General features: G+C 42.5%; 7 protein-coding genes across 13 annotated transcripts; 4 read left to right on the plus strand and 3 right to left on the minus strand.

Annotated features, from left to right (window-relative positions):
- The first annotated feature begins 1,691 nt into the window (after positions 1–1,691).
- adap2 (ArfGAP with dual PH domains 2) lies at positions 1,692–8,713 on the plus strand. The gene is made up of 11 exons (XM_036553192.1): positions 1,692–1,945; positions 2,773–2,903; positions 3,066–3,157; positions 4,890–4,969; positions 5,299–5,411; positions 5,507–5,656; positions 5,902–5,985; positions 7,224–7,286; positions 7,466–7,543; positions 8,008–8,236; positions 8,612–8,713. The coding sequence occupies exons 1-11, from the start codon at positions 1,858–1,860 to the stop codon at positions 8,638–8,640; spliced, it is 1,137 nt and encodes a 378-aa protein (XP_036409085.1). The 5' UTR covers positions 1,692–1,857; the 3' UTR covers positions 8,641–8,713.
- Positions 8,714–13,193: 4,480 nt separating this feature from the next.
- Positions 13,194–34,704, plus strand: rhot1a (ras homolog family member T1a). Of its 3 annotated transcripts, XM_036552390.1 has the most exons (21): positions 13,194–13,608; positions 15,081–15,139; positions 15,478–15,559; positions 15,700–15,743; positions 15,825–15,878; positions 16,102–16,154; positions 16,756–16,864; positions 19,361–19,462; positions 19,609–19,707; positions 20,312–20,420; positions 20,701–20,821; positions 21,197–21,281; positions 22,156–22,301; positions 22,574–22,674; positions 22,938–23,068; positions 23,579–23,662; positions 24,016–24,138; positions 25,069–25,271; positions 27,210–27,332; positions 30,948–31,085; positions 33,482–34,704. In XM_036552390.1, exons 1-21 carry the CDS (start codon positions 13,572–13,574, stop codon positions 33,597–33,599), a joined length of 2,121 nt encoding a protein of 706 aa, XP_036408283.1. In that variant the 5' UTR covers positions 13,194–13,571; the 3' UTR covers positions 33,600–34,704. The 3 variants fall into 3 exon arrangements, with proteins under 3 accessions (XP_036408283.1, XP_036408281.1, XP_036408282.1); XM_036552388.1 differs by lacking the exon at positions 30,948–31,085; XM_036552389.1 differs by lacking the exons at positions 27,210–27,332; positions 30,948–31,085.
- Positions 34,705–35,397: 693 nt separating this feature from the next.
- Positions 35,398–43,803, plus strand: LOC118795138. The gene is made up of 10 exons (XM_036553512.1): positions 35,398–35,566; positions 36,879–36,956; positions 37,089–37,118; positions 37,540–37,626; positions 38,405–38,502; positions 39,809–40,017; positions 40,528–40,644; positions 40,988–41,071; positions 41,761–41,835; positions 43,499–43,803. The coding sequence occupies exons 1-10, from the start codon at positions 35,504–35,506 to the stop codon at positions 43,609–43,611; spliced, it is 954 nt and encodes a 317-aa protein (XP_036409405.1). The 5' UTR covers positions 35,398–35,503; the 3' UTR covers positions 43,612–43,803.
- A 2,394-nt stretch (positions 43,804–46,197) lies between these two features.
- Positions 46,198–53,291, minus strand: c19h17orf75 (chromosome 19 C17orf75 homolog). Of its 2 annotated transcripts, XM_036553225.1 has the most exons (10): positions 53,071–53,291; positions 52,313–52,387; positions 51,901–52,026; positions 51,211–51,342; positions 50,903–50,960; positions 50,097–50,216; positions 49,156–49,220; positions 48,584–48,720; positions 48,101–48,204; positions 46,198–47,084 (listed from the first exon to the last, which is right to left on the minus strand). In XM_036553225.1, exons 1-10 carry the CDS (start codon positions 53,217–53,219, stop codon positions 46,866–46,868), a joined length of 1,185 nt encoding a protein of 394 aa, XP_036409118.1. In that variant the 5' UTR covers positions 53,220–53,291; the 3' UTR covers positions 46,198–46,865. The 2 variants fall into 2 exon arrangements, with proteins under 2 accessions (XP_036409118.1, XP_036409119.1); XM_036553226.1 differs by lacking the exon at positions 52,313–52,387.
- Positions 53,292–56,858: 3,567 nt separating this feature from the next.
- On the minus strand, positions 56,859–64,967 carry si:dkeyp-113d7.1 (uncharacterized protein LOC407709 homolog). 3 transcript variants are annotated; one of them, XM_036552023.1, is made up of 3 exons: positions 64,790–64,967; positions 62,233–62,343; positions 56,859–58,887 (listed from the first exon to the last, which is right to left on the minus strand). In XM_036552023.1, exon 3 carries the CDS (start codon positions 58,719–58,721, stop codon positions 57,192–57,194), a length of 1,530 nt encoding a protein of 509 aa, XP_036407916.1. In that variant the 5' UTR covers positions 58,722–58,887; positions 62,233–62,343; positions 64,790–64,967; the 3' UTR covers positions 56,859–57,191. The 3 variants fall into 3 exon arrangements, with proteins under 3 accessions (XP_036407916.1, XP_036407913.1, XP_036407915.1); XM_036552020.1 differs by having other exon boundaries at positions 61,921–62,343; XM_036552022.1 differs by lacking the exon at positions 62,233–62,343.
- Positions 64,968–79,093: 14,126 nt separating this feature from the next.
- si:dkeyp-113d7.10 (hypermethylated in cancer 2 protein) lies at positions 79,094–90,979 on the minus strand. Its single transcript, XM_036552925.1, has 4 exons — positions 90,522–90,979; positions 86,908–87,237; positions 82,736–83,065; positions 79,094–79,619 (listed from the first exon to the last, which is right to left on the minus strand). The coding sequence occupies exons 1-4, from the start codon at positions 90,874–90,876 to the stop codon at positions 79,126–79,128; spliced, it is 1,509 nt and encodes a 502-aa protein (XP_036408818.1). The 5' UTR covers positions 90,877–90,979; the 3' UTR covers positions 79,094–79,125.
- Positions 90,980–96,469: 5,490 nt separating this feature from the next.
- On the plus strand, positions 96,470–115,168 carry LOC118794946 (membrane-spanning 4-domains subfamily A member 4A-like). Of its 2 annotated transcripts, none has more exons than XM_036553242.1 (7): positions 96,470–96,519; positions 108,198–108,376; positions 109,946–110,053; positions 110,550–110,606; positions 111,068–111,172; positions 113,395–113,508; positions 114,737–115,168. In XM_036553242.1, exons 2-7 carry the CDS (start codon positions 108,227–108,229, stop codon positions 114,860–114,862), a joined length of 660 nt encoding a protein of 219 aa, XP_036409135.1. In that variant the 5' UTR covers positions 96,470–96,519; positions 108,198–108,226; the 3' UTR covers positions 114,863–115,168. The 2 variants fall into 2 exon arrangements, with proteins under 2 accessions (XP_036409135.1, XP_036409134.1); XM_036553241.1 differs by lacking the exon at positions 96,470–96,519 and adding an exon at positions 104,070–104,189.
- Positions 115,169–116,430: the final 1,262 nt, after the last annotated feature.

The raw sequence follows: 116,430 nt of genomic DNA on the forward strand, positions 1-116,430 counted from the left end.
TATTAACGAAACTGGAGTCTTGTTTCATGCCATTGGTTGCTTATATTACACTTATATAGGCTATAGGTAGAGCGTACACCAACAGATTATAAATAACTACGAAACAACTGCCATTAACGTTCTTTAAGATAGATAGATAGAGTACTTTATTCATCCCCAAGGGGACATTCCAGCGTTACAGTAGCAATCACAAAATGACAAAAGACACACATAACTTACAGAAACACACACAATGAGGTAGATAAAACACAGAATTCCAAAATATATGTATCTATACAAAAAACTACTAAGCTAAATACAAATAAATAGAGTAAAAAATAGAATGTGCAAATTAAAAGTAAAATGTGCATTGTGAAAAATTGCCACCCAGTGGAGGAGTCTCCTCTCCTGGCACAGAGGGGAGTCGTTGTAGATGGCTGTTGCGGTGGGCAGGAATGACCTCCTGTAATGGTCCTTATTGCAACGGAGCTGAAGGAGCCTCCGACTGAAGACACTCTGTTGTCTGACCAGTAGGTTGTGTAGGGGGTGTGTATTGTTGTCCATTATGCCGAGCACCTTGTGCAACATCCTTCTCTCCACAACCAACTCTAGGGGCTCCAGCACACACTAAAGATTTAACACACTAAAGATTCGAAAGGTTCGGCATACTGTCTTCATTAGCGCAAGGATGTGATTCTGCGGGCAGCCATTAATTTGCCCAAAACAAAAACGTCACCGCTGGTGTGCAGATTGATGAGAGGAATCGAAGGATAGCGCCTTTATTTTCAGTATGGCTGAAATGGACAATAAACCAGAGCCCCCAAACCGATTGGCTCCAAAATATAAGGAGTCTTAAGATTTAGGGAGTTGTACTGATGAAATATTAAGTGTTCCTCAAGCACTTGTTGTTCCCTCTGGGTCCTCTAGCCGTAGGTGTCTACACATTTTCGTATCCTCCCCTAGAAGTCCACAACACTGACAGCTGATTACTGGTAAGCCAAAGTCTCTTAAGAGAGAGTGCTCTTACGGTCAAAGCAGTGAGGACCATGTTAAGCCTGTACAGTTCTGCAACGATCGGTATTTATGGTCCAATGTTTAATTCGTTCAGACCTTTAAAAATACATGAGTATAAATGATCAGTTTGAGTGAAAAGGACTTAATTTTGAAACTATGGTTCAAGTTACCAGTGAGCGACACCAGAAGAACGGGCCTGTGGCTACACGGAAGTGTATCTATATTTTTATCCGCGATTTAATAAACAAAAGTGTAGTTCATACAAAGAACTTACCCATAATTGCAAGCTTTATTGAAACACCACGCATCAGCCCGCTATTATACACATATTCTAAAAGTAAACCAAACCGCCACTCCTCGTACCTGGCATTCTGTGCGCGTTTTTGCACAGTAGCACAGTGCCTCTCGATTGTAGACGACAATTGTGAACGGCATTTTTGTTTTGCAAAGTCATTGATTTAATTTACCGTGTTACCTGGTAACGCGCGTTTTCACTTCCACTCGCTTTTTTAAGCTGTACGCGCAGGCGTTTGGAATCTACCGCTTCTGAACACATGCGTCATGTAGCCTACAGTCAGTGCCTGAATTTGCAGCCGAGTGGGGTGTGAAGTCAATGAGAGAAACTCTTCAGACTTGAACACAGTTCGCTTGATGAACTGGACACTCAAACAACACATGTATAGGAACGGGAGGTTTAGATAGCTGGTCTCCTTTTGAAAATCGTTTCAATATTTTTATATTGTTAAAAAAACTTCGTGATGACATTTCTAATTTGACACTGCGTTTTGGAAAACAAATATTAACCGAACAGCCGTAGGCTACTTTAGTGAGACTACAAGGCGATCAGTCGGGGTTCATTTTCCTATGGCTAATCATGATCGGAATAAGAAGATCCTTTTGGATTTAGCGAAACATCCCGATAACAGCCAATGCGCCGACTGTGGGGCTCCAGGTGAGTGTCCGGTATTTTGCTTCAACGATACAGTTTACCCAGTGCGCGTGCCGGACGGCGATTTTTTTGTGTGCGCACGCTATAGAAACAGAGGGGTACTCGATTCCGGTACTTCATTAATATTTTAACACTTTTTTCTGGCGTGTCTATTTATGAATACCGCTGCATACTTTAATTTTTGTGAATAAACTGGAATGTTGTTTCCTTTAAAATGAACTGTGATCAGCCATATGTCAACAGCAAAGATTAAAAAATCCGAATGAATCGGCAGTTTGTAGAAGACGCACGATTGGTAATCTAGGCTACCTAACTACTACAGAAAATGCAATCGAATGCATTTCTATGTTAAATACAGTCACACGTGACAAAACCCACACACCTTGAATCGTAAAAGATGCCAAAATATCAGCTCTAAGTTCATAGGCACACCATATCCTCTGTCCTATACATAGAGATGTTACAGGACTGTGGCTACAGCCTGTGTATCGATACCCAACCACACTTAGATTGTATCAACTGTCCAGTTTTTCGGAGCCAAAGTCACCACTAGCTAATCTATTTCCTCGTGTGGTTAGATGAGCACTGACGATGGTATGCCATAGATATACCATTTAAAAAAAAAAAAAAAAAACTGAAAAAAAAACTTTCTGAAAAGTGCAGTTGCACCCCTAACGCTCCAGGCAGTTCACTTCGTCTGGTTGTAGGTTGCTATGTTTGAAAAGAACAGTTGTCGCTTGGGAAAATGCCTATATTGAACTACACCTGTTTGAATGTGCGCGCATAGTGTCAGCACCCGTTAACAGACATCTCGTCCCTGTATGCTGCAGACCCTGACTGGGCGTCTTATAAACTCGGTGTCTTTCTGTGCCTCAACTGCTCCGGGACGCATCGCAACCTTTCCACCATCAGTCGCGTCAAATCCATTCGTCTGGACTTCTGGGACGATGAGCTTGTGGAGGTACAGTGCCGCATGTCTAGGGAATGGCTGCGTGAGATGGAATGTATAGCGTTGTTATGCTAAAGCTGGAAGTTTAACTTAAGAGAAGTGGCTGCAGTATCATTCACATCTCAGATGTCTTGTTGTTTCTTTGGGGTTTGTTTGCATCGGGCGAACCTGCAGTTCATGAGAGCCAACGGAAACGCTGTTGCGAGAGACCTGTTTGAAAAAGCAGTCCCTCCGTTCTACTATCGACCACAACAGCAGGACTGCGCGTGAGTACAGCTCTAAAGGACATGTGACAATTTCAGCCTCACAGAGTGGGCCTGTCAACAGTCTCAACACGTATTAATGCTGTATAACGTTCAAAAATTAAAGATATTTTTAGAAGTGTTTTCTTTTACCATTCGGACGTTGGAAGGGAAGATATAAACGACCTCTCTCTTATAGCAGAAATAAGATGAATGCCTTACCTTTGTGAAGCATAAATGACCTCATTTATTTGCCTTAGTAAAGCAGAAATGTAACTGCTGCTGAAATATGCACTGCACTCTTTTTAGAGGGCAACAACCAGGAGAAGTGCAAATTCCAACCCTGAACAGGACTCTGCCATTGTACCTTGCCCTAGGTGCTCAGTCAAAAGCCTACAGATATTTACACTCCAGACAGTCTTCGTGCATGGTGCTGAGTTAAAGATTGTACATCTACAATGTAAAGAATGAAACTCGCACACTTGATGTTGCTCCACACCAGTGTGAGTTATTTAACTTCATTTGCTGGAATGAAGATCCCTGCAGGGTTGAAGCATACTGGAGCAAGAGTTACTGTGGGAGTTTCAATATTTGCATGGCGGATACCCACCCTGTACTTAACCTAAGTTAACGTTAGATATGGAGTATAAATACGTTAATCAGTTGTGTACATGCACAAAGTGTCAAATGTAAGTAGTGTAAAGGACAATAAGTTTGCTAAGGGCAATATAGATAAGCAAACATGTAATATAATAAGTTTCTGTTGATGTACATCACTGATCCTACAGTTGAATAGTATGTTTCCAGGAAGGTGCATTTAGTAACATTGACAGGTTACTGGATACTCTCCATTGTTTTTGATAAGATTTGTGCCTAGGTGATTTTACTGTGTCAGCAGACCACAGAGAAAAATAGTTTAAAACATGAAACAAAACTTCACCATGTACATTGAGGTTATGGTGAAGGATGTCAGCAAAAGCGTGTAACCTCAGATGATGTTTGTATTTTTTTCTTTTGTTTTTTTTCTTTCTTGTTTGGTTGTCTCTCCACAGCAGAAACAGATATAGGTTTCATTTATCACATTAATTGATGTATTAATATTTGTGGTGTTGTTGGGGGGGAGGGGGAGGGCATGAATGATGACCAAACACATTAGTACATGCAGAGGAAGGAAGAGGTATAGCATTGTTCTAAACTAGAAAGGGAACTACCCTTTAAATACCAGATGGCTGAGCTGACTGAAATGTTCTGTTCTAAGGTGTACACCTTGGCTGTGTGTTACCAGCTTAGCTCATAGCACAAAAAGACACACTCTGAACAAACAACAGAGGTTAGACCCATGTATCAATATGCACGTCTGTATATTCACTGAAGCAATCCATGTTAGATATCTTTCCAAAGGGTGCTCTGGGATTTCATCCAGCAACCTTCTGTTTACAACTGCTGTAACCAGTATGGCACAGAGCTGCCCAGGCATACTGTGTACCTTATTGTTAAAACTAACTTGTCACTGAAGAGGTTGTTCTGGACACAGTCCCATGCCTGATAAAGAAGAAGATGTTTTAGTACACTGAAGGAAGTTGTTAATGAACAGTAAGTGCTTCAGTAAAGATTGTGACTGCATAAGATGTGAAACCTTATGCCATAGGCTGCAGGGGCATGTGCACCCTGACAGTTCCGTCATGACTGGGGTGTGAACACGTCTGGGGGATTGGGTGTGAAAATCGGACATTAAAGGGATGATGTCTTAAAACAGAGTCCTGAGAGAGCAGTGGATTAGAGCCAAGTACGAAAGACAGGAGTTCACAGGAGAGATCCAGCAGCCCTACGCCTCAGGTAAACGAGTACATTCAGGGGCTACCATTGACAGTTTTTCCCATAAATGACATTGATGTCACAGTTTTGGACCTGATCATTTGTAGTACTGGAGTTGTAGTACAGAAATGCAGAGTCATAACTTGGTTCAGTAATCTCTCGTGTGCGGTTTAAATTAACTTTATCATACACACAGACTGCCTTTTAAGCAAAATATTTAACACCACAGGTCATTCCCAAGCATATCTACCTCAGCTTGTGGAAAAACTACCTCAGCATGAACAGGATTTTAGGCAAAGGGAATGCTATGGATGACAGGTCAGTTGGTTTTCCTGGGTCTTCCCCAGCAGGTGTTTTTGAAGGGATGCTCTGGAAGAAGGGAAAGGACAATGGGCAGTTCTTGAAGAGGAGATTCATTCTGTCAGACAGGGACTTCACCCTGAGATACTTCACAAGCGATGGGGTGAGTAGGCCTGCATCTTTCAGAGGAACATCCAGCTAACGTTTTGAGCTGGGTCAGTGCTAAGACAGTATGTATCCCATGTCCCCCCTCTCAAGCCAACCAAGGGCCCCAAGGCGGTGATCTCCATAGAGACCCTGAATGCCACATTCCAGCCAGAGAAGATCGGCCACGGGCACGGGCTCCAGATCACTTACCTGCAGGATGACCACACCCGGAACCTGTTTGTGTACCATGAGAGTGGTCAGGTGATCTGTACTCCCCTGCTAAAAGAACATTAGTTTCAGTGTCAGGAGACTGGAGAAGCGTTGCAGCTGCTCTGTGTGGAGTTCAGATCCCAGAGACACAGGGGGGGATGGCACACAGTTCATGTATATGCATTAATTTTTCTGTTTTTGTCATTTTGTCATCCTTTGCATCTTCCTCTTGCTCTGCCAGGAAATGTGTGTCTGAAATCTGACATTATCACCTGAACTGTGGCCTCTTTCCTCAGGAGATTGTTAACTGGTTCAATGCTATTCGAGCTGCCCGTCTCGCCTATCTGAAGACAGCCTTCCCAACGGCCAGTGATAGCGAAGTGAGAATGATGCCCGAGCATTTACCTAACAGTGTCTGTGGTGGCCTTTAAGTGTAATGCATCTCAATCTATGGTACAGCATACAGCAGGGCTTCTCAACTGTTTTTTCCAGGGGGTCGGATTTTATTTATTTATTTATTTATTTAACATTTTTTTAATTATTTATTCATTCATTCATTCATTTAAATCATGCTGGAAGCTCCAAATTTTTTGACTTCCAACTGAGAAAATGTGAGAAAAATTTGTACGTATATCTATGAATGATGCCAACGCAGTGTTAAAATAGGAATGGCTATTTTTCATAGTGGAAAACATTGGCATTACCCTCCATTGATTCCTGTGTGTGGTAAACACAACAGGTGAAAATGCTTATGAAAAAAATACAGCAATACTGAAAAAATATTTCAGGTTCACAATCAGTTCCTGTTAGGAAGCCAGACTAACAGGAGTAACAGCGCATATGCACAAGAGAAAAACAAACATGATTATATTTACTCATGCTGTTCATTGTCCTGGACATACAGAATGAAGTTCCAAGTGCTTGTAATCAGTGATTGATATTATTAATATGTTTCTGCTTTTTCGGGTTTCTCAATTAGAAGAAGGCCCAAAATGAAGTCCACTGCAGGCTGGATTTTGCCCTTGGGCTACTATCTGAGTAGCCCTGTTGTACAGTATTCTTACCTGGACATTTTGACTGAGTGCTCTCAAATCAAGATTAGTGTGCATCTAGTTTGTATAGCGTGAACTTTGTTGTCTCTTCAGGACTAGGTACCAGTCTTTAAGCTTTGAGTTGTTTTTGTGGTGAACAGTGTGTTGCTTAGCAGTGTAGGAAATGAAGTAGAGTTTTTGCCATAGTTACTCTTGGGGTTGCACTTATGTGCTAAATTAGTCAGTAGTTTCGGCTGTGAGCTGGCTGCTCTGCTGATGGTTAACTGGGCAGGTTATTTCCTGCATGTGCCACTTCAACAGCATCCTCGCCAGTCAAAAACAAGGAAGTGTGGGGGTCCATCAGGGGAGGCCACCATGAGAGGCCCTGATACAAGTTAATCATATGCATCTTCACCATGCCTGCTTATTTATCCATCCGTCATTGTCCCCATCATTCATCTTAGTTTTTTACTCATTGTTTAAGAGGGTTTTCTTTCTTCATCTGTTTAGTCTGCAGTTTTGTATGTTGTTTCGTTGTTTCATCATCAAAATCCCTCACCTCCGAGTGTTTCTCCTGTCTCCTGAAGCTGATGCCTTGGATAACAAGGAGTTACCTGAAAGAAGGTTACATGGAGAAAACAGGCCCGATGGTGGGTACTTCACTGAGTTACTGTTACGTGCCATGTGAATGTTTTTGTAGTGCTGCATCAGCTTGAGCTGTGTGCTCTAGCATGTCCGTCAGTCGCTCTCTTTGAGACTGGAAAGCGTGAAACTGTGCCAGCACTGTTTTTTTTTTAACTGACTGTGTGGCGGGTTTTGTGTTTGACAGCAACGAGAGCCATTCAAGAAGAGGTGGTTCATCTTGGACTCTCAGGAGAGAAAGCTGCTCTATTTCAAAACCCAGCTGGTGAGAGATACCAGATCTTCACGCTTTTTAGGAGTTCACTAGCAAGAGTTAATATGTGGTTATGCTCAGGGGTTTTTGGTGCGGAATAAACTCTATTTTAGAAGGCATTCCTTCCTTAAATCTTTAACCGATTTGCTGATTTGGAACAGGTTCCCTCATTCTGCCTCTCCAACTTCCTCTCATCTGTGTGCATGTTCCTGTGTGTGTGTGTGTGTTTGTCCGTCTGTCTGCATACTTGTGTGTGCACGTGGACGTGTGCATTTTTGTACATTTGCATGTGTGTATATGCACATGAGAATGTGCACATATATGTGTTTTTGTGCATATCTGTGTGTGTATTTGTGGGCGTGAACGCATGTGTGCATGTACATGTGTGTCTTCGCACATGTATGTGCATATGTTTATGTATGTGTCACTCATGCTCGCACATGCATATGTGCATGTGTGACTGCGGGATCTTGAAGGACGCGATGGAGCTGGGCGCAGTGTTCATCGGCACTGAGAACCACGGTTACTCCGTGCGGGAGAGCGAGCCCCGGGGCGCCAGGGGGAACAGGTGGAAGTGCGGCGTGACGGTGGAGACGCCCGACCGGCAGTTCGTCTTCATGTGTGAGCAGGAGCGCGACCAGAGGGAGTGGGTGGAGGCCTTCCGGCAGGTCATCTCTAAACCCATGCTCCCCCAGGACTACAACAGTAAGATCCGCTCAATCCGGCACACTTCCCCTGAATCTTTCACCGATGAAAATCCAGGGTCAACCTATTGCCAATCTGGCAGCAATGGGCCCACATGAATTTATGAAATAAGTGCTGGAATTTTTGTCAATGACTCACATCTCATTCTGTCATCTGTGATTTACTTCTTTGTGAAAGGTCTCCATGTCTAATATGTAAGACCCACTGAAAGGGAATACAGTAGTGAACACTCAGTGGGTTATGTCCTCTCAATAGGCTCACTGAGCAGACATTAGTGTGTACGTGAGGTGGGCTTCCTGTCCCAGAAAGCAACAGGATCTGAGCTACACTGCACCTGACAGGTTGCCTGGCTAATTTAGGGTTATATTTTAACAGCTGAGGCAAAGCTGAGGAGGAAAAGATGACTGCTGGAGTGTGTAGACACAATCGAGAGCGCCGGGCCCCACACACCTGCCAATGGATAGTGTGGCCACCCTGTCAGGGGACAACTCACAGAGCGAGATGAAGCCAGCTAATATTCCCATGGTATCGGCATGAAATGGTTGAGACCTGTTGGATGAGGCCTCTTCCTTAATGCGATGGGAGTTAAACATGGAACTTCACCCACCCGCTGATCCTGGATGATCCTCTTCTCAGCTTTGGACTGTACTCAGGACAGACAGGTTTGGTGTCGCACATCTATCAATCCAACAGGAAGCGTTCTTTAAGCATTTCATCCACGCCCAAACGAAGTGTAAGAGAAATAGTCCTAGTGCGACACTACTGGCTGTACCCTTTAGCTACACAGTACTTGATCAGACAGGTTCAATGAAGGGGTCACCATTACTCCACTTCACTGCCTCTTGTATCCAAGGCAACCGCTCTCCTGCATTCTCCTTTTTCACTGTCACTGTGACCGCAGATCTAGCAGTGGTGACTCACTGATACTGCACAGGGGCTACAGTGACGACGCAGACGCTGTCCATCATTGGGATTAATGCACAAGAACAATTGGAAGGAGATGAAACTGGAGGCAGAATTAAGAATGACCGGAAGGCTCTCTACCTCAGAGACCAAGAGAGGGATGTGCTCACTGTCCACTAATCTAGTTCACATTCCTCTGGATTGGAGCAGGGGTCGGGATGCACTTCTTTTTTCTTTTTTTAGTTTCCTCCTCTCATCCTGCTTTTAAAATGTATAATACATTGTTTGATATTTGAATTTGTGTCGGTATTGCATATGAAATTTCAGTTTTATCACCAAATTAACTTGTGAAAGCTGATTAAGAGCACTAACATTCCTGTACTCTCTAGAGTGAATTGCTGAACCATGCTGGATGCTATTACAGAACTACTCTATTTCACTAGGGTTTGCTTTGGAGTTGTGCTGGGCTAGTGAGCCATCTACATGACTGTTAGCAAAGAAAAACAATATGGACACAATAAATGACTAATTGTGCATTTACCATATTCATCCATTCACACGAATGGCATATTTTACCATGCCTGGACATTCCCCTTAAAGGTATGTAGTTTCTCCTGAAGCACTGACCTAGGATCAGTACACATGTCCCCAATCCCATAACCAACCAATTCACGAAAGAGTTGAATCTGATGCAGGATTAGATGTTTTGGGTACTGTATGTGTACAAAAACCGCACAACTGATAACCTGACATGACTACCTTTGCTCTGTGATGGTAGATTGCTTTGAGATTATGCTTCAGGAGATTGAATTTTTACAGAATCTGTGGCATCATCGTGTGCTGCTTTTGCCAGTTACAGAGGTTGCTAAGAAAAAACCCATGTACTAAAAAGGAATTTCTGCTGTGCATTAGACAGTTCTTGCCATTACAATCAACAGACAACTATTCAGCCTATGGGACAGTGAATGATATAGGAAGCTTTGATTATATCTGCAAGGACATTAGCACATGCCTGTTTCATGTAGCATATAGACACAACTGAATCAAAGTCATTTATTCAAGGGGGGGTGATTTGTACCAGATAGTTTAACAAAGTTCTGTTTGTAAAATAAGCATACACAGTAGCTGAAGTATATAACATTAATTACTTGTAGAGCTCTTTTTTACAGGGCTACTAAGGAAGTTTGTTTCAACTCAGAGATCAGGAAAACAAGTGAGATTCAGAATTTGAAATATGATTAGTGAAGTGGAGTTGCACCATGCATAGAGAACATTTTGCACATGGCTTGAGTTTGAAATCTTGTTAAAAAAATTGCATGTGGGGTAAATATTTGTGCATTCTATAGATCTGTCAAATCTAGCATTGTACACATTCCTTTCAAGAAAAGTGAACTTTCTACTAGTGCTGTCGACGGTTTCACTGAATCCCAGATCAAACCATTCCAGCACAGTAAGGAACTGAAATACAAAACGTTTTGGCTGTTTTTGCAAAATCAGCATTGATTTGAAACCACAAGTCAACCAGATGCTGAGATTTCCTTTTCATTGCTGACAATGTAGATCTGACCACAGAACGGCCTTAAAGGCTGTCTAAAGGGATGACTTCTTGGCTGAAAAGCTAGTGAAACTCTAATGTAAACTGGAAAGAATGCTGCTTCCATTGCGGTCGATTAATTTCTTTTCATTGGTTTCATTGGTTATTGGCACAACATAGAAAAATGGAGAAAAGGTCTATATGACAGACTCAACTGTAATGTTCTAGCCATAGTTGTTCTTGTTATTGATCAATTCTGTGGGTATTCACCACAATGTTTTATAATCTGCTGTCTGTTTCAATCACTCAGCTTTGTTTAAACTCCACTTCACTATCATGGCTGGAAAACTCATACCAGATTATGATGACCACATTATTTTATGATTGGTGTGAAGAATAGAACCACATGCAGTATCTCCATGGTTCACCTGTGTGGGATAAGTGGGAAAAAAGCTGATTTGTGTGGACCCCAGATCGATGACTGTGAAATTTTCACTTAAAAAACAAACAAGCCTTACCAGCTAGCTCACTCTAGTGGCAGCCACATGAATGTGATTAAGAGCTGCTGAAACTGAAAACTGAAGGCTACAGCTGGTTGCATGTTCATGGCTTTCATGTAGGTTTTTATGATAAGAGCTTGTTCCATATCCACGAGAATTCTCACTAGCCCTGCACGACCCTTGTCTCTTTATGTCCCCTCTGTGGTGATTCATGTCTGCAGAACCTAAATTTAGGCATTTGCATGGCTTGCATTTTGAACATCCCTCAGTTATTGCTGGTTATTTACTGAGGCATATCACCTGTAGCTTTTCACGCAAGGGCACAACGTTCTACATGCTGGTCACAAGCCCGTCACTCCAGCCACCACACCTCTATAGCCCTGTTGTGGACAAATATATAGCCCTTTATTTTACAGCTCTATACCACTTCATGTCATTATGATTCTTACTCTGTTATTTGTTTCTATAACAATCCATGTTCAGGTGATTACAGCTTATTGCAGGTTTACCACATTTACCACATTTTTGGCCAAGCTGTATAGTGCAACTGATACACAGTTTGTGTGGGAGGAGAGAGTGCTATTCTGTGCAGAGAGCACATTACAGCAGCTCCTGCAACCATCGTCAGTCAGCTCCAGTACGTCAAACCTGCATTTAGACTGGCTGTCACTGATTCTGGGTCATTTCTTATAAAACGGGACCGACCCTGGTGTGGCACTCTCGATTGTTCTTAAAAGTTTGCTATGCTATTTGGGTAGGCCTTGCAGTTTGTGAAGCTCAAGGACACATATAGTGAGAGTAAAAACAATTGTTGGGACTGAAAAGTGTCAAAGACCTGGCAGGGATCATGTGTGTATATAAGAAGGGGAATAAGGAATAAGGCATTTGATATTTCATTTGAAAAGTATGTTTTCCTTGAAGAGATGTCAATTATTATGCATTGTATCAAACCGTGTAGAGTGTTGCACAAATTGCCTTCACTGGCATGAGTTGACAAGATTGACTGATGCATTTTACAACTTATTTTTGCTGGAAATGGTCCCGTACAGACATGCACATCAATCTTACCTTAATGTGATTCACACAGAAACATGGGTAAATGTTAACGGTAAAGCATTTGTGTATGATATTTTTTTGAGTATGTCACGAAGGAAGACAGATGAGGGTAACACTGAAACTGCTGTTACTATGATCCTTTACTTTATGAGCTGATGACATTATGGGTGACTTACATTGATTGCATTATACAAACAATTCATTTATGCATGTAAGTCTTTGCTGAAGCAGTCCAGGTTAAGTCTAGGTTAATAGTGCCCCATGGGTCTTTTTAGGGATCCATGATGATATTAGGCCTTTTTTCTGGCAGTGGAACACAGAGGACCAGCATTTAATGCCTACAGTTATTTGGGAAAGACATACACTACTCACACACACTACCCACTGTACCAGTAATTCATATCATTTTTGAAAGGAGCCCCCGATGACTTCACACAACACAGTGCTTTGCTTGATCTGCAAAAAGAAAAGAAAACATAATATATGTCTATCTGATCATTTTCTGATTTATATTTCAAATGTCCCCTCATAGTGTAAGAATATATTCCTACAGGTACCAAGATCCTGAGGGATGTGGCTCAACTGTTTACTACCACTCCAATGTCTTGTCAAATTGATCTCTGTCTCTATAAAAAAAACTAATTTCATATTACTGTGGAAAGTTTGTGTATACTGTCACTGTACTTGTTTATTGTTTTCCGGTATATTAGGGTGTACCTAAGTTTTACGTAGCATTATGTTGAATCGAATTGTTGCTTCCTGTTGATTGGCCAGACAGTTAGCGATATAGCTGATATGAACATGAACTACTGAATTCTAAAACGTTTACCGATTTGTTTGTACTGCAGTTGAAATTCGTCTAGTGAAGCTTTATCCCGCAATCTTCCCATTATGATTTTATCCAGTGATAATGCGTTTTATATCCACCCTGGCCTTCTTTTGACTATGTGCGCTTGCCGTCGACGGCGAGGTACTGGAGGTCACCCGGAGGAGGCGTGCGCTCGTAACATTTATCTAATAGCAGAATGTCATGGAATTAAAATTAGCAGGAGGATAAGCATGTCCTAAATGAGAATGTCGTCTGTACCCTGCAAAACCATGAATCGCAGCTGAATGCGCACACTTTCATCACCGGGGGGAACAAGCACACGAAGAATCTGAAAAATCCCCCTGTCCGTTTTGTCCTACACAGCGCCGACTCAACGTTTGCCTGAAAGTGAACTGCGTAAGGCCATTTAGCCTAGCTGTACAAGTCCTATACGGCGCTGGAGAGCTTAGATCCATAGTATTCATGTACGGATGCACATTTCTAGGTAATTTGTAAATATAAGACGTGGAAACTATGAGGAAGGACGTCAGGATACTACTAGTCGGGGAACGTAAGTAGCCTGCAAAATTATGAATTGCTAATGCAATGTGTCAACGCATGCAGACTGCGATGATCTTGTGGCTGGCTAAGGAGGCACCGATTTCAACTATCCGAGATAACTAGCGCACTAATCAGTGGGATCATAGTCATCTAGACTAAAAGCGGATAGAAGAAGCCCACTTTTGGGTCTAGGTTTCATTACCACTTTACTAGATGCCTGTAAGTTGTAACACACGCACATCATTGCAGTGTGTAACAGAAGTTAGCTTGCTACTCGGCTAGCCAGATAGATTGAGTTTTCGGTAATTTCACAGTTGTGTTTAGCTAGCTAATTTATTATTTCGTGTTATCTATATTATTATATCCTGGGTCTAACTGCTAATATATTCAACTATATGGACCGCATCAGCTTCTGGGGTGGCAGGTGCTTGACAGTTAAGTGGTAGGAGAAACCGCTACATTGGCCGGTTTCTGTATCTTGCTGGCTAATACTTAAAGTGTCAAATTATCGTGGATGGTACCTGACCCGCTCCCTAGCTCCATTTCGGCTGCAATTGACTTGCAAACGAATTGGCTTGAGGCTAGCTATTTAAGTACAAGCTACCTCCTTTTTCCTTTTGCATAGCTAGTTTATCCAACTTAACTCTGCGCGGTGATTTCTAGATCAGCCACACCGAGCTCCCGTCCCTGCTCTCATATCCTGTTATCGGGACTATTTTTAGCTATCTCCTCTGATGCCCGGCGCTCAGTGGCCTACATAGCTCCCCGTTGCTGTCAGCCGTTGCAGCCAAGTCTGTTCAGTATGTATGAGCGCATGCACTTTTATATGAAGCTGTGTCCTTTCCTTAGAAGTCCCAGCTTCGGCTGTGCTCGCTGGGCTACCGTGCCTGGTCTGTTTTAGGAAAGCACTGCGCACAGCACAGACGGCTATCAGCAGTCGGACGCTTTTAACGCCGCAGTGTGAACACCGGTTCACCATGTCACTCAGGCTCCGCCGCCGTTTCAAAACGCGCTGTGAATGCGTGAGAATCGGCAGCACTGCCTATACACTGCCTGTATGACTGACTTTTGGAGTCATTGTAGGCTATATATAGTCCCAAGGTGGCTTTCTGAAGAGACAGTGATTTAGAATTGGATTTCAATAATTTGAATAATTCACGGAGTCCAGTTCTCACGCTTAACGCAGAATGAGGAGGTAATAGCAGTTGCTTTAAAACCAAATTTTTATCTGCATTTTCCAAACTTTTCAGAACAGTTCGGATCCTCAGCTTTAGTCTCTGTCAGGCTATGTTTGAGACTTTTCTTGTATTTGTTTATTTCATTGTTTCATTAATGAAGTCGTTAATCTGGTAGAGTGCGCCTATGAATTGATTGCCTCGTAGAAGAGCCTTACAGACAGTGGGTTTTGACCGTCGAAGCCTAAGTTAGTAGTCACACGAGTGCCTTACCGTCAGGTTTGAGCCTCTTTTATTGCTTTGACAGCCAAAGTGGGGAAGACATCCCTGATCATGTCCTTGGTCAGCGAGGAATTTCCCGAAGAGGTAAGACAGCATCCTTAACACCTTCAAATTCTGTAATATGGACGAGAAAAGGTGTTATTTCATTCTTGGCTTTTGCTGTAGTTTGAATGTCTTTGGTGATCAGACCTCTGAGAGCTCTGATACTGCATTTTGATCACCTTTGTGGTTTGGAGTGATTTGTTAATATTTACCAAACTCCTCCTTCAGTGATCTTTACCTGTATCCCACCCTCTGCCTGCCTGTCAGTTGAGGTTGGCCCGTTACTGTTTGGTGTCTGAGGTTTATGAGCTCCACATATTGGTAACCACAGCTCATCCTGAGCTCCCATCATTCATTTTTGGTTGTGCGCTGTTTGAAAGGTTCCCCTACGGGCTGAAGAAATCACCATCCCCGCGGATGTAACGCCAGAGAGAGTCCCCACTCACATAGTAGACTACTCAGGTAACTCAGGGTCAATGGCCTGTGTTCAGATTGTTTCCTGTGGGAATGGCAAGATGGTCCTTACAGTGCAATTTAGAATTTATCAACTCCTGTACGCTCGTACACACAGATGCTGACATCATTTTTTTCTTTTGCTACAGAAGCAGAACAGTCAGATGAACAGTTATATCATGAAATATCAAAGGTAGGATTTGTGTTATTGGTGTTTAAATTAAAGCATTGTGCTTGTTGCAGGGGTGTAATGTATTCTCTTTCACATTTGCAGGCTAATGTTATATGCATAGTGTATTCTGTCAACAACAAGAAGTCCATTGAAAAGGTCAGTTAAGCACATTCCTTTGCTAAACCCAACATGCCAACAATCTGATAATGTAATCAACGTTCCTTACCGAAAAGTGAAATAACATAAGTTATCAGCGTTGACAAACTAGTTTTTTCTCTGTGGTGTTGTGTTTCCCTGAAGTGGTTTTAAAAATAGCGCGCCTGTGTTGTGTGTTTGAGTCTTTGCTGATTTTGATTGGCCTGTGTGTCTGCTTTCATAGGTGACAAGCCACTGGATTCCACTCATAAATGACAGGACAGACAAGGATAGCAGGTGTGTGGTGCTTACAGTATGTGTGGCGGGGTCAGAATGCCAGCCAGTCGTGTGTCATATTAATGTGTTTGCATACATGTCAAAATAGAAGCCGGAGGAGTTAGTTATGGGGTCTGTCAATGTGGTGCGTGTTACAGCCATCTCACGGAGGCCGTGAGAGTGTGGGAGTTGCATGTTTGTCTGTCCCTACCATGACTAAGAAATGGGACCTAAAAGAGATCAAGGCCCACAGCTGGCTGCAGATTTTAAACAGGTGTCGCTCAGTGCTATGTTATGAACCTGATGGCCTTGCCAAGATGCAGAGCTTTGGTAGCTTTAGGGAAGTGTCTATGTGTTTGATTGGGCTGGTTGTCGGTTCGGCTATGGGCGAGTTGGGAGAGTGGGAAATGGATTTTGGTTCGGAGTCAGTCGGTGTCGATTCAGTTTCAGTTAATTTAATTGTTGGAGTGACCTGAAATTCAGTTCATGAATTGAAAATCATGTATCAATTTCTGTGAAGATTTTTCAATTAATGAATTGAATTTCACTTTGAGTGCACTGAATTGAAATGGACCTCAGCTCTGGAAGAATGTTCATGGCAGCTCTCTGTTCCGGGGTGCAGGGTGCCCCTAATCCTGGTGGGGAACAAGTCTGACCTGGTGGAGCACAGCAGCATGGAGACCATCTTACCCATCATGAACCAGTACTCCGACATTGAGACCTGCGTGGAGGTAAGGGGGGAGTGCTCTCATTACCAATCATTACGAGGCGGCAGGGTGGTGTAGTGGTGAAGGAGCAGGGCTCGTAACCCAGAGCTGCCCGTTATGATTCCCTGTTGTACCGTTGGGCAAAGAGTTTTCCTCAGTGAATGTGCAGCAGTGTAAATGGACGACATATATAAAAAAAAAAAGTAATTTGGGTAAGAGCGTCTGCTAAGTAAGTGCAATGTAATTACCTCTGGGCTGTAGAGTGTTTAATGTGGCTCATAAACAGCAGAATTAATAGATGGGCAGATTGAGAGAGCCATATTGAGAATCTGACCATAACAGTGGGGAGCCCCGGGAGCCTGCCCGGTTGTGGTAAATGTCATCATCATCAGAACGACAGTGATAGAGCTCAGAGGACAGAGGCGGCTCTCTGTGCTGGACCTTTTTGCGATTACCACTCTCACACAGACACGCTGTCAACACGCTCATCGTCCCGTGATGGGGGATCAATGGAAAATCAATGGCACTCTCTTTTCCCCGTCGACGGCCGTCAAGATTGATAAAGAAGAAGCATGTGGCATTAGCAGTGCTCCTGTCAGGATACTGCTGACTCGAGAACACTGGTTCTCTTTGCGCTGAACAGACATGAATTGAAGTGCAAAGACCGTGCTTGAGTTTGCTCGTTCCTCACTGCCAGCTCACCGGCCTGCACATCGTTACCCTTTGGGTACTACCAGCATGGCAAGCAGCCGCTGTGTCACTGCGGGGATCACCACAGTCAAAAAGGAGAGTGGCTTAAATGCCACAGAATGCAAATCTAAGGGTTTATGAGGGGACAAGGTCTGTCCTGAGCTATCCTTCCTGCGCTTGCTGCCATTTCTTTTGATTGTGATCCTCGTCTGCGTCAATCGGAGCGCTTGGCCCTTTATAATGCCGTTATATTTACTCTGCTGTTACATGGTTACTCTGTAACAGTCAGTGTTTCTGCCCCAGCCTGGTCACCCTTGAGGAGGAGAGGCTCCTGTCACTGGAAGCCACTGGCACCTCACTGTTTCCACAAGCTGCAGCATCTTCAACTACTATGCCTTGGATGAATGATTTACAAAGCTATAAGCCTTGGTTTTCCACATGGGGGCCTGGCTGACTGTCTAGTAATATTCCCTTTGGAACCTGTTGTGGCTAATCCCTGAAGCTGTTTCCATTTTGCTTGAACCCAGGCCCAGAAGAGAGCTAGAAACTGATTAGCAAAGACACTTTCACAGAGCTCACATGCACCTAATTATGTCAGAATATGACAGAGACTCTTTTCTGAATGAAGAGGCTGTTGTGTGTGTACGTATGTTTATGTCTGCGTGTGAGCAGAGCATACTGTTGTAGAAGCACCACACATTAGCATCATTGTCTCTCCATCCATGCAATAACATGGCCTTAACATAAAGGAACGCCCCACCATCTCATTATTTCCAGTTATGAATCTTCCATATGGTGCGTTGCCATGTGACCCCCATCAAAAGCCTCAGACTATGAGACCGTAGTCGTAGCAGGCCTGTTCAGTCCTAAAGCTCACCCAGGCTGCAGTACACCATCACATCCGTGCAGTATGTAGCGCTTTAATGCTAACGCTGTCAGTTTGTTAGCGCGCTCTCTTCAGCACGGCCCTACATGTGTCTGGTGTTGTTCTGCCAGGGATAAGGGTGAGGGTCTGTCTGAGGCATGCTGTTGTTTTTCAGGCTTCAGCCTCGAGCATGGCTTTTTGAGTTGCACTTTCTTTACGTGTCGGAGAGGCATCTCCATCACGGGGCCAGCAGCATCACTGCAGTGTTTCAGATGCAGATGTTTGCGAAACAGCAAAGTAATGTTTGTGTAATGTTATATATGTAATGTTTTGCCAGTGGGAAGCAATTCTGCCTTACATGCTGCATATTGCTTTATTGGAATAGCCCTCATGTCATTGCACTGGGCTGTTTTTTTTGTTTCTTTGTTCCTTCTTTGTTCCTTCTTTCCCCATGACGAATGTCTATATGACTTTACCAGCTGATTTGCATAAAACCACATGAGCATCAGACTTGTATGGCTTGTATCATTTGGAGTTGGTTGACCATATCCAGCTGAACCTAATCCATCTACAAAAAAAATCAGCCAAGACACCAAAACAAATACAAATGGTTTGAGTTCTCTCTTCAGATCCATTTAGCTTGATGGAGATGTTCCATTACAGTGCAGAGGTATGCGCAGAATGATACTGGGTGATGATGATGGGACAACAGATTGTTCCAACATCGAACTTTAAATAAAATTTGCGCTGTGTCTTTATGATATTGTTAGCTTCACTCTGCCTGCACTTAGTGGATATATGTAATCCTCTTGTTTTTGTCTCTGTGTCTGTCTGAATGAGTTATAGACCAGTTTGCATTTGGCACAGTGAATGAACTGTTTGATTATAGGGCTGGCTGAACTCATGTTAAGGGCAGGGGGGGAGGTAATCATTCTCGGTCTCTAAGACTGCTTTCTGTTCTGCAGTGTTCTGCCAAAAACCTGAAGAACATCTCGGAGCTGTTCTACTACGCCCAAAAAGCTGTCCTGCACCCTACGGGGCCCCTGTACTGCCCCGAGGAGAAGGAGGTAAGAGCCGCCGGGCCCAGAGTGCCGTCACCAGCAGCTGTGGTGAAAATGTCCTAATTAATCGCCCTCGTTTATTTACTATTAATAAAAGCTCAGCTGCGTGTGAGAATGGCCTGATCCAGGGCCTGACTGCTCTCTGCTTACAGATGAAGCCCCCCTGCATCAAAGCCCTGACCCGCATCTTCAAAGTGTCAGACCTGGACAACGACGGCATTCTCAACGACAACGAGCTCAACTTCTTCCAGGTAGGAGCTCCCTGCTCAGCCAGGACAAAGATAATTGGGGACTACTAAAACATTTTTTCATTCAAAATTTGGACCCTGCAGGACCCTGTCTAATGGAGGCAGTGAGCCTAGTACCTGTCAGAGTATTTGTGGTCTCTCAGGGGTTTCGCTCAAAGCACCTGATATGTCTCCATTCTCTGTATGCTTAGTGTATTTCACAGACTTACTTGGCATTACATTTATTTTACACAGGCGCTTGTCCTGAGTGACTTGCATAATGTATGTAATGCATTATCCATTTGCACCACTAATTTTAAAACGAATTTGTGTTATGTACCAAGGATACATCAGCACTGTCCAGCCTGGAAATCGAAGCAGCAGCCTTTGGTTTATGAGCCCTGCTTGTACTACATTACACAGATTTGTAAAATCATATATGTGAATCACCCGCGTTTGTAGCAGCTGACTTATTAACATTGCAATGCTCGGCTTGACTCCCACCTTCACGTTGGCTTTGGTTGATTTCTAGCATGCTGCTTTGCCAGAGGGGAGATGGGAATATTGTAGCCTGGGGCTGTTTGTCTGGTGTCGTTGTGTTGATGTGGGGCACTGTGTGATTTTGTAGAGGACGTGTTTCAACATGCCCCTGGCGCCCCAGGCCCTGGAGGATGTGAAGAACGTGGTGAGGAGGAACATGTCGGACGGGGTGCGGGACAACGGCCTCACACTCAAAGGTGAGCTGGACAAGGCATCCGCCCCTCTCTCTTCCAGCACGTAGCCATGCTGCGTATTTTGTACTAAACACTGTGTTTGCGTACCCTAGTAGAAGGAGAGCCACTAGCTGTGTCTGGGCGCGTTCGTGTCAGGACTGTGTGTGTGTCTGTGTGTTGTGGCTATGACTGAATATGCGCATGTGTGGGGAATGACTGTGGGCGTGGCTGCATTGGGTGGTGGGTGTGTCTGGGTGTGGCCGTGTCTGGGCAGGGCTGATTTGCATGGGCGTTCTCTTTCTAGGCTTCCTCTTCCTGCACACACTCTTCATCCAGAGGGGCAGGCATGAGACCACCTGGACGGTGCTGCGGAGGTTCGGCTACGACGATGACCTGGAGCTCACCCAGGAGTACCTGTTCCCCATGTGAGTCTGACACGCCCTAACTGTCTGTCTGTACCTCACAGATGCATGCAGGCACATATGCGCCCCCCGACACACACACACACGCGCGCGCGCGCGCACGCAGCCAAATACACACGTGCACACACATTTAATGAAAATCAAAGTCTGCCATTAGGGCTTCAGGGTGCTCGTAATGGACTTGCTCCTGCATTCATATGCAAATCAACCCCCATAGAAAAGGGCTTGAAATAAATTGCCCCTTCAGTATTCACATTAGCCAAAGTGTCTGCTGTCCAACGATTAAGCCTTCTAATACTGTAACTGTTCATGAAAGCGCCGTTAATGCGACAATCCTGAGTGTGCTTTCTCAGCAGGTGTCTGTGTGTGCTCTCCCAGGTTAAAGATACCAATGGATTGCACCACGGAGCTCAACCACAACGCTTACCTCTTCCTGCAGAGTGTCTTTGACAAACACGACAAGGTGAGCACTAGAGGTTCAAACTGTCAGGCTCACGGCAGAGTCACCAGAGACTCGGGATGTCATCGTTAGAGTCGGCCCCCATTAAATCAGCCCTCCGAGACTGTGCTGAGTCGCCATCAGTCACCGTCAGCGTGGCGCTAACAAGTGTCGAATGTAAACATGCCATCGCCATCCCCTCTGAACCCCCCCCCCCCGCCCCCTGCCCCCCCGCCACCATCCTGCCGACAGCTCACATTTCAGCTGTCCCCACAAGATGCAAGTCGCGTGCAAGACGTGTGAACGTCTCGAAGGGGAAAAAAAAAAAAAAACTGTTTGGGATTCCTGGTTCCCGTCCAACTGAATTCCTGCGTTATAGTGTTACGGCGCCTCCGGCCCAGTTGGAATGCTCAGCTCCAGCTGTGCTGCGATCGGCGCTACCGCTAAGGGGGAGAGCGTGCGGGATGGCCGGGCCGCGGTCTGACAGCATGGTTTCATGCTTGTTAGTAGGGCTGCTCTGTTTTGATGTGGCGTCTGCACCAAAGTTCCCCCGCGACAACGCGTTTAGGAAAGCTCTTGAGTTGCTCTTTGCGTCCCCGCTCCAATTGCACTAGGTGTTAATGGATGTCTACCGCGTTACATAAGGAAACGCTAAGCAAGTGCTAAGAGATGTGGCTGAATCAAACCAACTGAAGGGACTGCAGAGTTATGGCAGAGTTACACACGGACAACGGGGAGCAGTGTGCAAAACGCTGCTGACGATAGTGTACTGAAGCTTCATTGTTATTTTTTTTTTAAAACCCTGCCAAGTTCACCCCTGGGTGTGAGTGTGGATGCTGTGAAAGTATCGGTGCTTGGTGACACAGGGGACACACCCCACCCCAACACTGTCTTTCAGGACAGAGACTGCGCACTGTCCCCAGAGGAGCTGAAGGACCTGTTCAGAGTCTTCCCCTACATGCCCTGGGGTCCCGATGTCAACAACACGGTCTGCACCAATGAGCAGGGCTGGATCACCTACCAGGGCTACCTGTCCCAGTGGACGTGAGTGCCCCCCAGCCTACTTCCTGCATGGAGCGTGGCATTATGGTTTCTTCCTATCAGGGAAAGTGGGTTTTGGCCAAACCGAAAACAAAAAGCTGTAAAGTTGGCATTGCTCTATAAGGAAATATTTTTTATTAAATGCCTGTTCACTGATTTCAGCTTTAATTTGAAAAAGTAAACACTCACACTTGGACACACACACTCTTACTTACGCACACGTGCTCATTCACTCATACACACTGGTCTGCGGTGTTGCCTTTTCCTGTTGCCAGGTTAACAACGTACTTGGATGTGCAGCGCTGTCTGGAGTACCTGGGATACCTGGGCTACTCCATTATCTGTGAGCAGGAGTCTCAGGCAGCAGCCATCACAGGTGAGGGGACCGTGCAGCAACCAGGGCCTGGATTAATGCAAACATCAATGAAACATTACTGTAGAGTCTGTGTGTGTGTGTGTGTTTGTGTGTGTGTGTGTTTGTGTGTGTGTGTGTGTGCGCGCACGCGTGCGTAAGTGTATTTTCAGCCTTCGTGTGTCCACATCAGTATCGGATTGGTAGCCTGTGCGTGCATGCATGCGCGTGAGTGTGGGAGAGCGCACGCATTCGTGCAGTAACGGGAGGATGCGGCCGTCCCTCAGTGACCCGGAACAAGAGGATAGACCTGCAGAAGAAGCAGACCCAGCGCAGTGTGTTCCGCTGCAACATCTTCGGCGCCCGGGGCAGCGGGAAGAGCGGCTTCCTCCAGGCCTTCCTGGGCCGGAACCTCATGGTGAGTCGACCTTCCTCTGTCCCCGTCACCGTGGAGACCCGCTTTTTGTGACATCACAAGTCCTGAGTGGACTAGGTAGACGTGAGGGGTCATTTGTGCATTTGGGTGTTGGCTACTTAGGTAAGAATATTGGGCAGTACTGTGGTGCAGTGGTAAGGAGTAGGGCTCATAACCCTATAACACAGGTTCAGTTCCCAGGTGAGCCACTACTGTGTTGCCCTTGGGCAAGGTACTGAACATGAATTGCCCTCAGTAAATATACATCAGTATAAAGTGATAACATGTAATGTCAAAGCTGTGCAAGTCTCTAGATAAGTGTCTACTATACAGAAGTAATGTGAAAAGTAATGTATGTTTTTCCTTGTGAAGAACAGTCATCAGGGTAGGCCCTAGCTAAGATTTGCTAGGATAAGGCTACTGGTAAGATAGAGATCTGGTGATGAGTGACTCTGTCTGACATGTAATAGTGCTGTAAAGATGACCCTGTTTTTTTTTCCCTGTACCTTGCAGCGGCAAAAGAACATAAGAGAAGACCACAAATCATACTACGCCATCAGCACCACCTACGTGTATGGACAGGAGAAGTATTTACTTGTGAGTTCTTCTCTCTCACACCTACATAAATGATATTGCAGTGTGGCTCAAAGTCCAAACATTTAGTATGACTAACAGCAATATTTGCAGTACTGTTTATAGTAATCTAGAATGAGATTTATTAACACATTTTGTGTAATTAACAGTTTTAAAATAGTGTGATTTGCATTCATGTTCATATTATGCGGTAAGATTTAGTGATTTGTGGAGTGAATTGTCATATGATATCAGTTAGTTGGCAAGTCATTTGTGGTAAGGCTTGCTGTATATTTTCCAATGTTATTGTTCCAAGGCTATTTGTAGTGTGATATGTGGTGTGATTCACTGTCATGATTCTCCCTTCCGTGTCCCAGCTTCACGAGGTCATCCCGGACTCCGACTTCCCCTCGGACAGCGACCTCTGCTGTGATGTCGTCTGCCTGCTGTATGACATCAGCAACCCCCACTCCTTCGAGTACTGCGCCAAGGTCTACAAGGCACGTTCTGGGCCCGCGAGGATCCGCTTCCTGTCAGCCCCTGTCACGGCATCACAGATGTTCTACCTGTGGGCCGGATAGTCAACTCAGAGTGTTCCGTGCTGAGAATTCTGTCTCTGCCGTTATTGAGCTGCAAGTGTTTTGATTCCCTGGCACGTTATGAACATTCTAGAAAGGCAGTGGTCTAAAACAGAACACAGGCAGTCAGCATAGGAGCGCAGGCAACACTGGACCCTCCTGTTACCAACCGGAACCTAGATCGGCTCCTAGATGGAGGACAGGGCTGTGTATCCAAGTTCTGAGCACAATCAAGTATTAATGAAATAAACAAATGCTTGCATAAGCATCGTTTTGCTTTTTAATGTGCCATCACCTCTGAGCAAGGCAACCTTGCAGTAACAGCACTACACAATGATGGGAGGAAGCCCAGAATGCAGTGCTGTTGAGGAATTCAGTGAAAGGGAAGGCCTGAAAGAATCCCATCGGCTAAGTTGTACGTGATTCAATACAGTACATCTTCTTAGGTATACTATAATGATTCATTAAATTTTGTTTGCTCAGCACACACTCTCATATAGAATGACTTTTATAGTTTGCATTTTTACCTTAATAATTAATGGAGCTGGATATTTATTGAGGCAGTTCAGGTCAGGGGCTTTGCCCAAGGGTACAACAGCAGCGGTCTACCATGTAAGCAGACAGGCAGCCCCTGCTCCTTACTCACCATGCTGCTGCCCTGATGGATTGAGGCTGTTAAACAGGAGATGGGTGAGGTTGGGAAGAGTGTGCAAAGCTCATTAAAGAACACCCTGTGCTTACCTGCCGTGGCCCCTCCGTCTTTAAACAGGAGATGGGTGAGGTTGGGAAGAGTGTGCAAAGCTCATTAAAGAACACCCTGTGCTTACCTGCCGTGGCCCCTCCGTCTTGCAGCAGCACTTCATGGACAGCAAGACGCCCTGCATGGTGATCGCCGCCAAGTCGGACCTGCACGAGGCCCGGCAGCTGTACAGCCTCTCGCCGGCCGAGTTCTGCAGGAAGCACAAGCTGCACCCGCCGCAGCCCTTCACTTGCAGCACGGCGGACGCGCCCAGCCGGGACATCTACATGAAACTCACCACCATAGCCATGTATCCGTGAGTACTTCCCTCCCCCCTCTTCCACAGCCTCTGACCCTTCCCCCCTCCTCCCCACTCTCACCCAGCACCCCACCTGCCGCTCGTCCTCTCCAACCCGACTGCGTGTCCCCTGTGCGTGTCTGCGTCTGCGTGGGGTCACTTTAAAGCAGCCAGGGCGCAGATCAACTGATCTTTATGTCGTACGGATTGGTCAAATCGGCCCGTTGGTGGCTATCCCAGGCCCATCCAGGTGATGTACAGGCCAGTGGGTCTGTGCAGCGCCTGCTCTGAAGCAGCACCCGCGAATGAGCAGCACATTTTATTTTATCACACATTCATGTTGTCTCAGCCAGTGTTAGACATTTTGGCAGAATTTTGAGGCATGGGTGAGTATTATTTCTTGTCACAAATGTTCTTCTGAATAGATTGGTTAGCACTACGCGGTAAGGAAGATCCATCACAGCAGTGGGCCAAAGTCCACACTCCCAGTCAGACTTCGTTAAGGACGTTCATCAGATAAAACTCCGCTCAGCAGCTTTATTGCCTGCTCTTTAACATCCATTTCAAAACTGCGACAGCAGTCTTTGACATATGGTCCTTCCTCAGTGAAAAAGACAAAGCTATCTTTCTTGTAAATTTGAGAGAGAACTTTGGTGAATTGTGAGCACTTACTATAGAATCTCAGTGAATTCTGAGAGGTGGACAAGACAGTACATTTGTGTTTAGGTTTATTTTAGCATCCCTTAGGAATGACTGATTGATTTGAGAAGTCCATAACATGTCTGGAGTGTAGGAAATGTGTGCATTGAAAAGGGGTGTTCCACTACCTCCAACTTTGGAAGAACACTCCTTTAGCCTGGTAAAGTATCTTTGGCTCTTTTGTAATTGGCTTTTGCATTCCCTTGATTGTGAGGATCTTTGCTGTGGGGAGTACCTAATTCTGCTCAGTGTGGCAGCTGGCTTTAATCATAAAAAAAAAAATTCAAATGGTTCTGAACTGTTCATTAATGTAGGTGCAGCTGAGGTGACGATAATTGGACATCCAATTATGTCACACAAAGTAACAGGGCTGAAGAGGTTAGACATTAGATCAGATTTACAGAGGTTAATTTTGAGATGCAGTGAAAGCCTGCAGGATCACATGTCTTTCAGCCCCAAATGTGGTTCCAGATTCTCCTATCACTGCTCAGCATAATGAAGAAAACACAGAAGCAGGCCAAGAGTAGAGCCTTGGGGTACTCCAGCAGACATTAATTTAAACTGGTGTAAACATCTGGTTGTCAAAACTTCAAAACAGGGGTTTTCTGGTCTCTGTGAATAATAATTTTGTGTTTCTATGTGTGATGAGTAGAATTGATTCTAAATTCAGCCCTTGATCCTTTTTTTCCCTGACCCTTTTCCTTGACCATCCAACTCTTTATCCTGAGTCTCTGTGGTGTATTCAATCCTTACTTCCTTAAGTACACATGGTGTTCAAATTGTTTGCACAAAATAGCCTAAAAATGTTGAGGTAGGAGGCCGGTGGTTCTCTTTTGTGTGTAATTACAATGTTTATTTGTGTGGGAAAAGACCAACCAATCAGGAACATGTTTTTTAATGTAAAAGAATATAAATTGTTGTTTCAGTATGATGTCACCGTTGGACAGTCACACAGCCAGTTTCAGCTGGTGATGATGAATAAGATGAAAAAGTTTCTTTTTTTACACTGTACTCCTCAGTAAGAAATACAGTCATTGATTGGTGGCTATAATCGTAAGGGGGACAGTAGGGCATTGTGTGACTGTTGACTTCAAGTTTGAGTTTTGTTTCTTTTTTTTCCCCCTCTTGGACACCGTCCCCTGAGCCCGTGCCACATGTTGGGATGCGGGGGCCCCCGACGCCCGTGGTTGGGGGCGCCACTGAGTCCCGGTACAGTGGACAGCTCTGACCTGCTTCTCCCCGTGTGTGTCTCCACAGCCACGCCCGGTTACGCTGCATGTGTACCTGCAACAGGTGCACCTTTTGCATCTGTCAGAACCTCCTCAACTCAGAGTTGCTGCGGTCTGTAAAGACAAAGCTCTACACTGCTGTTATCAACAGGTCCATAACCTCTTTTTAACCCCCTCTGTGGGGCTTCTGTTCAGAGAGCGCTTTTTTAACATACAATTAACACGGACTTAGCTTTTTTCTCCTCCTGTTTACTGGGTATAACCTTTGGGTGTTCACACTGCATATCCACAGGTAACTGAAGAAACGTACAGAGAGCCATTGTCGGGGTAGATTTGTTTTTATGCTTCAGTGGGTCAATAGGTGAGACTATTGAGATTTTCAGCTTGTAGTTGTATGTAGTTCATTGTAATTTGTCCTCAAAGTGTTTTAAATATTCAGATAGTTTGCAAGGCACTGTATAACCTAAAGGTTTTTGATCCTTAGTAATGAGTGTTTTTTAACCAGCTGTTACCCCTCACTATATGCGCCAGGTCTCATACTGTGTTTTAAATGAAGGTTTGAGGATGTACAGCGGTAACTTCAGCTCTCCCTGCCTTCACTCTAGAAACTGTAAAGCTTGGAGCCACCTCACCATTTGTGTTAACGGTGTCAACACAGGTATATTGGGCACATACTCAGCTCATGTTGAAGAGTGTTCTCTGAGTGTTCTCATTTGCTGATTTTTATGAATATTTTTAAATGGGCATGATCTACAATAGAACATCCACTGATAGCGTTGCAACACAGATGGCAACAGACCCTCCTGTTACCAAACTGACCCTCCTAGACAAGGACAGAGGATGAAAAGGGGCCAGAAACCAAGTATCTGATTATAAGAGAGAGTATCAGTCAGAGGTGTTAGTCTTGGAGTGAAGGTGTACAGTTACGCTGCTATATAGGTGTACAGTTACAGTTTTCACACGTTTAACACCCTTGCCCCTTCTATGTCTGCGCCAGCCTAACACACGTCGCCCCCTGCTGGCCGCTGGCAGACTTTCTCTAAGGGGAACTTGTGGCCATGGCTGGAGTGAAATTGACCTCATCTTGAAATGCACTTCTGAAATGTGCATCCAGTGTTGTCACTTGAGCAGAGCTTTTTGGGTGCATACCGCTGACCACTGTGTAACGTGTGTTTCATCCTCTCTGATAAAGGCCTAGTAAATGCATGGATTTAGCATGTCCCACGTGTGGCTCAAATGCAAGTCTAATAAAAAAATTTAAATTGTGAAAATTGTATCAGACAATATCTGAATATAGTATGACAGTGATATTTTGAGTGAAAATTGGTAACAATTACAAATAGTACTGGAGTGTGTTAAAGTTGAACTTTTGAGTAGAACTGCATGCTTAACACGTGGCAAGTTGATTGGTTGATTGGGGGTCACTCTGTCAATGTGTACAACTCATTGCTGCAAATTCAGCACAAATTGGACTCACATCTCTCTCTGTACAAAGACCTTCTTAAAGCTGTCAGAAAGCTTGAGTTTGAGTAAGTGTTGTCCATTCCACCGTCACTAAGGAGGAGAGCTGTAGATGAAGTGGATATGCAGTGTGTGAAACTAACCAGCTGTGCGATTTGCAGAGTGGAGAGAGAAATGGAACCATGCAGTTTCGTTTTTTTAATAACTGTTCCACATGGTTGCATTTCTTCTAAAGTGAGCTGTTCTAATTCACTGGAAACCTCATAGAAGACCTAAACTGCACGGAGTTGCCAGTAACAGGCCGAGTGGCTGAGCCGATGTTGGCGGTGATGCTGGCTGGCTCGTTTTGTGTGGAAGTGCTGTGGGTTTTCCGCATCCCTACTAATGTGGCGCTTCCTTGATTTTGACGTTCAAGGAACTGCGCCACTGTTTTCTGTGACGTTTCCAAAGTGTTTTAACATTTTAACAGTCAGTGATACTCACCAGAGAAGCTGAAAACTCCCAGAGACAATGCGCATTCGATCCCGGCTGTATTTATTCAAGTAGTGTAATGGCATGGGGTTAGCCTGCAAAGGCTGTTCCACACACAAACTGACCCTTTCCTCAGCTGTGGTCTTCAGAGTTGTCTTTCAGCCGTATCTTAGCCTGTCATTTCAGCCAAATTTCCTGGTCATGTTGTTGGTTCAAACATGTTTTTAAACTAACGTTCACCCTTTAGAGGTCTGTCAGACATAAGTCTCTTTGTTCGATGACGTCAGTTCTCCCTGTAATGTGTTTTTCCATTGTGTTGTTGTGTTTTTTTCCCCCCCGCATAGGTGTTCATTCGCAGTTGTTCGGCTGGCTGTCTTCCTTTTCCTGTTACATCTGTTTACCTCCTTCTGACCCTGGTGTTGCACTAAACTCCATTTGTGTCGTCTGTAAAATGGTCACTCACTGGTCTCGGTGTTACTTTCAGTGTTATCCTCAGTGGTGTTGGTAGAGGGGCTTGACTGAGTCCTCCCAATGGCTCCACGGGCTGCCATAGAATGCCATCCTGTCAGACAGCATTTTGCTTTGAGAGGGTGTATGTGTGAAAGGTCATGATTATTGGTGTGCATGCATGCATTTGTGGGTAGGTTTGCATTTCTCTTTGAAAGAAGCCTCTGCAGATTCAGAGAAATGAGGTTGCAGTTTCAGAGGGAAGCGAAAATAACTTTTGGGTGGTTTCCACACTCTCCGGTCTCTCGTCGGTTGTGGGAGGCTATTGTTTACGTGATTTTTTTGGGGGTTACGGGGGGCAGGGGTGGCATCATTTTGCATCAGCTCATGTGGGAAACGAGGAAACTAGGTACGGCTGGTATCTGAACCGAAACTCGCAAGCAACCTTTATATTCTGATCCTGGACCCAAGACCCCTCATGTTTTGGGGTCCTTTACTGTCCCATTTGCCACACAGTTCACCATAAGATTTTATGCAACAACGGTGCAACAACAAATTTTGCTCCGATGTTACCCAAAACGTTTCACTTTCAGTAGATGCTGTTCTTTTCGGTTAACAGCAGTGGCCACCGAGGGCCTTTTTGGCAAAGCTTGCCTGAAGTAGAGAGCTGAGAGAGCCATGTAGAAGGTCCTGACACAGAGACGCGTGTGAGGCAGTTCTAGCAGTTGAGAGGATGACCGTTGAACCGTGAACTTGGGCATGCCCACTGTAACATGGTTTGCCGAGTGACACGCTAACTCCACTGTTCCCGCTCATCTAATGTTGTGGAAGGACCAGCTCTGAAGCACAAACCGCATGCGGCTTAAGCAGCGCAGAGGGTCAAGGCCTGGCACACACAACACTGTCTCACCCTGAGCTCCTCCTGAGTCCATGGGCACTGTCCCACTGCTAAATGCGCCCTGGATTGTGTGAAGTCATATAGAAAGCTTGCTCATTCCCATAATGCACAGTTACTCTTTGTGTATTGTGTAGGATGGGGACTGCATTTCATTGAAAGAGCATTTCAGTTTGTTCAGAGAGCAAAATGTCTCACTCTAAATAAGGTATGCCCTGAGTAAAATGCACAGGTAATATAGCCCATTAAATACCACAGAGCTCTGTCAGGTTCAGCTCCATAGTTACACCTACACTAGGTGGTACAGCTCTCCATGGAAATAATTCCTCCCCTTGTAATAAGCAGCAACTGGAACCCGCATGCTGTCGGAGGTCGTGCCGTTGTCAGCAGTGCAGTGTGGTGTGTGTCGCATGCGCATTAGCGGGAACTGCGGTGCCACGCCCGGTGTGGGTTGGTTGCTGAACTGCGTGCTGTATCGCATGTGTGCACAAGGTTGGGGCCCTGCGTTGACGAGCTGGGCGCCTTTCTGTTGGCTGACGAGGAGTCGAGCCTCATCCACCAGGTGCACGCGGTCACCCATGTAGAGGAGTCTGTCTACATGGAGGCGTCGGCCGACCCCGCGGCGCCCAGGTAAAGACCTGCCTCAGGTGCAGTGGGAGGGGGAGGGTGGAGGTGTGGGCGGCTGTGAAAGGGGGAGAGGTTCGGCGTGGGATTTTGGGCGGGGAGAGATACTGATGTTTGAAGGTGCCAAAGCGGAAACATGCAGTGATATTACGTGACAGCTGAAAAAGCAGGATGTGACTGATATACATAGGTGCCGTAGCACCCAGACGCTTTGCACTGTGTTTGGGTCTGACACACCTGCCATGCGAGCTCTGTGAGCAGATTGCTGCAGCCCTCGGGGCGGCTTTGCCGACTCAGGACTTTCCTCTTTGCCAGCATGCTGCAGTCAGCTGGTCTCTATCTGATTGGCTGGTGTATTTGGCTCTCTCTGCAGTTACACAGCAGCGCACTTGTCTGCTTAACCCCTCCCTCACACAAGCGGGAAACCGATGTACACACACCTTCTGCATCGCCAGTGTCAAGCTTTTCCTCGCAGGATCGCTCTGTCTCATTGACAGTTCATCCCCTATGTTTGTACCCAGCTCTCTTTCTTTGATTCCCCGGTGATGGTTTGGGTGTATCGGTTACAGTTTTTTCTCCTTTTTGCGTATTATTCTGCTTGCCATCCTTGGAGACCCTCTTTTTAAGGGTGGATGTCCCCAGACAACCTGTCCTTTGATATATTGCTGTTTATTTAGGGGGACATTGTTACGGGGACATTAGTGCTATCGTTTTGCTAGACCTTTTCCCTTAACCTCCGTGCGTGTGCACTGTGTACTCTGACTGCTGTTATCGTCTGGTTACTATGTAGCGGGAAGTAAGCGTGTGGTTAAGAGATGGCGGTGGTGTAAAGGTGGCCTCCTCTTCAGCTGAATGTGAACGGAAGGAAGGAAACAGTTTGCACGTTGTTCCATAAAAGTCACTGTGTCCCTGCTGGCGGTGTCTCCTGCTTCGCCGTCATACTGGTGGCCAGTGCAGCTTGCTGCAGTGCGCGAGCGTCCAGAACAGCTGTCAGTCACCATGGCTTCTTTTGCAAAACTCGCCCTCATTTCATCCCCTATTGTAAAACCCCCCCTATTGGAAATCTGTTGTGCTGCGTTTTGTGTGTTCCCCTATGTCAGATCCTTCTCCCATCAGTTCTCATCTCCCCACCTGTGATCCTTCATGATTTAATGAGAGATCAGTGGGAGGGATAACTGAATGACAACAGCATGGGTGTAGTATGTAACGTATTACTATGTAATGTCTAATAACATTACATTTACGTAATGAACAGTACCACACATCCTACCCGGTCCTTCACGCCCTCTCATTTTAGGAGTACAGCTGCTGTAGTGTCACTGTTGCAGCTTGTGTAAGTCTGTTCATCCTCCAGGTGATCCATCAGGAGCGGATGAGTGATTAGTGCACTGGTCCTGTGGCAAAAATAAGTACATCAGAGGGAACTGTTCCACTCAGAAGTGAGAGGTTTCCTGAAACTAAATGATACACACCACAGCAGCACCTACACTTACAGTGGCTGTTTATGCTTCCCAATTAGCAGGACTGGGATGCGGCCTCTGCTCACTGATTAAGTGGCTTCTGCTCTGTCGGTCAGCAGGTGGGTGTCAGAGGGCGTGTTATCTCACACCAACCTGCAAGTAAAATTAGCCACCTTCTAGAAGGTGCATGTTTTTTTATGTGTGAGAGAACTTGCATATTGCACATTTGATGTATTGGCTTATGTTGATGGCCTCGTAAGTTACTGTGCACCAGGCTTGCTGATGGTCTAACCCGATTCTCATAGGTTAACAAGATACACACCCACCTAGCTGGGACCCTTGTTTGGGCAATCAGATTTAGCATACCTCACCTACAGAGCACATTTTATGAAAAGTTCTGTTTTTGGAAACCTCTGACAACATACATGTTTATTCTGCAGTTGTTGTGCCCTCATCCAAGTCTGGAAACCAAAGAAGACTCAGTTTTGATCATTTTACAGCAGGGGCCAAGTTAAATCCGGAAAGCTGTGTGTGGGCTGGTTTTTGTCTCCAACTTCTGCTCTTAATTCCGTTATCAGTCAAATCATTTGTTCAGTATGACATTTTAAGGGTTTTGCGTGTGAAGACTGTGTATATGAAGCTGAAAATTACACTTGAAACCAGTACTCAAGAAATATTGAACTGAAATGTATTACTGGAAAATACCTTGCTTTAAATATATGTGGCTAATAGATAAAAACAATTAGGCTGTGAGAATTTGCTTCAATAAAAAGAAAATGTCTACACGCTGCCCTCCAGGAACTGACCTTGGCATCCCCTTGTACGAATTTTCAGATAACCGCTTACTTGGGTCAACAGGCGCCCCTCTATGGTGCGGCTTGACCCGGCTTAACGCTTGCTCCTCTCTCTTTCTCTCCCTCTTTCTCTCTCTCCTTGACGCAGACACGTAACCCAGGGCGACATGAAGAGCTCGAGCTTCTGGCTGCGGGCGAGCGTTGGGGCCACGGTGTTCGCCGTGCTCGGGTTCGCCATGTACAGAGCGCTCCTCAAACCGCGGTGATCATCCGGGTGACGCATGCAACCCACCACCACCACCACCAAAAAAAAACATTCACCCCGATCACTACATCCTTTTCTGCTTGGAAAGTTGAAAAAAAAGAATCATGGGATAATTTTTACAAAATATTTGAACATATATATATTGGTCTGCTGCTGTGTTTTTCCCTTGGCTTGTATTTAAATTTGTGCACATACGTTTAACCATCTTTCTGTTGGAAACCCTTTTGGTGCTACTGGTGGACCTAGTCAGTACTTTACCAAGTGACACCGTTCCGCAGTCATTGGTTGTTTTTAATGGTGTATACTCTCACAGCACAGTATAAGCTGGTATAAACAAGTGTAGGGAAAGCATTTTCAAGTAAGAAGGGACAGTATACCATGTAAATAAATGTATATACTGGCAGTAATATTGTACTTATATTTGCCCTCAAATTGACAAAGAACAAACAAATAGGGAGGAAGGAGTAATACCTGTTATATGTAAGCTGCATTGGGAGGAAAATGACATCCAAGCCATGCTTTATGTTTTGAGGTCAGGTTTTTTTCTGCAGGCATCAAATGTATTGATTTATTAACATGTTTTTTTCTGTTTCATCAACATTGCATGGAGAAAACTGAGTTTTCATTTTTTGTTTATTATTATTATTATTTTATTATTGTTAGAAAAGACTGCCTTTTGTGATGTGGAGCCAGACTATGAACTGCTCCCAAGAACCCTGTCCAGTACCAGCGCCCCCTTCGCAAGACCTTGTGTAGCCCCCTAGGCAGCTGGCCCTGTGCCTCTCTTGAAGTGCCGTACCACGGCCGAGAGTTGTTACGCCCGCTGTACCCTGCCGGTGCCCTAGTACACACGCGTCTCTCGTCAGACTGTTACTGTGCAGTAATTTATTTACAGGGCTGTGCTGGTAAGCCTCACAGTTTTGTTTCCCTATCTGCTCGCGCATTTTCCCCTTGTATCATCGTTTTTCTCACTGGGTTAGAAACCAGAATGCGTGTCGACAGTGTTACCGGTACCACTCAATAAACGCACAACCACCAACCCAACCCCCAGGGACAATTCGGTGCCATTTCTGACTTTTTCAACATTTACAATAAATAACTGTGTGACGAGGCGTTGTCTGTGTGATTTTGTTGTTCTTGTGAAGTTGGGTGCATGTCTGACACCTGGCTTCACTAAAGCACTGTACATAATTTATGATTCTCAAAAAGTCATTAGGAATGAAGATGGTGATGGAGTTACAGTAGAACTAAGCTGATGCACTGCACAAGCCTTTAATTCATTGATTTGGCAAATGCTCATATTCTTTGCAATATGTAAGGAGCACATTTGATAGGCTTAGCCGATCAGTGATTAGAATCATTGGTGCCATCCTTGAAATGTAGTGTCATTGTGGGAAACATTGCTACAATATCAGTAAGTGTTGTCATAGTGCAACCAATGTTAAATTGCTGCCGCCAAATTCCAGCTTCCATATGGATGAAATCATTATGAAAAAAATAACAGTATTTTAGTGGGCCTGTCACATTTGAGATGTTTACATGGTCATTGTGTCGTTTCTGGACCGGCCATAACACTCGTTCAAGAGTCACTTGCTGTCAAAGTTGACCACCCGGTTCCTCCAGTCGTCCATTAACACTACTATACTACATTAAAACTACGGTAATTTCCTCTGTTGTATACATGGTGTTTCCCATTTTATGCAAATCACTTTCTAAAAGCGTCAAAGACGAAGTCATGCCACACCTGGGTAGTGAAAGACAGACTGCCGTTGTAGCACCATGAGAATGCAGAAGTTGGACAGTCCCACAGGAGCCTTGGACCCGTTCCCGTTCTCGTTGGAAAGTGGAAGCTAGGACACCAAACTCCAAGGCTCGGAGCTCAGCAACGGTGCAGATTACGGGAAAATGTCGACGGGAGAAGATGACCTGGTGTTTGAGAGTTTATTAAGGAAAAGGAAAGATCGAATGGTGAGTGCTCCCTTTCAGTCTAACCACGAACACATTTGTGACACATTTTGTAAGTGAAACAGCTAATGGTAGCTGATGTGATGCCGGTGTATTAACCGCATATAGTAACCTACCATCCTTTCTAAAATTTCAGTTTAGAGTTCCTTCCAGTTGTACATAATCCATACCCAGTTTACTTGTAGTAGGCTCTATTTATCAATCCAAATTCACATGTTTGGGTCATTTCATGGGATGTGTTTATGAAGATGTTGGATGAGACCGGGGAGGGTTTAACTGGATTTTATTTTAATGTAGGCATGAAATAGTCTACAGATACATACTTTGCGTGCGATCAGCACCGGGAACGTACGTTGCCAACAACAAAGTTGCCAGTTACAGTGAGTCTGCCTCACTCAGAATTCCTGTTATTCCATATTCCATGGACATGGTTTATGAATTTATATACGCATTTATAAACGGATAAAAGTTTTTGCTAAACTTGGGTGACGGCCTGTCAAAACTGAGGGTACGAATTATTAAGTGATTTTGTCCTCCTCGTCTTCTAAGAGGCTCCGTAGTTTCTATTCACGAAATTTTTACCATTAAAATGCATCCCGTATGAATTTCACATGGGTATTAAAATGAACATGTTATTGAACTTCCAAATGTTTCACTGAAAGAAATGTAGTGCGTAATTATTTTTCAGTTTTGTAAATATGTTCTTTACATTAAAATAGGCGAGCTACTTTTTGTGAAATTTCTGGCGAATTTATTTTTGGCATGTTACATTTTATACAGTCCCCATTTATACACTCCACTTTAATGAAGTAGGCCTATTTCAGTTTCAGTAGCCTTTGGTACAATAGCAGCATCCCAGTTGTGAATTTCACTGCCCCACAGATGTAGGTGCAGGTGTTCTTGTGTATTGTCGTAAGCCTTTCAAAGAACGGACGCGATACTAGTGAACATTAATCTCCATTTAAAACCGTATTGATTGTTTTTCCTTGAACAATTTGTTTCACGTGGAAGCGTTTGTCATCACTTTAAAAATATATATTTTAAATATTTCTTAGACATCCCATCTCCGAAATTAAAATTACAGCTAGAAGTTCAGCTGTTTGTCCTTTTGGCCTATTATAATGAACCGTGTATGAGCGCAAGACGCCCTGCCTAGTTTCGCTCCTATCCCAGCACGTGAGTAAATGGCCGTGTTTTTCAAATTCCCAAAGGAGTATATATCGCGTGTATGTGCACTCCTAAATTTTCAGGGATCCACAAAAAGTTTTATATGTTATGCAAAACGAATAGTAATTCTCCATTTCTATTCTTTCAGAAGCTGAAGTGGGTAACCTACTGGTTCAGGCTGGAAAACACTGCCCTGTTCTTCTACTCGAAAAAGCATGGAAGCGCTGTAAGTAGGTTACTGTAAGCTTTGCCCCAAGGCAAATCAATCAAGCAGGTGTCTAAGAATATGTGACTTTGATTGGTGGGTAGTTCTGAACTGATTTCTTCCCTGACTGTCTATGTGCCTTTGTTTTCACAGCATCTGAAAGGACAGTATTACCTATGCATGGTGAGTAACTCATGCAAAACCTCATTGCATTGCAGTGCTTCAAGTCAGCCTTCTCACAACATACTCTGCTTGTGTTCATTATGATTCCAATATGGATAGCTTACTGTCCACATGGAAGGTAATGTGTGTGGCGTAGACAGTTGTGCAGGATGAGGAGAAAATTCTGTGAAATTAGTTCCTCAACTGAGTGTCACCATCATTAATGATGCTAGGCTTTTTTATTGAACAGACTTGATTAACTGTTTCAGTAATTTTCTCAGGTTTTTTTAAAGTCAGGTTTAAGTTACACTGTCTTCCATGCAATGAGACAACCGAAAGGGTGTGGGGTATGTCATAGTGCTCTCCTGCGGTGTTTTTGTGTTGAGAGACGGCATTGTTCTCCATGCCCGGCTCCCTAATAATGCTGCCCGTTGTTGAACAGGTACAGTCTGTGCGGCAGATCCACAAGGCTGAGAGCAAGCGCTATGTTTTCGAAATCAGCCTGAAAAACGGGAAGAGAAAACTCCTGGTGAGGCCGCCGCTTCGGCTTTTCTTGTCACTGGGTACAGTGGGTCTGACTGTCTGCTTTGAGGATGTGGTGTGTCCCAAATATGTTTCAGCAGACAACCGTAGCAAGTATGTGACGTGAAACTGCATGCTAGTCTACAGCTTGCTGAAAGCTGGTCTTGGGAGAAGTATGCATTAACTCTCTGCACCTCATTCAGACGCATTCACAGTCTGGTCAGCGGCGTCTTCCTGTACATCAAAGCCGTTTCACTTTTTGTCTGTCCTTTCCCAATCCATGTAAGCTTTTTAGATTTGCTACTGTGCAGACTAAACAACAGCTCATTTCATGTGATGAAGCTACCGCTGTGTAGACCAACCTTAGATCAGATCTGCTTCTAAACAACAAATCAGAATGAACTATAATAGAAAACAAACCAAAAATAAAATGATGAAGCGATGGCAGATTCCTGTGGGAGAGGGAAACGCTGCACCTTTGACAGCGGCAGCATTAATCCAAGTGCCACAGCCTGAGGAACAGTCAGCAGGAAGCATCCACCCACTAACGTTAAATATGTAGAATTTGCATTTCTCTTATCTATAATTTTAATCCATTATTTTCTCGTTTTAAATAACTAGTCATTTTAAATAGTTTAACAGTCGTTCTGTATAGTCACACGTCGGTGAAAATTGCTTTGGCAATATGTATAGTTATGCCAATAAAGCTTTTTTTTTGAGACAGAGGCAGTTCATGCGACTCTGTTTTCTCATGTCTCTCTGTCGCCCCCTGCCTGTTGAATAAGGCGTCAGACACAGCGGACCTGAGACAGACCTGGGTGGAACTGCTGTGGAAAGCCATGCAGCTCCCTGGATCCAGAAACTCTGACACGGCCTGCAACTGGTAACTCATTTCCCTGTGCACCATGCACACAGAGCCACATTTATAACTGTGAAAAATAGGGACAGCGTTAGATAGGTGTAGCAAAGTCCAGATATCGTAACTTGCAGGTACTGTATTGTCTGCCCTTACTTTATTTTGTCTGTGCTAAAAGTACAAAGGGTGGGCACTAGGGGGCAGCAGAGGGGTGGTGCTGACAGGTTGGAGGACGCAGTCGGGGTGAGCGGGAAGAGCTAAGTGCTTGTTGACAACCTTAAGAAGAGAGAGAAAATGAGAAAGAGCTAAAATGCTTCTGAGAAAGAATGGTTCAGTGTAATTTCTTGGAAAACTCTGAGCGCACTATAGTATTCATAGATCATAATTATCTCAGAGTCAGCAAGCCAGATTGTCCAGATATATGATCTTCTCTCTCAACTGTGCTAATGGGGATATGGAGATACAGTGGTCTTATACAGGGTGGCTTAAAATCTGAACTGTATAGAAATTGTAATAAATTTTTAAAAAATTGATGAAGGTTCAAATTATCTTCCATTAATTATTGTAGGTTTTTGTTAATTGAATTCTACTATGACAGACAGTTCTTAGGAGCATTTCTGTCTCCCCTCTTGTGTTCCTTTTGCAGTTGTCACATACCTGGGCATAAAAATACGTTGTTTTGTGAATAGTTCAGATTCCCCACTGGGCGTGTCTTCTCTGGCCATCCTGTATAGCTAGATTTCATATACCACTTTTCTGGAGCCATTTTATCCAGCTTTAGGTTCCTGTTTATTATATTGTTTGTTGTATTATATTGTATTATATTGTATTGCACACTGTTCATTTAGAGTAGTTTCCACAGGGGCTCAGGTTGTAGCTCAGGTGAGTTTAAAAGCTGCAGAGAACAGCTGGTCATTTTCAGTCTTTAAAATGTCTTGGATAGTGGCTCCCTAAGTATTTCCAAGAACAAAGCTTCTTTCTGCCAGGGAGAGGGGTTTTATTATCAGGAGGGGATTCTGTCTTGCTGCCCTCAGGCTACTTGTGCCTGCTGGTTGCTTGGATGTCTTCACTGAAGTCACACCCATCCGCTTAGCTCACTGGGGGCTTGAAGTGCAAAAAATGGTCATAGTTGGTGTGTGAGTGTGTGTCTCTATGTCACACCACTTCTGTATGAGTCCAGTGGTTGTCATGGTAAGAGAAGCAAAACATATCTAATTTGCCATTTCAAAAATAGGGCTGCATGAAGGAAAAAGCTTTGTATGTAGTCGTGGGAGTTGTGTGTTTGCGTTGGACACTGATGCGTATCTCTGTCTGATTCCCTGCTCCCCGTCAGTCTCCATGACGCTGTCGAGTCCAGGCACGAGGTGGCAGCAGTCAGGCAGAGTCGCCATGGCAGCAGCTCCGGGTCTGACAATGGGAAGGGGGCGTGGGAGACCGAGCAGTTCCACCCTACCTCGGATCAGTGGGACCAGCCTCCACCGAGCCAGGACTACCGCCTCTCCATCACTCCTCAGGCCACGCCCCCGAACCCACCTTCACTCAGTCAGTAAAGACTCGCTTTAGGTGTTTTGTGTCTTTCATCCTTCTTTCAGCTTCATGGTTTCTTTTAGTTTAACGCATTCCCTTTTGACATGACTTTAACTCTGTCCTCTAACAACATGTCACAGTGAAAGGGTTTATAGTGGCAGTAGAGCAGGGGGATATTTATCAATGTATTTGTAGAGTACTGTACGTATTTTACCGTCAAAACCCTAAAACCTCATAACCTCTGAAGCTAAGGCCTGGATTGAATTTACATCTACCTGCAACTTTGACTCCCAGTTAGATGCAAGTGTGCGAATCTCTTATCACATACTTTAACAAGATTCCCACTCTATTTTACATTAGAGCACTTAATTTAGTGTTCAGATCTGACCAAGTGAATGTGTTTTCATTGGCTGCAATAACACAGTTGGCCACATGGGGGAGTGCACTTTCAGCATTTCAGGATCCATGCCCTTCCTCTGGTGTTTGGTGAATAGCTTCAGTCTGAGAAATTGCCTTCACTTTCAGCTGGACCCTTCTATGATGGTGGCACATGGAGAAGCAGTTTTGGGCAGGAGGAAGAGGAGGAGGGAGGAGATGAACTGCAGGAGGAAGGACACTACGATGTTCTGCCACCCAGAACCTGTGAGCGCTACCTCTTCATGTCTCTCACTTGGTGCATTATGGTTTCACTTATTTAAAGTATTTAAAAAATCCCCAGATTAAAAACAGTGGCTTTTATACTTTTCTTGAGATGGAAAATCATGTAATTCAAATAGAAAATGATTAAAATTGTGCAGTTAGGAGTCTATCTGGTGAAACGTTTCCCTTTAATAAACAGCGCAGTTACAGGCAAGCACAGATTTACAGGCAAGCGTTTATTGCAGGCTTTTTTCATTGTTGGGTGTTTGAATGGTAATGAAGAGTAGAGTCAGAAGGAAATGGTATGTAGCAGCCGTGCTCTCTAATGCCGTGCTGTTCTCCATAGCTCGGTGTCTCATTAGCCAAGAGGAAGAGGACATTTATGATGTCCCACTGTGCAACATGAGAGCCACTGAGGACTGGCAATCAGGTGGGTCACAATGACAACACTGACACCGCAGATGTTCTAAATGTTGACCAGATAGTCAGCTCAGCGCACCTCACACTGAGACCTGTTTCATTGCCATTGTTGAGGTTAAAAGTGGTCTGATTTGGTGTCTCATTATGAACATTATTGAAGGGGTGTGATCTGAAACAGAAAATCCATACTTAATGTAGGAATGCTGACAGCACTAGAACTTCCTGTTACCAACCAGAACTTTCTAGATCAGGAACGGAAGGAAGGTAGAAGCTCAATATCTGGTCATATTCTGTCTGTCGGTATGTCTGTATATCTAAATCTGTCTGTTTCTATCTGTCTGTGTTGTGTCCTAAAGCAGGTCACTCCAAGACTTACTCTTAGTCAATAGCAGTCATTGTGACTATATTTACAGTACATTTACACTATTTACACTATATTTACATATATTTACACAGTGAGTTGGTCAATTTTCATCTTGGATGAAGTTTCTAACTCCTCTCTTAGTTGTGTGACAGCACATTGCCCAGGGCCCAATAACATTCATTCTCACAAAGTGATCACTGAACTATTTAAAATCAGAAATGGGACATTTAAATTGTATTTCAAAGGTACAAAAATCAAGCCCCAATCCCCACCATTTGAATTTGAGTCTTAGTATTTTCTGCAAGTGCTGATCACGTTTTACTTCTCCTTTCAAGGTTACAGAGAGTTGACAGAGAGTATCTACGATGTTCCAAAATCCCTACTGGAAAAGATGGCAGAACAGAGCCTCGGTTTGTAAATCATGTTGTGACTGTCCTTGTCTGCAAACTCTTTGAACTGCAGAGGTCATATTTTCCATTCATTTTCATTTGCTTCAGGTTGTTGGTCATTGGGGCTGGGGGTTACTCTTCCTGGAAGCAGCTGTAGATGCTAGATTTTAAAAAAGCATCAGCCAAATTACAGAGCTTTAAATGGGATACTGCTGTGACTTTCTGGAAAGCCTCTTTCATTTGAGAGGCCACATTTTAGATTTTTATCTATTTTTATCTTTTTTATCCCCCAATATCGGTAGCTTGCAGCCTCCCTGGGTGGTGGCAGGTTTTAGTTGTGGAGGTTAACAGACACAAAAATGATTTCTGAATCAAAGTCACAGATGGAAGGTTGTCACAGAGGCTTAAAAACATTTGGGACTCATCACATAACACCAAAAATCTGCTGCGTCAAGGGAAGCTGAGCTTAGTGTTCCCAAATTGGGCTCTCCTGTGTATGGACCTGCAGTTTGCTTGCTGCTGTCACATATACCATCAGAATTTGACAGCTGATTTGCTTGCTGGGAATTATAGTTTAATACATAAACAAGATGCAGAAAGTATCTTGATAGGGCAGAAAATATGGCATTTCTCACACCTGCGTGGTACATCGAAAGGTGCTGGGAGAGAATGTAAGTGAATGGGCTAGTAATCCAAAGGTCCTCGGATTGATTCCAGTATTTAGCACTGCTGTGGTTTGCAAGGCATGTAACCCAAATTTTCAGTAAATATCTAGCGGTAACATGTAAACAATGTAGGTTGGAAAGAGCATTTGCGAAAAAAAAGTATTATTTTCTATATACTCACCAGGACTCGCAAAAAAGATTTTACATGTCAGTGGGAGCGTTCCTAATAATATAAAGGAGGGAAGGAAGGAATAAATAAATAAATAAATATTCCTGGAAGAATAGCAGTGGGACAAAAGCTACCATGCAGGAGTCTGGACAGGAATGTAGAGGCAGCAAGCATTGCATTGAGAGGAAAGCTGAAAACACTTGAAAATGGTCATTGTAATATTGTTAATATCTCTGTTATATTTTTGATACATCTGGTGCATATTTGGTCAAAGCCAAAACAAGAGGATGATGCTTTTGTGAGAAAAAAAACAGGTATCATAATCATAAGGGAATGAGATTTTTTTACTTCAGTCTCTGAATGCTGAGTGCTGTGCAGGTTTTAGGTGCCATGGAAACAGAGGTATGGGTCTTTGACTGAAAGAAATTTTGGAACAGTGATCATTTTCCCCCTTCTAACTCCATGCTGAAGGACCTTCTATGCCCTTATTTGGCAAGGAATTAATTATTGCCAAATCTAGGTTGATATGATGTTGACATGAGTTTCATGTTAAGGATCAATTTCATATTTTAACCTATTAAAAGGATATCTCGAAATAAAAAAGAAAACCATTGCAAATATGCGAGAGCCTTTTCATGAGAAAACTGTTGTTGGTTAATTTGTAACCCATATGCTGGGATTAAGCCACATAGATTCTACAGCAAACTGCTAGACAGGCATTTATCACCCTCTGTAGTGTTGCATTCCACATTATTACAGCTACCAGGTATTGCACTGGAGAGTGCAGTGTGGGAGAGTTCAGAAGCAGGTGACTCAAAACAACAAGGTGATCTCTTATGTTTTTTTGCAGAAGCCCACACTGAAGGTGACTGGCCCGCAAGCGCCAGAGAATTCTTGGACAGTGACGGGGTTCATTTGAGAGGCGAGACGGAGGGGTGGATGACGTCCATCGCTGATGGTTAGCCATCCTCAACATAGTGTGACTCAATAAGGAGGCACTAGAATAGGGGGGTGTAGTTTGTAGAGGTACGTTTCAACCAACAGTGGACTGGAACCTGGAACAACAGGGGATTCAGCAAGATGCCGACTGGTGGCTCCAGTAAAATCATTCAAGATCGGACACCTATGGGTCCAAAGTGGACACCACTGCACTGGGGACAGTTTTTACGGCGCTTTTAAAATCAAATTATACAGAAAACTGTCTAACTGTCTGTCTAGTGCACAGATATTCCGTACTGTTATAAGCCCACGGGAAGATGTGATCAGTCTCAGTCCATATGTTCATGTTAAAGTCCATATTTCCATGACACTTACTGACATTTGTACCATGACACTCAGTAACATCCCAGCACCACATACATGTAGGATGCATTTGGATACAATATAAAACATTGTAATGTTTGTCTGATTTTTTTTTTTTTTATTTAAGATTGGGTTTACTAATTAACTGTACAGTGCAGTTTTTTGTGATCAACTTTGCTGAGTTATATTTTTAGGCAGGGAAATATTTATCATGTTTATAGTGAAAAGTTAAGCTAAATGATTAAAATGAATAAACTAATTTCACACAGTGACGCCAAGTGTCACATGTGTGTTCTGGTTCTTAGATGATAGAGAAATGCTTGATAATCTGAGCAATGGGTTGGACTGACATTCTCATTTCATAGTACCAAAAGAAGACCCAGATCAAGCGCTCTCTTTGAGAAGAAAGAGGACTGCATGGAAAATGTTAAAAGGAAAGAACCTGCAATGACTGGAAAAACCCTGGAGAATTTTTGTATGTTCATACCTGTTGAAGTGCTTTTAGCCAAACGATAATTTCTAAATTTTGAGTCTTCTGTGCCAATTGTTCTGACAGACAGTCAGACTTCTCACAGACCATTGATGGGGTAAAACCCAGTGATACAAAAGCAAGTTGTAATGGCGTTGCTTTTTTTAGCTGCCTCCGTTGGAATGGGAACAGGGAAGGAGTTTGGTGGGTTGCTTGCTTTGCCAGATGGCCCTGATGGTTAAAAGGGAGTGTGACTTAGGTGGAAGGCTCAGAATGAGGGTGTGGTGAGTGATAAAGTAATAAGAGTGATAACAACGATCATAACACTGTGAACCTGGAACTCTAAAGTCAGTCCTTTATGGTTAGTGTCAGGATCCAAACAATGAACTTGAATTACTCCATATTAAGACCTTCGTGTGACAACGTAGTCAGCAATTAGAGATCTATACACTATATGTAATGTTCTATCCCTCTTAAACCAGTGGAAAGCACTTTTATTCTTTTGTGTTTCTTTATGTGTCCTACATCACATATCTTTGTCTCATCTTTGTCTTCCTTGTTTCAGTCTTCGTTTCTGGAGGTACAGCTCCAGTTCGAGAACATGATGAAGGCCGTTTCATTTTGAGCTACATAATATAGTTCTGAAATCTTGAGCATCATTTTGCATATGTGGGAACCAACAATTTTACCACATTTAGAGCAAGCCTGCAGTGGTTTCAGTTTACAGAATATTGGTTTACCAATGATTCTACCACTGTAGTATACATTATGCGTTATGCTCACGAACAGTAGTTATAAATATGCTATTTGGTGTAATTGATGCACCTGATGCTGAGGGTTCACATTCCAGGCTGAGAGTCAATGTTTACATGGTCTGGTGACAAACCAGTGCAGACATACTCCAGACCACAGTGATGTCATAAAAACAAGCACACATCCTGTCTCTTATTGATGATGTGCATTTCAATGCAGGAGGCAGTGTCATCCAGAGCTCTCTATGGAGCAACTTCACACATATGACACAGCCCAGCTAACTGCATATCATTAATTTAAGTTATTAAGCATGAAACAAAAAACATAATAAATCTATTCAGACACAAAATTCAGTCGAAGCAGGGCAAAACATTCATTTAAATTAGTTGTCACTTATTTCATTTATTTCTATCTTTAGAAGATACAATTTCTCACAATGTTAGACTGATCACACTGAGATGAAATGTTAAAAAAAAAACCAAACACATACAATAGTGTTAGTCATAGTAAGGACTGCTGACTGAAAAGCTACTTAATCAATCACTGTTCTTCTTTCCCTTTGAAATCGATCAAACAACAGTCCTTGGCTTCACAGTAGACATAATTGTGTTTTTTCTTACATAATATTGCTTTCACAATATACACTCCGAAGGACAAACAGAGCAGGGTTGAAAATGCAAATATCATACACAAAATGTTTTTAGTATCATGTTAGAGGCATGAGCCGTACTCTTCAGGTGGCACACAACCACAGGGCCAGCAATAAATATGTACATAATCAATGTAAACCTCGTAAGCCATATATCATTTGACAGTTATACTTCTACAACAACGCACAAAAAGCTTTTGTCAAGATGACAATCTACATTTTTAAATAGATAAAATACAGGCTAACCATAACCTAGACATATCTTAATTATCATCAGTTTTAAGGAATAATATGTAGAGCATAGTGTTTACTTGAAATGTAATTTGACAGTATTACTTGGTAACAAAAAATATTTAAAAATATAAATTGTGTGCACTTTAATATCTGCCTCCTATTGAAACTGTTCAATGTTGTCAAAGTAGGGAAAAATACACAGCTTTGCATTCAGAAACTCCGTGTTTGTAACACTTCAATATACGGAACCAGACAGGCCCCATATGTAATGTGCGTCAAAGGGAACATACAAGATATACATCAACACAGTTTTGCACTTCAGGTCTTGTTTGTTTTGGCAGATGACAAAAAGTATTGCGCTAAGGCCTGGGGTTAAGATCACACAAACAGGCTATAGGCAAACAGCAATGATATGAAATTTAATTATTACTTCAATTTACAACCAAGCAATCTGTTTTACGAAAGGAGACTCCGCAACTAATAGTCTAATCTTAGGCTAGTCCTTTCCAAAGCAACTCTTCAGTTTTTTTCTTTAAGCTGATGCTTTTGTTGATGCAGTTGTCTTTCACCCAATCAGTTTTATCTGTTATTTGCAAAAGGAAAAGGAAAAGACTATGTGGAGTGAGGACGTGAATGACTCTCACAGACGATCAATAGGCTCCTCTCACTGGGGAAACCTGAGGTGTGTCGACCTGGCAAGGCGATAACTAACACATAGATCTGTTGTGGGTGGAGGCGGACAGACCGCTGAACAGAGGGGAACGGAGCAAGGCGCTCGGTGAGCATCGCCGCCCTGCTGGCTGGGAGGTGTCAGTGCACGGCGCCCTGGGCCTGCTCGCTCAGGAACTCCTCCAGCACGCGGATGATGCTGCGGGCCTCGGGCAGGCTGCTGTGCTCGGCCCGCGCGTTCTGGAGGAGCACGTCCCCGTTCCCGCAGCTCTGCAAGAACAGGCAGCAGCGGAACAGGGCGTAGTGGCTCATCTCCGCCTGGCCGATGAAGCGCTTCAGGTTGTTCATGTCCTGGATGGCCTGGGGGAAGCGGGGGGGGCAGCGAGACGGTTACAACACAGCTCGCCTTATTACCTTTTACCAGAATTACCAGAATCTGCAAGCACACGTGGAGTGTAGCAGTACTTTGTTTCACTGTGAATCTGTATGTGTGAACCTGAAAAATTAACATACAAAAAATTAACTATAAAATGCACTCATTTCAGTGCAACTGTCCATATAAACAAGCCATAAAGATTAATTCCAGGAACTCCCAGTTCACATCTTCAGAGACTCGATAGAATTTTCCGCTAAACACTCAGGGTCCCTCAGTTTATTGTTCAAGTAAGCGCATTTTTGATAAAATTTCTGAATTTAAGCACCTAACGGATTCATATTATAGTAGAACGGTACAAGTGATTATTCCGCAGAAGAATGCCACAAGAGAAAAAGTGATTTTAAATATGGTTAGATTGCTTGCTTTTTGTAAAAGCCTGTCAGTCTGAATCAATTTGATCCAATTCTTCCTCAACACTCCAGTTTAGAAGACAGTTCCAACACAGACAATATTTTTCCTCTAATTTCCCAGGATAAATTAAAGATTTCCCAACATGTTCCAGCACAGAGGTATATGAGTCAGTTCCAGAGTTCTATACAGTCCCAATTGGGGACAAGCTAAACCACCCATGCCAAAACCAATACCCCAGATGACAAAGCCGTAATAAACTAGCACACACAATAACAGCTGCAGACCTGCAAATGTTTACAAACTTTCTGCCCCTGATTGCTATGACTCGACTCACTTAGGAAACTGAATGAAATTACTTTCACTATCAAGACATACTTTCCAAGAACGAACACATTCGTACACAAAAGTTAAGCCCATATTGCAAGAACGTGACCGTTGAAAGAGGAAGATTGTTCACATGAGTAGCCTCCACAGGTTGATGATTAAAAGATTTCAGCACATGGCCATTGGGATACATATGCGATCCCAGCATGACACCATGTGAGGAACCAAATCAGATGCCCTCCGGGGTAGATCTCCGTTCTCTCACCTTGAGTTTGAAGTTCTCCAGGATCTGCCGCAGCAGGAAGGGGTTGCAGCGCTCGGCGGCGTTGAGGAAGGCCTGATTCCAGTCGTCGCAGAAACGGTTGCTGACTGTGGGAGATACAGTAGAAGTTGCCATCGCAGAAACAGCTGCCAACCATAGGACACATAGGCTACACTCAGAGAGCCACTATGCAGATGGAACTCAGAGCTGTGTGTTGGGGAAAGGGGGTCATTATATCCATGGCACAGTAATCTCAAAGACCTCTGTAGGTAAAGAGGGGAAGGTTTACATTGTGACACAGTAACAGAGGGGAACTTAGCTTATGCTACAGTGACCTATAGACACCCCTATAGACATGCCTTGGAGAGGAAGGGGAAGCTTAGCCTATGCTACAGTGACCTATGGACAGATGTGTGATGGAGGGGAGACTTTAGGGCAGTGGTGTGAGCAGAGTTTATGCTGTGGCACCGCAGGCCGCAGACACACCTGTGTTGGTGAGCGTGGGTGGGGTGGTGGAGCAGTCGATCACCAGGTCGGAGTGCGAGTCCTCGGAGATGGCCTTGCACAGCGAGGTGGTGGTGTCCTCCTGGACCAGACCCTGCAGGCTGGCAGCCTTAATGAACCTGCAGCAAAGGAGAGGGACCTGCGTCACACGTCTGCAAATCAGATTCATCCATCAGCACACGCATTCAAAACAAAAGGGACTGCAGCACCTAACCCAATTACCTAATGTGTACACCTTCAAACAACAAATAAATCCATGACGATAGAAAATGTAACTATCATTCTGGCATAAAAACTAATAACATTTTCTAGAATGTTACGTTGTTACATTATTTTCCAATGGGTCTCTTGCACTGACCTGGATGTCAGAGATAAATTCAGTATTGGCTTTACCCATCTTTACCCATCTTGCCTCTCTTCATCCATCACAAATGCTTGAAAAATCTTGCTTGAGACCAAGGCTATGCTTAATGTCATGAAAAAGGTGTAGCAGCTTGTAGATTTAGATTTGACATATTTGGTGTCTGCTAGTCTCCCTGTGGCGAAGCCCTCACCTGGCCACATCAGCCTTGGTTCTCTCTTCTGCACCAATCACTTCCACGTGGGTGTGGCTCAGAGCCTGCAACACAGCAACACAGACGCTAATCAGCTCCGTTCATACCCCTCCCCGCCTGGACTCACCATTCTGCAGTGTCACAGTCAAGGCGAAATGTGTGCCTCTCCACCTTGACCATTGGTAAAATCCCACCCCCTGGTGGTCACATGTATTTTACATCTATACTTGTGTGACTTAAAAGCACTGGTTTGTTAGACCTTCACTTCTGGAAAGTTCATTACTTTCAGACAAAAATTATAGTGGTAGTGGTAGCTTAGATAAATATAATCCCATATTTTATAAGTAAATGGAAATGGTAAAAAATCTGTTGAATTAATATCATAAAAGCTGACTAGACAATTTGCATGGTATGTATAGCTTATTATGATAAACTATACAACTGCATGCATCATATACGACACTAGTACTGCATGCTTACTCCTACTCTGAGCCTTAACACTTCCAGTCTTAACTTACTCTCTATTATCTTGTCTAATCCATCTTTAAAGTAAAACATTCAGACAATGCAGTATTTCAAGTTTTTGCTTTTCATTTAGCTGAATATATATTACTGTCATGATTATATTTAGGCAACAGTACAGTTTCCCGTAGACTGTAGATGACTGACTGAGACATAGAGTACAGGCCACAGTAAAGTGGACCCACAGAAATATCTAGCCACAGAAAAGAGTTAAATGTTTCTGTTCCACATGTACTTCACCTAAGAGGTTAAGGCTGAAAGTCAGCTACCAGTCATTTCTGCCTGTGTGCTATGCTGCACTCAGTAAGCATGAAAATATATTAGGCAAGCTACGCATGCATGCATCTCTGCACAGCTCCTGGATGACAACATAAGACACCAGCTGGAGGGTCAGGGGTCAGGGGTCAGAGGTCACTCACAGCATGGAGCAGGTAGCTGATGTTCCCCTGGACGAGCTGCACCACCCTGTAGATATGCATGACTGATTCCTCGTACCAGCGGCTCAGGTAGGGCCTGATCTCCGTCTCCAGATTCTGCAGCTGCAACATGGGCAAGTACAACGCCGTGAGGTGTGGGAGAGACCAGCAAGCCTGCACGTTGTTTAAGCTCTTTAAAAGAGGTGCACCAGACCTGCATAAACAGCAGACCCTCACACAGCTATGGTGCAACCCTGCAGAAGATGAACAACCACTGGCTGCATGTGTGATTTCCCTTTTTCTATTTTTTTTCTATGTTCTTTTTCTTTTTCACACAGTCACATGACCCAGTGCAGACAAGTCCATTAACAGTTTGTAGTTTGCTCTGGCAGCCACAGACATCTGTGATAAGGGCAACATACTAATAACAAACCTTTCCTCTGATGAGTGATTACATATGTTAAAGTGTTCAGGGTATGTGGAGGGTATGTGTTAGCACTGTATTTGGAATCCTACAGTCCTTATGTTGTGTATATTGCATTGCATTTACATGTTAATCTGGGCATACACTTAAAATATCAACACTATCTTTGGCACTGACACTTGTTTATGTGTGGTTAGTGGTATCCTGTTTCTACAACTTTTCCTGCCACTTTATTCTATGCACTTTGTAAGTCGCTCTGGATTACAGTGTCTTACAAACTTCTAAATGACAATGAAATGTAATGTGAACCCCATTTCAGGGACCCCGAGGCTCTCAGGATCTCGGTTCAGCTTTGCTGAGAACAATAACTCCTGTGCCTGCTTACCTCCGGGCTGAGGCTGTTCTGCAGACCCTGCACATACTTGTCCAGTTCCAGCCTGAATGTGCGGTCGGTTAAGGAAAGGGGGGGGGGGGTCTTATGTGTCAATCATCATGCGAGACCATACCTGGGACCATACGGCCCGTGTGATTATGGCAGAAATTGACATGCGTGTTTGAGCCCACTTTTGCCTGTTGTGTTTTCCAGTCCTTTCTCACTCTCATGTGGATAGATCATGGACAGGCCACCTAACGGCTAACCTTTCCTAACACTAACGCCGGCAAGCACACGACTCATCACCTTCCAAAGGATATAGATTGAGGCCTTTCTCTGAGCCCCCCAGGAAGCACACCACGTAGTCCCCGCTGCCCTCCCCCTCCGCCTGGCCAGGGGATCTCTCCTGCTCCAGGAGGCAACAGTAACAGCCCACTGCCTGCTCCGGGACACTGCAACACCACAGACCCCCATGCTGTTAGACGCCGCCTGCTTGACACCCACTTTCAGCACAGCGGTTCCAAAAATGGAGGTAAATGACCCACTGGTGCATCGTGAGGGGGGCTGAAGTGGGTTGTGAGACAAAGGAAAAAAAACAACCTACCGTATTACACCCTCCATACTAATCAAATTGCAACCTACTTGACTGTAGTTACATTATATTATATTCAAAGAACAGATTTTATACAATATTTAACCATAAGTTAGGCTACATTTTCATGTGGGCGTGTTCATTCATTAAGGTGGTCCTGGGCTAGCAGGTTTGAGAACTCTTACACTAGCATCTATCTGTCTTGTTTATGAATACATTACAAAACATGACAGTAATTGACCAGAGAAATCACTGTGTCCAGAGAAATATATTGCATTCATTATGAACTTGCTTTCATTCATGTGTTGTTATCTGACAAAAGCAGTCAGACCCTACGTAGTGTGATGTGTCTTTGCTTGGTGAAAACCCTGAGCTGCTGGAACAATTGGTCGTGGCTGTATCAACACCCTGCGGTTACCTGAGCTCCACTGTGGCGATGTTGCCCATCCCGCCCAACAGCGCCCCCTTGCTCAGCCTCCGGGAGATGTAGCAGCGCAGCTCCGGCTCAGCCTCCGGCGGTAGACTCGTGTCCACTAGAGAGAGACTATAGCGCCCAGAAGCCGTTACCAACGAGGGCAGAAATGTCCCCGTGTGAAAGCCAGCTACATGCAAACACACAGCGCTGAAGCCCGATGAAATATGCACATTCCCCGCACATTTACGAAATCACATAACCATATGCTGATGGCAAATTCAGTTTCAGTTTGCAAAATGTAATGGGTTCAAATGATGAAGACAGCGGTTTGATTCGGTTCTTTACCACTGATACACCAAAGCACAACACTCAATTCCACAGAGATCACTGAGGCGGCGGTCACGACCTTCTTTACCTAAAATCATCCTCAGTTGTAGTGGACTCTGTTCTTCTGTGGCTCCTAGCCATTTTGTCGTCAGCTGCCTCAGATCTAGACAATCAATAGTTTGTCCATAACGGGTTAGTGACGACTGACGGGCTCCCTGTGAGTCTAAAACTGGCCATCACTTTGCTCCATAGACTCAAAATGTAGAGGAATTTGGGACAGGGGATAACTGCGTGTCCACTTCCGCTTAATATATAAACAGTCGACGTTACTATACACGTAGCGGTGTTAAACATCAAGCATTATGTAAGTAAACCTTAAAACACAAACACTGAAACATCCGTACTTTCATAAAACATATTATAAAATGCATCAGATTACTGACAACGAGCATTTGCAGTAGCTATCTGCTGTTTTGCCATTTTGCTAGCTTCTCAGTTAACCTCTTCGAGGCAGGTAGCTAACGCTACTTGGCGGTTAGGTGGCATGCCACTAGCTAGCAAAGCAGACATGACAAATTGATGTTCGCATAAAATGAGAATCAAGAGTGAGAAAGGTTGTAACATAGCTAGTGTTTGCTAGTCAGCCAGCGATATGGACAGACAGATCCCAGACAGAACAACATTTACTGACTAGCTAGCAACAAGCTATTGATAACAACTATTTTTAGCTTTCAGATATTTTCTCATATGAAATAGCTAGCTAGCTGCAAAGTGGTTGTCGATAAATTATAGGCAGCTGCAGCCACTAATCGTAGTAAACGTTCAAAATGAATTAAGGTAGTTTACCTTGTGCTTTGGTAAAAGTAGATTGAATAATAGCAGTTTAGCTGCTGTGCTTTCTGATTATATCCCATAATTTCTTCATTGTCAAAATCCGCGTCTCTTTCTTCAACATCAATAGAATCTTGGAAAGAAGAAGTCTGTGAAGTAAACATTTTCCTTTGCGTTTGCAGAGCAAGGAGCAATCGTAGCTAGCTATGATGTGTACAAAGCCCGATGACAGCTGACGTTAGGGGGCTTGTCGATGCGGTGCGCCGGCTGAAACATCCGGGTTTGATACGATTCCCCTTGCAGTGGTTCCGGGTGACAGATTGTAACGTTCTGTTTCTCCTGTGTTGAGATAATCAGATTCTATTGGCGTTTCTCAGGCCCGACCCAGCGGTTTATCTGGGGTTTTCGTTCCAGCAGAACCTGTAAATGAATAGCCCTGCCAGAGCCGCTGAATTTAATTTACTACACAGTTGGATATGCTCAAATGAAATGAACTGGTGGTGGTGTTTTAATGAATGAACAAACGAATGAATCTTTGAATGAATGTAAAAATAAAATATGTTGCACTGGCAGGGTCAGGCCTGAGTAGCCCTTTGATGGATGTCCGCCTGGATGTCCGATAAGGAAAGCCAGCTATGCTTTTTCTTTGTAGTCAAAAGCTGTTTAACTACATCTCTGTTGTTTGTGAGTCATTTGTAATCACAAAAACAGCAGCATTGTAAATGACAGATAAGCACATAGTGCTCTGTGCTTGTTTCTAACGTGACACCATCTGAAAAATCTACTGTTCATTAACAGCTGCATATTGGCCCTTAGTTCCACATGCTAGCCCAGCGAAGTAAGATTTTATATAGAGATTTCTTAAGTGTCTACAAAACAGCTTACAGAAAGAGCGATTTAGGCTTATGGGGCACTGGTGCTCCTTTTGAAACAGGAAAGGCCTTTACAAATATGACAGGCTTTATCTGAACCAGAGGGCAGAGATGAATAGAGCCAGTATGCTAAGAGTACCCAAGGAGTATTTAAACTGGGTACTTGGAGGCAAATTGGTTTAATAGAATTAAATGTAGGTGAGTACAGACTGTCAGTATGGCATCACGGTGTCACAGACTTTCTGAGACAAAGCAAGAACTAATCTCATCGGATCAATCCAGAGAACTACAGACCAGCCAGTTTAACTTGCATTCAGTGTAAGATTTTGTAATCCATCATAAAAGGAGGTTAAAAAAATAGTAAAAATAGAATCAAAAGGGAAAATAAATACGGCTTTCACGGACAGAGAGTAAGGAATAAATGAGCTGTTTCAGATTCTGCATATTTGTGTATCTGGATTTTTCAAAGAAGTGTTTAACAAAGTTGCACGTGTCTTTGTATCACACTAAAGTCAGCAGATATTTTGGTTATGTAAGAGTTAAGATTTGGAGTTACTTCAGAAAGGGTTAAAATATGGTTCGGATAATAAGCAATGATAAGAGGGATCCCTTTTTACCAAGGAGTTGAGGGAAGTTATGTCCCTAAGGGACTGGTGTTAGGACCTCTGTTGTTATTTAGACAAATGACCTTGATAAAGATATTTGAGGTGATATTAAAACACCTTTAATAATCATTCAACCAAATATAACAGTAGACTCGATAGGTAAAGCAAGCACCTTGGAAGCTACTGAAGGAAATTTAAATGAAATCCAGAACTGGGCAGACAACTACAATATCAAGTTTAACAATGCAGGTAAAGAGAGAGATTAGGGTCTGGTACAAGGTGAGGTAAACAGGTGCGCTGACAGTGGTGGTAATTTGCTCCTCCTTGTGGTTGACAATAGGAGGTGCACTAACAAAGTTATGGCTATTATCAAAATAGCATATTTATCTATATTTATCAGCATTCCTTCACTTAGAACATATTAATTTTTGCATGAGAATAACTCTTTACATTTTGACCAATTGCGCTTCGTTCTTGTCACATCACATAGATCAACAACTTGAATTACTGAAAAAGTAAGTCTCACTTTAAAAGCAGGGTGTCGGCAACCATGACCGTGAATGTTATCTAAATCTGTGATCATGTCACAAAGCTCCTTGCTGTTCATTCTCACCATAAAAGAGGAGTGAATCACAAACACAGCTAACTGCTTGTCTGCAGTGGGACTCCACATGCAATAAAGCTGGCCCCTCCCTCAGCAACCACCGCTGGCCCAGTGTTTCTCAAAGCTTGTGTGTCACAGTCATGTTTGCACTACAAGTAGTAGCTCAGCATTACTCTCACTTGTAATGTACATTTCACTGCTGTATCTGAATGAATGGTCAGTGAAGAGAGAGGTTCTCCCTTTCTTCTGCAGGTGTCCTGTACTGTAAATAGCACCATGGCGCTGTTATAACCTCCAGGATGCCCTGGAGGTTATAACAGCGCCACACAGGATGCCACACAGGATGCCCACAACATCCCCTGACCATCTCACAGGGTAAGAATCTGGTTATGTTTTATCAGGGAGGTTCATATGACTCATCATGCAGCCTCCGGCATATCAAATGACTGCAGTCGATGGTCTGATGTCTGAGGATGTCTGGGGAAGTCCCAGGGTGGAGATTTTCTTGGGATAGCACAAATCCAACACAGAGGTCGAAGACGGGCTATCGTACACTTGGAAAAAAAAAAAAAAAAAAACAAAACACTGCAGGCAGATACAAAAGAATATGAAAGGGGTTAATACCATACTCTCTCCCATCTACATCCTTGATTTGTTATCAAAGATCAGATTCTCCTCAGGTGATGGAACTGCTAACATTTTATAAGATGCTCAGCAAACACTGAGTTTCCTTTCTTTTGCAGAATGGTGTTTCAACAACCTGTCAGTATGTACACACACCAATATTTCTGGCCTCACAAAAAAATTCTGCTGTATAGTCCTCAATGTGCACTTTCATGTCTGTGGTAAGAATTTACAGTGTACTCCGTCTTTGCCTAAATTATAGGAAAGGCCAACTTTCTAAATGTAATTTGATTAAATGCTGAAGTAGTCTCATGAGACAGGTGTTGAAAGTGGTTTAATCATAACTTCCTTTGACAGTCCCAACCGTTTTAATGGTTCAATTAACTCCTGACTGCATGTTAACAAAGTTTTTGGACAACATACTATGCTTCTGGATATTGTGGACAATCTGTTTTGGCTGGTTATTAAATGGACGGAATTTGGGGTCCAGTAACTCCATTTCTCATATGCAGCCTTTGTAGCTGTACACTTAAAACAGGTACTTAACCCAGCTTTCTTCAGGAAACATCAAGGTGAAAACACAAATGATGAGTAAGCATCTACTAAGAAACTGTTACTTTTTACATATCCTAATAATTTAATATAAATCCAACTTAATGTAAATGATTATCTTTTGGTGCAACTGATCAAAATGGGAGGTGGATGTCCTCATCAGTGACTTTGTTTCTTTTATCAGTGCTTTCAGCCAACAGCGAGCAGCAGCTCCATGTGTTATAAGTTGCCTACTGGTGTGAGTGTAGTGCCATGTGGAGGTGTAACAGGGTACTTACATGGGATGCACTGACACTCGTCATATTTCAAATGCATCCCTTAATAAGCATGAATTGTTGCCTTCGCTCACATGCAAAATGTTTACTATGTTTGTGATTATCAACATGCAGTTGTACACTGGTTCATAGATGTAATACATGCACAATAATTCAAAGGGAAGACCACTTCAACAAATGATCAATCTCTTAATATCTTGAAATGAGGCAATAATGAATGTCAATTCCAAACAGATGAAAAATCATAGCCAAAAATAATTTTGGTGTTAGTTTCTTTAATAATTCTTTCCAGTACATGGTTTAGGATTTACAGATTATTATCAATGTGCTTGTACACAGTGAATGATTGCTGGAGGAAAACCACTGGAATGGCACTTGCTACAATACACAGAGCAGACAAGATACAGATACTTCTACTATTCTCTCAGTAACAGCACTTGCCCCATTGCAGCTCCCAACACACAGCCACTTTGATATTAGCAAATCAGTCACCATTGGACCCCAAGAACAAAATGCATAAAGGACATAAAATATGAAAACATAAGGAAAATGACATATATAGTATTTATAAAAAGGAAAAGTACTTTAAGAGGTTAAAAGTTGTCTAACTGCTTTCGTTACCGCGACTGCTGCTACTACTTCCTTGTTTCTCTCTTTTGTGAATTTGCTCGTGTGCTTTAAGATGGCCTGACTGACTAAAGTTCTTTCCACACTGGAGACACGAATACGGTCGCTCTCCAGTGTGGATTTGCTGGTGTGCTTTGAGATGTCCTAAGCGACCAAAGCTCTTGCCGCACTGGGTGCAGGAGAAAGGTCTCTCTCCCGAGTGGATCTTCTCGTGTGTTTTTAGGACTCCTGAATTGCTGAAAGCCTTCCCACACTGGGAGCAGCAATGCGGTTTTTCCCCAGAGTGAGCGTGCTGGTGGGTTCGGAAGCTCATCTCTTTGCTGAAGCTTTTTCCACAATCAGGGCAGCAAAACTGGCGGTCACCAGTGTGACTCACCTGATGAGTTTTAAGTTCTTTTGAGTGAGCGAAGCTCTTTCCGCACTGAGTACAACAGAAGGGTTTCTCACCAGTATGGATCCTCTGGTGTGCTCTGAGGTCGTCCGCTTTTGTAAAGCCCTTGGAGCAGTGGGAGCAAGTGTACGGTCTCTGTCCTGTGTGGATAAGCTGGTGCCTCTTCAGATTTCCTGCCTGGCCAAAGCTTTTTCCGCACTGGGAGCAGGTGTAAGGTCTCTCTCCTGTGTGAATGCGCTGGTGGGTCTTGAGGTTCCCCAAAGTGCTGAAGTTCTTCCCACACTGGGTGCAAGAGAAGGGCTTCTCGCCTGTGAGGTTGCGCGGCTTGCGGTGGGGTGTGGCGTGCACTTTCTCTCCAGTCTGACTTGGTCCGCCAGGCCCCTTCTCCACCTGGGCTGACTGCAGCTCGTAGAGGCCCCCTGCCGCGAACTCCGGCTCCAGCTTCCCCATGCCGTCGATGGCGCTTTCTGGCCTGAGCTTGTTCAGTTCAGTTCGGAGCTCGGCCATGTGGATGGACTCCAGGCCGTTCATCTCCGTTTTGATGTGACTGGACATCAAGTTGGGCTCGTACTCCGTCTTGATGGAGCCCAGTTCTGTGTTGTAGTAATACTGCAGGTCGGCGTGCTGCTCAGACTTGATGTATTCCAGGCTGTCGGACATGTGGGTGATGTAGTCGAACACCAGGCTGGGCTCGTACTGGCTCTTGTAGGAGTCCAGGTCTGCGCTGTGGAAGGAGTGGAGGTCGGTGTGGTGCTCGGACTTGATGTAGTCCAGGCCGCTGATCTCCATTTTGATTTGGTCGGAGCCGAGCGAGGCGGTGCTCAGCGGCTGGATCTCGGACAGGTCCACGGTGCGGATGGCGTCCAGGTCCGAGTCGCTCTTCACGCAGGGCAGCATGACCATGGGCTCCGCGATCTCCGACGTCAGCGTGTTGAGCGCCGGCGCAACGCAGTCCGACGCCAGCGTATTCAGGGCCGGCAGGACGCACTCCGAGGGCAGCGCCTGCAGCGTGGGAGACGCGCATTCCGGCTTCAGCGCGTCGAGACCGGGGCTGCAGCACTCCGACACCAGCGTGCCGAGTCCCAGCGTCATGCACTCCGTCTCCAGCTCTGCCATGTGAGCAGCCCGTTCCTTCCCCTCGCTTCCGTTACCTGTAATGGGCACCTCCTCGCCTCCGATCACCGCTGGTTCTCACCTGGAACAAGTCCTTTTGATGCTGCCACCCACTCAAATGAAAGCTTTCACTTCCATGGGTTAGGGAGAAAGTTGAGCTCTGTGGCTCCTAGGTAAAAAATACAGAAAAGACAATTACAAACATTGACATTAGCCACTGGTGTTTCACAAACATTTTCCAGTGAAATAGTTTCATATTGTCAATTAAGTCAGGCATATCCAGGTATTAAAATAATCGGATTAGTTTTAATACAAGCCTCGGCTGCATCACCATGTACATGGTCTATTTGAGCAGTTTTCATTTTTTCCGTTATGAGTAATTCCTGAATATGCATACATACATGAGTATTCTAAGGCCAAATTAAAGGATTCAGTAATGACAAATTTATCTGTTACCTGTTCCACATTGTTGGGCAAATACCACATGTGTGTAAAAAAACTGAGTGAAAGCAATCTTTACATCCATTTAATTTTCTGTAGTACCACTAATGCAGCAATTCCCAAACCTCTCCTGGAGGACCCCTTGTCCTGCATGTTTTAGATCTCTCCCTGCTCCAACACAGCTGATTCAAATGACCAACTCGTTATGAACTCGTGAAGCTGCTTAATAACAAACTGATCATTTAAATCAGCTGTGTTGGAGCAAGGAGAGATCTAAAACATGCAGGACAAAGGGTCCTCCAGGAGAGGTTTGAGAAACACTGCACTAATGGACAAACACAGTTGCAGGCGACTGCTTAAAATTGTTTTAACATTGATCTAAGATCACTCAAATATTGTACACATAACATACTGCAATGTTTCACAAAAATTATCATTACAAATTTAAAAGGGCAAAACAATGAGATCAATTTTCAATAATTCTTTGGGCAAAGTTTATTTTTAAGTATTTCCATAAATTTTTGGCAAGACTTTGCAAAATAATTTTTTGTTCCCCTTCATAAGAATGGAAAAAAAAACAGGCCCTGATTCAATCCACCTGCAATGCACTTTATCCTTAACGTTGAACAAATGCGTTTCATTGTTTTCCCGGTTCTCACAGTACTTTTAAACATTTATACATTTCAGTGACCACTAAACAAGAACACTAAGTTGACATTATTAAATCAATTTGAGCTAGCAGACATGTCGATTGTTGAATATTGCTACTGAGTACACTACAGGTTAACCTGACACACATTACAACCAGGCTAAAACAGTCTGGGGAGACTGACAAAGCAGGGGCTGACACACCACACAAGCTTTGAATTCAGGGAAACTACACTCTCACCACCCAGGAGACAATTTCTGGACCCCACAGCACCACCCACTGATTCTGATGCAGCCCTATAAGATTACGAAGCCTTCAGTATAACTGCAAGCCTATTAAAGGTTTCCAGATACTCTGATGTTTAATTGCCCCTTTTTTACCCACTTCGGCTACTGTGCACTGCAGCGGTAGCCATCTATGGACACATTATCATAGCTGAACCATTACTACCATAGATGGAATCCATTTAGACCAGTCGTTATCTCTTCTCAGAGAAAGCAATATAAACAAGGTAATTTGAGATTCATCCACAGTAAGTAAACAATCAAAGTCTCATAAAACACTCAAATGATTTTTGCAATTGTGTCATCAGAAAAACACTGCACTGCATGCTGGGAACTGAAGGTAAGAAACAATTTCAGTATGTAGTTCAGTTTTTTATAAAAAGGGAAACTTTTGAGATCTCTTCATATCGACACACTCAGCTCATAACATAGTGAGGAGCAATTTTCAGAATTTGCAGGCCCTGACACCACATGATTTTACACCATGCACATTACACCTTGTATAATCAACTATACTGTAAAAATTGTGCCAGAAAGCCAATTCAAATAGCTAAATGAGATCTAAAATTGCAGTTTGCATACCAGATGTTAGAGATAATGCACTTCTACAAATAAACTGACGGGAATCACTGACAAGCAACTGTCATTTTTATACCAAAAGCTCATTTGTCTTATGAGCTATAAGAATGCTAGCTATGTCACTACCTGCATGAAAGCACACTGCTTACCTCTACCACAGGCAAAACAACAAGGTTGGCTGAATAGGCCTAGGTACCCATATCTGCTCAATCTGACATACGCCTCTTACACCTACTTTGGATTGACAGTCTATACCCGTGTTTCCCAACCCTGCTCCTGGAGGCACACTGTCCTGCATATCTTCTATGTATCCTTCCTGCTTGACTAAATCAGGTGTGCTCAGCTAATCAAAAGTGCCACTGATGAGTTCAGTCAGGTAGGTAGAGCAGGGATAGATAGAAGATATGCAGGACGGTGTGCCTTCAGGAGCAGGGTTGGGAAACGCTGGTCTATACATCTGACATTTTCATGTAAATGACTGCAGAACATCTGAAAGCAAACTGAAGTGAATCTACCATCTAAGTGCATGAGGCATTGGTTGATTAGAAATGGACGGACCCAGCCTGTAAATATACACCTATGCCTAGAACCCATCTTATTTATGTATATTTTGAACTCAAACTGTGCAGGGAAATACTGAGATACATTACTGAAGACATTGTCAACTATTCTTTTTTCCAGGTTACTGAAACTTTGTGACATTCCAAACACCCCCTACATATGAGAAGTAAAAAAAAAAAAAACATGCAAAATGAAAAGCTTGCTTCCACAGTGCATTGCATAATTTAGGCAGTGTTCTCTCATCACAACAAAAAGTGACTTAAATATTAGGACACGTTTTAAAGTAAAGTATAAATTAATCCTCAACAGTTTACTTTCTGGAAGATTACTTTTTTGGCAATACAGGGAATACTCTAATCAATTTTGCCAACTGCCTGATGGAAATGTTTTAGCCTAATACAAATACATATTCCACCCAGTATAACATCAATGTGATATCCTGTTATTCCATGATGGAATTTAGTTCACAGGAAAAAGGTGGTTGCTGGTGGCAACATTCAGCGTGATATATTTTCACATTTTAAAACCCACTTTGCATTCATTGCGTCTTAGTATCTTGCAGCATATTTAAATGGTTCACTCTGTGTGCTGCATCACTTACATTTAAGAGCATCAGTTTCCTGTGTGTATGACAGTAAATCGTGCTAGCTGAATTTCAAATGATGTCACGTTTCATTTCTATACATACACATGATGGCGGCCGTCTCCTGCCTTTGCTGCCACGATTGAGATGAGTCTGTCTCGCTGGACTTAGTAAAAAGTGGACACTGTACAAATGGTGTTGGGGACAGTTTGTATCCATGGAGTGTTCATCTCTGGAACAGCACAGTGGCCAGTGTTACTTCTGTTATGTCACTCAGTGAGATGCGTTGTGCAGGTAAAAAGATCAGGGTTCATCTGGTTTGGGGGGAGGGACTTGAACTTCAGTCAAAAACAAGGAGCTTGCTAAATTATTATAAGAGCGAGTCTTTCTTTGATCCATCCACAGAGCCCAACCTACCATGACAAACCACAGAAGCATGACAAGTACAAAGAAATAGCCAGGTGACGTCAGCAACTGTGGATGGTTTTGTAATCCCCAGAGATATCCATGTTCTGTCTTCTAAAATCTCTGAACATGTAGAAAAAGAAAACATTTACATGCAATTGGCAAATAACTGTAGCTGCATCCAGGTACGGTCATACATACTACAACTCCCAGAATTCAAAAAAAAAAAAAAAAAAAACCCACATGGTGAAACAGCCCACACTCCGACATCTCCACAGCCACCAATTTGCAGAGTTTATCAGGTGCCAGCTTGAAATTTCCAAAAATTCTGCCAAGAAATTTTAACTAGATCAAGGAACAAAGCTGCCTTGGCAAGATACATTAAATGCACAATATGATAGCCATAAGAACATGGTACTAGAGCCAGTAACATGAGCATCAAGTTCAAAAAGGTGCTCAAATAAACTTACAACATTGTTTTACTGTCTTTAGGCTACTAAAGACAGTAATTAATTTCTGAAATGTCATACTTTCCCCACTTCCCAGATTTAGAACAGTAGCATCCTACCTAAAACAGATCCATATGCTCATCTTAAAACTACCAGATTTCACTGGAGCAAAACTGTCAATATGTACATGGCCTCCTTTTTCTTTGTTGGTTAAAGCAATGAAGAGCGCTTCCTATAACTCAAACTATGCCAGCTGCTGTGCAATAAATTAGGCTATGTGGCCGCGCAATCGAGATTCTTTTACGAAAAGGCCAACTTGGTTCAAAAGCACAGCTGTGCTTCCAAAATTCAATCCCACAATGCCTGTTACAATTTACACCGCAATTCAATTCATATGTGTGGAATTATTTTTAGATATAATTGAGGCAGAATTTCAGATGTATGAGTAGAACTGTTCTAGACATCTTTGGCAACATTAAAAGAATCAATTCCCAGTACTACATCATTGCATACATTTTACAATATGTGTGCATTATTGGATCATGGAATAGTCTAAATCACTTTGTATTCTTCGTTATGCCTTCATCTGGTATGACCCTTTATTTCTTTAATGCAACAGGCCGAGTGACTTCCATTAACTCGCACGTACAACTGCCACATAACTGAACATACATGTTTCTCCCGTGTAGCAGTGTGTGCAGGTGTTCGCCTCGGTTTAATCGCACAGGGTGATAAACGAGAAGAGATTGCTGTGGCTGCGGCGGTGCGTTTCGGTGAATTCTGCTGTTTGATGTGTCGATTTCACGACTGCAGGTGCTGGGGAGTTAAGAGCGCGCAGGTGAGCCGAGCTCTGCCTTTACATCCTGTAGCCACTTCCGACAGACTGCGAGCGAGAATGTGTCACACACGAGTCCCTTAAAGTTTTCAAAGGCTCTGTCCAAGAGCGATCAAGCCGTTTTCTCTTCGGTAAAGTGACAGACAAGTAGAATAAATGACCACTTCAGCAAAACGTCGACTTTTCCCCCATCGTCAAACGTAACAGTAGCTACCTCATCGGATTCGACTTTTTTGCTTTTACTTTATTTTGCGCATTTAGCAACTTATTGGGGCGCGTTTTCACTTCGAACATTAAATTTACTGGTGAAAGAGTACGGCGGAATGGCTGGCGGGCTATTCTAACTACCTGCACCAGAAAAGCACATCAAGCATTAGAAAGAATGCCTTCACGAAAATCTATCACACAGCGGAACACAGCTAGCTAACCAACAGCTAGCCTGCAACGTTGCTAACCCAACCGCACACAGAATCAATTTAACCAGTCAGCCACCCGTTTTCGCGGTCACCGCATCACTGACTTCTCTCGCCGGTTAAACGAAGGTGAGACCTTTTCAGCGAACATGCCGGTTATTTTAGTTAACTAGCTATTGCCATTCCCATGTGCACATACACAGTTACCAAATTAGCTAGCTCGGTAGCTATCCGATGAAATAGCTAGCTTGGTAGCTGCATACTTTGATTTGTTTAGCAACAAAGATAACGCTAGGGCAGTTTAACGTTAGCTAGCAAACTAGTTGGCTGCCCGGAGGCGCGCAGGACCAATACAGTTCGCTATATGGCTAACGTTACCTAACTAGCCGACATCCGCTGAAACACAGTTTCAAATATTCAGAAGGAACGTGAACATTTCAGTTCGCTGGCTAGCAAGCTAAAATACAAAGAGAGGACCCTAAGCCAGCTAGCTAGTTTGCTAGTAGCCATCTTGTTTACCGCTAATGGTACCGACAGCTAACGAAGTTAATATGAAAGTTAGCTTGCCACCTTCCCTAAGAGCTACCCTGCACAATTAGTTAATGCCTTTTTGCTTATTCGACTCGCTAGACAAGTAGCAAACTAAGTGAGATAACAGACTCGCAAGCCAGCACTGTAGTCAGTAAATTAAGTAGCTAGCTAGCCAGTACTGTGAAAACAAAAGGTAAGGTAGCTAACGTTAGCTAGCCTGCTAGCCATCTCAGCAAAAGGGCCACACACTCGCCAGATAGCTGGCTAGCAACGCACATCTGGAGAAAGATGGGGAAATGGAAAAAAAATCAAATAAAGCAATTAGCGTGTGCGCTCGCTACCTGCCGTTTTCTCGATTCATTTCTTTCTCCTCCCGTTCGTTTAAATCGCCTTTCGGGTGGACTTCGCGGCACTTTCAACCCGAACGGATTCGCCACGTCTACCTCGGCCCGAGACTCCCCTCAGCCTCCGTACCACTCTTCCTTCCTTTTCTTTCTCCCTCCCTCCCTCTCTCTCTCTTTCTCCCTCCCTCCCTCTTTCTCTCTCTCGCTCTCTCTCTCTTTCCCTGACTCCCTCCGTTGACGCTTTCCTCGGTGTTTCTGCACTTCCGTTGGTGAGAGGCGAATGCGCGCGCAGCGTGCACTCAGGATGGCGTCATTTTACTTCCGATAAGTTCAGAGCGGGAGCCGCATACCAAGCTAATCCTTACAGTTGTGTTATTTTGATGAAAACAGCGTTTTAAGTGGGTCAGGTCATGCCACTTCGCACTTGCTTTCGAACATGCACTGCTTTCCCAAAATGTCACTGGCTTCATTTTTCAGACATGTGCTCACCTCTTGGCATGCCAGTGAAGTGGGTTGCTGAGGCTTCAAACTGTCTACAGGGTAGCCAAAAAGACTGAAAGAAAACTGGTGTTAGATGTTATATATATGTCTGCTTGTTGGACTAGGCCGTGTATTTGTGGCACTTCACCAATAGTTCTAGACTCTGTTGGTCTGAACCCGAGTGTCGATTTTGAGACATAGGTATTCTGGTTTTAAAGTCTTGGTGCGACAATCTCTGCATTCGTGCTGAGATGCTGAAGCAAGATGAATGAAATCCTCCAATACACTTGCATGTTTGTCACACTACGCACTTATGTGGGCATTGATTGGAGGACAGACACTCCTCCATAGATGTCATCCAAGCAACTTGAAGGTGCGTAATGAATCCCAGGATGCCAGAGAGCATTGAGACGAGGAAGCCCTGACTGGTTGTCTCTGTGCTTTCTGATTGTAATGGTAACACTGTCCAAGCAGGTAAATGGTGCCACAGCTTTCAGTTCTAGCCAGTCCTCTCTTAGTGCACTGCCTGAGAACTGGCATCTGTGTTGAGACAGATGCACTTCCATAAGAGCATGCTGTGTAGGCTGACATTACATCCGTCCCCTTGCTTTCTAGTCTCCTTGTGCAGCTGTGCCAGGTGCTGGTCTTCCTGGGTGAGCTTTGATTGTGGAACATTAATCCTCCATCCTCTCTCTCTTGGCTTACAGCTGCAAGCTTTGATTGTGTGGTGGGCACGTGCTCTGCTTGAGTGCAATGAGTTTTTCTGTTAAAAATAAAAAACACGCCTGCGTGTCGCCTTCCAAGAAACCAGATGGTGCTTTAGCAGACTTCTTGGCTGCTGAGGTCAAGTTCGGCCAGGCCGTACATGTGAGGGGGATGCAGAGGCCCCTAGGGTAAAATGTGCTTCAAAGTAAGCGAATTGGAACCACACCAAACTCTGGCAACATAGTGTTTCAATGTTTCAATCATCAAACCTCACACTGCTGTATTTTTGCTGACTGTTATGACAAAAACACAATTATTAGCCTCTAAGATGAGTTGGTTAGCCAGCTAATCTGAGTTGCTGGAACACAGAGTAACATAGTGTAGTCAGCAATGTCTTTTATCACTTGCCATTACATCAACTTTCCAGTCAACCATTTGGCCTTAATTTTTTGTGATGTGACATATTATTCAATACATTCAAATAAACCGTTCATGAAAAGATTCTTAGTTCTGTCATTCAATCTGAAAAATGCTGCATATTTAATCCTGGGAGGCTGGAACCATTGTGAAGATAAAAGCTTAACATATAAGCTTAAATACTTATATGTTTAGCTAGGTAGGTACTAGCTAGGTATACAGTTTAGCTGGATAGCCAGCTAGCAGCGATGAACTCATGTGTTTGCTTTTATTTCAAACCATTTTAGAAGTGTTTGTGGACTGAAATGACTTTAAGCCATCATCACAGTGTTCTTTTGAAATGCTGTGAAACCCAGACACAAACTCTAATTACTGGGGCAGCTATAGCTACATTAATAATTTTATTGAAGCATAATTAATGATATATTTACATTTATTTATTTAGCAGACGCTTTTATCCAAAGTGACATACAAAAGTGCATACAGTAAGTATAGCGACAGTACGGGGACGGGATGTGTACAGTTCCACAATGAGACAGTAGTTCTCAGCTGAGAGCAAGGTCTGTTTGAGGACACAGTACTATCTGATTTGTACAACTACAGTGTATAGGGCAACTAATGCGATACACCTTCAAACTTCAAACAGCAAACTCCAACAACTTCAAACAGCAAAACAAAATATAACAAAATGTTTTTAAAAACCCTTCCAAAGTCAACAGATTCTGGAGGAATCCCCAGTGTAGGTAGTGTAAAGGCTTCGGACATTTCTTTTAAAGGCACGTTCCAATATAGGGATGTGTTTCTCAAGCATTGTTTATTCTCTTTGCTTATCAGCTGTTTCTGTACCTTAAATTTTATGGTCTATGGTCCCCCTTCTTTTTAAATGACCACTGCAGTGTGTAAAACTGGCAACCTGTCCATTTATCTAAAAAATGGTCTCCTCATTTCTGCCCATATAGAGACAATGAGGTACAATGAAATCTTGTCTGTCCATTTCAACATTAAAGAAGGTAAACTGCTGTTATGTCTGGAAAAAACATACTTGCATTACAATTATAATAGTAACATTGCTTATTGTAGCAATAATACAAGGGTAAGTTAATTAACAGAGCACATCCTTTTAAGTATGTTGTGCTGAAAAGTTTAAATCAACATACTCGTCTGCAACATGCCTTCTACGAAATAGAATTTTTAAAACCTATAACATGTTACCTATGTAAAAAAAATGTCAGCGTATACTGAAAAGGGGGTGCACTGACAGAACTAAAAGGTTTCTTTATTTAATTCATCATTTGCTAAGTAGCATTCGCACACTATTTCTCAGGTGAGGAAAAGCATGCATTAGATACATTAACTGGAATTTGAGCTCCAGCACTTTTGAGGGTATGTGTCATGTAAAAATCCAGATGATTCACATGCACAAGTCAAGTCAAGTGCAATATTTGCAATACAAATGTTGGTTTCAGTGGAAACGTCAGATCAATGCTAAACCATCTCCAGCCAACACTGAGTATAGGCAAGAATGACAGAAAGGATAAGGCAGTATGCATCTCAGCACAGCCAAAAGTAATATAGTAATAAATTCCTTCACTGCTTTTGTTGAGAGCAGAAGAAAGCATATCAGCCGATCAACTGTAGAAATGTTAATTCTACAATACACTTGTGTTCTTTAAAAGACACTTGTGGGATTCTTTTTGTTCTGAAATAGCCTACAGATGCCAGAATTTTGTATTATATGTGGTGTATTAGTAAGAATTTCAAATACTGGCAATGTTGAAACACTGATTTGCAGCAATATTAAAAACCTTTTAAAAGCCCATCGATACATTCTGTTCCCATTTATTTTATTAGTTTATTATAAAACCATTGAAATGTAATAGAATCTGTTAGAAACCTTTTTTTCTCCTCTAATTGCAGTTTTTATGGAATGTTTAACCATCCAAAATTCCAGCATTAACATTTCAAAAATTTTTAGCTTGAAAGCACATCTCCACTAGTGGATAGAATATGACTTCATAGGTCCACTAGAAAGTCAAGTAAAATCATGCAGATAACTTGCTTATCTACGGCTCATGTATGAAAATTCTGATAAGACATATCTAGACATCTTGATATATGAGCTGTGCTTTAAACAGATGTAAGACATTTTAATCTCCACAAAAAATGCTTTCAGCATACAAAAATAGTAAATTACACACCATTGCACCATTAGTGTTTGAGTATTCCTTTTTTTTCAGTACTCCTGCACAAGTGCAGAGGTTGTCGCAGTGAGATGAGCCTAATACTGTGTACCATTGACAATTAAAAAACAGGGCAGCATAAAGGGGACAAAGGAAACACATTAGTAGACATTGTTCTCTTCAGATGCTAAGATGAAAAAAACACAGGACCATGTTATGTGAAAGAATGTAAGAAACGCTAGGTAGGTATGGGTTGGTGCTTGTCCAATTTGCGTGAGGTCATGTCACCCAAATTGTGCAGTGTAACTTGACTTCATTTTGGCATCAATTATGTGAATGAGAATTCCGTTTGCAATATGTGCATGTAACTTGGGATTTTGGAACACAGAAAGCCCTTTTTGTTGCGATGTTCCTGACAAGACTAACTACAAATAAAACAGTATGGCTAGATGATTTTCAGCTCTACCACATGTAACATGCAAAAATGTAAAAGAAGATACAGATAGAAAAGAAGACAAGGATAGAAAAATAATTCCATTAGAAACTGATGCCGTCCAGCACAATAACTGAACAGGGAGAGCTCCTCTGATGTGTCGCAACTAAATAAAGCTATGATTAAAGGCCTATGTTAATGTCAATAATTGCTTTCAAAGATTGTGATCAATGTTCTGAGTACAGTCAGTCAAAGGTGCAGTTGCTGCAATACACTGGCTCTGCAGTTGACCCTCCTGCTTCATCACAAATGTAGCTCTTTTCTTCCTCTTGCGTTTTTTTTTGAAGCCATGTTTCATAGCTACGGTAGTTATCCTTGCACCAATGACTAAAAAAGATTGATGTAAGTAGAACAAAGCTGGACAAACTAAAAGGGCTTGTTTTGTGGTATTTAGTCATTGACATTTTTCCATACAAGAAACTACTAATCAACATGAAATATTCATTAAATATTGATAATAGTGTAATTGATAATATACCTCGGGATAGCTAACTGAGAAGCTAGCTGGAAATGAAGGAAGAATCCGTAGCAACACTCTCGGACAAAAAGTGTTTCAAAATGGTTCTTCTTGGAGGGGTAAGGTTCTACCTTGAACCATTATCTATATTTTTGCAAGACACAAGGTCCCATCAAGTACACATTTATTCAAAGAATCCTTTTTGGAAGAAAGAGTTCAAGGATTCCTTGCAGAGTGAAATGATTCTACACACAAGGCGGAAGGGTTTTCCACAGAATTCTTGCCATCCTAATAAACCTTATCTATCGTAAATTGTTTGCTGACTTTGGTTTAAATAGGGCTTTGTTGTTAAAACAGTGTTTAAACTTCAACATCAGGCATTATTCAGTAATCTGAGAAAAGTTTTAAAGCGTGGGTGTTATGATCCTCACCCTTAAAGACTGAAACATTTACCCATGTTTTAAAATGTATTTTTGAAAGTTTGTACATCACACCAGGATCCCCTTAATGAAATCATTTTACTTATATTCAGCCATAATTAAATATCTTTTCAATTATTTCATCCTAAGCAGTGCAGTTACTTGTGTAGTCATGTTGTGTATTGAACAGGCAACCAAGTTAATTGGTTAGCCCCTCCTTCCAGCTGAGCTGAATTGTGTGTCAGTGTTTTAAAGTGTAGGACAGTTGTGATAGCAGAGAGGCAAGTGTTTAGTATGGAGTATTTGTATGTTGTAGCTCTTACTTTTTGATATTTTACAATGTATAAAATATTACACTTAGCTGGTACCTTTTTTCTAGAGCAACTGAGAGTACAGTGCATACATTTGCTTTATGTGATCTCTGGGGGTATTGAATCTCTAGCCTTAGTGAGCCTAGTCACTGAGCCACTATATTAAGTATTTGTTTCGATCATTGTAACTTCAACCTCTGGAGGGGGGAGCTTGTGTGCCCAAAAATGATTCCCTAAATAGACAGTAATATTTGTTGCTCCCCTTTTTCTCCTAACTATGAATTGCCAATTACTCAACCTTGCAGATGTCCTTATCGCACAACATCTACCTCAGTCTGGGCAGCCAAAGGCCACAATGAGCTTCCTCTGATGCTGGCGAAGCCAACTGCTGCTTTTTTGCTTTACAAGTTGTGACCTTTACTGAACAATGTAGCATGCTTAGAAAAGAGTGCTATTTGCCTCGTTTCACAACTGTATAGATGCCCCAATTGACCATAACTGTTGCTACAGAGCGACAAGAGGGAGACCAACCCAGCAGTGCCACCCTCCCTAAGGGCACAACCAATTACAATGCTCTGGGCTGCTACCCTCACACTGCAGCCAAGGAGCCAGCTAGGGAATCAAAGCTGCAGTGATACATTGTATGGGATGATGACTGCTTTGAAAACTTTTACATCCATGATAGAAGGGACATTTGTTCTTTGGCCCATCAGGCATTCATATTGCCTGTGTAATATGATGCCAATGCCAATTTGTAGGAAGGTGTTTTCAAAAGGCAATTCTTCTGTTCTCCATAGGATATACACACATGACAGATCATTTTCTTTCATGTGGGATGACGTATGCCAGAAAGTGAGCAGGGGGACAGAGAAGAGGGAAGAAGAGGGATCAGAAATGTATAGCTCATGTAGGATTCAAGGCCGTGACTTCCACTGTAGGGGGGAGTACGCTGGTCCAGAGACATGTGGTTTTACTGCTACACTAACAATCCACCCCAACAGATGGCCTTTCTAAGAGAAATTCCAGGTCAGCACACTTCCTCATCGACCCAGTAGGTGCGGCACATCAACAGAAATGTCTGCTGTGTCACTGCATTCTGGTTATCTACCATTGATCAGGAAGTTGTTCACTCCCCCTCATACATTCAGAAGCATGATGGGAGAGAGTTCCCACCATATTCCATACAAAAGGACAATTCTTTTAAATAAATGAAGGGTGGAGAATGGGAGAAGGGAGGAGTCAGGCTGGAACACAGAGTGTGATCATTCTTGAGCATTGATGCTAGTGACTGGATTGAAAAACCAAAAAGATAAGATGCATCAGAGAAACAAGATAAGCTAAAGCAAACATTATGACATCATACTTCAGCAAGGCACTATTTCTTATAAAATTCAAGAGAGGCTCAGCGTAATAAGGCAAGGACAGATAAGGATCATATTTACTACATCCATCTTGAGCCTAGCTACAGAGTATTGTTGTAGAAGGTGAGCTTCTTGTTTAATGCACTTCGCTTCTTGCTTCTTTTTTCTTTTTGGAGAAATTAGTTCTTTCTCAAGTTGGACAAGCAAAGAAGTGTGCAAGTGGCTTGAGAGAGTGGGTTTAAGTGGTCACACACAGGCCCTCTTTTCTGGTGAGAGGGTTTAATGTCCTCACTGTCCCATTAAAAATAATACATTCAAGAAACACCTTGAGTTATATCATCAAAGTGTAGCCAACGTTGTCATAAAATTGTCATAAAATATGGCCAAAATAGATGACCAAGGCAATACAGCAAAATTTAGGAGAAAATGGGACAATATTAGATGGTTCCTGACAGAACCCTTCGAAGACAAGAGGGTTCCACATAGGACCATTACAAAATAAAAGGGCTCTTGGTAGAACCCATCACAGAGGATTCTAGTTAGAAAAAGTTGTAGTTGGAACCTGTTCATGAGTTCTAACTGAACTATGGGGACAAGGCAAAGAACCCCATATGGTTGTAGTTAGCACCATTTTTTTCTAAGAGTGGGCATGTATTTCAAGCATTCACGCCTGACAGAACATGAGAGCATAATAAGAAGAAAAGGCTATTCAGCCCATCTAGCCTCGACATTCTGCCTACAGTCTGGAGAGTTTGTAGCACCGTATATTGGGTTTGAACACTTTAAGGCTTTCTGCTTCAACCATGAATCCTGCTCATTTATAACTGTCTGAGTGAAAAATATATTTCTCAGTGTCAGTGTGAACTTCACCTTTCACTAATTTCCACCTACGTACTCTTGTTCTGCTGACAGAAGTCATGTTTAAATGTCTTCTGTGGTTCACTTTATCAGTCCTCGCTTTATCCAAGAAATTCCTTAATCAAATCCCTGGTGAGTCTCTTTTTGGTGAGATTAAAGAGGTTAAGTTTCTGGCATCTCTCTTCACAACTGTTATGTTTGATACCAGGAACCAGTCTTCTTGTCTGTACTTTTTCAAGTGCATCTGCGTTCTTCTTATATCTCTGGTGCCCAGAACACAGTACTTTAATGTGGTCTGACAAATTGATTGTACTTATTTATTGCTCACCCGCAGAACTTTACATTTACTTGTGTTGAATTTCATTTCCCAGGTGTCTGCCCAGTTCTGGGTTCTATTTAACATTTCTTTAAATATAAATAATCAACAGCAGATGTCCCAGCACCAACCCCTAAAGGATTCCACTGTCACACAGCTCATTGATCAGATAAGATCCCTGTAATTGTTGCATGTCAGCATTCGCTGGTGCAGCTAATTTTGAACCCCCTTTGACACAACCCCATTTATTCCAACTGATTTCAGTTTGACGCTTATGCTGAACTCTGTCATGTAGCTTTTGAAAATTACAAAATAACATTTCATAGACCTAATTTGACACTACTTTTTCCAGGAATAATTCTTACCTATCCATTGTGATTTTCCAAAATCGTACATGAGATGCTACCCAGAAGTTCAATTATCTTGCCTGTAGTTCCTGGATCAGTATGATCCCTTCTCTTTTATCAGTAGCAGAAAGGACAGGGACAGCAATAATTTATTTTACTGCAAAGCCCGCACTCTTATGTACAAACTCTCACAATTTCACCACAAGACTCTGATTTGTTCATATAAATGATGAAAAAGTTTTTGCAACCTTGGGAAAACCTGGTTACTCGGAGTTCTCTGCATCAGCATGCTTTGCTCCATGCAAAGACCATATCTGCACATTTTAATAGACAGCTGAAAGCCCAAGATTCCAGAAGGAACAAAAGACACAGGTGTTTTGAGCGTACAAGAACTCTTACCTGTTATAAACAGAAACTGTAAGTCTACATAAGGAAATTGAAAAATGTACGCATCATTTAATTCAGAAATGAGTATGTTAAAGTGTGCATTAGAGAGTTACAGAGTTATTGCATTAAATGGTGTTGTATTTTAAGAGTTGCTTAGCACTACAATTCATGTAGCGTCATATTACAATCACGATTCTTTTTGTTTTTTTGCCTTGGTTGGTTTCATTCATGCATCTTAACTATTAGTCTAATTAATTGGTAGAGTTTGGGCTTCCTCCTCTCACCTGGCTGCAGAACAACCATGAACAAGAGCAATTAGTTTAGTGTCCATGTAGTTTGGGTAGTGTGAACTTCATTATTTCCACATCACTAACCTAAATACCAATTTTGTAAGTTGGTGTTACTGCATTTAATTCTTGCATTTTAGCAGTGTGTTGCTTAGCACACATAGAGATCACATGATTGTTTTTTTGGCTTAGTTTTGTGAGCGCATTTTAACTGCTAGTCTAATTAGCTTAGGCTTTCCCCTCTCAGTTGGCTGCCAATCAGCTCATTAACTGTGGAGGGTATGTACTGGATTCATCTGTGAGGAGGCAGCAGCCTTTTCATACAAAGACAAGGGAGCTCATCTATGGGACACCATTAAGGGCGGCCACTTGGGAGCCCCTGTCACATCACCCTCTTGTTTTGTGATTGTAAATTAACTCTGTGCATCTAATCCCATTCATTATGTGTGGAAGTTTTACTTCAGGGTATGTGTTGGTATTGTGCTGTGTTGTAACATGTCATTCTGAGACAGTGGAATGAGAATGAGTGGAATGAGGCAGTGGAAACCACTTGCAATGCAAGGACAATGACCAAAAGACAACCAGAAAGCATCACCACCTTTGGCATAAAATGAGAAGTACATGTTCTTTTACAGTGTACCCAACAGTTACCATTACCCATTTCACAACAGCGCTACACCCAGAGACCAAAATATTTTTCTCTAATTTATTAAAGTGAACAAATACCGCTGAAAAAGCCAGAAAGGTTTTTGGATCCATTTATAATGTGCCCCTCCAAAACGAAACACTAAAAAGTCTACACTTCAGACTGGAAAGGTTTTTTGGAATGGAACAGTCATCGTCAGGATGGCAATTTTTTAATGATATGCTGAAAGAATGCAAACGCATTCATACCCTCTGCTATGACACTCAGTAACACAACGGAGATCTTCAAAATCTCAGTCGCCTTTTTACGCTAAAGCTTAGAGTAAATCATTACTGGACTTCTGACCCACTGCATGATCACACCAATCCGAAAACAAAACAAAACAAAAGCAACAAATAAATTGTAGATATTACATATCATATCAAAAAAATTTATTTCAAAACACTGGATTGACACATCAGCATCAACTTTCAGAGAATTTGTGCAATAACACTGACTGAAAAGACACCCTTTAGGTAGTTTAGATCACAAAATACAACAATACCAAGACTATTGAGAACTATCACTGTCTCCCCTCGCCAGATGTGATGATTGAGAGATTGTACAGTATATCACATGTTTTGGAGGGGTGTTTGTGTGTGTGCGTTCATGAAGCAATGAATTCCCATTACTAACACATTAGACAATCTGGTCAATATTTTTCTCTCCATCTATTACAGAATAAACCCTGACTTTCACTAAGACTCCTATATATAGATATGTTTTGTTGTGATGGTTACTGATACATCCCCTAGAAACACATTAAGAAAAAAAAATAAAAATAAAAATAGAAATCAGAGGACGAAGGTCCTTGTTAAACTGATGTGTTTTACAGTCTTTCCAGGCATGATCATTCTTTTCAAAATGCATTTCATTTTTTAAAATGCATTCATTAATGGCTGGCATGAATTTCTGATTTCTCTCCTGCTGTCCTTTTGGACCCCACCCCTCCCCACCCCCCCCCAGTACTATTTCCACTTGTCACTCAGCATGATATTCTGTGGTGAAATCACTTACAAACATTTCCTCTCTTTTTGTTTAGAGAAAAGGCTTCCGTGGCACGTGATGACTCAGTAACTGCTCCAAATGAAGGCAATGGGACCATTTTTGACGATGTTTATTTTTTTTTTTTTATCCTTGGTATGTCACACTAAGTACCCAAGTATCATATTCTTACATATGATGTAAATTTATGTCATGCCACTGACACAATGTTATTATCATGAAGAAATCACATCTTAATCTGCATTGACAGGAACAAGAGCGCCTTTCCACTCACTCTCAGTATGGAATGGAAAGCCTCCAAGGTCATTTCACGAAGGCCCCCCACCTCGCCCCACTGGCCCTTCCACAATCAGACCCGTTCTTTCACCGTCTGGTGTAATCTACATTCTCAACGCTAAACTGCAAAGTACATGTTCGATTATTCAAGGCTTTCTTACTATTACATATTACTCCAGCGCTAATATTTACACCGGGGACCTATAAATCTTAAAAGTAAAAAATATATTTGAATTTTAAGGTTCCAGACATTCTCACCGACACTTCTGGATTACAAACACAATTTAGAACATGATTTCATATTGTATTTTAAAAAATCCTATAAAACAAGTACACCAAAACAGAAGTAAATGCGTCAAAAATGTGGTTTCTAGAATTATTTTTCATTTTAATCTTTATTGCTGTACCTGCTTATGCTCCCTTGCATATCCACACCATAAGGTTTGTTACATTTGGGGATGTTTAAGTTAAAAAAATTATGGAAGGGCAAAAAAAAAATTGTGCTTAAAAACACAGCACAGACTGTGATAAGACCTCTTACACTTATTTACTTATTTTTATACTGAAAAGGAGCCTTGGAGCTTTGAATATGTGATGTCCAAGGAATCAGTCACAATTGATCCCTATTTAAAAAAAGGACCATTTCTCATGCATTTTTTTTTTTTTTTACAAATCTGTGAATCAAATTTTACAAGTTCAAATTTTATTTTACAGACATTGTACAATTTTAGGAGTGGAAGCATCAAAGGGAAGCTGCAGTTTGAAATGACTTTTTTGGGAGACATGGTCTGGTGTCAAGGTAAAGGGAAATAAATGTACGTATAGAAAATGCGAGAGTAAAGATTAATTAATAGTGTAAACATATAGCTATCCATAGTTACGATGTGTTACACTACAACAGGTTTAACAGGCTAAAAAGCCTTGAAATGACATCAGTGTTACCTATAGCAAATGACCCCTGTAATATTTAAGTTTAACTTCAATTCCAAACGTCAGCCTACGAAAGTATATGAATATTCCCCATGGCTGCCTACTTTTCAGAAAAGACTTATCTACGCCAGCCTTCATCTTCCAATATACTCACATTAGCACATTAGAGTTTAACTTTAGCCAGCAAAGGCTGCTGGGAACATGGCAACAGTATCTGCAGTAGAGACTGAATTAGTGGGTATTGGTCATAACTCTCCATAGTGAACATAAACAGGAAAATGGTGTCTTCTTGTGTCTGCTGCCATAAGTGCATATATTCCTATAGAAACCAAAACTACTTTGGTCTTTTCCCCCTCACTATCCACATTGAAAAATAATCCTCACCAGCATTTTTTACTATAAATAACAGACAAAGACATGGATGACATTTTTACATTACGGTGGCCTTGTGCTTGTATAATTACATGTCACTAATAACTATTATCATTAACCATTATATTTTTCATGATTTATTTTGTACATCTGAGTGTAGATACAAGTGTAAATGCATCTTGTAACACAGTACTGGGAAACCCTCAACTGAACGTAATTACATATGTGGACATACACAGAACTTACATAATATTCATATGGCCTTGTGCCTGATGTGTTGAGGGGACAGTGTAACAAGGTGTACTCACATTATATCTATAGTATAAAGTAACAGTTGCAGTTGTGCCTGTATTTGGTAATACCAGATGGTATGATTCCAAACACAGCACTGTGGTTTATTTGTACCATGTCACTAGCTGTTCTGATTTCTGCTACACAAAAACATAAAAATACACATATGTGCATACGTGTAACATTAAGCCCCAAACTGATCAGACAGCCCTGCCAGCTAGCTAAAAATGGAGGACAAGCTTACCGCTACAAAAACACAAATGCCCCAGTTTGTGTCACCGCAGTGGTCTCTCGTAAAAGCCTGAAACCAGCTGAAGTGGGCATGTTGGAACACCGAGTATCAGGTAAAGCAGCCTTATCTGTTTCTTGCTGCGAGTTTAACTGGCTGTTCAGTTAATTTCATGATTAATTTATGTCCCAAAACAAAATGGCAGCAGCACTTAGAAACATATTAGATTTATTAGGCTATTAAGGCTAGTTTTTTTTTAATTGTAGGAGTGTGATTTGTTGTACTTTTATTTCAGTAAAATTAGTAATTATGATTTTCAAGACCTGACAAAAAATTCCCGATAATACAACCAACTGCATTATTTTTGCCCTCAGTTTTTCAGTGCCAACATTATGGAACCAGCACAAGCCAAGTAATAGTAGTAGTACTATATAATAGCATTATTATACAGCTACAAGGTCACTGTAATGAGAAGTCTGGCCAGAGGGTACAAGGTCACTGTAATGAGAAGTCTGGCCAGAACAGGTACAAGCTTTGTAAGGGTCCCTTTTTAGAGGTTTCATGCTTGAGACTCGGCCGAACTCGTAGAGGCACCGTTTTAAATTACAGTCTGCTCAATTTGCCCACGAGGCCGGACATCGAGAGAATCGGGCGTCAAAGGTCTTAATAGTCCCTGTTTTTATCCCACATTTCTAAATACAGATAATTTTAGGAGGAGAGCAAGAAAGTTCTGTTGCTCTCTTTTCCCTAGGTACAGAATCAAGCCCTTAGGAGGTTGGCCAGAAACAGCTGTGGCACCATACTGAAAGTGTTACACTGTAAGACAAATACAACTTCAGACCAAAACTCTCCTTCTACATGCTTCTCTGAGGTGATATGAGTTTGAGGTTTGAGGATCCAGTTTAACTTACTAATATTTAAGCTGCTGTTGTTCTGCGCCGTATTATTTTACATTGGGAGCAGAAAACAGCTTTGACATAAGATATAATCTACCATAAATGCCATCTTCAACAACTGACAAGGAAAAAGAAGTATTGTTTTAATACTTTTCTAGAGACGCTTATCGTTGTACGTTGTAGTCCATGGGAAAAAAATGATTTAGTGTAGAGAACATCATCCATGCTGCGTTCGACTACATTGTCCCATGCCTGTATTTACATTGACTGTACAACATACGACCACCTCTCCCGACAGGACGCTATTCATGGCACAGTCTGATATGGAGAGGTTCCACTGGAGGAGAAGCATACAGCAGGCAGAGAAACTCCTCAAAGACGGTCAACGAAAGTACCATTCTCCCACCAAGCTCCCACGTTACTTCATTTAAGGACCTCCCGGGCAGTGCGGGCAGTCACTAGCAGGTGCTTCATATTTCTGATCCGTGAAACGTGTATGTCATGAGGAGAAGAAAAACAAAAAAACAGCACCCGAATTTTTTTCTGTTGTTGTTGGTGGTTTTTTTTTTTTGTGATTTGTCTTGTTTTTTTTTTTTTTGTTTTGTTTTGCCCCCCTCTCCCCCATTTGTGTTCAAGATTTTTTCCCGACGTGTGTCCGTTGGTGCGCCTGCAGCCGCGAGGCCTGGGTGAAGCGCTTCCCACACGACGTGCAGCTGACGGGCGAGGCCTCCCTGTGGGTCTGCTGGTGCATCTTCAGCAGTGGCAGGCGGCCGAACTTCTTGCCGCACTGCCTGCAGGGGTAAGTCTTTCGCCCCGCCGAGGCCCTGCACTTGGGCTCCGGGGGCGAGCAGTTGGCCGCCGGCCCGCCCCCTTCCTCCTCGTCCTCCTCGCTCGGGGACGAGGCCGGGTCTTTGGTGGGCGACTTCACGTCAGCGCGGAGCTCCGGTATGTCGGGCGACACCTCTGCCTGCGCGGGGAGGGGCTCGATGCTGGGATCGTCACACAGCAGCTGGCCGAGACCTTGGGACGGGAGGGTCAAGAGTCTGTGTAGCATCGAAGGGGATCGGAGCTGGGAGTCTTCCCCAGAGTGATGGTGACCATCGCTGGTGACCGGAGACAAACAACCTGCAGGCAGACAAAGAATTTGGTAAATGCATTACAAAAATCTCTGAATGATCTCTGTATTTACACACACCACGCACACTGTACTGTATATGAAGTGACACCAAAAATGTTTCCCTCCAAATGGGCCAAAAAATAAGGAAACCAGCAATGAATCTTTTCTCTGGAGGGTAAATACAATTCTGCCAACAATTCTGCTAACTTGAAAAAATGATGACAGTCACACAATCTTAAATTAAGAAGGAGATGGATTACTCCATTTATGCATGTATGCTTATACATGGACAGATCTCATCATAAGCAGACACTGACTGAATGAGTGACAGTTGCATAAGATCTACATCTTCTCATTACTCAGAGAGGAGATGTAGGGAGGAGAGTTTAAAACCAAATTAAATAATCTCATCACCTGTGCCCAACCATGTCTTTAGCTAATGAGGTGGTGTAATGCTTATGCAACAGTCACCCAAGCTTATGTCAGTTCATCACCACGGATCAATTAATCACAGTTCATCAATATCAAAGCTGCCAACTGAAGCAGATGTAAGTCCAAGCTGACCATTTTTACACTTTAAGCATATATACATAGATACAGAAAATGTCAATTCATATATAATTCCTAATTTGCTCTTAAAGACAATGTTAGGTGTGCCCCTCAGAAATCAGTAAAATATCAGGTTTGGTTACTTGCTATTTAAATTAAAACAAAAATCTAAATCTAAATAAATCAAAATGTAAAGAAATCAAATTGTAAAAAAGATTTTTTTTTCCTATTTGCAATCATAAATTACACACATATACTATATGGCCAATAGTATAAAATCAAGCACGTAGCCATGCAATCTCCATAGACAAACCTTAGAAGTAGAATGAGTCGTACTGGAGAGCTAAGTGACTTTAAATGTGGCACTGTCATAAGATGCCATCTTTGCCACAAGTCAGTTCATGTTCTGCCCTGCTAGATCTGCCCCAGTGAACTGTAAGTGCTATTATTGTCAAGTGGAAGCGTCTAGGAGCAACAACAGCTCAACCACGAAGCGTTAGACCACGCAAACTTACAGAGCGGGGCCACCAAGCTCTGAAGCGCATAGCACGTAAAAACCGCCTATCCTCTGTTGAGTCGCTCACTACAGAGTTCCAAACTGTCTCTGGCTGCAACATCAGCACAAGAACTGTGCGTCGGAAGCTTCATGAAATGGGTTTCCATGGCCGAGCAGCTGCACACAAGCCCAGCCACTACGCGCAATGCCAAGCAACAGCTGGAGTGGTGCAAAGCACACCGCCACTGGACTCTGGAGCAGTGAAAATGTGTTGTCTGATGAATCACGCTTCACTATCTGGCAGTCTGATGGACGAATCTGGGTTTGGTGGATGCCAGGAGAGCGCTACCTACCGGAATGCACAGTGCCTACTGTAAAGTTTGATGGAGGAGGGATAATGGTCTGGGCCTGTTCAGGGTTTGGGCTAGGCCCCTTAGTTCCAGTGAAGGGTAACATTAATGCTACAGCATACAAAAACATTATATATGCTTCCAACTTTGTGGCAACAGTTTGGGGAAGGCCCTTTCCTGTTCCAGCATGACTGTGCCCCTGTGCACAAAACAACATCCATAAAGACATGGTTTGACGAGTCTGGTGTGGAGGAACTCCAGTGGCCTGCACAGAGCTCTGACCTCAACCCCTTTGAACACCTTTGGGATAAATTAGAACGCTGATTGCAAGCCAGGCCTTCTCGTCCAACATCAGTGCCTGACCTCACAAATGCTCTTTTGGCTGAATGGGCACAAATTCCCCACAGATACACTCTAAAATCGTGTGGAAAGCCTTCCCAAGAGTGGAGGCTGTTATAGCTGCAAGGGGGGGGGGGGGGGGGGCAACTCCATATTAATGCCCATGGTTTTGGAATGGTATGTCATATAGGTGTGATGGTCAGGTGTCCACATATTTTTGGCCATATAGTGTATACAGGGTTTTCCCTACCATAGAAAGGCTTAGGCGCTGGGCCTAAGTGTTTTTGCGGAGCGCCTTAAGCAGAACGAACGTAAAAAGGGTGAGAGTTCTATGCGCTAACCAAACAAAAAAGAGGAGAGGTGGCTTGATCTCAAACGGAAAGGTAAGCTGGCAAAAAGAATGACCTGCCAATCAACAATCAGCATTTGGACAAACGTGTATGTGATTGGTGTGTGACAGATGCTCATTGCCAAGCTAATCAAACAACTGATTGGATATTTCTTTGTACCACCAAGTTGGGATGGTAGTTACAACCATCAATTCAGATAAGCAAGCTGCAAGCCATCGATAAGGTAAGCTTCAACAAAGAATAAATGAAGTATAAACTTTTTTTGTTAGGGATAAAATAACTTCAAATAATTTCAAACCCCCTAACCACCACCACCCCCGGAACCCAGACAGCACCTAAGCCCTCTGAAAATCAAGGGAAAACCCTGGTATATACTGCACAGAACTTTGACTTATTTTTCAGTCTGAAAGTACCAGTTCTGATTGAAGCATCACATTCAAATTTGTTACTAGCAGTAATCTACCAACAGTTTGAATTCTAAAGGAGTGCCTTTTTACCACAGGCTTCTCTGACTCAAAAATAGAGAGAAGCCTGACAGAAACTCAAAAAATCTACACTTCTTTTTGAATGTTTCTTTTGGCAAGTGGCTTGGCTGCTGTGGTCAAGAAACGCATGGACCTCCGGACCTGACGTCATTATAATCTACCCCCACCAGGACTGGAATTTTGCTTATGTCACACATTTAAATACAAAACAAATTTCACAATAAAGTTTTATATGACTCTGATACTGGAGAGCAGCTCTGTGCCAACAGCACAATAATATGACAGGGCTTGCTGCTACCAGACGCTGGAAAAAACAAAACAAAAAAAAAAATACAAATTACAAAATGTTTTAATTATCTCACTCCTATTTGGTTGGCACTCTGCATTATTAAGGATCAATTCTGCACCAATAAATTCTAGTCTAGACTTCTAGCACTAGACTGAAAGTTTTCAGCGTTGTACCCATGGAAATGTGGGCTCAAGCAGTGAGTAAACACATGGAAAAAAAAATGAACAGGCGCCACATGTTGTCAGCCTCACTTTTTTTGCATATACCTGTGGTGCTGACGCCTGCCGCTCCCTTGAAGTCAGCACCGGCCGAGTTTCCTTCCATCTGCTCAGGCTGCAGCCAGGGCAGCTTCCCCTCGCCGTCCCCGGGACCCTCCTCCAGCAGGGTGGACGAGACGAGCGGGGAGTCCACGCGCTCCTGGAGGTAGCACTCCGGGTTGGGGAAGGACGCCGCCCCCGCCCCGGCCCCCGTCTCGCCCGCCCCGCCCCCCATCTCCTTCACCTGCCACAGGTCGCTGCACCACTTCTGCCCGAAAACCTTGTCCAGGATGGGGACCCAGTCCTGGGACACCGAGAGGACGGTCTGCTTCTCGGGCACTGCGCAGGTCAGGGGGACAACGGGCAAGGGCACAGGGAGGGGCAATGTTATTTTGGTAGCCTGCTTCTGCGAGACCATGACAGCAGTAACAAGCATGCTATGAAAGCTGGGGATGAAGTAATTACCGCAAATAACAAGAACGGGTCTGGCTCTGTGCCTTAAATGTAACCATATTCCTAGATACTTGACATGTATTTTTCAAACCTGACCCACCCAAGTATGACAGACAAAAGGAAGAAAAAAGAAAGAAGCATAACGCCTGCAAAAATAAATGGCAGTTCATTTCCAAGCCTTTTAAAATTGGGCAGTCTGGCTGAGGTGCAACAGACACCACTGATAAAACTTTTATGTATATGCAGGATCAGGGACCTCTGGAAATCAACAGAGATCCTGCAAAGAAGCTCTTCAAAGCTGGCATGTAAAATGACCCCAGAACTATACAATATACAGTTTTGACAGTTTTGGCATACCATTATATCACCGATATAATTTCTCAATGTAAATGCTGACGCATTCAACTTGAATGGATACACTTCTGTTCTTCTGTGCTATAAGTCACTCCAGATAAAGGGCGTCTGCTAAATGAATGTCATGTAATGATGCGGGCTAAATGTTAGAAAACTGTAAACTCAGTAACTGAACTGTGCAGTTTATTTTATAGCCATGAATTCTATACATGGAAAGCTAGCTTGTCAGTGGTATGGAATTCTCAACAACCAAAAAGAGAGACCAGTGTCTGCTCTGGAAAACTGTCCAGGTAAGGTAAGGTAATTCTAGATGCAACACACAGCATCTCATACTCTTAATAAAGAAACTGAAGAAAAAAACCACAATGCAGCTGATTTTGAAGCAACATTAGCAGGACATTTCAGGAAATCGTTTACAAAAATCCACAAGCAAAAGAAATACCGCATTCTCCATTGTGAACGCGCAGTTTCTGCTGCGGTTTTGAACAGGCTACACAATTCCGTTAAATCTTTTCTCTACAACAGGCCATTTCTTAGTGAATGCACTTTCCCGAACAGAAAAATGTGAGGCGTATCCGCACACTCCAAGACACCATTTTAGTGGTGAGCTTCATAAAAGGCTTAATAGGAGTTCAGATGACGTGCCTCTCAAAGTCTGTGTTCCATTTAAACCACACTGTGGACTGATGCCATGAGCAAGTCTTCCTTCCCGCAAGTTCAGCATTTCAGAAACACCTGGGGCTGACTGATTTCACATTTTTCACATTCAAAGTGTTGAAATCAGCCTTACATTATTATACATTTTAAGAAAATGCATTAAAATATTACATTTCTGAGTCCCGAGCAGCTCAGTCGCCAAGGCATTAGCTTTCGGTGCAGGCTGAGCCCTACGGGGGGGCTTTGAAACCAGCCATGTCTGTTGCTGACCGCGAACTGGTTCCCACAGTGGTGGAATAATATGACTGCATTCCATAATGGATAGGGCGGGCACGTCCGCCCGGGTTTCCCCATCTCACCGTTCTCAGGCACCCTGTAATTAATTAATCCAGGTGACTGCAAGTTGCCTGGATGACTATAGCGGACTATATAGTACGGCTCATCCGTTTGCTGTGCACGGGTTTATCGGAGGATTATGTTAGTTTTGCTTCAGGGCTGCATCGAGTGTGTAGAGATCGTTGCGGTGAGGTAAGCCTAATTTACAACTGGGGGTTCAAATAAAAAAAGAAGGTTCAATAAAGGAGAAAAAGCATGCCAGGGTGCCAATGAGCTGGCTGACGCAAAACCACCCAAACCTGCTTCTACAGAAGGAAGTCAATTATGTTTCACTGCTGCAGGGTCCCGCTTGCTACTGGCTAATGGTCCAGCCCAGCCTTCAACGTGCAAAGCCTTTGGACCCAGGGCTCAGCCTCAGATGAATGATGAAGAGAACAAAAAGGATCCTAAATGTATCCTTGTAGTGCAAACTTGTAGTTAAACTGGACAACATAATTGTTTTAAATGTATTAATTTTACATTAGTCTAATGTGGCATATTTTCAGATCTGGTAGCTCACACTCCACCAGCTGATCCCCTTTAACAAAGTGCTATAAAATAACCAGTTAACTGAAAGTACAGATTCTACAAATGTTTGAATTTGAAGCCTGATTCAGAATTTGATACTCACTAATTTTACACCTTATATGTGTGATATTTTTCTTGCATTGGTTTCATTTACCAGTCTCAGATTCATTCAATTTATAATTCTGTAATTAATAAAAATTATTTTTATAGCTACAAAGAGCACAGCTTTGAGAAAAAAACATTCCCACAAAAGGCACACATGGCCTATGCCACTTCCTTCTCTTGTAGTGCAATGTTTGATTTGCAGTGTGAATCGGAGGATTCTAGAGTATCAGCATGTCATTTCACTGCTGGTACTGATAAATTGTTAAACCATCAGTCTTTTCATCACAGATCATATATGTGTATTTTTTAATGCTGAAAAAACATCCTCATCCCTAGAAATGTATATATGCATGTAGTGTGGTCTGGTTCTTCATTTTTAAAATCATCGTACTGTGATTTTGCTGGTAAAGGGTGCTCAAACTGGGCATGGAGTGATCCGGTAAAAGGGTAACTTGGAGTACATAGGGCTAGCCAGTATATACCTGGTATGTCACTTTTTTAGACAGTCTATGGCCCATTACTTTGTCAGCACTGTTCTAGTTCAGTGAGAAAATCTGGGTTTTCTTACACAGCTACATCTGGTATGAAATTCATCACAGTGTCGTGGTGTATTCATACAGTTTGGTCATCAGATTACTTGTCGAAGTTTAAAATGAAACACTATGATTGAAGGCTGCATCTCTGCATGGACTGCAATCAAGCAACAAAAGCAACAACTCTTTCCCTTATAGTATCAGTGCATTCCCTTTGACAAAAATCAAAAGACATACTTCTAATATGATACGTGTTCATCGTCTGGTAAAGGTGTTTAGGTCTACCTCTCTAGCTATTCACAACACCTTAAAAATATTTGTGCAACATTTACTTAATATGAACATTGACTTGAGCAGGTAATTCTTGCCTCTAAAAGTAACCCATTGTTGCTACCCAGATAAAGTAACATCGCCATTTATTCTACATGATTAGTGTACTCACAGTTCAATATTATTTGTTTCCTATTGCTTATTATTATAATCTCTAGGAAAGCCATGTGTGTGAATCATGCCTACATGAAATACAGATGAATGCTACAAACATGTTCCACTTTAACATTTGGTTCTGGGGGAAGGATTCCCCCTCTCAATGTACAATAGGGTCGTGTGAGTGGTAGGAACCACGGTTTGAGCACTTCTCTACCAACTTGATTCAGTAGCTGTATAGTGCAGCAAACGCACAAACTGAATGACTCATTCAATGCAAATATTTGAGGGGCAAGTTATGACAAATACCCAACTTATAAAAATCAAATGTTTATGATCATTTTGAAATCACTGAAAACTAATTATGAAAATAAAAACACATGAAAAGGAATGGCTTATACTTTGGTAGCTACTGAGCAATTAACTCATGTCTAAAACAGTACTCTACACATTGTGTGAATGTGTGTGTAGATGTGTGTATATTATGGTTTTATTTAATCACAATTATTACTACTATTTAATTCAGATAGAATGTTGCTTTTTCATTGCAATCTTTTAATAAAATGGTTGAAAATAGTACACCTACAAATGACAATTTGAAACTAAATGTGAACCAAGTTGTTTTTTTTCTCCAAGATTTTAATGATGCATATCAAATGATCCTATCAGCAGTTGTGCCCGCATCAGACTGTACCGCATCTGTGATCACAGACTCTGCACACTAACCAAAGAAAGAGGAAGAACTGTTACCGGTTGCCGCTTCGGTTGGTTTCTTTGCTTGAAAGACGTCTGCTCCGAACTCCAGACTTCCCAGAGACTCTTGTGCTTCCTCGTCTCTCTCACTGGAACCCACGTTGCTGGGGGACCCCGATGCCTTCTCCAAGGCCTTCCCTGACTTTGCTCTGTCCTTCCCCGAGTCGGGCAGGTCTTGAGTCTGCTGCAGTCTAAGATTCAGATCTTTGTTCTCCTTCTCCTTCTTCATCATTTCCAACAGGAGGTCATCAAAGCTGTCCTCAACTATCTTGGTTAACTCACAAACGGCAAATTTCAGGACTTGCTCCATCACAACTTTTAACTGTCCTGGAAATGGAAAAGAAAAAAGCCCACTCAAGCTCTGTACATTTTACTCATAACTCATCCTAATCAATATTAAATAATCCTATCTAATCAGTAAATATCCAGCTGTACAAACGGATGTTCTTTTAACTATGTATGTGGCTCTGGATAAGAACATCTGCCACACGAATGTAAAGAAAATCACAGCCCCATGTACTTTCCAACTGCTGTATGTTTGACAGCTTCACATATTGACATATATCTTGGCCAATTCCCCAATCCCAATGCTTTTTAGATTAGGGACAGGCCACATTCAACACCTATTTCACCATTTTAGACTGACAATTTTTTCCCCATGAGCTGTGAGAGATTCACATGCCAGGTGCATTCAAATGCATAGGTATAGAACCAACCAAAGTGATCCACCTGAAATCTGGCATTGCCAAGTTCTACACTCTCTAAAACACAGGGAGGCCACCATGAAAAACAGAAGGAAAAAATGAATATGAACCAGCAAGATGCCATATAGCACACATAGTGTTTTATATCTCACAAGGGGCCAGCTGTCACAGAAACCCTCAAAAATAATCAAGGTAAGTAAAATTATTATTTTGTGTTTATTTCACATGTGAAATTTCTTAAGGACTGCCACAGCATTGTGGTGTAAACAACGCCAGTGATTCACATGGTGACAATCAGAAAATGTACACAAGTCATATGATTTTAAACAATAAAATGTCTTTTATGAATAACAATAGAAATAAAACAGTTTGTATTTTTTAAATGTATATTCAAATAAATTTTTGTTTTGCATTTGGAGAATTTATCTAACAACATTAACAACATTTAGTCGTTTACACTTCAAACTTCCATTTCATCCACTAGTCTGCAATTCCACTTTTAAGAATTAACTTCTTGCAAGAAATAAATTATCTTGAACAATGAAATACACTGTAGTTGATAACAATAGCTACACAGAAAGACAACCATGTATTTTACCCAGTCTGTAGTTTATCTCCTTACTTGCATTCCATATTTATTTCAGTTACTGATTTCAAAGTTAAACCCAGTTACAACAAGTAATTTCAGCCTAATTCCCTCACATAAAAGACAACAATTCTAACTATTGTTATTCAATATTAACAAAATTATTTCATGTAACTTTGCCCTGTTTTTTCATCTTACCATTTGAGGTGGCGTCTGGAGTCACATTTCAAACTGAGCCAGATTATTTTACACTATTTATTATTTATTTGCTTAGAGCAACTTACATAGTCCACACATCATTCATTTATACAGCTGGATATTTACTGAAGCAGTAAAGGTTAAGTACCTTGCTCAAGGGTAAAACAGCACTGTCCCACCTGGGAATCAACCCAGCAAACCTTCGCGTTACAAGCCTTTGTCCTTACCACTGCGCCACACTGCTGACAAGATGGATGAGTAACTAGCTAGCAAACTACCAAGTGGCAACTAGATAGCCATATTAAAACAGTTAGAAATAGTACTACAATATTAACTGTCATCATTAATTAGTTTAAGACCTAACTAATCTGTTTTATTATATACTGTGGAATCATTTAGCCAGCTAAGTGGCTGTGTAATTTTGTTAGTTAGACACAGCTAGCATTAGATACAGCTTGCTAGATAGCTGATGAGTCTGTGACCCTATTTAACACTGGTAAGATGACTGGAGTGAGACCTGCTGGTGGGTGCAGGTGGCCAAGTGAGAGAGGCTGGTGATTTTCAGGCCTTTGTTTAAACTTTTAAAGTCATTATTAAGTTGTCACACAATGCAATGCTGTTTTTAGGCTTGTAGTTTTTTGACAGCTAGCTAGATTTTATACAGAACAAAGACAGCAGCCATCAAGTCCTTGTACAGTGTCCTGCTTTCTTAGATGGCACATGTCACCTTATTAGTTGTGAACCTGTCAGTCTCACCTATTCTGCTGCAACAGGCTACAACAGAAATATTTGGCTGAAAATTATTACCTTCAAGCTATGAAGGCAAGAGAAACAATGGGAAGTACCTTTAGTTGCATTGGAGGATTTGCAATGATGTAACAGGCATGAAAAGGAATAGGAAGACAAGAAAGATTTGGAAGAAAGAGCCAATAGATTGAATTTTATGTAACCTATTTATTCTGTTGCCATATGAAGTCCTTGTCACAATGTTTAATTCATGTGTGTATAAATGAGCTTAGATGGTACAATAGTCAGTGTATTTACTGCATCGCTCTTACTGTAGGCAACCACAAAATGGGCCTCTCTCTCAGTGCTTTGTAGGTATGGAGTAAGGCAACCCATACCTTGGCATAACTATCATCTCAAAGGATTTGTGCAATGTGTGTTTAGTTATGTCGTTTTCAAATAATAAATGCTGTTACTATAACAGATTTTGGTGTTCTGCTCTTCTCTTGAACCCGAACTGTTAAATACCTTATTTTATAACTGTCTTGTGTGGTAGCTACGTGATTCTAAGACGGATATGGGGCTACCAATGAAGCTTTGACACTGGCTAACTTAGAAAGACAACTAGCTAGCTTGCTGCAAAACAATGCATGATAACCCGTGAATGTTTTTGTTCGTACCCTGTCCAATGAAACAGCCATAATAACCAACAGCTCAATCAAACGCTAATTAGCCAGGGACACTTAGACAAAACAGCATACACATAGTATCCCCCGGGCCACAGTTGGGGAGCACTTAACTGAAGATCTAGCTAGCTAACTAAATAAAGGCTGACTACATAATTCGCCTGGATAGCCTGCTACTCTCTTTAATGATCTAGCTCACTAGCTGCTCCTCCTAATGATTTAGCAAGCCAGCTAGCAACCAGCCACCAGAAAAGCTCCAATGAATGGCGCGTAAACATGCAGCGTAGACTAACTAACGTAAGCTAGGTTAGCAACCTAGTTAGCTAGCTGTATCCGTTTCTTTCTACACGTTCACTACCTAACCAGTTTTTTTTAGCTGGCTAGACGATAAGGTGATTCGTCGTTTAAGAAGAACCTACGTGGAGTGTTTTCAGTAATTAACAAACTAGCTACTCATTGTGGAATTAGCTAGCTATTTCCATCATCACAACCCATCGCTTCCACGTTAGCTATATGTAGGAAACACTTTTGTGATCCAGTTTCTTTCAACAACGTCACACTGATCTTAAGATTTGCGTTACATGCATGAAAAACGAAAGGTAAACAAATATGCAGATGCTTCCGTTTGGGCAAAAAAAGGACATCGCATAGCTAACTAATCAAGATGCAAACTCGACCCAGCTAGTTAGCTAATCTAGCTAATAAACTTACCCACTGCTCGCCCTTTCTGCTCCAGCCAGTGCGTATTTGTGTGCACCGCGTGTTCGGTGCTTTGGCTGGGGGTGTGTGGCTGGCTCTTTGTCCCATCGCTTGCCTCGTTACCTTCCATTTTACCCTCGCTGGAAACAGAGGCATTTCCAACCCCGCCACAGTCAGCCTGTCGTGATTGAAGCTTTAACCTTAGACGCTGGTTATCCTGGTCCTTGGCGGTCGTTTCCTGCAACATAGAATTCAAGCTCGAACCGACGGTTTTGGTTATTTCCTGGACCGCGAGTTGCACGACTTGCTCCATAGCGGATTCAAGCTGACCTTGGAAGAACGAAATATACAGAGCGCCGTTCATCATTTCGTTCGCTTTGTTGGAAGACCTCTTTCATTCTCCCCTTCTCCCCCAAAACTGAAAAATAGACAGAACTCAAGACAACTGATTGAAGCTGAATACTACCTCCCCAGTCTACGCATCATGTGTACACCCTGGATGCTACCGTATTGTCGGTAGTGCAGACGCAGTCACGTTTCCTTCATTTTACGTTTCACCGCCACTTTATATATGTATAGAGGCATTTGTAGTCGGTCATATGTATTACGCCATTTTGTTTTGACTTCAAGGCAACTGAAATTAGTAATCCATGCTCACGATTAAAAATGCATATATTTTGTAGGATAGCTACAGAGTATATCTATCTAGGTCGTTTAGCTAGCTTGACTGAGAGGGCGACAACCTTGGTATGACAAAGGAGGCCATTCACTCAGACCCTCAATGTAGAGTGGGCATTACAACATGAAAGATGGTCTGAATAAAAGATGTAAGTTTTCATTATTATTATTATTGCAAATTATACCCCTCTTAAATCTAATGAAGGGCACACATTTTTAAAGGAAATAAATATTAGAGTCGCTCGAAACTTGCAACCTGCCAGTAACATACTTTGTGGGTGAAAATAGAGTCATGGATCTTACATGAACCTTTGGTAACCTTAGCTGGCCCTTAAGTGTGACAGAGACATAGTTATATTTCAATATAAGAAGACCTAAATTACAGTAAGCTGTCATTTTAACCAGTAAATGTTAGAACACAGTATTACTGTAATTTCTGTTTGAAAAGACATAAAAGATATGTGAATATTTAATGCTTACCAAATTATGGTTTAGAATTGGAAGTCACTTCAGAACAATAAAGAAGTAACTTCTTGGAGCTTCATTCATGAGAGCATACATTTATTACTGAATTTGATCTAAAGTGCAGATACAAAAGCAGAATGTATCAAATCAACATTACATGGGTAAAACACAGGTGGGTGAACTTCAAGTTAATGAAAGCAAGTGTACCATTGATCAACAGGACAATATCTTTCCTATTTTGTTTGTTTTATGGTAGACTGCCCAGAATACAATTACAAAGAACAGGGCACATTCCTTCTCAATGTGTAAAGGGCTACCCTATTTTGGGGCCTGCTGTGTCATTATCGCTCAGCCTCTGGGCGTTGCTTATCCATGATAGGATGTCTCTTTCTGACCCATGGTCCAATCACAATGGCTAAATTTAGCCATTTTCTGCCTTGACTGACAGGGCAGTAACCAATGATACATCTCACACAAAGAATAAGCATATACTGTATGAACCCATCTTTCAGCAGGCTAATTCATACATTGGGTGTTGCTGAAAATTGTTGCTGTTTAAGTTCACAAATTTCCTCCCAGTAATTCCCAACCTACGCTGGACTCCCCCTCTTCCCCCCTTCATTTGTTCGGTACTCATTACTTTACACAAAGACAGATGCATTTGTCAGATATTTATTTTTATGAGTATAATGACAGTTGTAAATTGTACAGCGCAATAACAGCCTCTATAATAACTACCCTTGCACCAACACTCCTCCCCCACACACACATACATACACACCTACCTGCCGGCATTCCTCTCCAGTTAAGTGTGTCCCCACACTTGAATTACCTTCAACTGACTGAAGGTATTTCCTCTTGCCACTGCATATTGGTGAGTGTACACTGCCAGACTCACTGAATGACACAGCTTAGTCTCACACTGAACACAACAAAAGATTTTCATAAATAACACTAGGGATGTTCCATCCATCATCTACATTGGAGAGCTGGCCAACATAAAATAAGAAAGTGCGCCTAAATAGGTAGTTGACTAGGTGCACAGGATACACAGTCACACAGTGCCGCCCATATCTGTTCATACCCCTGGTTAAATTGAAACATAAAACCTGAAAAAACAAAGCTGTTTGGTAAAGAGGGAGACATGGGAGTGAAAGGAGGATCCATACGCCAAGCCTCAGTTAGTGCTGCCCCAGTATGCCCCACATGTACAGTGTGCACTGCAATACCATAAGGTATACACGTAAATAAAAACTAATATGACCACACCATGATCATATTGCCTCTCACTTCTGCAAAGGGCAAACCACAAAGAAGTCATATGCAGTCCTCTGTGTCAGTTGTCATTTTCCTCACGCAGGAAGCATGAAACAAAAAAAATCAACCTTATTGGAAACCCCCCAGCCTGTGGGCAATCTCAGATGAAAAGGGCTGTGAAGAGAAGGCCCAGGCAGGTAAGAGATGATTTGAGTCATGCATCATGTCCAACCCACTGACAGCATGGTGGTCTGTCTCCACGATGAAGTGCCTCGCAATGAGAAAGTAGTAGAAACTGTGCAAGCTGCCTTAATTGCCAAGAGCTCTTACTTGAGGGTCCTCCCTTTGATAGACTCAAAATCTGAGCTGTTGATTGGATAGCCCCCTCCCCTCTCTGTGCAGGGATTCACATCAACTATGTTTGTCTGCAAACCTTGTCAGGAGTGTGAATTTCATGGCTCATCTGCCCCCTTCCCTGTGCAGCCTTTTAAAGATTTTGCTTTCAGATACTGGAAATAATAGCAAGGTTTTTCTAGCTTGATCCCTCTAGTCCTAGCATGGTGGTCTTACATCTCCTCCAGGCTGTCTTGGATTCTTACGTTCTGTTGGGCCAGTGTAGGGTCACAAATATACAGAGAATTGTTTTGGAACCTCTAATTAAGACACTCCACCAAACTATTTGTCATAGAGTGTGGTCTGGCATGCATGTTTCTAGATGTTAGACATGAAGTTATGAAGTGCCCAGGTCAGTAATGGTTTCCTGTGGCATTCCTATTTGGGAGATTGGGATACCTTGTGCCCCACCAGTTTGGCAGTATTACTTTTATTCAGAGGCCTCTGGATGTCTGATAGTGTATTCACTGAAGTCAAGGATGTATTTTCTGTGGTGTTCGCCAGTGAGTCTATTTCCATAACAATCCGGGAGAATGGGATGTCAATTAAAGCAAGAAGAATGAGTGGGTCTCTAAGCTAAGGTTTTCTGTTGTGAAGTATACTGACATTTATGATATGCATGACAGAATACAGGTGGTATTAAACTCAGGTATTTTGGCTAGCAGCCTCCATTATTTTGCAAAATACCAGTGCTCACACAGAAAGTAACTTTTTCCCCCTTTTACACACTCCTCTTTTGGAACCGCCAACTGTGCACTGTATTTTCTCCTCCACACACCTTCATGTCTGCCTGTGGTAATGCACTGCAGTATCTTGAAGTCATCAAAAACAGCAGAGGTAGAAAACCCATAGCTGTTTATGTGTGGGCAGTTACTCATTATGGAGGTCAGGGCTTTGACTGGTGTAGTTTTGAAGCTATCAATGAAGGGATAATGGTCTTCTAAGACATTTGCCCACACAGATGAAACAAGACAAGAATTACTATGCTGGTTGTGATGTATTCACTTCCTAAAAGCAACTCTGTAACAACTAAGCATGGTTTAAGTGCAAACTTCAGACTAGCAGATTGCTCACACTAAACTGCAGAGAGAAGCCACACTATCAGTTTTGTCACCACATTTCTTTTAACGTTTCAGTTTTCAATTCAGTTTTACAAATTGCTGACTATATTCTGCGTACTGCTCCACTGTGTGGGATGTTCCAGTCATTTGCCACCCCAAGTCCCCATGCTTTTGAGTGAAGTTTTGCATGGTGGTTTAGGTGGCAGCAAATTATTGCTAATAGTGTTTTTTTCTCCTTTTATGCACCATTATTTTAGAATTTCCAGCTGAGCACTGTTGACTGCCATTGCGAGATCAACTGGATTCATGCAGGACCACGGGATGTCATGAATGGAATTGTCCTATGCACTCACATACCTGCGCAACAGTTAATGAGCTAAGCGCCAGTTGGAGGATGGGTATAGTGTCGCTGACGTCAAGCAAACTGCAGGCACCTGATGAGTCAGAGGCCATAGAGATGAGCTTGCAGTGAAAACAAGTGCATTAGCTACTGTCCTACTTGGGGGCCCACTCTAGATTAGCATTTATTGTCTTATATTTCCTTGTGATTATTTTGTTCCTCAGATTCAATTCTTGACATTTCAGTGCACAGTGGTCAGCAGTATGTTGCTCTGTGTGTTCACCTGCAGAGTTGCACTGAAAAATCTACGTTGCTGTAATTGGCAGTCAAGGTCCAGAAATCCCAAATCAGACTGAAAAACTGTGTTTTTCTCAGTTCTTAGTCCAACTATAGTTTATCTCCATGAAACATCTGTTTGATCTGCATCATTACTGTAGATGCTGACATCAAGTGCAATCTCTTAGATCATTTCTGACCCACTTTTCTCAATAGTGTGAATCAATAGACTAAAAGATATTCCTGCAGCATGCCAATAGCCTTAGAAGAAGGATGCTTTGCATGTAAATTACATTACAGACCTGATGAAATATCATGGGTCGACCAAACAAGTTAGCTACTTCAATGCTCATGGTGGTAACATAAGTAGCAATCTAGCTATTCAACAACAATATCTATCAACTATCAACTAGCTAGTTATGGCAGTGCTTTATTACCTTACCAGACATATATTTTTTAATAATTTCTGTAGGGCCTAGCTAATTATTAGTGAAATAGCATATCTGCTAGCTGTCTAGATAAATTAATCTAAGATCACATTTTGGGGTTATTTCGTCTAACTAGCCAGTTAGTTGTGATTTATATTTAAATTTTAATTAAAAAAAAAATTGAAGTGTTAGTTCAGCCTCAAATGATGAAGGTTGAATTAACACTTCAACAACTGTTGACAGCAATTTTTTCAGTTGTTGAAGTTGGCATAGCCCCTGTTAACTTGCATAGCTAACTAAGTAATATCTTTGACAGAATAATATGTGAACAAGATATTCAACTACAAGGTGGAAGAATCCTTTAAATGTGTGGAAAATGTTCACAGTCCCATCATTTTTTTTTAGAATATATGTGTCAAAAGGTATAACCTGATCAAACCCTTGCGCTCAAGGCAAGCAGCATAATCACTGCCCCACAGGAGGACAGAATGTTTGATTCCCAAAGTGAAGTGTCTTGGTGATATCAGCAAGTGCAGAATTTCTCCAGGGTATTATTAACATTATATAGACAACTGTGGTTGTTTGTAATCACTTTGTGTACATCCCACTCCCGCCAGTATTCGATAACTTTAGACCTATTCATGTATATCAGTCTATGTGGAGCAGACTGATTGGGGTGTAAGTGGGTGAGAAACTTGATCTTGTGAAACCAAATGGTCAGTATGTAGGAACCACTGAGCAAAGTAGGTACAGGGGACAGTTTAAGGAGTCAAAATTGGTTGTTTTTTTTTTTTTTTTACGTAGATGGCGTCTTCAGAATATTAATGCTAGGGTGACCATACATGTGTCTCTAAACGAGGACATGTCCGGGAAAAAGAGGATGCATGCTCACCCTAATACCCTATGGCCTTTTGTACACCATATCCATCAACACCAAGACCAGCACCAACACCTCTTGCATCTCAGCCCTTCAGAGGTTTAACAAACATTATGCCCACAAAAAACTGTTGCTCCTGGTGCTCTCTCTAGTTTCGCCTCGTTATCATTTGTCTCCCGACAGATGGCGTATGTTGAAGGCAACACCAGTCTGTCTGAGAGATCGTGGAACTCTGGTAAGTCGTGTATTTTTCTTCTTCCGCTCAAAAATAGTTTATTCAACCTCTTTATTGAGCCGGCTATCTCACTACCACATGCAAAGCAAGCAGACAGTCGTTGCAGTATGTCGCCTTTTTAGGAGCTGCTGACACAAAAGAAGGAAGGAATTTGGGGAAGCAAAATGACCATGGCAACAGTAACTATTTATCTTCGGACGACACCATATTGAAGACGAACCACTACTTTACTTCCTCCCGTGAATACTTTCCGAGCTGCTGCCATATAGATTAGGTACTGCGCTATGCGTCGGGAGGCAGTGCCCGTTACATAGCAACTATGCTGCAGAGAGTAGGTAGAAAGACAGCCAAAACTTTTCCGGATAAAACAAGATTGAAACAGCACAAATATTCTACATGGCAAGTATTTCAGTCGTATCACCAGTGTGCTCTCAAAGAAAGAGAAATTAAAAATGGTTAAAATCGTTGCACGTATCTTGTGTTTTCGTTCCTCGTTAAAACAATCAGTCTCGGTAAAAGCAACCACTAACGTTATGCTAGTTAGCAAAGGTCGTTAAATAAAGACTCATGATAATATAGTTGTGCAGTTGATCTGTGGGACCGTCACAACCTTCGTACAGTGAGCTGTCTGTCTGAAACAGACATGTTGGGGTGTGTCCGCTGGCGAGTAGTGCGCTAATGGTATTGTTTACATTCCAGGTCCATCCTCTTGAGGCCTAGCAAAATAACAGCTTATCAATTTTAGCAATCTTGTGCTTTGCTCAGTGTGTGGGGTGAAAGAAACAAAGAAAAAATATCAAATGACATTTTTATTTATATTACATGTGCACTGTAGTGGACATTGAAATAGGCTTTGCATAAAAATATGCCAAGTTGCATCTGTCTCTAAATACTGTCCAAGTTGACTGTGATTCAAACTGTAGAAGTTGTAGAAACTTTCCTTAATAAATTTCTTTCACCTGACTGTGAATTCTATCAACTATAGGTCATGGATTTTAAGAACAGTATTTCTTTTTGGAAATGGGTTCTTCGTGGGTTCTCCCAGCACTTGGCTGTTTGACTTGCACTGAATCCAGGACGTAGTCATTGCAGTGTCGAAGACCACTGTGCTACACTGCCACCCCAAATGGTAGAGCTCTCCTGCCCTTGGTTGACTGAGATGGTCTGGTCATACTCTGTCCAGGAGTGGCCTCTCTCCATAGCTGGTATGTCACCTTTATCTACTCTGACACACCAAGGACATCAGTGACTTTCAGTGAATTTCTGAGGTTAAAAAACCTTTGAGATGGACTAGCATATTAAGTGGTACTCTTGTTTTTCTGGCTCAGTAGATTTTGATCTTTGGGTATCCATGGCATGCCTGGCATACAGCAATGCCAAAGAGGTGGCAAATGCCAAAGGAGTGGCAGTGTAGCATAGTAGTAAGGAGCAGGACTCATAACTGAGAGGTTGCTGGTTCAATTCCCACCAGGGCACTGCTGTTGTATCCTTGGGCAATGTGCTTAACACAGAATCGCCTCAGTAAATGTCCCAGTGTTTAAATGAGTAACATGTAAAAAATTCTTACCTATATAAGTCACTCTGGATAAAAGCATCTGCTAATTGACAGTAATGTAATTTAAAGAAGTTCTTCTGTTCTTCCAGTGAGGTGTTCAGAGAATTTCCTGAAATCTGAATCTCACATTGATATGTGAAACTTGCCATGTCCTCAATAACTTTGTTGTTGACGTACTGTCCAAAATACTGAACTGGACTGAAGTCATCTTGGGTTGAAGGAATGTCATGAACATCAGGAGATGCTTTTAACACAGTTGTGAAACAATCATGCCTCCGAACATTCGCTATCAAAAAGGTAGCAATTGAATGCAGTTATCCCCAATCATGAATACAGTGCTGAACTCCTCACAACCTCTAGTTATTATATTCACTAACACATTTTTGCTCTTTGTATTGTAGATATTTACCAAATGCGTATCCAGTAGAATGTAATATTAGGATGTAGCAGGGTGATGGCGAAGGCCACCTTGCCAGGCAGTGATTGGACAGCGGCACAGGCTCTAGATGGTGCATTTGGCCAATGGCCGTTTATTTCTCCCTACTCTGGGGTAAGGCAGAACAAACAAAATACTCCTCCAAAATAAGCGAAGTGAAATACGTCAACACACGGCCTCAGCTGCACAGGTGCCTGTCTGTGAGGCCACTGCTGTCCCGGGTCTTAAAGCCTCCCAGGCTGTGGGAGACAGCTGAAGGGACTGGCAGCAGCCAAAAAAGGGGAACAGCTCTCTGTGCCCCCACCCACACCTTCCAGCATCACATAAGGAAAACATTCAATCATACGTGTCACTTCTAGCCCCTTAGTAGGTGACGGTCCTGTTCCTTGTCATTCTGCGTCTCTTGATCCAGACTCGCTTGTCTGAGCTCTCTACCTCTTTGTCTGCCTCAACCTGCTTCCGCATCTTCATCTTCTGATAAGGCTATCAATCCATTTTTCTGTTCAAGATTTTCTCTCCCTGTGTAAATGACCTTTCTCCTACAGCATGGAGGACAACATGTGAAAAAAACATTAAGCAGACCGTAGCATCCACAACAGAAGACATTTATGAATGGATTGTTATAGCACATGACAAATATTTCACATCACTCTTAACTGGCGTTATTGTTTCTGATACATGAAGTAAGAGAAAGAATTCTAAATATCTGATTCACAAACTTAATAACCAAGCAATTTTAAGAGGTACCTCTCTGCCTCCCACAACACATGCCTTTAGGAATGGATGCCATTTTTTAAAGACAGGAAGAGGAAGTTGTCAGAAACAAGGCTCAAAAAACACATGTACACAACAGAAGACAAAACAGAATGGCTGGGTCTCAGGTGGCTATGTTGGAGATGATTAGGGTTTGGTGATTTGCATGAAAACTGTGTGCCTGGTCATATGGGGACAGAGCACTGGGCGGTGGAGGTGGTGTGTTAATTGAATCTGTTTCTCATGTGCTTTTTAATTCCATGTTCCATTTTAAGTCCATGCTTCTTAACATTTTTATTGGAGATGTTTGACAGTGGTGTTTCTGTTGTCTGATAGTGACAGCAATTTATAAAAATACATTCTTTTGCATTTTTGCATCCAAGTTTTGGATACAAGTAATATACTTATTAATTATTATTATGTAGAATATTAAGGACATGGGGTGTGTTATCAAAAGGAGGCAGTTTTGTGGAATGGCATGGCGTTTGATCCGGAGACACGCGATGTGTATTCGAATACGAACGCTGGAGACAAGCGATGTGTATTCGAATACAAAGCGATGTCACTACATCCGACCGGAGCCAAATGGCACCTCTTGTGAACCCTACGGAGCCAATTAGGTTACAGGGCTCAGGAAATACCCAATTAGAGAGGGAGCTGTTTAGCTATGCACAGCTCCACAAAACCAATCAGAAACAGCACCCCTGCTGGTCATCATAGCTCATTGAACTTCTACTCAATGCTGATGTTCCCACTGCCGCCTGTGCAAATAAACCTACCTGTCTTTTGCTGCGAATATCGAATCTGCTTCTGTGTCGTAACGAAACACGTTTTGGTGTTCCGGACCTTTGCTAACAATAATAATCCACTACTTACGAAATAATACTAATGTCATATTTTTGAATGGGGAAAGAGTGACCATCACAGTGCTGCAGAAAACTTACCTGTCTGGGTGGGAGTACTTTGCTACTTTCTGTTTACTGGTAAAAGACATTTCTGTTCTTACCAATAGGAAAATTAAATACATTGTAGTATATTGAGAAATATGTTGTTCAGCCCCGGAATCTATTGCAAATACAATTAAAGTATATTAATGCAAAACATGAATAGAGTATATTGTAATATACCAAAAGGGCAATAATTTGCATGTTTTCAATAACATTCATTCATAATATTCAATAACTGTTTTCGATATATGATAATATTTTTTGAATTGGTATTCCAAACATGTACCATTTGTTTTTGAATAACTGGTCATTAACTGTGAGGATTCAACATATGGCTGACATAATACCATTTTTGAATGTTTATGCTGCAGATGAAGACTACCCCAAAGTTTAATCACCTACACAGTGGTCTGCAACTCCTACACTGGAGACTGACCTCATGTGATTTAAGCATGTGACATCACGCAGTGATCTTGATCTTTAAAATGCTGGCCTTGGTGACGAATGATCGGCTGTGCTTCAGTACATAAACTGGAAGCTCATTACAAGCCCACAGACCTTGTGTATGTGTATTGTATATTGCAAAATACGGATCTGTCTGTGTATTCACAGGTGGAAATTCAGTACCCTGGCTTAGAATTTTGTAAAAAGAAATGTTGCTGATGTAACTGAAGTCATTTTTCACTTGTCACCCACAGTATATTTAAGCCGTCTAGCAACAGTATGGATGAATTACCGGTGTTAAATATTGCATGGCTACAACATTGAACGGATTTTCATGTTTGATTAGGTGTCTATGGTGGCTATTTAAATAAAGAGAAAGTTAATGAGCGTGTGTTTACCTTGCAGTGCACTTTAAACATATGACAGCATATGTTTAAGCATCATTTGTCTATTGTTAAGCAGCACTTGTCATGTATGTAACATGAGACAATATACAAATGATGCTTCTCAGCCATATGGCTAAATGCTAGGGCAGATGGTGTGTAACACCGGCACCCTAAACCGGCTGAGCATCCCCTCAGCGCTCTGCAGACTGTAGCAGCCTCTGTGACGGTGTAGCCTCCTGGCTGCACACAATAAACCACTGCCATCTGGTTCAGTGGGGGCCTAGCGCAACACTGAGCCTTTGACCCTTGTGTCACATGTCGTGACCGCTCTTAATCCCAGCGGAGCGGTTACGGAAGGAATCCAGGACATCACCCGCCAACTGGCCGCATCCCTTGCATTCCTCCCCGGTGCAGTAGCGGAGCTCGTGCTCTGGCCTGGGGGACCTCTGTCAGGCGGAGCATGTGGATCACACCTCTGGCAGCGGGGCTTCACCATCACACTGACAAGGACTAGTGAACACGTTACATACAACAGGCATCAGCTTGCGCAGTGGCCACAAAGTTAATGCATTCTAGACTTTGGGGGTTGCCTAGGAAAGAGCCCAACCCTTCAATGCTCAGATGAGTATCTAGCACAGAGTCTGTGTTGTGACTAGGAGCATTCAAGACTGACGGCAGCCCTTTTGGATGCTGCTTAAACTGGGTATTTTTGTTGGGTATTTGGTGAGTTGGTGGAGGGTTGCCGCCACTGTGGCAAATCCCTGGATGAAAAGACTGTAATATGACACCAAGCCCAGGAAAACTTGCAGCTGCCACAGGTCCCTGGGGACCAGTTAGACTCGAACAGTGGCTGCTTTGTCTGGCTCTGTGGCAACACCTTTTCCACTCACCCACTGTCCAAGGAAGGTGACTACTCAGTTTTTAATTTCATAAGCTGGCTAGCTAGCAAGTTAACAAGTAACGAAGCATCACCGATAGTAGTCTTTGCCTTTTTTATGCTTTAATACCCTTCATGGAACCCTCTTCTGGAATTGCCAGATGTACACCACAAGAACACCATAACGTTCACATAGGAGTGCTGAGAAAACTTTAATTTTCTGCTACACTCACAGCCAACAGCTAGTTTCCGCACTGCAGGGCACACAGCACACTACAGTGGAGTGGGCACTCAATAGGCACGGCTCCACTGATGACATCCATGCAACTCGTAGGCACCTGACAAATCACAGGGTACCTAAGAGCAGTGAGTGAAGAAAGCCCTGGCCTTCCCCTATCCCTGACAGAATGGAACCAGTTTGATCCACGGTCCCAGACATTGTCACCAAATTGCATGGTTGGTTTCAAACCTGGGCCATTGGCCTCAGCCCGTGTTCAAAGCAAACACCCTATCAGCTGAGCCACTCGAAACCCATCTCTGCCTTTTTTGTAATAGTACAATTTGAGGCTTTCTGAGGCAGCAGGTTTCTCCTCCATTTGGCAGAAAATGGCAGAGACTGGAATCCCTTCACCTCCTGTAGCCACACTTGAGAACAGCAGTGGCAAAAGTAAGAAAAGATTTAAACTTGCACATCAACCCCACTTGCCAGCACTGAGCACTGTTTGCTTACCTGCTGGTGTTGTGTGTCTTCCTACCTGCCTGCCAGTGCCATATCTTTCAGTGCCAGTGCCATGCATACTCCTGTACCTGCCAGGAGTTGTCAGTTGGGGTTGCCTGGACTCTAAAGTGAGCTTTAGAAGTACTTGAATTACAAATATGAACAAAATCATGAGGGCAAATTTATTTTAATCCAGTCTGAAAAAATAAAACAGTCAGATGAGAACACAGATGGTCTCATGGTAGAGGATGAAAAAATGTAGAATTTGAGATCTTGGCCTACAATCAATTGGCACGGTAGTCAAGTTTGAGCATTCACAGTGGTACCACAGTATGACCACCAGGGGGAGCACATTGTTTCATTCTTTATCCAGTGATAGGTCAAATATCTCAGTGGTTTTGAGGCTTCGTAACTGTTAGGTGAGAACCACATCTCCTGGTTATTACAGCAATTTGCAGGTGTACCAGTGAAACATATATATAGTGGAGGGGAAAAATTATATACAAAAAAGGAAATATGTACAAAATTATGTACATAAGAGCACACTGACACTGGTCAGCAACAACAGGAAAAGGAAAAAAAACTGAGCTCACACTATTGAACAGACAAACAGACAAGGCTTACTGCAGTCTTACTGCAATTCACCACATCACTGCAATACCTTACCGAACATATAAAAAAGACAGTCTCATTCAAATCTAAACGGGTGACACATGACTAAAATTTCATTGTCAGTGTGTTAAGCACTCCCCGTAGGTGCATTGGTTGTCAGTCCCAATGTCTATAACAGAGGTACATACATAGGCATGGGCCTTTTCCCTGTAACCGCACCCTATATACTTCTGTATCCACTGCTAAGTTACCTGCTTCCTGTGTTCATGTACAAAAAACAATATACCTAACCCACACAAACCATGCAGAGTAAAAGTCATTACAATGTCCAGATTCACATTCTTAATGACGGATTGCATGAACTGACATGGTACAATGGGGCATGCACTTTTCCCTTGACATGTGCAAAAGCCAGCATTTCATGGGTATATAGGAGATGTCTGCACTGCCTAGGCACCTAGAATGTACAGCAGTGCTGTTAACAGAACACAACAGAAATCCTTGGGACCATATTTGTTCTTTTTCCCCACATTTTTTCAAACTGGATAGTTCAGTCCACATCAGAAGATGTTAAAATAAAATTTGCCACTGAAGTGCAAGGCCAGTGCTAAGCTGCATTGTCACAAGTTCCACTAAAAGTCTGATTTCCGTCCGTCTAATTACTACATATATTCTTTGAATTATGCAATGTTTATTTTTGTGTGTGCCTGTGGGGACTGTTTTGGTGGGGGTTGAAATGAACTAGTGTTACACATTTCCAGTAACTACTTGACGCACAGCCAAGACGGGTGAAATACTGCTCACTCACTCCCTCCCGCTATCTCTCTCTCTCTCGCGTGCACTTTCTCTCTCTCTGTGCTCCACTTCCTGTGTTGCTCCATCATAAGGACTAAGACATATAAGTCTGGAAACAGAATTTACCTGATTTGGAGTGCAGCACTGGTAAGAAACCCTATTACTTTTTCTGAGCTATGCGTGTGGATGGTTTCCCAGCCTGGTTTTCCTCTGAAATGGTTCATTTAATGTGTTATATTTGGTTTTAAATAGAGCTGTTTTCATTTGAAGTCAGTCAGGTGTTTTTTTTTTTTTGCAGTGTGTACAATTTCGCTGTGTCGGTTCGTTGTGTTCTACGTATGAGAAACAGACTGAGTAACAGTAACTAAACAAATTAAGTAGTATCATTGAGGGTTTTGAAGTAGCTCTGTTGTCATGTGAGGGCAAACATTTGTGTGTGGAGAGATAACATGTCATGAGAATTCTCTTCAGTCGCCTAACTGAACAAATGACATATTTAGTTTCTTCTTGATTTAAGAGGAGCCAAGCATAATGCTGACAGAAATAGCACAAGCTTTACTGTTGTAGCCTTCTCTCAATTGTCCTTTTTAAGACATTACATCATGGAGATGTGTTTTGTTGAGGGGTGTCTCTCTCTGCCAAGATACAGCTGCCTGAAAAGTGTAAACATCCTGTCATTCCCTCCTCTGTGCTCTGGAGCTGTGTCCTTTCAAAATCGATTTTCTTCCCTTCAAGCAAATCGTTTTCACCGAGGCATGCGCAGCAATTTGTGACTGATCCAATAAAGATCGGATTTAGATACTGCTTTATATAAAGCAGGAATGCATTCAGAATGCGTGTGTAATCTACTCGCAGGCTAGCGTTCCTTAATGGGCGTTGGTTGTGCTTTGATGCACACAACAAGGGCGCACTACCTCAGCAACCTCAGCGCACCCTGTATCACCCATTAACAATCAGCTCATCAAAAACATTTTCCACTTTATGCATGAAAACTGCCAAGCACTTTGAAATATCAAGGACATGTGGCTTCAGTACACAGAGCATTATAAGGGAGTGTGTGAATCATGTATAGTTTTTCAGCATGCAGATTCAGTTTTTTTAGTCATGTAAGCGATAATATAATATACAAATATAGTGTAATGATATTGTAATGAAGATATTATAATAATATTGTAACATGAATGGGTTAATTTTGTGCAAGTGAACCCACACTTTAAGTTTTTAGCTAGAGCCATTAGACATGAATCATCCTGGCTATCTTGTCCCATAAGTCAGTGAGCTTAGAACATGGCGGCAAAAGAAACTAATACACTAAACTAATACAAACTAATAATGTCTGTGCTTCTCAACAAACACATTGGCCTCAATATTTATTCAAAGCCCTGAATAAATAGGAACAAAAATCCTGATATAACAGGGAGTCATTAAGGGGTCATTTTCCCTGTTTGCAGTTTCTTTTAAAGCTATAGTTTAATGTTAATACAAATGGACATGGTAAAGTCTCGAAAATAATGAGTCATATTTATACCCAGTTTTAAATAATTTGTTGAATAAAACATATTTTAAAAGTTCTGGAACTGAACATAAGGTTTTCTGTTTCCCTGGGGAGTTAAAGTAGGTAAAGCAAAGGAAAAATGACTTAGTCATTTTAAATTTATGAATTAGTTTGTGTCCGTATGGTTAAGGGTCAAAGCAGACTTCACACAAAGTCACACACTTCACAAGACAGGAGATGGCAATATGAGACATATTGCAAAATGGGATGTATTCTTAAAAAGCTGAATTTACCACTTCCTATTGTACTGACCTTTGTTAAGAAATTCATGGCTCCTGGTACAGTGGCATCTTGCAGAGGAAGTGGAGGTGAATGCCTCTTGCTGCCACAGGCTGTGGTGCAATGGGTTTGTGAGATTGTGAAATGAGAATGAAAAATCAGATGAAAAAAAGGACAGGACATACAGTAACTTTTGCCATTGCAAAATAAAGAGGCACGTTTCAGCAGCTCAACTATGCATGCGCAACTGATATCTGTGGAATAAATCATAACACAAGACTACCCAAATATTCCAGCCTGTTTCCTAGGTCAAAGGTTAAAAAGGTCCTTTGAAAGAATTTATTATGTATTTTTATTTAATTACAACAAAAATGCGTAAATCTGAAACTCAAGCATGATGGGAACAGAGGCATCTCATTGTTTTTTTCAGTGAGGAGTTATTTATTAGTTCTAATATTATTTTTACATTCATAGTTCTGTGTCTAATATACAAGCCTGTCCATTTTGCATTCTCTGAACTTTTTTACACAAGAAATGATCACTTGAATTGTCCACTATCTCAAAACTAGTATACATACAGATACTCAGGCTAAAGCTTCCATAGGTACTCATGGCTTCTCTACATTTTATTAATTTGATACTTGCTGTTCTGAATTTATGTCCTTGTTATTGTATATCTGTCATACAGGTGGGATCTGCTTACCAATTTAGTGCTGCCTTATAGCAGATTAACGTTGTCAATAATACAGATACTTCGATGTTACTAAGATATTACACTTCAGAATTGGTGCTGACCTATCTGACCTGAGAAATATGATGGATAATTTGGGGTTGAGGGTTAATCAGGCCCCAGCTGACAGACTATGTCAACAGTTTTCTCACTCAAACAATCATATCTGAGCATTGAGTTACCCTTCTTTTGGTACACATTTCTTCAGCCATTTCCAGGAATTAAAGTAGTGAATGGACAAAAAAGGCATGGTTCAAGGACATGCTATCTGGGCAGTGGGTAGCCTGAAACTATTCAACGGATGTGTTTAAAGCTCACAAGTAATTGGCACAGTTACAGTAATTCAAGTAACATCAAGTACGCCTCTGTGAACCAGAGAGAATTCACCAATCACGTAAAAAGGAGCAGAGCTAAATGACACTGACTTTATGCAGGGCAATTTCAGGGTAATCACACTAATCTCAACAACCGTAATATGGAAACAGTATCTCTTGATGTGTCTTATATACACATTATGATGCAGTAGGTACATATCAAAATGTTTACAGCATTTGAAGCTCAGCTGGCCAGGGCAAGTGTTTCAAGTCTTTGACTTGATCCCAGCCTGACAATGACCTGAAGCCCACAGTGGTGTAAAGAATTTCGTTTCGTTTCACTGCTTCAGAGCTCCTGAGTAGTGTCAGTGATGGTTGTGGTGAGATGAGTCTAATGTGCAAGATTCCAAAATAGAATTGCCCAAAGTTGGGAGAGAAGAATTTCCCTTGTTGCACAACTCACATTCCCATGTCCAGTGGCGTTACTACTGTGCACAATACATGAATCATCCACGTCAACACTTTCCACATTTTCCCAAGACTCACAGATGGGTCTTATTATGGAATATGGAATAACTGAATTCATGTATTCATAGACATTCTGAATTAATCTTATTTATTAGACATGTACACATAGTGTCTGTTCTCAAGTTGCCCAACTAAGGACTTCAGTTAAGAGTAAGAGGATTGTATTCATATTGCTTCAGGGTACTCCTGTGTGAATGAAGAGGTTGTTCCTGTGAGGCAAGCCTAATGTGCTTCCAGTAAGTTTTGCATAAAGGCAGGAATGATTCACATCTTGCACAACTCACGTTCCCATGTCTGTTTGTCTGTTTACCACATGCATAATGTGCAAATCATTCATGTCAATAATTATATTCACATTCACTCCTAGATGGGTCTTGAAAGAAAAGGTAATGGAATAGAGACAAACTGAATTAATGTGTTCATAGACATTCTTAATAATAATTAATTAGACACATAAGTGGACTATTCGTTTTCAAGTTGCCCATGCAAAGACATCATGGTAAGAGTATGCTGTAAAAGAAAGCTTCAGTCGCTTGCAGCCATGTCTGTGTAACTCTGTTCAGCATCTGTTAGCTCAGCTCAAGTCAGACATGAGCCGTCCTTCAGAGTGTGGGTGAACGTTGATTTTCATGTGGGGGTATGGTTGAAGGGGGTTGAAAGGCGTGGACGGCTTGAAGGCTGAGGTAACAACCAAAATGTTTTTTTTTAAGCTCAACTGCGAGTTGTGTGGTTATGACTTGATCAGCATTTATGAACAGTTCTGTTCAGGCTGGAGCGATAGCCACATTCTGTCACAATAATATTTGCAGGTGGGAGCCCCCCAGACCAGCTGTGAAGGATGTCTTCTGTCATCACGGACGACGGGACGGTGATCATCACCCAAGTCTACCCTCGCGGCAAAGGCGTGGGAGCCATCGCAGAGCCGCAGTTGCAGCACAAAGAGTCCCCCATCCGGAAGTTTCTGCGAGGAGAGCCCAAAGCCTTGGGGGTGAGACGCCACACCTGCTTTAGCAGTACGCTGGAGGTCACCGAATAATAACACACATGCAGCATAGCTGTGAGCTGTAGCCAAGCAGAAACCAGACACCTTTTCTGCAGAAAGTCCTTGGTGACAACAGATGTGTGTGACATATAAATGAGACTCTGTCTTCTGGAGCCGTGTGAGAAAAGCCACAAGGTCATATCTCCTGAGGAGTGAATTTAAGCTCCGAGTGCTGTTTCGAGTCATGGAGGGGCTATGTGCCGATAGCCCATGTTTGGTGTTGTTGGTGCAGACATTGGTGCTGTTGGTGGCCATGGCATCCTTGCTCGGTGCTGGTGTCTCCTCAGTCTTTCAGATTCTACACACAGTACCGTAGCTTTTGGTCCATGGGAGAGGAGTGGAGGTTGTGGTGTGTCCTTGTGTTCCACGGGGGGGGATGTCTGCTTGTGTAAAATGAAAGCTGAGGTAAACACGAGTGTTCCTCTTTTAGAGTTGTAAATATCAAATACAAAGAACTTCCCATTTCTCTTCAAATAAGAGCCACATCCTGATGAGGTGATGAGACATCAGGAGTTCTGAGGTCTCTGCATTTATGAGCAGAGAGTAATAACTGACCACTGGTGGCTGAGTGATTGGGACGTGGTTTGTTTGGCGCGGGGGGGGGGGGGGGGATGCTGAGAGCATCCTCCATCCATTGATGTGCTGAGAGCACGAAAAGATGGAGCACATGTTTCGGGGTTAGTGAAAGCCTCCTGAATTGTGAGCTTAATATCTATGGGAATGCTTGGGATTGGTGACACCATTTTTTCACTACTTCTGCATCAGATTTGATTGATAATATTTTTATACTTTCAGTGAGCCTCAGTCAGAATCGGCTCAACATAGCCTGCACTGATTCAGAAGGTGTTGCTATGGTAATGAATCTAGCTAATTAGATTGTTTCTTTTTTTCCAAACCAAAACCCCAGTGTTTCAACATATGTATAAACATTAGCCTGTTAACTCATTCATCCATTTTTGTAAAATGGCAGAACCTTCAGAGCTTTGGCTGGTCATTTGTGGTCATTGTCCAGAAGAGCAACCAGGATGTCCTTTTTCTAATTCCTTCTTGCTGTATGCTCTGGTATTTGCCTTTGTCACCTACAGGAGGTGGAGTTTGAAAGCCTTCGATCTAGGGATTCGAAGAGAGCTTTGTTAAGCCACTCTTGCTCTGTAATGCCCAGCGACAGGAGAAAGGAACCCGCATTTCTAGCTGGTCTTTGGATTCAGTGACATCTGCATTCAGGTCACACTTGCCACCCTTCACCCAGAAGCCCCAACAAGAGGAAATGACAGAAAAGGGAGGAGACAGGTGGAGTAAGGGTTAAAAGAGACAGGCAGCTTGGGTCAATCTCCAACCTCCCTTTTCACCCCCAACAGGTGACCATTGGGCAGTGAAAGATTTGTACCTGCTACTGAGAAACGTCATCTGATCTAACCAAGCAACACCAACACAATGGGCTCAGCAATAGAACTCTTAACTTCCCACTGCTGCTCTGCAGCTGAACGAACCCTTTCTGTCTGTCTGTTTCCCCAGGCTGTCCAGATCATGATTGGAGTATTCATGTTCGCCACTGGGATTGTAATGTCTTTTGACCATGCTGTGTCAGTGTATGTGGGAGCTCCATTTTGGGGGGGTATACTGGTAAGTATGAAGGGTGTGCAGGGGGGGGGGGGGGTTGAATGCCACTCCTATTAGTGCAATTTCAGAGCACTCCAAAACTGAGCACAGATTGCTGTCTATAATTGTTAGCTCTTTGACCAGACCCAACCCAATCAGGACGAATCAAATCTGAACACCTCTCTTTTTACAAGGGACACCCATAGAGCAGTGTCTCATCACTCGCTTTTTCACAAATTAAAAAAACAATAATTTTACAACACAGTTTGGCCAAAAGAAGGAGGGATTACATTTTGGGCATCTCTTGTATGTTAACAGAAATATCTCTAGTGTTATCATGTTCTCTGTATTGCAGTAACTTGTGTCCTAAATAAAGCACAAGGCTAACACTGCTAAGTCATTTGCAGTCATTAGAAGCACACATATTGGGATACTTCTTGCTTTAGCAGGCCTATGGTACTTAAATTTTGAAAATCCAACCAGTGCTGCACTGTAATCAGAATTTCAAAAAATTTTCAAGTTTATTTCCTCAGGATCTGTCTCTGTGTCAGCGGAGAAGTATCAGACCAGGTGTTTGGTGAGTACAATGTGACCTCTACCCTGAAAAGAACAGGCCTGTATGCTTCCCCATGTTGACCAAATTTTGCTCTTGATTTGTGGTAGACCTTGTTCCAGTATATTAATACAGAGCTAAGACGTTAGCCACATCCTTGAATTAACTGCTAACAGTGCCCTGACTGGACTTTTAGCCAGAAAGGCTAAAGAAGCCTTCCAAGTCTTCATTAAGCGTGGGCAATCTGGAACTGTGGTTTCAGCCTCCAGTTTCAGGACTGTCACATGAATGTTAATTATAATTACATATTACATTTATGTTCTGAATTCTGAGTTCTTATTGGAATTTACTTGCCATTATGAAAACATCTGATGAGAAAGGTATTGATTAAAAATGTACGTAATATGTATTATTTTGTGCATCATTTCTCCATTTTTTGTCAGTGTGTAAACATGCTGTTCAGTCTCCTGTGTTCTCTCTCTCAGGTCAAGGCTGCCCTCGTCCTCAATATTTTAGGTTCAGTTGTGGCAGGATTCGTATTCATTGCGTACTGCTTCGGCCTTCTCCTTGATACATTCCACAGCAGATCGGTGAGGAAAATCTCAGCATCAGTTTGTTGTATTTGCCTGGTTTTCTCTGGTTTTTGCTGTAGTACTCTGTCCATCCATGCAGAGGCATTTGAAAGGTCACACATGTCTGAACGGCAGGTGTGCCATCCACCAGCTTAGGGGGGTTGACATAGTGTACCTCATAAGTGAAAATGCTGAGTTTCCTGCAGAAACAACCGCAAATGATCACATGACTCCCTACAATTGTTTAATTTTGTAGATCCCCAATGGAGCTGGTCCTCTGGTGATGCTGTTTGTCAGGCCGCTCTGAAACACAAGCTGCCGCATGCTTTTTTATTTTACTCATCTGTTTCATTCAAACTTTGACATCTGTTGTTTGCTCTCTTTGGTCCTGGTGAAGTCAGACATGGCGAGGATTTATAGGGTCTTTATTCACGGCAGTTATTTCAGTGGAAATTTTCACCTTATGTCTCATGAAACCGGTCGATGAAGAGGACGGTCGAAAGGCCTTTGGGAGTGTCAGAGACGTGCTCTTTTCCTCACGCAGCAAACGATCTCACAAGAGCAGATGAACTGAACAAACTTGACTTGAGCGCGCCAAAGACATGGTCTTGTCCACATGCAACAAGCGATCTCACAAGAGCAAATGAACTGAACCATTTTGGCTCGGTGTCTCAGTGGTTAAGGCGCTTCCTGTGGTTCGATCGCACTTGTGTCATCAGCCAATGATGCACCAGAGCCCTTGGTGGATCAGCTTCATTCTGCTCTTAGGCACCCTGCAGCCCATCATGCACCTGCGAGCTGCTCAGATGGCATCCACTCCATTGTACTACAGTGTGTGACTTACAGTGCACAAAATAGGCCATTAGCTGCGTGCGAGTATATTGGAGGATTGCATGCCTCTTGCCTCACCACTCCTGCGTGAGTGTAGAGGTTGGCAACCCTTGTATACAGTTGCCAATTCCAAAAATAGGATTGCATAAAGGGGGAGGGAAGGTTTGCCTCGGCTGTCAGTAATGTCTAAGTAGGCTATGGTGAAGGACCAACTGTCACGGGAGTGACCGGGACACAATCGCGATCTTCAGGTTCAGGGCGTTTATTGAAACGGCAGGCAGAAGGACGGTCAGAGACAGGCAGGGTTCAAAACACAGAGAAGCAGTCCGGGGGCAAATCCAAAGTCGGGGAATCGGGGCAGACAGGGTCGGGAACCAGGCAGGCGAGAAATCAGGCGATCGAGTCCAGGCGGCAGGCAGAATCGTAGTCAGGATGCGGGCAGGAAAGGCGAACACGGAAACAAACTACGGCGGGGCCGAAACAGGTCGGAACACTGAGACGAACTAGCAACAAGACAGAGACACGCAGGGAAGATATAGGGCTGGGGTGACGAGGAGATGGGATGCAGGTGGGCAGGACGGCAGGTGAAGGTGATGGGGCGGGCGGAGACCAGGCGGGGAGCGAGGCGGGGCAGGAACACAAGGAAAACAAAAAGCACATGGACAGGGAAAAACAAAACACCACAGCTAAGGGGGCGGAGCCCTGACAGCAACAGTTTCACCTGTTGCTGGCGATGAATGGATATATTGGAGGAGAGTTATGAGACAGATGTCACCATTGCTTTGTGTGTGTCGCATTTGTATTGTAACAATTGTCATTATTGACCAGAGAATCTTATCCCGGTTTAATCCTCCCTACACAGAAGCAGAGGAAGAAAGAGTGGGAGGTGCTTTAGTGGGAATTGGTTCACCCTGGCTGACCTCTAATGCAGACTTGTCATCTGCTTATATTTGATAAGATTTTCAATGAAAAGCCTTTTAAAATATCATTGTCAGTTTATGTTTTTGAGAAAAATATGTGCAGCATTTTTTCTTAGTAAATTTTTGAGCTTTACCTTGAAACCGATACCATTGTCAAAATAAGTCATCCACAGACTCAATTCATGCAGCTAAATAGTAAACCCTTTGAGTTTAAACTGCGACTCTCCTTAGGGCTTGTGTTCAAAACAAACTGGATTTCATTCCCTGGTTTGGATAGTAAACATATGTGCAGTTCTTACACAGTATGTTCCAGATTTCTGCCCTGTACTTTTGATGCCAATACATAAGCAAAATACCCTTCCAGCAAAAGATTTCTCTCACCCTGCTCAAAGAATCCCAAATTTCTCCCCTCTATCTGCAGGAACCGCAATATAGGAAGTGGTTTTATATATTTTATACATGTTTAATCATTCTTTATTTTTATTTCAGGAATTAAAACCTGGATTAAATTCGATAATGATGATTTTATCATTGCTGGAGATGATCATTACAATATCTACTTCAGGATTTGCATGCAAAGAATTATGCAGCCCCAGCCAATCGGTGAGTGTAACCTCCTGCTAACATTTCAATGTATGGGATACCTCTAAGTGCTAGTAATGTCCATTTCATTGGTAACTTATAATGTTCCTTAAAAGCTTGAATTTAACAGATTTTATACATTGAATATTGAATTTTCTACATATAATTCATTCAGCTCATGCTCAGCTCAACTCTCACACAATTAAGGGTTTGACAAAGGACAAGGACAAAGAACTGGAATGCACTTCTTTCTTTTTAAAAGCAGAACAAATACCATGTAGGGAAATTATGACTGTAGAGGGAAGCAAGTGTCCAACAATGTTCCCCTGCAACAAAGGCTTTTTTGGTCACAAATGTACATTTTGACATTCACTGCCTGCTGAACATGGATGTATATTATTTGCTTGTTTAAAAAATATATGTCCTGTCTTCAAACAAGCTGGCTGAAGACAGAGGAAATGTGACTAGCCCTCACCCAGTGAAGAAAAATCAATTAACCGATCAAAATTACAGGGGAAGAAGACAGTTGTCCTTGAAGCAAAAATTGTCAAAAGCCTTCAGAATTTGGATATAGGGTTCACTTGAAGTAACTTGCTCAGCCAGACTTTTTCTAAACCTGTCATTTATGAATTCAGCGTTAACATGAAAAAAATTCTCATAGAACAAAACAAAAAATATTGTGTGCTAAAACTGAATCCATTCTGTGTGAAATACCAGGAAGGAATATTTAAGTAGTACGTATAATTGAAGATTATGACTAATTTTCTGTAGAAATATCAGATTACGATCAGACAGCTATGATAGACAGTTCTACAGCTTATGTAGAACAACCAGATTATGATGACTCTACAGTGCTTTTCCGTAGTTTGTTAAATGGCAGTGAACCATACTGATGTTTTGATGATTTTACTGAATATATAACTTCTCTTTTTCTCTGTTTCACTTGTTCTGATTGGGAACTGAAATGAGCCTAAGCCATCAACCATAGTTTTCTCCACAGGGCATTCTCAGCTTAAGGTACTATCAATGAAGTGCGATGTCTGGGTAAATATTTGTACAGTGGCTGACCAAAGTCCTGCTATGCCCCTTGGAATTTAGGACAGGCAGATGTTTGGCCCTAACCTGACGTGGATCACTGGTGTCATGTCAGAATTTCCCATGCAAGATCAACATGGAACATCCAGGGATGTTTAAACAGAGGTTTCTGCATTGCTGACACATGCTTCTGTGACTCTATTCTTCCCCTCAGCACATGCTTATCGTCCAGCATGTCACCAGCTCTCAGTTCAAGTCTCAGGACAGCAGTGACAATCCTTACAAGGCGCTGGTGGACGTGGACGAAACAGCCTCCGTCATGACAGCCCCTGCAGAGTAACCCCACCATTCAACACCCTTCAGGAGCACAGCCAGATACACCAACCCAGTCACGTGCTGCCATTTCCATATATACCATTTTATCCTTCATATTCTCATCTGAAAACTACTAATTATGTTGTGCTGCCATACTTTCAGAAGTTCACAGAAGTGGGTAACTAATATTTTTTCTCCAAATGCATTAATGTTGCATTAACTGTTACTGATATTGTTTTATATACACTGCACTGGAAATAACATTTGCACGTCTTGTTGTATTTTCTGGCTTGTTATATTAATAGTGTTTGCTCCAAATGCATTTATATTGCAGCAACTATTGTTACAATATTATTATTATTATTATTATTATTATTATTAACTATTAGTACAATTAGTGATTGTTTTATATATACTCCACTGGAAATAACATTTGCACATCGCTTGTTATATTCTCTGATGGGTGAGCAGTTTATTGCCCAATTTGACTGTAGTTATGGCATTCAGTCTCCATTATTACTGATTATTTATCTCACCATTTGAGCGTTTTTTGGTGGTGTTCCATGGACCACATATGGGCGGAATATGTCATTGTGAAGTGCTTAGATAGCCATAACGGCATTTATACTCTACTTGTGTTCATGCCAAGGAAGTCCAAAACTGAAAATTGCATGTGGTGGAAATTTGAGGGAGGGGAAGGATATAACATTCGTCTTTTTATTTTTAAATTTAGAATACAGTTCCTTACTAGGTAGTACCATAGAATAGTATGGTGTGACTACAGTCAAATTACATGGTGACTCATTAAGTGTACTCTGCATTTGGTGAATTTTAACAGTCTTCAAAAGTCACATCGCTCCCCACTGCTGTACAATGTGTACAGCACTGGGGAGCAATGTAGTATAGTGGTAAGGACGTCTGTAACCCAAAGGTGGCTGGTTCAATTCCTCAGCAAGGCACTGCTGTGCCTACCCTTGGGCAAGGTGCTGGACTCATATTGCCTCAGTTCATATCCAGTTGTATAAATGGATGATATGTAAAGAATGTAAACTATGCCAGTCACTATTGATAGGAGTATCTGCTAAGCAGCTGTAGTGTAATATGCGAGAGCCATTTTCTTCTCTTCTTACAAGTATGTTCTGCACTTACTCTAGTAAAGGGTGTCTCATCATTGCTGATAGACCTGAAATGTCTAATGACTACAGACTTGGGGTCATATTGAAGACTTGGGTTTATCTGTTCTGGTTTTAACTACCTAGATGTTTCTACAACACAATATACATAAGTGTTTTAAGGGCAAATGGCAAATGTAGTTTGGGAAGTGATTCTGCCATTTGCTTTTGTGCTCTTTAGTGTAAGTGTTAGTAAATTACTTGCCCCACAACATGGTACTGTGTTTTGAGCAATGAAAAAAAGCGCTGTTTCATGAAACACTCGCTCAAAAAATGACTGAGCTATGGGCAGTATGTAGTGAATTATCATGTATATTTCTCGACTATTTCTATCTTTTTTAGTGGTTTGAATTCAGTTTTGTCAGTTACAGCACTGCCAGCCCTGTTGCTATACTGAAGATTTGTCTTTTAGCCTCTTAAG

Source organism: Megalops cyprinoides, chromosome 19, assembly GCF_013368585.1.
Source record: "Megalops cyprinoides isolate fMegCyp1 chromosome 19, fMegCyp1.pri, whole genome shotgun sequence".
In the NCBI taxonomy this organism is placed as follows: domain Eukaryota; kingdom Metazoa; phylum Chordata; class Actinopteri; order Elopiformes; family Megalopidae; genus Megalops; species Megalops cyprinoides.

Coding starts and splice junctions, on each gene's coding strand:
- adap2 (XM_036553192.1), top strand. CDS start 1,858: ATGGCTAATCATGATCGGAATAAGAAGATCCTTTTGGATTTAGCGAAA. Junction 1,946..2,772: donor CGCCGACTGTGGGGCTCCAG/GTGAGTGTCCGG, acceptor TGTATGCTGCAG/ACCCTGACTGGGCGTCTTAT. Junction 2,904..3,065: donor GGGACGATGAGCTTGTGGAG/GTACAGTGCCGC, acceptor GCGAACCTGCAG/TTCATGAGAGCCAACGGAAA.
- rhot1a (XM_036552390.1), top strand. CDS start 13,572: ATGAGGAAGGACGTCAGGATACTACTAGTCGGGGAAC. Junction 16,155..16,755: donor AGGACAGACAAGGATAGCAG/GTGTGTGGTGCT, acceptor TCCGGGGTGCAG/GGTGCCCCTAATCCTGGTGG. Junction 19,708..20,311: donor ACGAGCTCAACTTCTTCCAG/GTAGGAGCTCCC, acceptor GTGATTTTGTAG/AGGACGTGTTTCAACATGCC.
- LOC118795138 (XM_036553512.1), top strand. CDS start 35,504: ATGTCGACGGGAGAAGATGACCTGGTGTTTGAGAGTTTATTAAGGAAA. Junction 38,503..39,808: donor TCTGACACGGCCTGCAACTG/GTAACTCATTTC, acceptor GCTCCCCGTCAG/TCTCCATGACGCTGTCGAGT. Junction 40,018..40,527: donor CCCGAACCCACCTTCACTCA/GTCAGTAAAGAC, acceptor CTTCACTTTCAG/CTGGACCCTTCTATGATGGT.
- c19h17orf75 (XM_036553225.1), bottom strand. CDS start 53,219: ATGTTTACTTCACAGACTTCTTCTTTCCAAGATTCTATTGATGTTGAA. Junction 52,027..52,312: donor ACAACTGAGGATGATTTTAG/GTAAAGAAGGTC, acceptor TGGGCGCTATAG/TCTCTCTCTAGTGGACACGA. Junction 51,343..51,900: donor ATCGCCACAGTGGAGCTCAG/GTAACCGCAGGG, acceptor GTGGTGTTGCAG/TGTCCCGGAGCAGGCAGTGG.
- si:dkeyp-113d7.1 (XM_036552022.1), bottom strand. CDS start 58,721: ATGGCAGAGCTGGAGACGGAGTGCATGACGCTGGGACTCGGCACGCTG.
- si:dkeyp-113d7.10 (XM_036552925.1), bottom strand. CDS start 90,876: ATGATGAACGGCGCTCTGTATATTTCGTTCTTCCAAGGTCAGCTTGAA. Junction 87,238..90,521: donor GCAGAAAGGGCGAGCAGTGG/GTAAGTTTATTA, acceptor TTCCATTTCCAG/GACAGTTAAAAGTTGTGATG. Junction 79,620..82,735: donor GGCAGGCGTCAGCACCACAG/GTATATGCAAAA, acceptor GTCTGCCTGCAG/GTTGTTTGTCTCCGGTCACC.
- LOC118794946 (XM_036553242.1), top strand. CDS start 108,227: ATGTCTTCTGTCATCACGGACGACGGGACGGTGATCATCACCCAAGTC. Junction 110,054..110,549: donor CATTTTGGGGGGGTATACTG/GTAAGTATGAAG, acceptor AAAATTTTCAAG/TTTATTTCCTCAGGATCTGT. Junction 113,509..114,736: donor TATGCAGCCCCAGCCAATCG/GTGAGTGTAACC, acceptor TCTTCCCCTCAG/CACATGCTTATCGTCCAGCA.